The 142,491-nt window shown below is 46.7% G+C and overlaps 3 protein-coding genes across 4 annotated transcripts; 2 read left to right on the top strand and 1 right to left on the bottom strand.

Moving 5' to 3' along the window:
* Positions 1–9,223: 9,223 nt before the first annotated feature.
* On the top strand, positions 9,224–103,468 carry PROK2 (prokineticin 2). Of its 2 annotated transcripts, XM_064724014.1 has the most exons (4): positions 9,224–9,375; positions 14,728–14,831; positions 98,408–98,533; positions 101,884–102,821. In XM_064724014.1, exons 1-4 carry the CDS (start codon positions 9,345–9,347, stop codon positions 102,007–102,009), a joined length of 387 nt encoding a protein of 128 aa, XP_064580084.1. In that variant the 5' UTR covers positions 9,224–9,344; the 3' UTR covers positions 102,010–102,821. The 2 variants fall into 2 exon arrangements, with proteins under 2 accessions (XP_064580084.1, XP_064580085.1); XM_064724015.1 differs by lacking the exons at positions 9,224–9,375; positions 14,728–14,831 and adding an exon at positions 94,411–94,577 and having other exon boundaries at positions 101,884–103,468.
* A 12,206-nt stretch (positions 103,469–115,674) lies between these two features.
* On the bottom strand, positions 115,675–117,992 carry GPR27 (G protein-coupled receptor 27). Its single transcript, XM_064723901.1, has one exon. It carries the CDS (start codon positions 117,875–117,877, stop codon positions 116,735–116,737), a length of 1,143 nt encoding a protein of 380 aa, XP_064579971.1. The 5' UTR covers positions 117,878–117,992; the 3' UTR covers positions 115,675–116,734.
* Positions 117,993–134,830: 16,838 nt separating this feature from the next.
* Positions 134,831–141,749, top strand: EIF4E3 (eukaryotic translation initiation factor 4E family member 3). Its single transcript, XM_064724423.1, is given in 10 exon segments — positions 134,831–134,881; positions 134,998–135,113; positions 135,672–135,720; positions 135,723–135,752; positions 137,626–137,720; positions 138,668–138,728; positions 139,964–140,030; positions 141,056–141,085; positions 141,088–141,210; positions 141,703–141,749. Coding segments are annotated over 10 exon segments (669 nt in total).
* Positions 141,750–142,491: the final 742 nt, after the last annotated feature.

Consider the following 142,491-nt stretch of genomic DNA (forward strand, 5'->3'; position numbering starts at 1 on the left):
CATTCCAAGGGGCATTCCTGAGAACCTGCCCAGCCCAAGCCCCTCCTGGGAAATCTCTGCTGCCTTCCTAAAGTCCTTAAACTATCTGCTAAAGGCCAAATTGTGAACAACCTAATGTCCCCTCAGGCCTCACAAGTCCTCCTAATGATTAGCACCAGAAGGAAGCTAAGTTAGATTCCTTCTCCCCAGAGCTGGGGGATTATTGCCACTTCCAGCTCTCTTTCCCTAATTTTTTAACAGCAGTGTGTTTGGGTCTGTTCTGGTAACAACAATAAATTCTAGGTCTTTGCTGGATGCTCTTAATTTATTGGGTCTATGGGCACCACAGAATTATTTTGATGCCTTGTGGAACTTTGTCTTGAACTGGGGTTTTGTGATTTACCACTTTCAGCTAGGGGAATACAAAGGATGCAAAGAAAGAACATGGAGAAACTCTGAGGGTTTATTTTGTGTCCTCCTATTTCTCTTGTTCATTCCTCACAGGTAAAGAGTTCTCTTTCTTCCCAGCCTCTTTTTATCTCAGAAGCTGCAATATTCATAACTGAAAAAAAGGAAAAAAAAGTAAAAGTAAAGAGGTAAATCTCCAAAGTCTGGAGACCACAGAGCTGCTGAATAAGGCAGAGCAGTGTGAAGGTAATTGCAGGGGGATAAAGGATGTCTGTGCTGTGGGATGTCCTTGTTGTAGGATGTGGCTGTCAGATACACACTTCCTACATTTTATGACATTTCAAGATATTCAGAGTGAGTTTTGTCAATCAGCTGGAGCTGCAGGGTCTGTATAAACCAGCGGTGTGTATTTAAAGGATTCAGATATCTAGACCTGCAGATCTGTGGGGTTTTTTTTCCCCAAAATGAAAGGCAAATGGTGCATTTCCCCTTGTACCCACAGCCAGGTCTTTTGTTTGCTCTTGTGTCCCCAAAGCTGCCATGCACTTTTAAAATCAGGTTTGAATTAATATTCCAGATGGAATTCCAGAGTTTAGAATGTGACTGTGGCAAATCAGAGGGTCCTGAGGAGCAGTATGGCTCAGGTAAGGACAGTCTGTGCAAAATATCCATTCCTCATCCAGTATTTGCACAGACTTTCTCCATTCTGTCCTTCTCAGCTGCCCAGGACAGTTCCTGCTCCTTTCTTCCCTTTTTCTCACTCGTGCCTCCCCTCCTTTGCTTGGATCCACTTAGGATTTCTTCCAAAATAATATTTTTTTGGAGAGGGGTCATTTTCCCAGCAGGTCTCACATCAGCCCATTGCTTTGATCAGTACATGGCTGATCTCCCCAGCCAGCCCTGCTCCCGTTTGATCAGAAGAGCTGTCTGTGGGTGCCAGCCCCCGTGCTGCTGCTGGCAGTGCCCACAGCCCTGTCCCTGTGCCAGCCCTGGCTCTGCCCGCTCCCCTGCATCCCTCCATCCGTGCCTCCAGCTGCAGCACTGGCTGCACTCCAGGGGCTGCTGGCAAAAACATCCCTGGGCTTTGGAGAGTTCCAGTGCTCAGGGGTGAAAGGAGCAGCCCTGGCAGGGAGGATGAGCATCACTGTGGGGAAGGGACCGCCACAGCTAAACACTGATGCTGGGCACTGAGTTTGCTCTTGATCTATGGAATATTTCCCCTGGTGTCCTGGTCAGGGGCTCAGAGGCAGATTTGGAAGCTGGTTAATCATCTTTTTTTCACAAAGCTTGGCTGTCTAGGCAGTATTTTCCTTCTTCACCAGAGTTTGCTGTGGTCTGGGCTGATTCTTGGCACCAGCACAGAGGGTCAGGGCGCTGCCAGCTGTCTCCATCTCTTGTCTTTTTAGTGGCATTTCAGTATTTAATTACTTTCTTTATGGTCCTTCTTAGAGCAGCTGTTAGCTGGAGGTTGTCAGAGCTACTGGAGGTGCAGGGTGTTTCTGTAAACACCTCAATCCAAGCACCCTCATGGTTAGATTGAGTCAGCTTGCTGCTGGCTCCTGCCTCTGCCAGAAGGGCTCAGACTGGAGAATATGAACATTTCACAGATGGGATTAAGCACAAGTCACTCCTGCGCCCATTCTTACCAGTCCCTCCAGGAGATGTGTTTGTCTGGAGCTGCTGGAAATCAAGCATTCCCCAGTATGTAACTTATTCCAGTGCTGTTCCAAAGGCTGCTGGAATGCAAGAGACTTCCAGAGTATTTTAATAAATATAAAAATTTAAAACAAGTGCAGACGTGCTGGTTCCTGCCAATTCTCCTTCCTTTCCCATTCCGGGTGTGTGTTGCATTACTTTTCTCTTAAAGCACCAGCTGAGGAAAGAGCGAGGCAGGCTGTAACCGTGTGGGGAGAAAAAACATCCCTGCCCTGCTCCCCGTTTCCCTCCAGCCTCTCTGAACAGCTCATCCCGTGCCTCTCTGTCCCCTCTTCAAGCAACCAACCACGTTTTCCCACAGAGAGCATCTTTGGGATTAGAAAGATGAGATTTTTATACGGAGCATGTTTGTTCCTGTGAGCAGGCAGGACCACAATAGCCGGGTCACTCACTTGTCAGCGGGGAGGGTGGCACGGGCAGCTCCCTCCCTGTGCCCCTGCACTGATCATTCCCCTCCCGACCCCGCTGGGCATCGATCCCGGGGCCGAGTGTCCCCAGCTGGGGATGCGGGATGAAGGATGCAGGATGCGGGATGCAGGATGCGGGATGCTGGATGCTCAGCCGCGCTCCCGCTGTTGTCACCGCGGTGCCCTGGTGCCGGTGGCGGCTCCAAGGACTCGTGTGGCCCGGAGTGACCAGGAACATCCCATCCCACACCTTTTCCCGCTGCACATCTGCCGCTCCTCATTCCCTCCGCGCTCCCCGACCCGCCACGGGGCTCAGCGCTCTGCCGAGCTCGTGAAATTGCTGTGAAATGAGGGCAACGCTAATTAGCGCAATTAGTCCTTTGCTCTTCCCCTGATGGAAGATGAAGGCAGCGCGGCCCGGCGGAGGCAGGCGCAGCTTTGCCCGGGGCTGCGAGGGTGTGCTCGGCGGGGATGCGCTGCCACCTCCCCGTGCCTGCCGAGCTGACCCGGGGTTAATTGAGAGCAGCTCTCCTAACCCATTTTGCAAAGACAAATTTGCTGCTGCGGGATTGTGGCTCTCTCGCCTCGCCGGTGTCCCGCCAGCCCCGGGGCAGCCCGTGGGCTCTCTCGCCTGGAAACGGGAACATCCCCACGCCAGAAATTAATCCCGCTCCACGCGACCAGAAACTTGTGCTGTGTAGCTGCAGAGCTGAGCTTCCCCCACCATTCCAGAGCTGGTTTAGCACAGCCTCGCCTCGCCGGTATCTGCAGGCACGGAGACTCAGCCATTTTGACATTTCTGGCTGCGAATCCTGCCCTCAGCAAACACACTTGATGCTGATACAAGGTCTCTTGGCTGCCTGCGCTCGTACCCATCTGTCGCGGTGGCGCCGTGCCCGCCAGCAAGATGCTCTGCTATATTTGCTGCGGCATAGGTGCCAAGCAGACCAGATGTTTTCAGCAGGAAAGTGAAATGGGGAGGCAGGGTCCCTCTTTTAAAACTCCTGGCTCTCTTGGCAGCTCTGTGGGGTGCAAGTGTGTGATGGATGGCCCCTTGCCTGTCCCTGCCAGCCCCGACCATGCATCTCAGCTCTTTGGGGTGCTGGCTGAGCCAGCTGCTGCCTGTGAGGGACATCACAGCTTCCCGAGGTGTCTGGAGGCAGAAAGTCGCATTTCTGGTCCATGGGGACAGCCGGAGGGACAGCGTGGGCAGCGATGCCAGCACAGGTGCAGGTAATGCTGCGGGGCTCTGCCAGCGCCGAGGAGAGCTCGCAGCTCGCAGCTGGGATTTGCATCTCGGCACCTCTCCGCAGCCTGTGAGTCAGCACTTGCTCAGCCCTCAGACGAGTCCCAGGAGAGACGGTAAATAAGATGTTATTTTCCTCTCCGGCTGAGCAGTAATTTTCTGCCAGCCCACACGAGCAGGGAATTGCAGCTCCTAATCGCAGCCCCTTATCCCCTTGGCAGCGCTGCTCAGCCCCGGGAGAGCAGGGCGGGAGCAGGAGGGATGCACACACCGAGCAGGGACAGGAGGATGCTCTGGCTGCATCTGGAATCTCCTCCAGCAGATGGGCTGTACCCAGCTGTGCCTTTTGGGCCAAAACCCAACGCAGGTTTGTGCCCCATAGCCTCCAGCACTGGCAGCACCCTTCCCAAAGCTGGAGCAGAAAGGAGGGGCAGTGTCTGGCTCCTGGCTGCTCTGAGGAACTCCAAGTTTTTCAAGCGAGGTTGAAAAAAAACCAAAAAAGCATCAGTAGCGGTTGTGAGTGTTTCAGGAAACAACTCGTTGGTATCTGTTCTCACCAGTGAGAGAAAAATCAACCCGATAGGATTACAGCCTGCTTAAATCCGGGAATAAAGGATGTTTGAAGTTCGTCTCTATTAACAAAACCCCTGGAGTTTTTTTCTTGATATTGTTGTCAGGGAAATGTTGAGGTTGGAGATATCCGCCCCGTGCGTATTCTGGCTCGCCTGTCAGATGGCAGAGCTGGGAAAAATGTGTGTGGGAGCCTTTTCCCAGTGCTGAGACCACTGAAAGAGGCAAATTCCAGGTAAACTGAAGAGTGGCCACCTATAGCGATGCCGAAGAAGGGATGTGATCCTTCAGGGTTACCTACTGACAAACCAGAAAAATTGCATTTAAAACACAAAGCAAGGGAAGTGTTCGATTAATTCTTGTGAAAATCTGTTGATTCTGTGTTGATTGTTCTGATTGACTTAAAAACTGAGCTGCATCTGTGTTATTCTAATTAAGCAGCTCAGCGCTTCTGCAGTGTTGTAGTGAGCATCTTGTCATGCAGTCCAACTCTGGAAAACAGTTTGAAGGCTCCTGAGACCAAAACCTGTATTTTTATTGCTTTTGGCTGCTGATGTTTGTGGAAGTTGGAGCAATGACCTGATAATTTGCCAATCACCATGAAACATGCGCTGTTAAACTTCTCTCCCGGGTGTCCCACGTGAAATCTCAGCTGCTTTAGATGCTTTGTGCAATACAACTGAGCTTTTTTAATTTATGGGGAGTTGTGATAGACCTGGGAAGCTGATGCTGCTGGCTTTCAGACAGATGAAACTGGGTTTTTTCAGTGCAGAAAGATTGAACTCCTTGCACTTTGTATTAGCTAGTGCCTATGAGGACTAAGCCAATTTGCTGAGCCAACTCCAGAGCTTGCAGCATTTGTTTGTTTTAAAGTAGTGCTGGCCAGAAAACAAAGATCCTGTAATACTACTGTAGTGAGGCCTTGGGTTTCCTTACCTTTAATTACAAAACCTTGGAAAACTTTTTCTACTGGAATTAAAAACTGTTGAGAGACAGAAATTCATCTTCTGTGGACAACAAACGCCTACGGAAGAGCCACCGCCTGCTCCTGCTGCTGGAGGTGCTCATCAGCAATTCTGCTCATCAAAGCTGACGTGGTTCCTTCAAAATAAGCTGGTTTCAGAAGATCAGTGCACTTTCTTTCCCACCCCCTTTCAAATCCAGCATCCAGGAGGATTCAGAGAGATTTCTGACTGCCCGAAGCAGAGAAGGACAAGTCCCTGTGAAGAATTTTCCTGGTGCAGGCAGGCTGGAGCAAGGTTAGAGGCAAGAAAAATACTCCTCCTGGCAAAATTAAGCCTCAAGGTGTATTTAATGAGATTAAAGTTCCCTGGTTGCTCTCTCTTGCTTTCTTTCTGTCCTGTTTAATTTCCAGCTGAGCTCCTTTCCCAAACCACTGACCTCATGGGAGTCACGGAGGATTCTGCTGGGTTGGAGAGGTGGCAGTGCCACAGGTGACAGGGTGGAACCCCAGGGTGTCTGAGGGTCACCTGCTGTGGTAGATCCTCCTTCTCCCAGCAGGATCTGGTGCCTCAGTGACACAGAAAACCCCAGGAGTGGAGCAGGGCTTCAGGCATGGCCACAGCCCCAGGATGAGGCACTGAAGCACTTCAGCATTCAGGAGCTGCCCTCTTGCCCGTGGCTGGTTTTGTCAGGAGTCAGTAATTCGGAGCAGAGGAATAATTTGTCACTATTTCTCCTCCCCACTCCTTGGTCTCAGTGCCTGCCCTCCTCACACCTCTGCCCAGATGCTGTGATGAAGCTGCTGACCCTTTCTGGGACCTTTCCCATGATTTCCAGCAGGCTGGGAAGGATCTGTGCCAGCAGAGATGCTGCTCATGCTTCTCCCTCGTGGTGCAGATGCCCAGGGGAGGAGGGCACGGAGGCCATCAGCCCAGGGCCTGTGCTGCAGCCTTGGAGCAGAGGAGAAACCAGAATTTGGGGAGGATTTGCTTTACCTGGCACATGAAAGGAGGAGGCAATGAAGGATATATCAGCTGGATCCCATCCCTTCTCCCAAAGGGCAGACAGGCTCTGGGCTTTTCCCACCTCCCTTCTGCCAAGGGCTGCTCTTGGATGAGAGTTTCAAACCTGCTCTTCCCCACTCCAAACAGTTGTTCCCTGAAGTCTTCTGGAAAGCTGGGACCTGTGCAGCCCCCAGGGCTGTGCCTGGCTCAGGACTGAGCCCCTGGCATGGGAGAGGCTGGAGAAGCCCAAACCCAGCAGCAGGAGCTGCCTGCCAGGTGCCCTGCCCAGCCCTGTGGGATCCCTGCTGGCACTGCCATGTGCCACCACTCGCCCCAGACCTCAGGGCACCTGGGAGGGGCAGATGCTCTCCTGGGGCACCCCCCTCCCCAGGGATGCTCTCCCTGTGTCCCATTAGCCCCTGGCACTGCTGAAGGAGAACCCATCGCTGAAGGGTATTTTTAACATCACCTTGCTAAAATGTAAAGGCTCCAAGTCTGTTGGCAGACAGAGAGCTATTCTTCTCATTCTGATGAAGAAACTATTTCCTTGTACATCTGGTTCATATTTTTCTTTAGGTTTCTGCCAGAAACAATTCTGAAAACAAAACGCAGAGCCGAGCAGAGTGAATGTATACATTCCTGAAAGATTCCTTCACCACTCCTCTCCGACCCAAACCTACCAGTCCTCTTCACAAACCTCCTCTTTTTTTTTTTTTTCTTTTCATTTTTAATTTCTTTTTAATTAGTTTTCTTTTCAAAATGTGGAAACATATGGCCTGATCAGCTCTGGAACACTGCTGCCTGCATCGTATATAATGATCTACATTTAGAAAATAATTACAGCGAATAGGACAAGAAAATACTCCATCACAGAAATATTTTTAATTTTTTTTCCTCTTTCTAATTGTTTAAGCCTATTATCTCTCCAGTCAGATTTGTCTGGAAAGCCTTATTAATGACTGTGTGACACGAGCCTCACGCTGGGGCCTTGTGGCTCAGAGATGTGTTTTTCTTCAAAACCCAGGTTTCAGCCTAGAAAAGGGGAAGCAGCAGTGAGTGGAGTTTGAGGCCACGCTGGGCTGCACACATCCTTGCTTTGGTGGGCAAATGTGGGCAACCAGCCAGGGGGGCTTTGCTGTGCAAACCTGGGTGGGTTGGGCTGTGAAAAAAGATTTTAAAAAAGGGGAAAATGAAAATCCCAAAGGGAGAGTGATATCCCCTCTGCAGCAGCAGTAATTGGGAGGGAGGGGCCGGGCAGGTCACGGTCGGTGCCCCCGGGGGCTGGCGGTGCCACCTGTGAGATGGATGGCACCCACGGGGTTGTCATAGCACCACATCCCCTCGCAGCACTGCCAGGGAGCCGAGAGCTTTGCCTGGCTGGGAGCAGAGGCAATGTGCAGAGGGAGGAATGTGCAGCCCCAAATTATTTCTGTTCCTGGTGGGAGGAGTGCGGCTGCCGTGTGACAGTCAGTCTCCTCTCCCTCACCGAGGCATCCAAGGCATGGGAGACCTCGTGTTGTGCAGGTGATGCCATGGAAAGGTTTGAAAACCTTTTATTGAGGCAGGTTTGTGTTGGGAGGAAGAAATCAGCCTTGGGAGTAGGACCCCCCCTTTACCTTCTCCAGGTTTTCCTTGCTGGCTTAGTGAGGCTGCAGCTCCAGGTTAGGATAGAGGAGGTGAATGCCTGGGGCACGACCTGCAAACCACTCCGTGTGCCTTGCCTTGCTCTTCAGGCCCTGAATAAATGTTGATTTAAACGCCTGTGGAAGTGCAGGGAGCCCTGTGTGCAGAGCAATGGGCTGGCTCTGGAGATGGGGACACCTTTGCTGGTGTGCTGTGTGAGGTGCCCTGTGGGACAGGAGGTGGGGACACCTTTGCTCAGGATTGTGTGAGGTGCCCTGGGCTGGCTCTGCAGATGGGGACACCTTTTCTGGGGCTGTGTGAGGTGCCATGGGATGGATCTGGAGCTGGGAACACCTTTGCTCAGGGATGTGGGACAGGAGGAGGGCTGTGGCTGCTGGCAGGGCTGTGAACCAGAGCCTGCTCCTTCCCTGCAGAGAGCTGCCTGCTTTCACTCCAGTAATTGCACGCTTGGAAATGCTCCTGCTAAAAGACCAAAATGACTGATTACAAAAATTGGAAAGGATTAAAATCTCTGAAACAATGCAAAGGGAAGAAAATAGATGAACCAGCGAGGGAACGGGCTTATCGCTTCTTGAGCAAACAAACAAGTGAAAGCTAATTTTCTGAGCCAGCAAATGAATGATTAATGAAGCAAGCCACGATTAACCCTTCATCAGGAGCTCACCTCCTCGGGTGGCTGCTCTGCGCAGCTATCGCTCTGCTTCACACTGGAATAAAGACACAGCTTGATGGTCATAAATCTGCTGCTCAGGCTGTATTTCAAAGGGCTCTGGCGTAGCAGGTATATCTGGGCAAGGAAGAAAATATGGTTTAAAGATGTTCCAGATGTACAGTGGGATGTGATGTTGTTTCAAGAGCCACCCATTTGTGTGTCATTCCCAGCAAGGTAATAAACAAGCTCCCTTGACAAAGGCACAACATGTTTTGAAATATGAACTTGTCTTTTCACCGCATTTTGTTAAATGATTAATTTGCCTTATATTAACTTAAAATGAGCTCATTAAAAGATTTCTTTTTTTCTTTGAAAGCGCTGCTCATTATATTATCATTTTAAGTAATTAAATCAGAATAAATGGCTCTGTGAAGCTATTTTAATGTAACATCTAATTATATCTGACCTAGACACTGAACTATAATCATTAACTACATGAACTGTGTAATGTTCTGCAGACTCTTTAATAATTTATACGGGCTGGATTCAGCTGCGTGGAGTTGTAAGCTGGATGCTCTGCACCTGTAGTGGCGTGGCACAGCTGGTGGGACTTTGCTTCTCAGGCAGTTTCCTGCCTTGCCTTGGCTCTGGGCAGTTTTTCCTGTGAAGTTGTGCAGGCCACAGTCTTGGTTGGACCTGGCTGGGGTTGCTTCTCCTTTATTGTGTGTACAGAGATCAGGCATTTGTGTGGTGTGATGTTTTCCTCTGTTGGACACTCTAGTCAAGGTAACATATTTATACAATATATTTTAACTGTATTATTTTGTGATTTAGATGTTTTCACATGAGTGGCCAGCCTCAGCTACAAGAAATTTTGGGTTTGCTGTGTTAAATTGTGTTCTTGCTGTGTCTCCTACAGAGGCTTAGTCTATCCTTCCATTTCAAGCAATTTTTTCTGATCTGTTTGCATACAGCTTCCAGACTCATACTCCCTGAAAGACTCATTCAAGTTGGGCTTAATCCTAACTTGAAATAAGTTTGTTTGGGGAAGGAAAAATTGGCCTGTGGGAGTTTTAACCTTTTCTTCCTCAGGGAAAACGAGAGGGGCTGGGTGCTGCCGTGGCAATAGATGGTCCATCCATCTTCCCTGCCCTGCCATGGGCTGGGTGCCCTGTGGCAAGGGAACAGATGTACCATGTTGTAGCACATCCAAAAATTGCTGGTGCCACCTATTGGTGGAAAACTGCAGATTAAAACGTGATTAATGTGCGTTATTATGCCCTCTGCTTATCTCTCCCCAGCTGACAGGTGGGTCGGGCCAGTTCTGCTGTTAGCTTTAATGCCGGTGCCTGTTGGCAAACATCGCTGGCATTCCTGCTGTATCCTGGGTGTGATTTGCAAACAGGAGGCTGTGCTGCGGGCAGGCAGCTGCCAGGGGACGCGTGCAGCCCCAGGGATGCCTCTGAGGACAGGGCAGGTGGGCAGCTCTGCAGTGCAGGGCTCAGAAAAGCCAGGCTGGTGTCAATGCGACAATAAACCACTGGTTTATTGTCACATGCTGTCCAATGGGCTTAGATAAATTGTGGGTATTCCTACATAAATTTGGGGTATTCCATGCAGGGGCAGAGGTGGTGTGGTGTGGTGATGCAGAGCAGCCTCGGGGGCCCCACAGGCAGGGCACAGAGCTGGATAATCTCTGCAGCCACAGGAGAGAGAGCTGGGCAGGATGCAAAGGCTTTGCTGCTCTCTGGACCTTTCCAGCCTCGCAAAGGAGGTGAGGGGAAGCTGAACCCCTGCCCAGGGCCCTGCTTCCTCCTGCCTTGCTGCAGGGGACCTTCAGCCAAGCCCTGATAGCCACAAAAAGCCCTGTTGGCCTCCTGCCTGGTACGCTTAAGCAGTTTTATAGCTGTCATATAGAGCAGCCCTATATTAGCAGCAGGTTTAGTGCTCCCAGGAAACATCCAGCCACAGCTCTGACATCATGGACTAAAGGCTCCAAAGGTTCACTTGCTTAAGTGGCTATTTGTAATAGAGTCTTTTAATAAAATCTCATTAAAGGAGAGCTCCTGCTCGAGCCTGGTTCCTGAGATTGCTGGAACACAGCACCAAGAGCAGCCTTGAGCTGCTGCAGGAGGCAGGGGAGAGTGAAAGGGGCCCTGCAAAGTCTTAGTGAGCATTGGAGAGAAATGCTTAGTGCTCATCCATGCTGCCCCTGACTGGATCCAGAGGAGCAAAAGAGCCTTGCAGACTGCAGAGCAGAGGATGAGCAGTGCAGAGGGAAAGGGAGAGAGTTACTCCTGGCTTTTGCACAGGGACCACCCTGGCTAGCAAGGACTGGTGGGAGACAAGACGGGCTCAGCCTTGTCTTCAGTTTTCCCTCCCCATAATCAGCTCAGAAATGCTGATTATCTCAGCCCCTAAGCAAGGGGCAGAGGATTCAGGCTGCTCCTGATGAAGACACTGTAAAGTTGAGGCTCTGCTGCTCCCAGGACTCCCTTTATGTTTCCTGTCGCAGTTTGGCTGAACCATTTTACCGTGTGCTTGAAGAATAATCTGAATTCCAGGGAAGAGTTTTCTAAACACTTGTCTCCTCTGTAATTTTACTGTCATGTCATAGAGAGGAGCTGCTTGAAAGACTTCAGGAAAGAAATTATTCTCTACTTCAATCCTAAGGGGTTTTTTTGTTGTTTTTATTTTTTTTAAATACCTAAAAAAAATTACCCTTTGATGTGAAAATTATATGCACTTAGAGATATGCTAATAAGAAAATGATTGGAGAAATGTTGAACATGGAGAACAGCTCATTTCCGGGCTCTTTCCCTCACCACCTGCACCCCTGACAACCTCAGTCCCACCCTTCCACATGCACATCTCTCTCTAAAGCTATTCTAAAAGCTGCTCTTATTTTCTGTGGGTTCAGAAGCAGATCCCTTGTTTTAACTGGGGGGATTTTTAAAAATTATTTTTGAGTGAATTTTCACACCCTTTCTGTGTATTTTTAAAAATTCTTTTTTTAAAATTATTATTTTTTATTTGTTTTTTTTAAATTCTTTTTTTAAATTCTTTTTAAAATTCTTTTTTTAAAATCTTTTGTTAAAAATTCTTTTTTTAAAATTCTTTTTCAAGTGAATTTTCATGCCCATTCTGTAGGTTTTTAAAAATTCTATTTTATTTTTTTTTTAATTTTTAAAAGAAGGGCTTCATGCCTATTCTGTGGATCTGCCAGAAGGATGGTGGTAAAATCCCTGCTCAGGAGATGCTGAAGGACCAGCAGTGCTTCCCCAGTCTGGACTTGGGCTGTGCACTGATCCCAAAGCCATCACCAAACATGGCACAGCTTAAGCTTCTCAGCAGATCCTTGTGGTCCTTAGTGGTCCCCAGCCTCCCTTCCTTAGGCAGGGATTAAAAACCTGCTGCAGGATGAATGAGAGCTGCCTGTGCTGACCCTGGTTTGGAGGGGATACAGCATGCTCTGGTGTCTGCTTCCTTTCAGAGATGCTTTTCTTGCTGTTCCTTACATATGTGAAGTGAGATAAGCCAGGGGAAAAAGGATGGTTGGAGAGTTGCAGCCAGGATTGCATCTTCTTGTTTTCTTCCCTTGCTGGCAGCCAGGATTGCATCTTCTTGTTTTGTTCCCTTGCTGTCTTCAAAAGCAGAATTTCAGAGTCAACAAAGGCAGGGCTGGTATCATCACAGCTGAGGGTGGGTTTGTTTATAGCAGATGCCCTGCTGTGTGCCTGGTGTGCTGCTGCAGATAGGAAAAGCTCTTCTAGAGAGCCTGAGAAGCACGAGATGAGTCCTGTCTGTGATGTGGGATGGTGGCTCCCAAGGGCTGAGGTTCAATGTGCCTCTGCTGTGGTGTCCTGCTCCCTCTGTGTCCCAAATTCCTGCTGTGGTGTCCTGCTCCCTCTGTGTCCCAAATTCCTGCTGTGGTGTCCTGCTCCCTCCATGTCCCAAATTCCTGCTGTGGTGTCCTGCTCCCTCTGTGTCCTGCTCCCTCCATGTCCCAAATTCCTGCTGGCATCTCTGGCTGATGTCAGGGCAGCAGCTCCCCAGGCCATGGGTGGTGCTCAGTGCCATTAACACAGAAATTAGAACAATTGCTGCTCCTCCTTTAGAGACCCACACGGTGTTACAGTGCAAACTCCCAGCGACAGCTCTGCCTGTGCTCCAGCCTGAGAGGGGCAGGGAAGGCATCCTTTCACTGATTAGCTCTGATTCCCCTGCTGGGGAATAGCCTGACTTGCTTTATTAGCGCTTTTCCAGGTGGAATTCTTGGTGGATAACAAGCTTGTGAAATGTTAGCAGAGGCAGCCATCACTCCTGTGCTCTCCTGGTGTTTCCTGGCTCACCCCTCAGGGAGCCCCCCTGCATCCCTGTGCCTTTCCTGTTTGTGGGGAATGATCAGCATCCTCCAGCAGGTCCAAATTTCCTGGAAATCCATTGGAAATCCATGTCCTTGTGTTGTCTTTCCCCTGCTGTTGGAATCTGGGCTGAGGGGGGAATACTCTTCTTGTGTCTTCCTTTTCCTGCTTGTTTTTTTTTTTTTTTTCATATGAACATCTGTTGAACCACAGGTAGTCATGTCAGGAAAAAAAAATAAAAAAACCTCTTCAAAAGAACCCTGATGTATTGAATTTCCAGCTGTTTTACAGGCCTGCTCCAAATCAACGGGCTGCATTAATTAATTAAAAGAACTTTGATTTCAAGGGTCCCCAGAGTTTATACCTGGATTCCATGAAAGCATGCAAATCCCATGTAGTAAATGTTGCCTTTGCTCATGTATTATTTGGTTCCATAATTTTCCTAATTGAGAGAGGCATTAAAAATATCTATGAAATGTAAAATACACATTATAAGAAGTGACACCTTTGGCACCAAAGGAACTGAATATAGGAGTGCACATGCACCCAGCACATCTGCCCCAAGGAGAGCTGCTGAGCACTGGAGGCTTGGTGACCAATGCTCAGGGTTACTTTTTACACACCCATCCGAGTCCAGCAAAATCTGAAACTTGGTATTTTGGGGTGGAGACACTCTTCATGCCTGGTTTCCTTCAGTTTCCTTGCTCCATGCTCGTTTTTGTGTCTGGCAGGAGCACAGGGGGCTCTCTGTTTGCTCAGGCCCTGGTCCTGCAGGTGGTTCAGATCCAGCTCTGCATCAGTGTTAAACAAATCAGCTCATGGAAAACTTGCATCTGGATTTGAGGGCTTGGCTGTGGGCAAAAAATTTCTGCTTTCAGTCCTGAATTCAAACCCCTTGGAGACACAGGGGCAAACTTTTAACCTTGACAATGGGCAGAGGAACAAGTGGAATTTCGCTGCTAACAAGGCCGACTTTGGATGGGCTGGGCCCATAATTGGTAAATAACATCCCAATTATTCACATATACATATATATATATATACACACACACCAGGCATTGCAGAAAGAAGCCCCATTTATGAAGCCTTACATTCAATAAATGCATTGTAATAAGCTCTGACTTTCCCATAAATGTGCCAAACTATGAAGTAACTTGCACAGGGCTGCACAAGTGTCTTTGGAAGGTTGCTGTTAACCTGTCACGTGGAAGCAGTTTTGATCCTAGGATCTCAGGTTTCATCTGGGAATGGAGATATTCTGGCTCTGGAGAGGCTGTTAGAGGAAAGGCATTTTAAATGGCAAAGATGTGTGTGTTGTGAATGTGTTTAAAACTGCAGGTACTTGGAGCCTGGTACCTGTGCAGCAATGAATCACAATAAATAAATGCAAATGTCCAGGAGAACAAAAGGAACATTAAACAGATAACAAACGCTTCACTGGGAAACAGCACAGCTTCAGAGTCCATAAATAAAACCCCCTAATCTAATAAATGTTCTGGAGATAACTGGAAAAAATACGGAAATGGTCACTTGGTGGTGAGGGAGCATATTTCACTTCTGCCGAGCAAAAGCACGGGAAGCCTGTGCAGTTGAGTTGATTCATGGCCCTCTGTAATGTCCTGGTTATCCCCAGTCACAGCAGGTTTCGTGCAGCGAGCACTCCAGCCTGTCAATGTCGAGTTAATATTTTAAGGACAAGGGAGAGCAAGCAGATTGCAGTTTGCTGATGGGTTTTTTCCTTCCACCCCCACCCACCCCCCTTTCTTGTTTTTAGGAAATGGGCTGCTGATAAGGGAAGGAGCTGCACAGAAAGGACTGCCTGGTGTGCTAATCGCTGGGAAGATGCAGCTTCCTCTGAGCTCTCCAGGAAGAGAGGAGGTGAGTCACGGTGCATGGAGGGTCTGAAGTGAGCCAGGAGGGAGCAAACACCACTAGCTCCCCCGGGACTCCAGTGAAAATGCTGCGCCAAGGAATTCAGAATTCTTGGTGTTTTTTTTTTTTATTTTTTTAAATCTGAAAAGCTACAGAACAGTACTCATTCCAATCAAGCAACATTTTCTGGTGCAAAATGTATATTGAAATATGACACGCTGGTTTTCCTCTTCTTAAACTGGTTCCATTTCAGGTCAAATTATTTTTCAGTTCAAAATATAACTTATGGGAGAAACAGTGAAATATTTCTGGGGAATCAAATTGAAGCAGGTTGAAATTGTCAAAACTGAATTATATCATTGGTGTAAAAGTGCCTGCCTAAAGTTCTGATGTGTGCAGGAAAACCAGGGAGCTTTGATTTAAGCACTCCTTTTATTGTAGGAGTTCCTTCTCATCTCCCTGCTTGTAGCCAACAAAGAACAATGGACAGACTAATGCCAGACAAGTGGGCTTCACTAAAGCCTTTCTAATATGTTCAGGATATCTAGAACCATGTGAATTTTTTCCATCAGGATGCACAAGCTACATGAATACAAAATTCAAAAGAATTAAAGTTCAGGAGGGGTGGATATTCCTTCTGCCTTATAGGACACAAAGAAGTAGCCCCTTCCTTCTACTAAAATACCCTAACACATCTGGGTAGATGAAAAAGGTCCTCAAATATGTTTTTCAGAACTGGCTTCTGTTTCAAGTATGATAAAGTGGTGTGGTAGGAGACAAAGACCATTCAGCTACTTATCCATTTTGGTTACATTTGTAATTTTCTTATTAATGTAAGCTTTACAGTCTTTCTTCTTCAGGATGCCAGAGTCAGTAAAGCCAAACACTGGAGTTAAAATAAGTTACTCATTTATCTCCTCGAAAGGGGCTTTTAATGAAATACAATCTGCATCCCTGTATGTCAGAAAACCCCCAGAATCCCTGGTGTGAGCTGGGACAGGTGATAACAGCCTGTTTCCAGCACAGTGGTGCTCAGAGGGTCATGTGTGCTCTGCTGCCTTTGCTGTTCCCTCTTCCTCTCACAAATTTCTTCATCTGATGCTGGGCGGGTGCACATCTCCATCAGTGGGAAACACAGATGCTGCTCACGGGCCTCCTCATCCCAAATCTGCCAGAAACCCTGTGGGCTGCTTGCTGCTGCTGAGGAAGGAGGTGTTGGGTGTTTTGTTTGGGTTCTTTTCATGCTGAGCTGAAGAAGGCTGAATTTGGTGTGTGATCTGTGCATTTCCATGAGGAAATGCTCCCAGTGATCTGTATCTGTCCTGGCCCTGGTGTTTAGCCAGGCAAGGATGGTCCCTGGTGTGTCCTTAGGATGTGTTTAAGTTGTTTGAGCAGCAGCATGCAGGGCAGAGCACCTGGTGCTGAGTCTGCCATCCCTGAGCTGTAAGGGCTGTCCCGCCATCATGGCGTACTGTCCTGTGCATCACGACTGAAGCTCTTTTAACGGGCTGTAGCTTCCTGCTGCCATCATCTGAAAGCTGTTTATAAGCCTGTCCCTGCTGCCATCACAGAGCTGTAAGGGCTGTCCCTGCTGCCATCACTGAGCTGTAAGGCCTGTCCCTGCTGCCAGCACTGAGCTGTAAGGCCTGTCCCTCCTGCTGCCAGCTCTGCGCTCTTTTCCAGGTACAACTCACCTGAGAACGCACCTGACTGAGTTATTAGAAGGGAAAAACTAACAGAAAGGGGTATGGGGTGTGTGCCAGGAGCAGGGGCATGCTGTGAACCCACAGGTGTGTCTGTCTGTCCCTCTGGGCCAGAGGAGCCTGTGGGGACAGAGCCCTCTGGGGAGGTGGCAAACACAGACCTGCCTGGCAGCTGCTCCGTGTGCTGCTGCTGAGATCCAAAGCTGCCTGTGTGCAATGCTCACGCTGCGCTCTCAGTGAGCTGTGTCTGAACTGAAGACACTCCTCACAAGTCTATATTAAGCACATTAAAAGCTGGAGCAGGCTGCTCGGGCGGGTGCTTTGATAGATTTTCTGACTGTGCGTAGCGTAACGTTGGAGCAGGGAAAACTCCCAGCCTTGGCTGATGCTCCCCCTTTGCTCTGAGTGTGGTTTTTTGCTCTGAGTGATGGGGATGGTGAGGAAAGCTTGTGCAGACACCAGCCTGCAGTGCTCTGTGTGGATGCAAAAGCTTCCATCAACTGTAACGGTGTTCACTGGGGTTCTTGGATGAGGGAAGAGATGGAGATCTGACTTCATGTTTCAGAAGGCTTGATTTATTATTTTATGATATATATTACATTAAAACTATACTTAAAAAATAGAAGAAAAGGTTCTCATCAGAAGGCTAGCTAAGCTAAGAATAGAAAGGAATGATAACAAAGGTATGTGGCTTGGACAGAGAGCCCGAGCCAGCTGACTGTGATTGGCCATTAATTAGAAACAAACCAACATGAGCCAATCACAGATGCACCTGTTGCATTCTAAAGAATCAGATAATCAATGTTTGCATTTTGTTCCTGAGGCCTCTCAGCTTCTCAGGAGGAAAAATCCTAAGGAAAGAATTTTTTATAAAAAGACGTCTGTGACAATCAACCCTTCTGGATCACCTGCATCAGCAGAAGATCCCTGGCTCCTGCTGTCCCTGGGCAGCTTGGAGGAAGAGTATGGTTGGATAATAAGTTATATTTACAGATCCCTTTATTCATCATATTTGTAGATATTTTGCATTTATTTTGGTGAAAGCGAGGCAGAATCCATACAGCTTGCATTTCTCCAAGCAATGGTCCCAGAGCAGGACAGCGTGTACCTGTGCAGATGCAATTTAACAGCATTTTAGAATGCTAATTGTGACTTAGATGGAGTTTATTAATATATTTATATATTTTATATATTTATATTATAGAAATATAAATATTTATATATTTTTATACATTTATATTATACAAATATTCAGAGGAACAAAGTATTTTTTCCTTAAAGAACTCAAACAAAACAATGTGGTTCCAGAGCAGCAATGCTTTTCCAGGGCTGTTTGTCACAGTTCAAGCACCGGTGGGGATGGGAGGAGTTTGGGATCTGGGCACCTGGAAAAGGCATCGGCACAGAGACAGCTGAGAAAAATGAGAAATTGTGAGGTGTTGGTTTTGGCAGGGCTGCCCTGTGCTCTGGGGGGCTTTTCAGAGCCTGTATTCCCATTTTATTTTGGGACGCCTTGGCTGGGTGAACACCTTACACCCAGAAACACCGCTTTGTGTGCAGCCTGTTGTCAGGGCTACAGACACTTGCAGATGTTCATGTGTGAAAAATGCTCAGTAAACAACCAGAGATTTTAGGTGGAAGATTTTAGGAGCATCACATCCTGTTATCACACACTTATCACCTTCTGCTAGTGTGGTCGTGCGGGTTTCAACCCTGTCAGTGGCTGCTGGCTGGAGCAGGGATGCTTTATGGTTTATGGGTGACCATGCAGCTCCATCCATGGGAAATTCACAGCTCCCTGCTCATGAAATCCGTGCCCTTGTAGCCTCAGAACCCCTCCATGAGTGGGATATGGGGTACACGAGCTGCTTTATCTTCTGCCTCTTGTCCAAAGGTCCTTTCTGTCTCTTCTCTAAAGGTTCTTTCTGCCTCTTGTCCAAATGTCCTTTCTGCCTCTTCTGAAAAGGTCTTTCCCCTTCACACACCATCCCCAATCTCGTGTTTAGCTCTTGGCTTTCTCAGCCTTTCGGCGTCCAAGTGATAACATCTGGTCTAGCACCGAGAGGGGAATAGCACTTGTAGGAGATCATCGGGAAAAAGATGAAGCTCTGGGTTAGAGACGGAGCCTGCAGTTAATTCCCTGCTCTCAAATATTGTTTTCTGAGTAGGTGATAATCACTGGGCCTTTCCCGATTAATTAAAGGGCTTTACAAAGCAAATGATGTGGAGAATATGCAGCCTGGGAGAGCAGTGGGTAGGAGAGGCTGTTGGCGTGATTTTCATCGGGTCTGACAGTCTGCCGTGTTGGGAGGAAATTTCACTCCTGGGAAACAGCCTGGGCCTTTCCCCAGCTGATTTTGGGGCAGCAAGAGGGATTTGTAAGGTGGAAAGTGGGTGAGACACTTCATCACTGGTTAACTGGGAAAGATTGAGCCTCCAGTGGAGGAGCAAACCGCAGTCCTGCTGTTCCTGCCAGTGGGAGGCAAGGTTGTGTCACCATCAAATATTAATGTGTGACCTCCAGGTGATGCTTCAGAAACCTACACTGATGCTCTTCATGTTTCTTTAAAGTCCATGGGAGCTTTGCCACTGAATTCTATAAGAAAGAGACAATATTCTGAGATTGCTGATTTAAAAACTTTTCATCAGTAGCACTGCAAAATGAAAAAAGAAATTAAAAATCCAAGCTGTAACTGTTGCAAGAATCAAACTCAGGTTTGAGGAGTTTTGGTGGTTTTGGTTCTGCGTGTAAGAAAAATTAACTCAGATGAATTCCGAGCTTGTTCTCCATCGTGCCTTTTACCATTTCTGCAGTCTTTCTCCAGAGGGACTCAGCCCCTTGAATTGAGGGTCTTTCTGAGTGTGATTTTAGTTCTTTAAGCTTCCAACTTCCCTGGTAACTTTTTACTGTTGGACTTGATAGTCTTAAAGGTCTTCTCCAACCTAAATGATTCTATAATTCTGTGTAGTAAAGGTTGAAGGCCTGGACATTTCATTGAGAAAGGAGCCTACCTGCAAGGAGACTTTTGCAATAAGAAAACTTTATTTCCCAGGATGGGATCCCATTACCCACCTTCAATCTTTTATCCACGTTTGGGACCTGGGTGGATATGGCAGCCCTGGTAATGAGTGTGCAGTGGCCAAGGAGGGTTGTTTGACACTGAGGTTTTACATTTTAGACTGCAGGAAGTGCGCCTGGACTCTCAGCATGGCTGTGATCAGATCCATATGAGGACAGGGATATCGAATTCCCCAGCTCCCCGCAAAAATGTTGTGATTAATCACGCTGAGAGTTGCAATTAGAGCAAATAAAAGCAGCATGTTAGAGAAGCTAAGAAGGAGGTGATGTGAATGTTATTAACGAGCAGGAGGTTTTGGCTTTGTGGAGCTTGCTTGAAATGTGTCAAACAAATAGAACCGAGATAAATGTAAAATCAGCTGACTGCATATTACCCTGGAGGATTTGAAATGAGTGTTGGGGAGGGGAAGGAAGATGATAATTACCCAGAGGAAAAGGACTAAATCTATGGAGTGGAATAGTTATTCATGTTAATTGTGTCATCATTGCACAGATGCTGAGGGCGATGAGCTGGGAGGCTCTGCCTGCACACTGTGCCAGGGGAGGGTTAATGGGGTAGGCATTTACAGACCCCTTAAAGGACATGGGCATTTACAGACCCCTTAAGAAATGGGCATTACAGACCTTAGAGGACATGGCATTACAGACCATTAGAGGACATGGGCATTTACAGACCCCTAAAGGACATGGGCATTTACAGACCCCTTAAAGGACATGGGCATTTACAGACCCCTAAAGGACATGGGCATTTACAGACCCCTAAAGAACATGGGCATTTACAGACCCCTTAAAAGACATGGGCATTACAGACCCCTAAAGGACATGGCTCCATCAGACCCCTTCTAAATGTTCGTCCCTGATAGAGGAGAGGGGTACAGAGATGTGGGACTTGAGGAGAGGTGGAATCTCTACTATTAGCACAGCACCATATTTGCAGAAAATATCCCAAACTTGGCTTGTCCTGTTTTCAGCTGCTCTTCAGAAGCTCTTCCATCAGCAGAGTGATTATCATTGATTAAGATCTATTGTGGCTTAATTAAGCTATCATATGGCACCTTTTCTGCCACTTACTTAAACTGACAGCAATGCTTAATCTGGCTTTCTTTGCCTCTTCTTCCCTTGGTTATAAACCTTGTATTGGGTGGATTTTATGTTGGTTCTTTCCAGCATATTTTATGGCTCTACAGCTTTCCTTATCTGTTTTTGTGCTGTGTGCTTGCAGAGATTTATGGGCTGAAGTATTAGATGCATAGCAGGAAAGGGGGAAACAGAGCTAAACCCATTAAAACCCTGGAATCCAAGCATTGGAGGCACTAAGTCTCTTAAAGAAATGAGAGGAAAGCCTGAACTAGGACATGGATGTGAAATCCCTGTGCTCTGGCCTCTGGAAAGAGCAGGCTGAGGTTGTCATCTGTGTCCTGTGGGTCAGGCTGGGGAAATTAGAAAACTGGGGAGTTAAAAACTGTGCAGGAGCTGCTCGCTGTCAGGGCAGTCACTGGCTCTGTGTGTGCTTGCAGAGTTGGGTTTGACAGGGTGCATTTGGGGTGTTGCACCATTGACAGGGTGCATTTGGGGTGTTGCACCATTGACAGGGTGCATTTGGGGTGTTGCACCATTGACTGGGTGCATTTGGGGAGTTACACCATTGACAGGGTGCATTTGTGGTGTTGCACCATTGACAGGGTGCATTTAGGGGTGTTGCACCATTGACTGAGTGCATTTCCTGCTGGGGGAGAGCTGGTGATGGAAACTGAAGGGACTCTGAGCAGCCTGGTCTAGTGAAAGTTGTCCCCTCCTATGACTGGGGCATTGAAACAAGGTGATCCTTAAGGGCCCTTCCAACCCAAACCACTCTGTGAGACTTTCTGTGAGCCCAAACCCATCCCACTGTGCTGAGTTCACTGGGCTGAAATTCTGTCTTGGGCGAAAAGTTCTGTCTTGGATGAAAAGCTGAGGCTTTACCTGTGTGCACACCACTGGCTGACAGAAGAAATGGCTTCTGGCTGTTCTCTCCAGAGGAACAAACCTGCTCTGGGCTTGGAGGACGAGCCCTGCTGCTGCCCTGCCTCTGTCACTGCTCAGTGCTGGCCTCAGAAACTCCTTTCCTGCTCTGACATCCCCTTTGCCTCAGCCACTGAGTGGCTTCCTCCTCCCTCCTCAGCCTCAAGGTCAAGTCTGCTCCTAATGGGTTTTTTGTCATATTTATTAGGTGTTTGCATGTGTCTATCACTCAGCCTTTGAAGCTGTCCTCTGCCCTACCTGAGTCTGGTTTGCTCATCTGCACAGTGGTTGTATTTGGGTGTTATCTGAGGTTGAATGCTGTAGTTGTTAATTTGGGCTTTACAAATAAACTCAGACACTGCAGAACGCTGAGGGAAGCAAGGGCTGAGTACATTGGCTCATGACCCCTTCCCAGCCAGGCTGGGCTGGCAAATGTCCCTTAACTGCAGAGAACAAGTGGTGTGCACTGTAATCCTGCCATAAAAACAAAGGACTCTTCTTTCTAAGTGATAAAGCCTGGGGTTCACAGTCTCTAGCTGAAACAGACCAACAGCTTTCAGCCTTTTTATTGCACTTCTTCAAAACTCTCACAATTCTCACTACTCAGCATTTTACTGCAGTATCCTGTGCTGCTGACCTGGGCCACTGCTGCTCTTTGTGTCCCCTGACAAAGCCCATAAGGTGCTCTGGTGTTTGTCTTGCACTGACTTCATCCAGCCTGTCAGGTGTCTCCCATCTGCTTTCCAGTGCCTCTTCCCTATGGGTGCAGCCACTTACCTGCCTAAATATCTCCCCAATGCTCATTTTAAGTAAAAGAATGCTAATCCAGAGCAGATGCCTGAGTGCATCTTGCAGAGGATTGCTCATGGCTGCAGTGCTGTCATCGCTCTGCTCATTCCCCTTGCTCATGTGGTGGCCACCTGGAGCTGCTGCTAACACACCAGGGGCTTCCTTCCACCTCCAAACCCAACCTCTGGCTTTGTTCTGCAGCTCATGAGGTTTCTTCCCATCATCCAGGGCCTTGCATGTGCGTGGGGGTCACACAGACCCATCTCCCTGTGTCTCTGTGTGAGCACCGGGGCAAACCTGGCTCCTTTCTAAACTCTGAGAAGTGTGTCATGGCAAGGCTCTGCTGTTATGGGAAGGTTTTGCTGTTATGGGAAGGCTCTGCTGGCTGTGTCTGCAGCAGCACGGGCTGGCTGCTTTGCTGACTCTCATCTAAACAGAGCTGACATTGCCTGAGCCATCCCTCAACCCCTCAAGCCTGAAGAAGCTACAATTTCTTGTGTGGCCCTTAGTTTTACACCTCTTCCTCAGAGTTCAGCTTCTGGAATGGTCCTTCCTTGCCTGTGCAGCTCTGGGCATCGTTGGCACAAGTGAAATCTCAGCCAGTGCCAAGGAACAGATCTTGGGGAAGGCTGGAAGCCACACATACCCAGTGTAACAGCATGGGAACAGCTTCTCAAAAGATGCAGATGGGATTCCAGGCCCTCCAGGGCCAGGAGCAAATGACAGGTATTGAGAGCTGCTTTTTACAAAATGAGTTGGCTTTTATTTATTATTGTAGCTGCTGTAAGTCAAGGGAAAGGCCTTGAGTTTTTAATCTATATATTGGTTTGCTCTGCTGCCTGGTGCAGACCCATAAGGAGGGTGGAAACATTCTCCCTGCTCCATCCTGATGGCTCTGCTGTCTCAGCAATGATTACATTCTTCTCTGAAGAAAGCAGAGGAAGGAGGAGAAGCTTTATAGGGAGAGGAGAGGCTTTATATGGAAACATCTCTTCCCACTCTCCTGTTAATACCCATCAGATTCAGGGGGGCAAATTGGATGCAACAAAAATGTCTCAGAACTGTAAGAGACTAATTGGATGAATCTTTCATGTCAGAGCTATGGGTTTTGTCTTTCATGAACATTTGTGATACTTCTGAGTGTGATGTGTCTCTTGAAAACAGCAGAGTGCAGTGACATCTTGGGTGAGTGCTAATGTCAATGTGGGTAGATACTGTTGTATCAGATGTTTCCTTGTAGACAGAAGTCCAAGAAAAGCCAGGATTTTGCAGTGCAAGCAGAGGTCTGAGCCTGTCCCAGCTCCAGGTCCAGCAGGACATAGGGGAACCTTAAACTATGAAAGGCAGCAAAGTGACACAAGTAAGTGACACAGCTAAGTGTTGGGAGTCCAGTCCCCAGTGCCCTGCCTGAACCTCTCCTGGGAAACTTCTGCATCCCACAAAGTCAAAAGAAGGTCTAACCCTACCTGAAAGCAACATAACTTCATCATTCCAGCTTCACAGGTGATAAATTTGGCATCCTTGGCCAGATGTGGGATATATTCAGAGTCATCTTTGCCCAGAGAGACACTGGTGCTTTTGCTCTGGGCAGAACCTCATGGCACACCCTCCTTTGCAGCCTCCTGGTCCAGCAGCTGTGATTCCTTGGCCAGGGGTGCCATCTCCATCATGAATGCAGCTCCTTGATGAGTGCTGGGAGGTGTCAAATGAGACTTCAGTGCAGGGAAGAAAACCAGGCAGCTGGAAAATCACTCAGGAAGAGTTTTCACCAAGGAAAAAGCTCTTTGTGCCTGGATTTCCTCCCCAGCTCCAAGCTGCTGAGCATCCTCAGCATCCCTCTCGAACCCTCTCCCCTCTGTGCTAATTTGCAGCCCTGTTGGTTCCATCTTTGCACACACCATCTCCTGTGGCCAAAGATCCCCCAGCAGCCTTGACTTTCCTCTGACCCATCATATGGGAGAAATTTAACATAGCTTAAGTGGATTTTGTTTATTTATTCTGCACCTCAGCCATCAGAGACTGCCAGTGCCAGGGTGTGAATTACAGTAAAATAAATAAATGCACTAATTGCTGCTGCTTTCTATTGGAAGGCATTCTTGCTTATGAAAACATCTCAGAAGGTGCAGAAAGGAGGCACATCCGCTCCAGAGCAGGCAAATCAACTGTCTTAATGAACATTAACACAGGCTGCTCAAAAACCCACCCTGAACCCAGGTGAAGTTCCCACACTGGGCTGTGAGTTTGGGGTAAAGCTCATGATGTTCATCTTATTACAATGTTGGTGGAACAGTGTGAATAGAAATAGAGGAAGAGCAGAACAAGGGGGAGGTAACTCGAGTTTATGCTGTGCAGGAATTCACGCCCACTGGAGTTGTGTGCATGGCTGTAACCACGATCTGCTGCAGCCCCTGAGCCAAAAAATTCACACAAAAAGAAAAGGATGGGGCTTGGGGGGGAGGGGAAATGTTAATCACCATCTTTCCTTCCTTCCCTATAAATGTGTTAATGGTTTAGTAAGTGTTTCCAAAAATGTCTGTGTGGGATTAAAATAGAAGCTGTGGCCAAGTTTAAAATGAGCTCTTGGATCAGACAGGAGGGTAAATCCTGGTGATCCCATCCCAGGCAGGGGGAAATGTGCATGTCCAGCACAGGAGGATGGAGAGGGGGAAGTGTTTGTGCTGGGAACTTTCTGTTGGCTCTGTGGGGAGCTTGGCTATCCCAGCAAAGTGGGAACAGGGATCCACACAAGCAAAAAGTACCACGTACCAAAGCATGAGAGGGTTGCCATGGAAATCAGGAGTTGTTACTGAAAAAGCAGGAAAATCATGAATGATCTGGAAAACCATGGATTTTTGGAGCTTCCTGTCCTCTGCTCTGTAAAATCCCAGATTGCTGAATTCCTTTCTGGGAAGGTGTTTGTCCCTGCTGCTGCAGCTGCACAGGACAGCAGGCAGTACATGCATTTATGGGGGGCACTTCTCATTGCAGCTCTGGGCTCTGGCCCCTGACTGGTCCAGAGGAGGAGGCAGGAACTGTAACCAGGGCATGGAAATCACCTGGGAAGGCTCTGCCATGGGTCACAGCAGGGTGGGACAAACCCCAGGCAGAAAACACCCCAAATTACCCATGGGTATCTCATGGGTAGGCTTGTCCAGACCTGTTCCCAGGGCAGAGAGTGAACCAGGAGATGGGATCAGAAAGCTGGGCAGAGGCTCCATAACTCACCAGTGGCTGGTGGAGGATGCCCTCCATGTAAAGGCTGGGAGGGAGGTGTAACTTGCCAGAGGATCTGGGAAAACACTCCTGTTCCCAGTGCCCACAGCATTCAGAGACACACACCCACGGTGAGCAGCAAAGACTCAGGAACTGGCTCCAGGACAGATCAGATGGAAGCCATTCCTAAATGAATGTAATGATGTATGGAAGTAAAATGTTATTGTGGAACTAAAAGTTTAAATATATATAACAGTAACAAAGGCAGGAGATCTGTGTTGGGAATGCCAGCACACTCACTGCTTCCAAGGTTTTATTTTAAAGTCAGGATACTGGAAATGCTGTTCAGGATGTTCCCAATGAGCTGCTAGGCCCCCTGGAAGTGCTAAGGCTGTGTTTACTGAGAAGCTGCATGGTAGGTCCTGCTGGAGAATGTATGGGGGCCACTGACAGCCACAGGGTTCCACCTTTGGCAGTTTGGTGGCTGAACTCTGTGCCATCAAAGCCATCCAAAGGGCAGAGCAGGGTGAAGAGGTTTCTTCTTTCTGGGCAATAATGGGAGCAAAAGCCATGGAAGCCCTGAGTGCACCTGCAGCTGTCTCACTGCTCTGTCAGTGCCCCTGGGACAGGAGTGTCCCTGTCCTGGTCCATTCCAGGGGTTCTGTTGCCTCCCTTGGCCCTGCAGGGCAGTGTCCCAGCCCCTCTCAGCCCCTCACTGCCTCTGCTGCAGCAGGTCAGATGTTTTTCATGGGTAGGACACACCTCCAGGGATGGATCCATTTCTCCCACAGTGCTGCTGGGATATTGTTGTTCTTGTTGTTGTTGTGATTACCTTTCTGCTGTTGAGTTCTGCCTGTGGGCTTGTAAACTCAAGCTGTCCATTTGCTACAGGTCTCAAAGCATCATCTTACAAGGAGAGAAAGAATTTTCATTTATAATCCATGAGACCTATTCAGGGATGGGCTGTCCTCCCCCTCCCTCTGCCAACAGACCTCTAAGTGAACAAACAAATGTCTGGAAATACAGGCAATTTAGCTCGGAAGAGATATCATCAGTGGGGTTCAGAGGTTAATGGGCATGGAGGATTTATAACAACCCTGGCCTACAAAAAAAGAAAGGAGGGAAAACAAGGAAGAGGAGAAAAGAAAAAAAGGAGTGGGTAGTAATCTAGTTGACATCTATTGTTCTTTGTACAACAGCTCATCTGCATTCTATCTGGCCCAGGGTATTGCAAAGAGAATTTAAAAACACATGTGTGCAAGCACACACACACACACATCCATCTATATATATATATATATATATATGTATATGTGCACATATAAACTGAAATATAATGAGGGAAAAAGCCCCTGTAAGCTTGAACCAACAACAGCAACCCATATATCTTTATTTGCTGCCAACATTCAAGTGCTGAGCTCTCAAGGAGCCTGGATGTGTGCCATCATCTGTCCGTGTCTGATCTCTTTGGTAAATACGGCGGCTGCCAAGAGTGAGGCAAACGAAAAGCGCTCGCAGATTAGGGAGAAACACATGGCAGCCACTGACCTGCTGAAATCATAAAATACGTCATGCAGTAAGGAAAGAGGGGAAACAAATCATCCTCTCAGGGACTGCCCATCTGCTCACATAAAGCCACAATCGTTATTGCAAATAAATACGTTCAGGCCAGAGAAGTCTGGGAATAATTTGGGGGAGGTGGGTACCTTTTTGTGTGTGTGTGTGTGTGTGTGTCTTTGGAGCCCTCTGGAAGTTTTCCTACATAAACAAGGTGAGATCATAGTCCAGAAATAGATATCTATCAATTAATTATGTAGGGAGCAAATCCTTGGTTTATGGGTACAATTAGGGGAAAAAAAATTCCAAGACAGGATGGGGCCATAGCATTGGAAAGGAGTCCCCGTGGAAATTGCAGGTCCATGTTTTTCCAATGAAGGATGGATCAGTATTTATCATCTGAAAGACTCTGCAGTGTGAATAGTGGCTGTGTTTTTGCTATGAAGTGAAAGGATACACATCTTGCTCTGCTCTTTTTATTCCCTTGCTGTTCCACAGGGATTTATCCAGGTATTAGATTCAATACAAGAGTCTACTTGTGTTAGATTCTTTTTGGTGGTGTTTTTTTGGTTTTTTAGGGCTTAACAGATTAAATTTGACTGGAGCCTGCTAGAGGCCTGGTGTAGTACATGTGTCTTCCTAAGATCCAGAATTCTGGGTGAATAGGGGCTGATTCAAACATGCAGGAGGAGAAGGCTGAAAACAGGAGCTACTTTAGGTGTTGGTTATCTCTTCTTCTCCCCCTTTGTTCTTTTCCACCAAACTGTGCTAAAAACTTTTACTTTGAGAGTTATCCTGTGTTTGATGGTACTCCATTCCTGCCCAAGACAAAGTTGCAGGTACAAGGCTTTTTGTAACTCAGAAATATTTTCCTAAATATGTGCACAAGGGTGTTCAGGATGGACTGAGCCTGCAGCGGGTCTGTGACTTTGCTCACGTTCCCACCACAGGACTCAAACCACATGTTTTGGGTGAGGAAAAAAAAACATTTGAGGATGGGATTTCCTATGAGGGAAACCTGTGAGAGTGCCCTGCTTTGGCACCCAAAGGTCTCCATAGGAAATCCCACCCTCAGATGATTTTTCTTCATTCAAAACTCATGGTTTGAGTCCTGTGGTGGGAACATGAGGGGAATGTGTTCTGTGCATCCTCATTTCCCATGGTAGGTGTCTGGGGAAATCAAACAAATGGATTTTGTTGGTACTTAGACAATCTCAGGTTTTGAGAGGTTACATGTTCCTGGATGTTCAGCAGAGCTTTCAAGAGCCCATGTGAAACCTGGGGCAGGATGAGAAGGAACTGGCCCTTGAGTGCTGATGTGAAGGAGCAGTAAAATGCTTTAAGCCTTGGGGCCTAAAAAACCCCACAAATCCACAATCTTCCCAGTCTCATTTCAGGGTTTCAAGAGTTAAAAGAGCAGCAGTTATACCAAGAGAGACTTCACTACAAGATGACTTAGCAGAGTCAGGAAGAAAATGAGGAGAAATTCCCCAGCTCTGAGAAGAGGCTGGCTCTGTGACCCCTATTTTCTGGGAAAGCCAGCAGGGTAGAGGAATCTTGTCACAATGTGCTAATGTATAGGTTCCTCCCCAACATCTAAAACTGAAGATTTCATTCCTGGTGCCAAGCAGCTCTAAAAGACGGGGTTCCCATCTCTGTTGGCTGCTGCTCTTATTATGCTGTTGTGCCTTTAAAACTGCATGAAGGATCCCAGCTTTCTGCCTTCTCCGAATTTATTTTTAATATTACTCAGCTTTCCACTCTTTGCCTTTATCTCCAGATTCCTCTGGGAGTTTTTTTTCCATGGGTAAATCCCAGTGCAGGCCACAGTGTCCCCCTGTGCAGGAGATAACCTGCTGCAGTGGGTACCCAGCCATTCTTCTGCCTGATTATAAAACCAGGAGGTGTTTTAGTGTAATCTCCTGAGCATTTGTTAGCCTGTATTATTTCCCTCGGATTTATGATTATCTTTACACACTTTGCAATTATTTTCTGATCTTGTAATTCTCTTAGCTTCTCCTAACATTAAAGCTAACTTGATGAATTACATCTTTGCTTAACCCTTTGCCTGCTGTTGGCAAGGAAAGCTGGAGGTGTCCCCTTCCTCTCTTGTCCTACAGGAATTTCTGGGTTATATTTTTAGTAGATGGCTCTTTACCAGTATTTTTTTTAGTTTGTTGAATGGCTGAAATTAAATTTTTCTCTTTGACTTACTTTGTGCCAAAATTTTTATCCTTTGTGACAATAGGAATCTAGATATATAACATGAGCTGCAATATGTCATCCTCAGAAAATAATGATCCAGCCTATTTATCATATTTTTAGTTTCCTCTTTATGGATCCCAGGGGGTGCTCTGTTTTGTTTTCCTCTGGTTTTTTTGTCCTCCTTCCAAGAGCAGTGATGAAATGACATATCTTACTTATTCCCTCGAGATGCTGGGCTTGCATGCTTGCTGTGCTACAGAAGTTAGAGCTCCTCATTCCCTCAGGGAATGTTGTCTCCCAGTTGCTCAAGCCTTCGTGGGGCTTTGTGCCAGACTGTGCTGGATAGCACGTTCCAGCTCTTGCGAAGCCAGGGATGGGGGTTAGAATGTTGGGATTTTGCTCCTTGCTCCTGAGGAGCTGAAACCTCAGGTGCTGGTTCCACCTCGCCCTCCCTTGCTGCTACAAAGCCCAGCTGAGCTGGGGACATCACCTGGCTTAAAAATAATCCTGTGCTATGGTGAGGAGCAAGGATTTGATTCCAGGAAGCCCTGGAGCTGTTTTCTCTCTCCAAAATGCCCTCCCAGCGCAGAAGCAGGAGGGGTGGAGGGTGGGGTGTGTGTGTAGGGGCTGCAGGAATTGCTGTGGAGGGAGGGATTGCTCAGGGACACTGCTGCTGCCTGCCCCATCCATTCACATCCCAGCCACAGCCTGCACCTGGCTCTGCTCATCACATCACTGAAATCAGCTGAAGTTTTGAAAAAGAGGAGAAAATTTATCCCTGTTTTTGATGCATAGGAACATCCCAAATAGGCTTTGCCAGGAGAAGATGTTGTTGGGATGGCACCTCTGGGCTGCTTCTGTTAGAGGGGACCCAGCTCTCTGGGGAAGGCTGTGATGCATCCTCATTAAATTATTGAAATTATTCAAGGCTGCTAATCTGAATTGTTAGGTAGCTGTTTAACCATGGTCACTGTAAATAGAGATGAGTGCAGGCTGTCAAGCTTCATGCTGGAAATGAAGCAAATCCCATTGATATGGGGGGTCCCAGGCTGGCTGGGGAGGTGACCCTGCAGCCCACAGCACCGTGGGTTGGGTGCTGAGGTGAGGCTGCTCCAAGGCAGGAAGGGCACCACAGAATCACTATGGTTGGTGTAAGATTGATGTAAAAACCTTAGAGATCATTGAATCCAACCATTAACCCAGCAGAGCCAGGTCTGAGTTTCTCTCTGGGCCAGCTGCACTGAGGCTGCTGCAAGGATTGCTTGGAAACCAAGCAGATCCTGTGTCTGCTCCCTCCTGCACCTCTCTCAGCCCCTTTGGGTGGTTTGAGGGAATGCTGAGCCCATGCCAGATCCCATGCTGATGAACCATGTTGGGCTGTTATGAAAATCACTGCATTGTAAAGCATAACATTGGCAAAGGTTCTGTTCTTTAGAAGTGCATCCTGGGGAAATGATACGTCTCACTTCAGCTGGGAGCACAACCCTGCTTTGAGCCCCCAGCTATTTAAGCACGTTTCCTTTCCCATATGGCTGTGGTGGGAAAGGGAGGCAGGCCAGAAATGGGGATCTGTGCTGTCCTCCTGTCCTGAAGCTGCACAGGAATCAGACTCTTGAATCCTCTGTGTTAAAGGAGGTGACCTTGCTCTGCTGGAGGGTTTAGGGCTGCTGGGTTGATGTGCAGCCATACACAAAACCAGTGTTCCTTCTGTGCAAACAGAATGATTTCTGCTTGAAACAAAAATTAAATAAATTTCTGTATCAGATGACAGACCCCAGGATATACATGTAGGTTCAGGGACCTCTTTGGTCTTCCAGGCAGGTAGGAAAAGGCATGGTGTGCTCTTCAGAAACATCTGAAGCCAAAACAACAAAAGCACCACGAGGATCTGGATCAGGGAACTCTCCCCTGCTGCTGGAGTGAAGTGATGGCCATCTCTGCCAAAAGCAGGGCCAAACTCAGGGCACTGAGGGCTGGGACTTAGATTAAGGGAGACAAAAGCCCTGGGCTCCGCTGTGCCAAAGTCAGGAGGGCATGTCCTCCTGTTTATGCTAATGTGCCTTAATAACCTCATTAGCCATAGAGACACTCGATAGACAAAGCTCCTCCTTCATTCTCTAAGAGAATTTCAAGATTTGAGGGTAAATCAAGGATTAGCAGGCCTTTCAAAGGCTTAGGGAAGCGTTTTGTGTGGCTGGGATTAAATTACATTTTTATCAGGCTGTAGAAATGGGCTCTGCTTCCACCTCCAGTGTGTGACTGGCTGGGCTGGTGTGGGGCTGAGTCCCACTGGCAGCACCAGTCCAACACTGAGCTCAGGAAATCCTGCCCAGTGCTGGCTGGGGAAGAGCTGGAGAAACCCTCTGGAGCTGGGGAAGGGAGCATTTAACCATCCTCTGCCTCCATCCAGCCCAAACCCGCCCTCAGCTGCTGCACCCTGCACATGGGGCAGTGCCTGCCCTGATGGTTATCCAAAACCAAGGACTTTGGCACCAAAGAGCACCCAAAATTCAGGAAACACCTGCATGTTTACACTCTGGCAAACCCTTAGGATTCTCCTAAAGAAAAGGCCATTGGGCTGTGCCAAATAATTAATTATAAGGAGTCTGCAACCCTGCTAACCCTGTTTTATTTCCTCTGACATTGCTTTGCTGAATTTGGCAGAGGATGTCCCATTTGTTTTGGTGAGAGCAGTAAAGACAGACTGGATCACTCCAGGAACATCTCTTAGGAGAATTTAATCACTCTAAAAAGCCAAGGCCAGTGCTGTGCCTGCAGAGCAGCTGGTCACAGAGCTGTCCTGATGGGACAACACTATAATATCAGCAATAACAACACCAGGAGCCAGAGCAGCTCCCTTGGCTGTGAGTGAAATCTCCTGCCTGTGGACAGGGCACAGCTGTAATCATGCCAATTGCTCTCTTTATTTTAAGCTGTGTGGTTTAACATTGTCTTTACAATTGAGCTTTGCCATGGTAAAAAACAGGTTGGAGGTGCACCTGGGGATTGGGTGGTAAAGCTGTGCCTGCCTTGAGGGAGGGGGAGAGATGAGCTGACCTAACAGTGTCTATGTGCATGTGTGGGTGTGTATATACATTTATTTATATGTACAAATATTCAAAGAAGAAGGTTCTGGCCACTTTCCATGCCCTTTGACCAAGTGCTGTGCTATTTCAAGCAAATTGGAGCTTGAGACCAATAGAACAAACTGCAATTTGCTTTAGCAAACATTTGCAGAAGCAGAAACCAGGCTCAGTTTCTTGATGCAACAGAATATAACCCCACATACTGAGGGGAAGGGGAAGGAACCTTACAGCCCCTGTGGAAGGGAGGGGAACTTTGGGCTTTGCAGTGAAATAAAAGCCCATTTTTGAAAAATCACAGCTCGTTCACATTAGGGCTTTGGACAGGTGTTAAAATCCTTACCACAGCCCATCTTGTGCATCTGTGTAGCTGGTCTGGGTTTGCCTGCATGGGCCACCTGTCTCTTCAGATCTAACTTTACTCTTTGCTTACGTTACCCTAAATGCCTTGGGCAAACAAATGTAGTTCTCTTAATGAAAAATGCATATATTTTGGTTAAATGGATCTTGCTGTCACTGCTTTGCTGCCTTCCCCTCAGTCAGGGCTTGCTAACAGGCTGGGCTCCACACATGTGCTGAATCCATCATCTGTCACCAGTGTGCACCGAGGCATGTAAGGACCCTGCTCTAACTCTATTTCCTAGCAACCAGAGGAAACCATCACACACACCACTATTTTTCCTCTGTCAGCAGGATTGCTCCAATTTATGTAACCTACAAAATGTGTGTTATCACCACAATAAACCATATATTCCGAGGTGTTATTTACAGCCAGATAATCACCAGCCCTGCAGGCCTGGTGCCTGATATGTCCCTGCTTGGGACCTCAGTTCTTTGGAAACCCCATAGAAATGTCATCCAGGGCTTCTCTGACAATGACACTTAGCACTTAATTATTGAGGAAGATATCAAATGGTGTGTGGCATGCTGGAGTACTAAAAAATAGCTGAAACCAAGTGGTGCTGGAGGGTCTTCATTTGCAGGCTATGAAGGAGTAGCTGTGACTGTGAATGTGTCCAAAGGGGCTGTTGGTGAATCTTAGCTCTCAAAAATGAGAGAGATGAAAGTATGGAGGGGCAAATTCATTGTAGAGAATGTTTGGGAACAAGGTTTGTTGGTGACCAGCCCTGCTGCTGGATACCTGTGTTGCAATGAGGCTGAAGGGATGGGGCATCACTCCAGGGCAGGAGCATCTCTGCAAAAATGGGCTGCTCTGCAAAAACTGGGGTGTTTAATTCCTTGGGGGATTTGTTTTTCGTGGCACCCCATCCTGCTGGGTGGCCCCTCTGCCGTGGTGCAGTCAGTGTAAGCCTGGGTAGGAGCGGGAGCCACCTGCCAGAGCAGGATGCTGATCCAATTAACTTTTCTAGAAGAAAAAGGGCTTCTGGCTCTTTGGCGCATTTGCAAATCACAAGAAGCAAATGATTCAATCAACAGATGAATATCAAGCAACCTCAGTGAGCGGCTTCTGCATCATGAGCCTGTTTAACAGCAGATTGAGCTGCAGATTAGTGAGACATTAGAGCACAGTGTGATGCATCACGGCGTAAATGGGAAGGCTGAAATCAGCACGAGTTTCCTGGAGAGCTGCTTTATTTTCCTGTAATGCCAAGCCCATTATAGCCCAAAGGTTCTTAAATAACTCTTCTTGCAATAGATAATAATACAGACTATGGAAGGAAATTAGGGAATACAAAAGGAGTTAGAGCTGTGGTGAAGGAAACATCATTTGCAGAGGGTTCAGTGGAGTGGGAAAGCTGTGCAGCAGGAGGGGGATCAGAAACTCATAGGGGCTCATTATGTGAGCCTTGCCATGGTCTAATCCAGAGCCAGGGTGTCCCATGGGATCAAACACCCTCCCAACACCCTGCATTTCCTTCCCAGTGCGAGGAGACTCACTCAACACAGCTGAATCCACATCAAGCCTCCACAGCAACTGTGATAATGATCATGTAGAGGGAGTATCACACCAGTTTTAGGTCTGAGGCTCACAGAGGAGCTGGCAGTGCCAGCCTGACCCTGCAGAATGCCTGTGCTGGGTGTTTGGGTTGGGACAGTGATGCAGACACCGCTCGCACTGTGAGTGTGATGGATGCCTCACCTTCAGGATGCATAAAGGCACCCATTGCATCAGTTAAACAGGAGTGTGGCAGGCTGGGGAGCTCTTGTTTGCTCATTTGTTAGCTGTTCAACCCGAAATAGCGGAGCCTATTTACACGTGTAGCTTATTATTTGGAGGTAGGCAGCGTGATGCATAATGCGGCCTCCCAGTTAGAGCAGAGCATCGTGATAATGACAAACGTAAGGTAATGCTTGTTTTTCTTGGCTACCTCCCTACTGAGGTGGCAGCTCTGCCAGCTGAAAGGGAAGTGCAGAATAGGTGTTGACACACATCCTTGGCACGCTGTTGGCCTTGGAGAGGCCTGGCTGGCTCTGGTGTGTGATGGTGTTCACAGGGGTTCTTGGATGAGGGAAGAGACGAGGATCCGACTCCATGTTTCAGAAGGCTGATTTATTATTTTATGATATATATTATATTAAAACTATACTAAAAGAATAGAAGAAAAGGTTTCATCAGAAGGCTAGGTAATAATAGAAAAGAATGGTAACAAAGGTTTGTGTCTTGGACAGAGAGCCCGAGCCAGCTGACTGTGACTGGCCATTAATTAGAAACAACCACATGAGACCAATCCCAGATGCACCTGTTGCATTCCACAGCAGCAGATAACCATTGTTTACATTTTGTTCCTGAGGCGTCTCAGCTTCTCAGGAGGAAAAATCCTAAGGAAAGGATTTTTCATGATAAGATGTCTGTGACACTGCTGCTGCTGGTTGACACTGTGCTGGCTGTGACCACGCTGTGAGCAACGTGTGCACAAAGCCTTCTCCAAACCCAGGAGCCAGGGCTGCTTTGGCACACCATGCATTTTAAGTGCTCTGGGGCAATTCAGGGGGTTTTGGAGGCTTTCATTGTTTCTCCCTTACAAAGTCCAGGTGCCAAGGCTGGTGTGGGTGCCTGATGAAAGCCAAGGGGCTCCTCTGTGCCCAGAGCATTTTCTGCTCGGTGCTCTTTGCCACTGAGTGATTTCAGTGTGTAACAAACAGCATTACCGGGGCTCTGGCTGTGTTGAAACATTTGCAGCAAATTAAACTTTCTCTGGGGCCATGGGACCATGTGTGTGCTTGGAGCCAGTGTGGGATCTGCCGCCCTCCCGGGCTGCTCTCCAGCCCTCCGAGCTCCCATGGTTGGAATGATTCCCCAAAGGATTCATTTACCTCTGGCTACAGCTCAGCTCAGTTTCCCTCAGGCTTTGGTGGATGAAGCTGGGCTGCTTTTAGTGCCAAGGGCAGGGGACAGCAGAGGGAATCCCTCTCCCTCCTCTTTTTGCTTGTAGCTCTCATTCCAGTGCAATGTCCCTTTCTGCTGGGGCAGGTCCAGCCCTCAGTGGGTGATTTACACGCTGTGATTCTGGGGAAAATCCTGTTTTAAACTCAGCTGAGCAGGCTGGCTCTGCAGAGAGCCCAGAAATGCATGGGATAGCTCTGGAATGTGCTGCAGCCCCACCTGTGCCAGGCTGCACTCTGCTTTGGGGCAGGGCAAAGAGAATATATCTTCCTTATAGAAGGAATATATCTTCCTTATAGAATATGTCTTCCTTATAGAATATATCTTCCTTTATGCTTTAATTGCATCCCCTTTCCCTCCCACAAGCACAGCACAATCCAGATCCCCCCAAGGATTTTTACAAACCCTTCCAAGGAGGGAAGGATCAGCAAGGCAAAGTTTGCTGTGAGCTCCACACATATTTTGAAGTGTTTCCATCTTGCGCCGATACCCATCTGTGTATTTCTGTGTAAGCATCTTCAAATCGAAGCTCTGATGTGCTAAAATATGTCCTAGACAGTTTTGATGAGACAAGGCACTCCCAGATATGCATGTTAATGATAGGCTGAGTCCCAAATTCCTGCAGTATGGGTAACCTGGGTGCAGAAAAGAGTCACCCCCAAGTATTGTTGGTACAGGGCACAAAGCTGCTCTTCCCATCTGAACAGGGCTCACTGAGGTGAAAAACACTCTCTTAATTGCATTTTTTTCTCCAATATGGTATTTTCAAAGAAAGGCTGCATTTGTTGTCTTCTATTCAGAACTATTTTACTAATTCCAGGTGACCAATGTACACAAGATGGGTTCCCTTAAATTCCCTGAAGTTCCTGAGGTGACATCTGTGGGTGGCTGGGATTTGGTCATCCCCACTGCCCAAGCTGCCCCATCATCCAGCCCTTCCCAGCCTTCCATGAGAGCAGCAGGCAGGGGGTAGGAAGTAAGGACCAGATCATTACCTTTGGTATTTTCTTCCTCAGGGCAGGCTTTGTCCAATATCCAAAATGACCCAGCAATATGAGTAAAAGTGTTCAGATTCAATCCATTTCCAACTGGGTATCATGGACCAGGTCTCTGTGGGTATTTAGGGGACTGAGTGATCTGAATTTGATCTAGGTCCATGTTTCTGACCAAAGTCACTTTAATTAGGAAAAAATAGCCTACAGTCAAAACAGGTTTTAAAAGGGAAATTAATTTTTGTGCAACACCTGGCCTTTGCAATATCTGCATGCCTTGCACTGCTCCTCCATGGATTACCAATGCTGCACAGGTGCCACGCAGGCTCTCTGCATCTGAGCATCTGTCACAAGCTGTTTGTCATTGGCTGTGTGCTCCTGATGCTGCCTGTCCTGTGCTGAGCCTGAGGTGTTTCAGTGGTGATTTAAGGTGTCAGCTCTTCTGAGCTGTGTCAGGAGCATGTGCAGGACAGGGTGGGTGCTCAGGTCGAGAAGGGCAGGAGCTGATGCTGAGAGCTTGGGGAAGCTTCAGTGCATTCAGGATGCTCTTGCAGGTGCCTCTCATGGACAACCAACCTCCACCATCTTCCTAGTAATGGGCGTTTTCCTTTGTTTTGCCTGCTCCCTACTTATTTCAGAAATGGGTTGCTTATAAACAACAACTTTTGTATCCCTGTTTAACTCAGGAGGTGTGGTTTGTGCTGTACTCCCTGCTGGGCTGTGAGCATTCCCTCACATCCTTCCCCAGACAGAAGGGGACTGGTGCTGGCAGCTGGGGCAAGGGGAAGGTGTATTTAGGAGCACAAGCAGAGCTCTGTCCCGGGCAGCAGCACTTGGTAACAATTTGTTTTACCTCGATGTGCCTCAGACACTCAAGAACCGGGTTGCAGCCAGCTCTGGGTGTAACCTGGGATTTCTGTGAGCAGATCTGCTCGAGCCTTTGAACAGCAAAGCACATCTTTGTACCTGCATGTTTTGTGCAAGATATAAGCTGGAATCCTTGGGTGATTCACGGGCTCATCCTCCAGCAGGCACACAACGATTCCTGGAGGTCCTTCCCCAACCCGACTTGTTAGTCCGGCTCCAGCGTCTCCCTGGTTTTGCTGCTGCTGCTGTTGTTGTTAATAAGTAGCCTGTGAAACCCTGGGAGGCAAATAAATATTTTGGTGGAGTTGGGCCGAGGAACCTTTCTTTATTTCCATGGTAACTACTTCCCCTGTTTTGGGAAGCGCATTTTCCAGGCAGCGGATTTGTCGGCCTCGCTGTGCCGGGGGGGATGGCAGGGCAGGTGCAGATAACGCCTTGACAGGAGCGGTGTCTGTGCCCTGCGCTGCCCTCGGGCTGCCCGGGGGTCACATCCCCGCCTGTCCCTGCCGGGATCCCGTGTGGCACCGCTCGGCACGGGGATGGAGATGGAGATGGAGCCGCGCCGGGCGGTGTTTGGGGCTGGCGCTCCCTGCAAGCGCCTCCGGCTGCTCTGCAGCAGCGCCGGCACCCGGGAGTTCTGTGCCACGGAAGGCTTTTGCCCGCAGTTTAAGCAGCAATGATGTGGCAGCAGGGAATTCTGTGCCACGGAAGGCTTTTGCCCGCAGTTTAAGCAGCAATGATGTGGCAGCAGGGAATTCTGTGCCACGGAAGGTTTTTGCTGGCAATTTAAGCAGGAATGATGCGGGAATTCTGTGCCTCGGAAGGCTTTTGCCCGCAGTTCAAGCAGGAATGATGCGGGAATTCTGTGCCACGGAAGGTTTTTGCTGGCAATTTAAGCAGGAATGATGCGGGAATTCTGTGCCACGGAAGGTTTTTGCCGGCAGTTTAAGCAGGAATGATGCGGGAATTCTGTGCCTCGGAAGGCTTTTGCCCGCAGTTCAAGCAGCAGTGATGCTGTGCGGGCGGCCGTGCCCCGCAGCGCTCCATCCCCTTCCCCCGGCTCTTCCCTCCTGCGAGGTCGGGCTCCTGCCGCTGGTGGCTCTGTCCTCTCCTGCTGACCCTTCCCAGCTGGTGGATGTTCATTATGGTGGTTTATGCCCTTTGCTGGAGGCTCACCAGAGCGGATTAGTTTACATGAGCTCCATAGGCAATTTGCCGGCAAATGAGGTGCAGCCACCTCTCGTGTGGACCTGAAAGCCTCCGAGCTGGGAGGGAGAAATGATAAAGCTGGTGGGTGAGAGTGCAGGGGAAGCTGGATGTGGGAGGGAAAGGAGAGGCACAGCAAGAGCATCTTCCTGCCCTGGCAGCTCTGCTGAGCATTGCCCACTGTCAAATTTGAGGGGAAAAAAGGCAGCTTGCTTTACAACCACCGTGTTTCCCTTGGTTGTTTATCCATTTCCTTCCCCTCCCTGCCTCCGGGGTGGCTGCCCAATGACTGGGAGCACCTTAGCCCCATCCAGACCTTCTCCCACCCAGGCAACCCCACCAAGCTCAGTGCAGTGGGTTTTTGGAGGGCTACCTGGAGCCTTGCACTGCAGCCTCGTGGCCTGACCTTCCCCAGCCACAGCTGGCTCCATGCTGAGTTACAAATCAAATTTAGAATGGAAAGGCTCAGGTTTAGAGCCTTACAAGTACATTGGTGCAGTGTCTGGGCTGTAATAGGCAAAGTGCTCTGTCCTGTGGGAGCTGAGCACACAGGGAGGGTATGGACACTCATCCTGCTGGGTCCCTGGTGCTTCTGAGCTCTACAAGGGAAAGCTGAGCAAATATGGGATCCTTAAGTTTGGAGAGCCTTAATAAATGTAGGGGAAAAGAGGATTAGCTTGATAAAATCAAAGCAGGATTTTCTTCAGCTAAAATGGAGACAAAAATATTAGTCTTCTATCAAATCAAAAGTTTCATTTGACCTGGAGCAATGTTGTTCCTTCCTTTCAATCCCAACTTACCTTCCTGTTAAAACCTTTTAAAATTCAGCTTCATCATAAAATCACAATTTAATTTAGAAATAAGCAATTTAATTTTTAAAGAGACTCAGAAATTTCAGATTTGGTTGTCAGAAACTTTGTCAAAAAGTTGACTAAGAGTTGACTAAGAGTGTGGGGAGTAAGCTCATTAAGTGCTTCTGTGTATGTGTCTGTGCAAGGTCACCTTTGCAGCCACTGAGAATTTTTTGCCCACCTGCTAAAGGAGCAGTTTTCCCTCCTGGGATGTTTTGCTTGGAGTCTCCATCTCTTTCACAGGAAGCTTTAAATAAATGACTTTAAATAAGTAAGATGTATATCAGCCGGGTTGATAGGGATGTTATCTTCCCTTCTCTCCTGCAATTCACAGTCTCTGCTCACATCCAGAGGCATCAGCCTGCTGGGAATGCTGTGCCAAGCCACCACAGGCAAGGGACAGTCACCAAAAGACACAGGATGGACTTTGACACTGCATTTGATCTGCACGTGAGGCTTTCTGCTTTCAAGGGGAAAATCTGTCTATTATAATTTCCTGCCAGTGGGTAAACTGTGCTTGTCAGCTCTCGTTAGGAGCAGGGCCATTCCTGGGAGCTGGGTTTGCTGAGGCTGTGCAGCTGCCTCCCCAAAGGAGGCCTGCAGCTCTCACTGAGCGTTGTCACTTGCACTTCAATTCTTAGGTCAGACCCGACAAATTGCAGCTCGTTCATAGGAGGTGAATTTGGTGCTCCCAGGGGCAGCAGGCTGGATGGAGGACGGTGTTATTTCACTGCTCTCCTAGTGCTCTCGGTCAAGGTCAGGGCTGCAGGCAGTTTATAGCTCAGCAAAGCTGCAGAAGATAAAGGCTTTTCAGGAGGAACAGCAAGGACTTGGTGGGTTTACCTGTCTCTTCTTCCCCTGGTCCTAAAGCTGCCAGCTGGGAATCCAGAGAGGAGCTGCCCTGGTTAATGTCAGCTATGGGGAACATTGAGAAAAATAGCTAAAGGTATTAATGACTAAAGCTGACTGTTAAACAACTTATTTGTAGCTAATAAAGCTGGTAGGATCCTAGAAAACAGCTACTTGAATGGTTTGGGAAAGTTAGCAACAGAGGAGCTGGAGTTTCAAGGGTAACTCATTTGGTGCTTCCCATCCTCTCTGCCTGCTGCCAGCAGGAGCCTTCACACCTCCTTCTGCAGAAGAGTTTCCCTTTGGCCACTTCCTTGTGACAGATGGTATCTTAAACTGTCCAGAAAAGGTGATTTTAAGGTAGATCAGAGCCATCTCCTCCTGCTGTGTCTAACACTGTCAGAATTCCCACACCAGCCACAGAGACAACCCACTCTGATGGTCTCTCCTCTGAGACTACTCCAACTGGTTAGGCCTGGATAATCTCCTTTTGTCAGCCCAGTATCATCTTTCCAGGTTTGCTCCAATTGATTGTTATAATTAATGCTTATTTTATTCAAAGTGTCAAATTGCTTCTTGATGAAGCAAAGGAGAAGCACTCCACTGCAGAAAGCGCGACAGAGGATTTAATTGGTATTGAGCTGCAGCCGCCGCTAATGGATTTTAAAAATACAATAATCAAAAGGAAATTGGCATAACATGACATGGAGATAAAATGTTCTGACATAGCTGGTGACCTGCCCTGGTGCATTGTACTGCTGCAGCTTGGGTCAGGCCAGAGTACAGAAACAAACTTCATCATTCTCAAGCAAAACAAAACAAATACAATATTAACAACTACAACACTAATAACAACATTATTATTATTATTATTATTATTATTATTATTACTACTACTACTACTATTATTTTGGGAAGTAATTCAGTGGCTTTTCTGATTTCAGTTGCCATAAGTCATTTTTTTTCTTGTGTTGACACCAGCAGCTCATGTCAGCCCAGCAGAAGTTGTTCCTTGTTTCTCCTCTGGTATTTCACATTTTACCCTCTTCCTGCCACAGCTGGCATTGTGATTCCTTGATGGATTGAGTAGTCCCTGTTATCTGTAGTGGAGCCTGCCAGGGTGAGGGGAACATCCCCTCCTATGAAGGTGTGGGAAGGGGTGGCTGCTCCCAGAGCACCAAACTCTGGCACTTTAAGCACAACCTGATGAAAACCTTGCAGGAAGGCAGGGTTTTTCTGACCTGTTTTCTGCCATCCTTTAACTTATCAAACAGCAGGTGGGGTTTGTTTGTAAACCCCATTGTGCAGAAACTGTCTCTGCCTTTAACCATCCAGTGATTCCTCCTCTCTGCTCAGCCTCCTCCAGGCTCTTACTGCAATTCTCTTTGGTGGGTTAACCACCACTCAGTGGACTTTTACAAACCCTGCCAGTTCTCCTCCAAGCCACAAACCTACTGTGTGTTCCCAGGGGGCACAAACCTGGTAAACAAATCGCTTTGTCACGCTCAAGCCGCGTCCTTTCAGCAGGCACCGTCATTTTCCTGCGATAGCCTTTGCTGCAGTTCGCCTCATGCTTGAATACTTTGCTGAATATGATGGACCTAAACATGTGCTAAGTGCTTTGCTGAACTGGGTCTTTCTCCTGATTTATGCCAGGGGAGATTAAAATGGAATCAGCCCCTTAAGTGGTGTGTGTGCCGCGTGTTGTCAGCGCACTGAGACACCGCGACGGCGCTCGTGTTTTAATTAAAGGTTCCACCTATTTACACGGAGTCAATCAATCTTGGCACAAAAATGTCCTTGCACTGGATTAGCACCATAGTGCAGACAAATGACATTAAGCACAAATGGCTTTCTGGAGAAGTAATTCATCTGCATGGAAATGAAAAATACAATTATTTTAACTGATGCTGTCGTGTAATCCATCACGCTGGGCATGCCACGTGCCCCCCGTGTGTGCAGGGATGTGCTGGCTCTTCTGGCTCTGAGCTGGGATGGCAGTGCTCATACTGATGTGGTGGGAACCCAAAGGGATCCAATTGCCTCCCAAAAACACCACCTGGCTCTACCTGGGCTTCCAGATCCAGCAATGGTATTTGGAGCTGGGCTCAAATCCCTGCAATGGTGTTAATTAGGTCATGTGTAGAGCAGAAATGAGCAGAATGTGGTTTCACTGATAGGGTTTTAGTGGGCTCAAGGCTAATGGGTGTTTTAATGGGAAAACACAGCATTCCAGCCTGTTGGAACAGCAATAAGGGAATCTATGGGCCATCATTAATATACTCCTGGTGATTAAAATCATTCTTCCCTCAGACCTTCATCTCAACACTCTCAAGGCATTTATTAGTGGTCCATTATATGCCCACTTCAATCTTACTGCTTAATTTGAACACTAATTAACACCATCATGCCTTCTAAAGCACAAATGGTACTTGGTGGGATTTCATTATCTCCATGCTCTGTCTGCAAGCAGAGGGAGCTGAGCTTCACCTGAAAATCCACCTCCTTGGACTCCTGGGGCTGGGGAGGGTTCCACCTCCATGTCCCACCTCCCAGGTCTCACAGTTAGGGGGGAATTTGGTGGGAAGCAAAGCAATGACTTCATTTCCCAAGGCGCTGGGGCAGTAGCCAGCAGGACAGCTTAGATGTCTAAACACTGCTTAATTATCTGCCTGAGCAGGGGCCCAGGGCTTGGGGCTGCTGCTGCTGCTGTGAACTCTGCTCACTCTGGCTGGCTCGCCCAGAGCAGGGGAAGGCAGAGCCAACCCAAAATGGAAAGGTTTGCTGGATCCAGCTCTCCCCTGTGCATTGTGCTGCCTTCTCAGGAAGGACAGAGTTCAATCAACCTTTGAAAGTCAGTGAGGAGTGTTTTTCCCCCATCGAAATATCTTAAAATAAATCTCCTCTGCTGCAGTTCAAGCCCTACCTCCTTCCCAGCAGTAGGAAAAATGAACATCAACTTTCTGAAGGAGCTTTTATAGATTTGAAGGCTTTTATCATCTCTTCCCAAGGCTTTTCTCCTCTCTAAACTGAATTATGATCATTCCTTCTGCACATCCCTATGGGGCAAGAGCTGTGCTCTGTCTCCTTGTCCCCCTCCATTTCAGCTCCTCCTCTCAGGCACTGTAAGGTTCCTACTGCTGCCACCTCTGACAATAGCTCCTGCTGGGATATTGGCTTCCCCCTGCTCCAAAACAGGGTTTCTTTCCTTCATGTTATAATTCCTAGGTCCTCTTCTACCTCTTAGGGCTGCTGCCTAAGCACTCATTTTGTATTTTGTATTTTTACAGCTAATTATTCTTCGTTAAGTGCTGAAGGTTCTCAGGCTGCTGGGCTGCTGCCTGTTTTTTTAATACTGCTTCTTAATTTCTCCAACTGAACTCTTCTTAGTGATATTTGAGCTTCTCTAGAGTCTAATAACTTCTATTATTAGTCTTTTGAAACAGCAATAGACTCCCATTTGACAGCATCCCCAATAGTTTGAATATTGAGTACGAGAAAAAGCATTAGAGGGAAAACCTGCCTGCTGGGGGGAGGGAATGTTCTGCTCCCTGCTGCTCCCAGGCTTTGCAGGAGTGAGTTTTCCTCCTCAGAAATGCATTTGCCACCATCTCCTTGGCATTGCTCTGGCTGGGGGGTGGGAGGGGGCTGTGTGAGCAGGGTCCCTCCATGCCCCAGCACAGCAGGGACAGTGGCTTTGCAGAGAGCTGAAGTGACAGCACCTCAGGGCCAGAGCCAGTCCCCACAGCATTAACACTTAACAAGAATCTGAGTTGCCATCGCTTAGCAAGGGAGTGGATAGGCAAAGGTTGGGGCTGCTCTTTTCCCCTTTGGGATTGCTCTCCTTTGGCCTTTTGGCTCAGACTGAGTGCAGCATCAGTTTAATATCTGATCCCTCCCCTGTCAGGAGGCTGTCAGTGCTTCTGCAAGGGATTTGACACCGTATATATTTCCTGGCTTGTTACAATCCTGCCCTGTCACGATCTGGGGCTCAGCCTTCACAGCTGATGTATGGACTGGTGTGGGGAAGCAGCAGCAAAATTCAGTCCAATTTCCCAGCACAGATAAGCAGCCCCCAGAGCGGGGAAGCGATCTCCATCCCAGCACAGCAGGCACAGCGCTTCCCCTGGAACGGCAAAGACAGACAAGGTGTTGGTATGAATAAAAACTGGGTGCCAGGGAGAGGCTGTCAGTGACATTACTACCTGTCACACGTGTGTAAAGCCATCAAGCAGCGGGTGGGCGGCCGTGACAGCCCTGGGAATGACATCTCTATCAGCTGGGGCGAGGCTGCACCGCGCTCAGGGCAGGCAGGCAGATCCGCTGAAGGTGGAAAATGATATATTCAGCAACGGGAGTAATTTCATTTGGCTGAGGTTCACAGCACTTTGGAATCTGATGTGAGTTTTCCTACTATTGGATACTGCCCCAGATTCCCAGTGCTGCAGCATATTGCATCTCCCTTTTGGGCTGTGTGGAGTAAATGAGCTTCTGAGCATGGTGGTATGGATTTTGCACCCAGATGGGCAACTTTTCTCCTCTTCTGTTAGAAACTGGATTTTAACTTTGCAAGAAAATACAGCAAGCAGGATATTCCTGCACCATCTGACTTATAAAAGCAGCCAGTGATTGCATCCAGAGGCTTTTTATCTGCCCATCTGAGATTACACCTGCTTTCTGGAAATAGCCTTGGCCAGTGCTGGTTTGGTACCGGAAGGGTTTCCAGGAGCAGGGTATTTTGTCCAGAAAGTGATTGAGGTGCAACTCCTACAGCAGAGAGGTGTGGATGTGATGGAGTACACTGGCATCCTCACAGCTGGATCCTCACCAGGGACTGAGCTGAGAGCTGACAATCATCAGTTTAGGGAGGTGAAGTTCTCACTGGAGATCTCACTGCGGGAACCTGGAGCAGGAGCAGGCTGTGAGAGCTGGAAAGGAGGGAGCAGCGATGAGAAACCAGCTCGAAATGCATCCCCACGAGCTGTGTGTGCCAGCAGCTGGATGCTGTCTAGCTGCAGCCACCTTGTTAAACTGCTTTCCTTCCCCTGCTAAGCCAGGACTGATGCTTTGCTGGAGCTCAGTGGTTCGTGCTTTGTGCTGGGCTGGATGGGAGCTCTGAGGCAGTGTTGGGGCTGGTGCAGAGAGGGGCTGTCCCCTCCTCGAGCCACTGGGGAATGGCTCAGCCTTGGGGGAGCCCTGTGGGGCACTGAGGTGACACACTGTGCAGCAAACCCCAGCCCAGGCAGAGCAGGGTGAGGACACGCACCAGCTGCCGGCTCCGAGCAGCCCGCCCACGCCGCCAGCAACACCCTCGGATTTTGTGCCAACTTTTAATTGCATGAATTTAATTATAGGGATTTTCTGGCTGTGTCGGGGGCTGTGAGCATCTCCCCTGCAGCTGGGAGTGTGCAGCTCCCTGTGCAGCCAAAGCAGAGGCAGTAGCAGGGGAGCTCAGCGCAGGGAGAATGGGTGGCCAGGGCCCAGCCCTGCTGTCCCTTGGCCAGAGGTGCTCGAGCTGAGCTGGTTAGAAAATGACCCTCTTCTTTTTGGGATCTTCTGTATTTTTCTGCATTACAAAGCAGTTTCAGCAGTGAACCATCAGTCCTGCTCTTCCCTGAGCCTCCTCTATCCTGATGGTTTGGAACCTGCAGAGGGGTCTGTCAATGGACCTGCTCTCTTCATGGGTGGTGGCACTGCCACCAGTGCTCTGGTGCTGCCAAACCCATTCTCTGTATGACCTGTGCCTTCCTCAGGCTTACAAGGGGTTCTGAAATCAGGCCAGCTCTCCTGGGTCAAGGATGGCTGGAAGAAGAGATCAGCAGCTGGTGGGTGGCCATGGAAGCCCTTGGGAGAGCCCTGCCCTCTCCCTTCCCCTGCTCATCCATCCATGTAGATGCTGGAGAGCTGTTTCTGGCTGACATGGCCAGGCCAGCTGTGTCATCAGAGAGGAGCACATCAGTGGGTTTCAGGCAGTTTTAGCAATACCTTAGCCACTGAGGATCCACAAACAGTTACTATTTGCCCCTGTGGATTGAAGCTGAGCTGGCAGTTTGGGGTTAGAAGCAGTTTAGTTCCTCCCTGCTCCCTGTGGTGTTTTGCTCTGCCACCACTTGACCTCCACATCCCTGCAGTAATAAGGTCAGCATGTGGATCAGCTCTGCCTTCCTCCTGCCAGCCCTTCCCTCCCAGGGCTCCCTGGAGCTTTCCCTGCTTATTCCTGCCATTTTCCCACTTTGCACTGTTTAAAAACAAGCAAGCAAGAGCTCCCTGGAGCCAACCGCTCATTTGCTGGCAAGGGCTGCCTGTTAATCAATTAAAGCTCTGTGAATGTATTTGCAGCAGGGAGGATGATTAAGATGCTTTCTGTCTCTAATGCATGCCTGGGGGAGGCTTGCCTGCATGGTAAGGGCAGGTGTGTTGGGCTGGAGGTCCTGCAATTCTGCTTTTATAGGTCTTGGAATAAAGAAGTCATGTGTTCAGGACAGTGAGGGAAGGGGAAGAGGTTGGCAAAAATAAGTGTTTTCCTGATGGATGTTATTACCTGAGCCTGCTCTCCAGGCAGGGATTTGCTGATCCACTCAAAAGTGGCTCTGAGGGAACATCCCCCCAGGGACCATCATGTGCAGAGATGTGGCTGATGTGGGCAGTGAGGAAACGGGCTGGTGTGGAGGATATTCAGGAAAATTGACAGAAAAGGTACTGCTGAGGCCAGCACTGAAACAGCACCAGAAATGTATTTGTACCCAGGCTGAAAATCATCAGTGTCACTAAACTGAGGGTCACGCTTGTGATTTTACACTCTGCTGTCAGAGCAAAGCTCAGCTGTGGGAGCCTGCCAGCTCCTCCAAGCACTGCTTTAATTTCCACCACTCATCTTCATTTCCAGGCATGAATTTGGTTCATTTCAGAGCCTTAAGCAGGGGAATCAAAGGATAAAAACCATTCTCTCACTCGGCCAGCAAAAGGGTGCAAGGTCTATGTGTCATTTTGGGCATTGCAATGGATTGATGAGAAGCTCATTTTAATAACACTGATGTGCCATAAACTGTAGTGCAGTCCTTGTAAAATGAAAATTGCTTTAATGCTTGCATTTAGGGAAGTCATGTGCCAGCCCCTGAGCTGGCCACCAGTTCAAAATCCACAATGAGTCAAGCCAAAGGAGTCTTTGCACTGGCACAATTTACTGAGATGTGATTTAATAGAAAAACTATTAGTGTTTCAAAGGGTGACACTGGCTGGCTCGGGTTTGATATTTAGTCAGATATTATGGTATTTGGCAAGAGCAAGATCCAAACCTTGGCCCGGGGCAGGAACCCTGGCTGAGGAGGACTTTGCAGCGTGGGGCTGTGGGTATGGAGTGATTTCATGGGTGGAAATTCTGGGGTAGAAGGAAAAGGGCTGGAGAAGCAGCTGAATTTGGGAGATGGAAGCTGAGGCATCCACACAACTTCAGTGCAAAACCCAGCGTGGCTGGTGCTGCTGGCATGGGGAGATGAACCCCAGGGAGAAGGGCAGATGGGACAGAGGCAAATGGGAAATGGATGCTCTGCAAGGAGCATCCCCATCCCAGCACGACCCTAAAGAGCATCTTTGCATCATTGCATCACTGTTCTTTATAAATTGTAAAAACAAACCCTCCAATCTGCCCACACACTGGGAATACTCGAAGAGAATTAATTGCGCCAATTAGTGATTTAAAAATAAATATATATTTACTATTTTGACAACAAGGTTTCAGACAATCACTTAGGCCATAAAATAAACTCAAAGTGTGGTGGCCAGAGCAGAGCCCTGCCCTACAGCTACCACCAGAGAGCATCCTTGTATACTTTTTCTGTGGAAAAAACAGCAGCGAGCTGGGAAATAACCCATCTTTCAGCAGCCTGTCTCTCTTTAAGTGTTTCCCAGTCAGTAAAGATACAATAATTGAAAGTTGTCTATCAATCATGTTAGCAGACAAAACAACATTGTTTCTCTTCTCTTTTTCTCCAAAGTACTGGAGCTTGATTGGCTTAACAATGGGAACAAAGGCACCAAGTCAAAAATCCCACTTAAATGTTTTCAGGTATAAAAGCACATCATCTCTGGGGAGGGAAGGTGCAAAATTCATTGTTTAGAAGCAGTCTAGGGGAATGCTCAAACGGCAAAAAAAATTAAAATGTATGGAGAATAGATTATGTCAGGACAAAATATCTTTGGGGCTGAATTAAAAATCCTGCCAAGAAATTTGCATGTCTGTAGCCCCCTGATCTGAAGCAGCTGATGTGGCCAGAGAAATGGGTCAGGGGGTCAAACTTGACTTATTTTAGTGCTTTTTTGGAGTGTAAACTCATGCTAAATCTAGGTTTGCACTTTGCTGTGGGTGCAGGGCCAGGATGGGCTGTGGCTGTGGGGCACTGCCTGAATGATGCTCTGATTTTCCCTTTTGCCATCCAGGTGCTACCCAGGCTCCCCAGAGGTGCAGCCGTCACCGTGGGGCTCCTCCTCAGTTTTTAGGTGCCCTTTGCAGTTCTCATGAGCACATTTTCACATTTTCCCCCAGAAATCCCTGACAGGTGTCTGTGTAGGTGGGTGACACCCTGGAGGGGCTGTCCTATGGTCCACAAGCAATTTTGCTTTGCAGGGAACAGCTTCCAATGTTTATTTCTCTTCACCCAAGGCTTTCTGTGGAGAGCTCCTAAGTGGTTTCAGTAAAAAAAACAATGATTTGTTTGCTACAGGTCTGAAAAGTGGCAGCTCCTCCAGGCTAACAGGAACCTGTTGTCCATGCAGGAGCACATAGCAAAAGGTTTGCCAGAATTTTCTGCTTTTTTCAGGGCAGGTTCTGCATTGCTGCTTGCTGTGCTTGTTTCTGCAGCAGTGTTTGTGTTGTTATGTATACATTTATACAAACTGATTTAGCAGAGGATGCTGAAACTGATCTAAGGTTAGTCCATGGAAGAGCAGGAAACAGATCCCTCAGTGCAAATCATTTCCCCTTCTCGGTCAATCAGGGAAAAGGGAAATAAATAAGTGAGAGGCAGCATCACTTTTATAATCACTTGAGCAAGAGCAGGACCAGCTCTCTGTGAGTCACAGCAGTGCTGCTGCTTCCCCTCTGCATCCATTAACCAGTGGTTTTAGGGAGGTTTAAAATTAGTGGTCTGTTAGTTACTGTGTGTTTCACTCTCTGTGCAGCCTGCTGGGACTGCCACAGCCTTTATAGCTCATAGACACAGTCCCCAAGATGACTTTTAGCTCTGGATGATTGCAGTCTGGTAACTGAAATGCAGACAGCGGTGAAAATGTGGTTATTGCACCTTGGTACCTCACACCTGTGCTGTTCATTGCCTCCACCAAGTGTTTGACTTCATTTGGGATTTTATTGAATATTTAAGGTATAAATATTTTATTGAATATTTAGGGTGGGAGGGGGTATCTGAGCTGCCCATTTTCCTGGTGTGGTCCAAGCTAGGAAAATGCTTCGGTTGGGCTGAAACCAAGGTTTCCATCAGGTGAAGTCACAGGTCTAGCACAGAGCAAACACATTTCCAGAAGTCCTCATTCATGTGTGGTTCTGGTCAGACGGACAAAAAGATTCAGTCTGTGGTTGCAATATTTTAGTTTCCTTTCTCCTCCCTGCAGAAGTTTCCTTTTTGGATGATTTTCTGAGTTAATTCCAATTCTGTTGCAAGAGGCTCATAAAGCTGTTATTGCTCAGTCACTCTCAGTCTCCCTGTTAATATAATGCAAGGATAAGCAAAGTTCATGGAAACTGCCTACACTGGAGGAACGAAACAAGGAGGCATTTCTGAGCACTGCAGGTTTTTCAAAGCCTCTTTGTTCAGAGATAGGGAAAACAACCTGTAAAACTTCACCCTGACAAAGGGAGCTGCAGATTTAAGGCTACTGAAAGGAGTCATCTCTCCAGATGTGGGTTGGCATGTGGGTTCACAATTACAAATATGATTTATGATTCATCCCAGCACCCTGGGATGAGGGGGAGAGAGAGTCTCTATATTGGGACAAACCTTGAATGATGAGGGACAGCTCACAACCTGAACAACATGGAGAATGAGGTCATTTGGGATGAAATGCTTCAGCACTGCCAAGCACATGTTCATTTACTGAAAGAGTAGGAATTTAAAGTGATTTTTCATAAGGGGAAATATTCATTTGCCAGCAGACAGGGATCTCTGAGTTTGTTTTAGGCTCAGAGCAGCATCTTAGCAGCCCATCAGAGCACACTGCTCCCTCTGCAGTCTCAGTGCCTTCAGAGGCACCACACAACCACGGCTGGAAAATAATCATTCTGCTTGAGAGGCACCTTATGCCAAGAGCATGGTAATTTTCAAAATAAATCAGTTAAAAGGCTCTTTACAACCAGATTGTGATGTAAATGCAAACCCTTGTGATTCAAGCTGTGCAACACCCTCTAACTGAGGCATAAGAAGATTTTTCTCTGATTTTCACATTTTGGTATAGCTTTTATCTAGAAGGCCGCTGATTTGCTAGTTTTGGAGATAAGATGCAGGACATGGAGAACCATCAGCTTGACCATGTTGGCATTTCCAGGGGTGCAGCTTTGTGATCTCACAACCAGCAAAGATGGCTCTGTGCTGTCCTTTGCCTCTTGTTTGAACTTGCAGTTTGAAGGTATTTTTCCCTCTCTGGAATCTCAAGAGAGATAGAAGTCCTGAAGACATCTCTTCTTGGTGTTCCACCTTGGCTTGCCAGTGTCCTTGCAGGTGGTGGCTTGTGTCACCTGTGGGAATGTTGGAGTGGGAGGAGGAAACGCTGTGATGGCCATTTCATCTGGGAGAAGCAATGTGGGTATTTTGTTGGTGGTGATGCCAAGCATCTGCCTCAGTTTTGTCTCTGTTGTTTCCTGTGGCTGCCCTGAGCTCTGGGCAGCCCCTGGATGCAGCCAGCTCCCCCCAGTCTGTGATTCTGTCCTGCTGACATCCTCTCCTGTGTCAGAGGGATTACCAGCTGCTGTGAACACACCCATGCAAAGCAGAGAGTTAAGCCTCAAACTTCCATCTGTTCATAATAAAACATCTTCACTGGCTGAATTTGACCAATTTAGTGATTACTATTGGGAGAGCATGGTCTCTCCAAGACCTCCAGCTGTTCCACCATGGAAAGCCTCTTGCCTTAATGTAAAGGGCTGCAGTCATTTCCTCTGTGGTTTTTATCTAATTTTGTTACAATAATTCAGCAAGTCCACTTTGGCCAGCTGTTCTTCAGGCCTCCTGGCCCACATGGCTCATACACTGCTGATGTGATGATGATGCTGAATCAGTCTTTCCTACAGTTTTGCATCTGTCCCCAGCCCTTGGAGTGGTTCCAGCAGTTCTCAATACCCAGCTGATCATTTCACAGCACGCCCCTCGGTGATTCACCAGCCTGTGAAACCTCCTCTCTGTGCTCCAGTTCCTCGCTCCCCAGGCTGGTGACAGACATTGAAAACATTGTACAAGTGGCACTTCCAGTAAATCAGCAGTCATTTAAACTCCTGGTAGTAATTCTCAGATCTGGTGGGTTCTGCCTGGCATCTCCTCGCAGATCAGGAGGTGGATCTATCTAAACCCACACACAGCATTATCCTAAGGCTGTTTGCAGCAAAAGCTCAGAGATCTATTGGTGAGGGAAATTCCATAGGGTGGACAAGAGACCATGAAATGATACCTAAGATGTCTTTGGGGTTTTTATCCTGGAGAAAGGATGACTCTGGGGAGACTTTTTTGTGGCCTTTCAATACTTAAAAAGATGGGGACAGACAGGCCCTGTTGTGATAGGACAAAGGGTGATGATTTAAATGAAAAGAGGGTAGATCCAGCCTAGATCCTAGGAAAAAATTCTTTACAAAGATGATGGTGAGGCCCTGGCCCAGAGCAGCTGTGGCTGCCCCTGGATCCCTGGAAATGTCCAAGGCCAGGGTGGACACTGGGGTTATAGCAGCCTGGGATAGTGAAAGGTGTCCTTGCCATGGCAGGGGGTGGATTGAAATGATCTTTAAGACATCTTACAACAAAAAATATTCCATGAACCTATGTCCCTGGATAGATCAAGGGCTCCTGATCTATCTATCTATCTATCTATCTATCTATCTATCTATCTATCTATCTATCTATCTATCTATCATCTATCTCCACCCTTTCACTGCCTTTCTTTTGCTCCCCAGTGTCTCTTCTCCTGGTCCCAGTTGATGCAAGCAGAGATCAAAATCCCCCCAGCTGTAAATGTTGTCTTTGTTCTCTCTGCTACTCCTCAAACCCAGGGCTGGCCCCTGATTCCCTGCACTGGTTTCATTCAAGTACTTCTCCCCACACTGTGCCACGTTTCTGCTGCAGTGCCCTGCTGTGCTTGCACCCCTTTTTCTTCTCTGGGTTTGGGCTCTGCTTTGCAGAGGCACTTGGAAAATATCACAGTGAGGAAGCCCCAGCTTTGCTCCCTTTTTTCTCTCCAGAACTATGGATGAGCATGCAGCAGCTCCTGCTTTTCTGTGCCTTGACATTTTCTTCCCTTCCCATTGAGAGGAGAAGTCTGGCTGCAGCCCTCTGGATGCTGCACTGTCCCTGAAATCCTCACAGAGAGGCTGAGGCACTGGTCCACACTGTAATCACCGAAGGATTACAACCAGTGTCACTCCATATTAGTGGGATTATTAAGTAAAATTGGCTTATAGGATCCAGCCTGCTGGCAGCTCAGCCCAGCTGAGCAGCAGCTGCAGGTCCCTTCTGCCGCCGCCCCGCGCTGCGCTTCCCATCGATTTTAAATTTCACTATTCACTTCTCAAGGGCTTGGGGTTTTCCTGTGTCATTGATTTATTGCTTTCCTGGGAGCCAGGACAAGCTCCAGGATCTTCATTCATCAGGCTGTTGTCAGTGTCAGGGTTTTGCCCAGAGATTTCAGCAGTGAAATGATCCCTGTCCAGCACCGGTGGTGTTCAGTCAAAATTTGAAGCCTGTTTGTTGTTAACAACTGGTTTTGCTTGCCATAAACCATCTCAATTTCTAGCAGAGGTGGCCACTGCATTATATGTGGTTCCCTGTTGCTGGCACTGAGGTCATGTGCAGTGCAGGACAGGTGATGGGAAGATGCTGCCAGGCATCCTCCAAATTTGGGAGGAATCACAGGAACTGTTCTGGCCTTTCCATTGACACCTGCTGCCCAGTGTGCTAATCAGCCTGGAGGTGGGGAGACCCTTTTCTGAGCTTGTTACTTCCATTTTGCAGACTTTCAGAAAGGGGGAGGAAAAGCATCAGACTTTTCCAGCCCTCCAGTCACCAGATGAAAGGAATCCTTGAAAGCTTCAGAGGGTGATGCTGCCAGGGAGGGCTCAGTGAGGATTTGTGAGGTTCAGTATGGCTGTGCTGTGCTGGGCACCCAGAAAAATAGGTGAAAAATAGGTAAAAGTTCTGCTGCTCCAGTTCAAGCTTACCTTTAATGAAATTCTTGTCCTCCCTTTTTACATCACAGGGATATGTAACTGGTTATTTTCTTATTAATGATGAAGTAATTGGTTCCAGTGCAGGGTCTGTGTCCATTAGCACATCTGCTCAGACATTTGTACTTCCTGATACACGCTCTGTGTACAAGAAACACATTTGTTCCCTGCCTGGGTTCGTGCCTTATCTAATCCACCTCATCTCCCCATCTGAATTTTAAAAGGAAAATTAATGAGGAAGATTATTGCACCATGGAAATAACAATGCTAATTGATCATTGGCATAGCAATGTCTTGGGGATGTTTCTGGAAGTTGCTTTGGTGAATTCCTAAGTGCATAAAGGCTCTGTGGTTTAACAGAGTTCCTGCCTCAGGCAAAGGCCCCCTTGGCTTGGCCAAGGTTTATCATTCCATCCTCAGCATTATCACAAAAATTGTTAGAATTAAGTATAGCCCATTCTTTATTCTGACTTGCTACTGCCATATCAATAATCTTTGCTTCATTTTGAGGCTGGAACTGTGCCTGATCCAGATCCAATCCACAGTCCAGCTTCTTTCCCGTTTTGCTCAGGAAGGTCCATTGCCTCCAGCAGCCAGGCTGGGCAACTCTGGGGACAGCACAGAGAAAGTTCAGTCACTGATAAACACAAGCAAAGATGCCAGAGCAAAGCAGGTGACCTGCTGGAAACTGAGGAGAAAAAATAACCCTGTAGCCCTGAGTTATGAAAATCACAGAACAGAGCTAAAATTTATATAAGACAAAAGAGGGCTGAGATGACTCAGGTCTTGCCCAAGGAATTTAATTGAAAACTGTAACTTTGGGGAATGCTGGGTTGTTTTGCTGTGTGTTTGTGTAAGCAGCCAGCGTGAGGATTACTGGGAGCACAAGACTCTGCCTGGCTCCCTTCCAGAGGGGGAGCGTGAGGCTGGAGCTGCATAAGTCTCCTCTGGCATGCTGGGGAGCTTTGCTAAGCTGCCTGACACTGCTTGATCCTTCTGGATATAGAGAGGAGCTTTCCATCATCTGCAAGAAATTAGAGGTTATGTGAGCATGAGGCATGTCTGTCACTGATCAGGCTCTGATGTGCTGTGCAGCTCTCCCGTGGCTCGGGTGCTGCAGAGCAGCTCATGCTGCACACCTGGATCTGAGCCTGGCCACACACCCACCACAGCCCCTCAGAGCTCTGAGAGCCCCAGAAGCCTCCAGCAGATGTTTCATGGCCTCCTCTGCTGCCAGAGGGGTGGGCAGCTGCTGTGGATTGTCTTGGTTTGGAAAGCCAGGAGGCTGCTGAGGAAGGCAGGAGCCTCCCCTGAAATGGAGAATGTAAACCCTCCTCACCCCTCTGAATTGCTATAAATTTTAAATTAGGGGCTCTCAGGCAAAAATGTGGGAGCAGGAAATAACAGTTATTTAATAGGGAAAAGGAAAAAATAAAAGGATAAAATAAACAATGCAGTACACTAGAACAACACTGCCAGAGTCAGACCCCAACCTGACACCCTGTGTGTAGCAATCCAATTGGAAATGTGGCTGCAGCCCTCCTGCAGTGTCAGGGCTGGTTCTGTTGGAGCAAGGGGGTCCTGTAGAGAAGGATGTATTCTTCCTCTGAAGATCCAGTGGAAGAAGAGGCAGCTGCTGTTCCTCTGGGGAATCCTGTGGAGAAGCTGTGCTGGTGTCTCAAAACCTCTGGATTATATCTGGGTAGGAATGCTTGGCTCCTCCCTCTGGGCGGAGCATCTCCCAATGGGATGTTCTAGTTCTTATCAGCCATGCAGTGACATTCAATAGCTGTTATCAGCAATGTCCCCTCCCGAGGTGTGAATGCGGTCACTCAAAGAGAGAGATAAGGCAAACCGCCCACTTGACAAAGGTGATCTGCCATAAATGGTAATGGCAAACATCTTGCATTGCAATCTTCAACGTGGATTGAGAGTGGAACCCAAAGGGAGCCCCAGCCCTGGTTGAAGCCTGTCCTTGTGGCAGCTCCTGGCCGTGCCCTCAGCTCCAGCAGCTCCCTGCAGGGCAGCACTCACTCAGGGCCAAGGGCATCTTCTGTCCAGGCACCACGGGGTGTGGAGCATCCTGGGGTCCTCAGGCTGGACTGGAGCCTGTGATACCAGGAGGAGGCAGAGGCTGGAGAGAGGACACAAGCTCACGTCACACTCCAAACATCCTTGGCCCAGGCTGTTTAGGGACATTTTCTGAGCAAAGATGGTATCCATTAGGGTCTGGCTTTGCTGTAGACAAAAAAAACCAAACCCAGGTTTAATGTCCTTTTGGTATGAAATAGGTGAAATATGATGCATGTATCAGTGTAATCCCTTCTTGCTTAATCTTAGAATTAATCTAAGAGTTCTTAATCTAAGAAAGAATTAGATTAACAAAGAACAGTCAGTGCAGCCCAAAGGACAAAAGCATTTGCAACACATCCTTCATGCCTTAACAATTCCCACCAATCCAAATGGGAAAGTCCCAGGGAAGTCCTGAATTTCACCAGAGATAATTGTGGTGCTTTCCCTTTTCTCTTGTCTAAACCTCCCTTCCCGTTTCTGCCCAGCCCCTGAGGGAGCCCTTCCTTGATTTGCCTTGTGGCAGCTTTTGGTGTGTTTTGTGGACCTGGGGAGTGGTGCCAGTGCTTGCCTGGGTGTCCTTGAAGGCTGTGAGCCCTTCCTGGTCCTGCTGAGCACATTTTGGGTGCTCCCAAAAACCCCCAGAACACACAGAACACACAGATAGATGCACGCCTGCATCTCGCTCGCTCTCTGCATTGCAAACTCTGTGCAAAGGGTGAAATAAATAAATGAATAAATCATTGGCATTGTAGCACTGCAGACAGCTGGAAACATGATGTAAATACTAAAGGCTGGGTCTGTGCTTCCCAGCAGTGTTTGATGTGGGCCACAGGCACAGCTCCCCAAGGGACTTCTGGTCCCTGAGGACCTGATTTATGCCAGTGCTGCAGATCAAAGGCCAGGATGTGGTGCTGCACAGCCATAATAATGGATGGCCAAATTTCCTTCAGCTCCAGGTCTGGGGAGACAACGCTAAAATTCAGCCATTGGCAGAGCAGGAATGAAATGATTTGTGTTGGCTGCCTCAGGGAGGGGATTCACTGTTTTCATCACATGCCAGCACTGGTTCAGCCACATATGGAGTAAAAGAGGAGGCTTTATAAGGCTTTATGAATTGGCTGGATACCAGAACCTGAGTCCTGCTGGATGTAGAGCTTATCCTTACAAAACCCATCTTATAGCTGTGGAAATGAGTGGGTCTGGATTTCCTTCATCCAGCACAGGATTGCTGCAAGTGCTGATGAGAGCTCTGGGTTCTCCAATGTGCAAAAAATCCTTGTACAAAGCTCTGAAGTGACTGAAGTGTTGTTAACAGGTTCCATTATTTACTTTTTAATATTTGTCATGCCAGCCATTGAGCAGAGTGGCCCTTACACTGGCCCTTGCACAGAGGAGTGTTTCTCCCTGGGCAGGAGCATCTGTTCCTCACTGGGTACCCAGGCCAGGGCCACCCCTCAGCTCTAAGGAGAACAAATTGTGGATTCCTCCTTCAGCATCAGGCCAACCTGCAGATCCATGGGATGCTCCCACACTGCAGATCCCCAGCATGGTGTGGTCTCCAGGCTGTGCTGGCTGTCACAACCTGAGATATTTTGGTGATTTGCACTGCACCTCAGGTAATCCTGGTCCTTTTTGTTGTAGTCACCAAATTTCCCAATTTTTTTTTTCTTCAATTGCATTTCCTTTGATGGTATCTCCAGTCCAGAGTGTTTGTAAGCCCTTCTTTCCTGTTTCCAAGATTTCAATGGGGATCAATTTTGGCAAGCTTTGGTCCATGTCCCTGCACCTCACGGCATCCCATGCCTTTTGATGGCTTCCACACTGGTGAAGAATTTTATTTTTTTCAGTATCCATGCTATGCCTCTCATATCTTCCCCTCAATGTTCTGTCTTCCTCCTTGATTTTTCCCCTGCTTTTGCAGCATCTGTGATGTTCATTTTGGCATGTTCTGGTCCTTTGCACTGCACCTCATTTCCTCCCAGACCATTTTCAGTGTGAGATTCCTCCCACTGGAGAATCTGAATCCTTGAGTATTCAGGATTGTGCCCTCCAGGAGACAGCATCTAAACTGTACATCACTGCCGATTAGTCTGTGGCTTCTACAAATATGAATTTAAATAGTCTATTATCTCAAAGCACTGTTAATGTTTTTATTCCCACTTCCTAGATGCATGCTCCATACTGAATATCCTCCAAGTTCATTAGCTTCCATTTCATGTTGCATAAATTTGTAGTCTGCTCTTCTAAACAGAAGATGAAACCTGACTGCAAAATTTACTGAACAATTGTTCCAATGTAGCTTAATTAGTATCTTGCAAGGATTTTGCAAGCATCTGAGATCGCTTGGAACGCTTGAGTCACTTTATTATGAGATTTAGGTTTAATATTTCAGATTAATAATACATATGAACGTTTATTAAACTCTAGGCAGCACTTTAAAACAACAAAAAATGGTTTATCATATTTATAACAGCCTCAAGGAAGAGAAACTTGCGAGTGACTCAGGCTCTGCTGTCTTTTCCTTGGTGCTGAGTTGTTGCAGGGGTTCTGAGGGAGGCTGAACTCCCTGGGAGGAGGACAGGCTTCATTCCATGGACTGCTCTGTCACTCCCAGCTTTCCTTCTGAGAACAAGTAAATGGCAAACTTTAAATCAGACTTGGGATGTGGGGAAGGGGGTCTCCTGTTTGGAAGAGAGTTGCTTCAAAAATGTAATTTTCTATGAGTGTTCAAGATGGGCCCTGAACTTTCAGGCACCAGGAACCACCCTTTGCTAAAGGACATTTTAACCATCATTTGCCATGTTTTGCAGGGCTGTGGATCTGAGTGAGCTGGTTCTTGACTGCTCTGCTGTGCCCCAGCAGCCCATGATGCAGATTCAGTGCAGCTTTCTGCTCCCTCCAGCACTGCTGGGTCACTCAGCAGCTCATGTACAAACCAGAGTGGGCTTTACATCCGTGCATTCAGACTCACACGTCCCTGATTTACACACCGCTGCCAGGAACACCTTGTTAACAGGCAGCACTTCATGTGCTGCCATAAAAAGAAGAACAAGTCTCCCAGTGTGGAGATTTCAAACTTTTTTGAGCGAGTTTTCTTAACTTTAGGAAATCAAACTTTCTCCCCATTTAAATGAGAGCAGCAGCGTCAAAACTATAGCAATGCACCCCTTTGTGTCAGCAGAGATCCTCAGCCAGGCACTGAGATGCACTCCTGCCTGCTGGGGAGAGGCAAAAGGAGGCAAGCAATGCCAGTGAAATAAAGAATATAATGTCTAGCTTGGGAGTGAAGCCTTAGGAAGCAAATTTAAAACCATGCAACAGCATGACAGAGTGTAGGACCATTGGAAAGGTCCAGCAAGTGTGATTAATCCATGGGCTGTTCTCCAGTGCCTGCAGGCACCTCCTCTGAAGGTGCCAGATCAGGCTGGGAAGGGAAGGATGGGCTTTGCCATCGAGCCACCACAGGGCTTGCAGCAGTGATGAAAGCAAATTTGGAGAGCTGAGTTCAGCTCTCTGTGTGCATCACTCATTAATTTAGGGTTTGTGAGATGCATCAACCCAGTGCTGGCTCTCTCCATGGGGCTGGGTTTCCTTTGAGCTGCTTCCACGTGGTGTGCAAACTGGGAACAGGCGCGCTGTGATGCGCACAGCGGGGCCTGCACTGGAGCAGCAGCTCCAGGATGACTCAGAACAACAACCCTGTGTCACCCTGGGTGAGCCAGCCAGCAAGGGGGACAGCCAGGGGGACCAGAGGGGGCTCTGCACCCCAGAGCCAGGCTGGGAGCTGCGGCAGGGGAAGGGGCTCTCATGGACATTCCTGCTGCGCTACCCGAGACTGATTCATCCTGTGAGCGAGATGAGGAGGAGCTGTTGGGAGGAAAGGCTTTATTCTGTGCTAACTCCTTCACTGAGGCTTCTGCAGTGCATCCAAGAGCCCCTGTGTGAGTGCTCTGCTAGGTCTGGGAATGGGCAATGTTGGTGGCAGAGCAGGGCACAGCACCCAGGACATGCTTCAGCTCATTGTTTGTGCTGATCACAGCCCTTCCAGCCCAGCTCTCCCCTCCTGCTTGCTCTGCTCCCATCCAGCCCATCAGAAACTGCAAAAACATGTCAAATTAAACTTCTCAGAGTGTTGTCACTGAATGATACAGGGGGATGGGATGTGCTGAGCTGGCCACAGTTTTCTCCTGGAGCTTAGGAGAAACCAGTGCAGAAATTCAGCTGGATTTATCATTCAGGGGAACAACCAGTGGGCTGGGGAACAACCATTTTATACTTTGTCTATTTGATTATCTTGGTGTCTTGAAGGAAATGTAGGTTCTGCTAAAAGTGGTGCTGGTTCTATTTTTAGTATATCTGGGTCAAGATCTTCCTTTTTATGTCTGTGATCAAGTTCATTATTCACTTTCTGGGCATTGCATTTATCCTCTTGTTATGTTTGACTACAATATTAGTGGACCTGACTGTGTTGGTGCTTTTCAATGGTGGTGTCAAAATAGATAAGAAATTGTGATATTGCAGAAACAACCCAAATGCAGAATTGGTACTAGGGAAGTTTTCTCCACCTAATCAGGGTTGGTTTTGAGGCTCACCCATTTTGTGTTACCTGCTCATTTCTGTGTCTAGCCAAGTATTTACAATCAAGTAAAATAAATCTAGTGCCCAAAACATAAAACTCCAGATCACCCACATGCTCATAATTTGGCCCATTTCTTGTCCAGCCAGGACAAGCCCAGCAAGTTTAGTTCAAAGGTGAATCTGTGTTGCGTGAAGGACTTCCCTGTGCTCCTGCCCACTCAGCAACACCCAAGACAAATATCCTCCTGCAGCCATCCAAATCAATCTAATTGTGAGCAACAGAAAATGGTGCTTTAAATAAATCTCATTTGCATACTGAGAAAAACTTCTCAGCTTACTGAATATGGAAATTACTAGTGGAAAATTATTTATCGCCTCAGCATCAAAATACCAGAGGTTGGCTGGTGCCTTTGGGAAAATCATTTGTGATACAGCAATATTTCTCACTTCCCCATATATAATGTGATCTGCCAAATTTAATCCAGTTTTGCATTTGATGGTCCCCAGTAGGATGAAAAGGTGAAGCTAATGTCATATAAACAATACCAAGCATCATCCCCCATGAAATTTTATGTGACAGTTGAAAGGTGCTGAATTATCCCAAAATAGCCCGGGGACTTCACAGTTCATGCAACCTGGCAGTTTACAACAATGCAAATATTTTGCTGCTCACTTAGCTGCTGTTGTCTCTTTCTAATTGTGAATTCAGTCCCAGTATTTCAACCTAGAAGGTGAGAGAATGGAGGGGGTTCATGCTGTGCCATGCTCTATCCTCAGTAACAAAATGCTGCAGAGTGAGAATGTGGAGGCAGAAGCAAGCATTTGCTAAGCCCAAATGCTTCCCTCTTCTCACACTGTTGATCAAATAAAAGTCTCATCTGCTGCTATTATAGGGTAATTTTCCCTAAATGTGGTCAGAATGAGAGATTTGTCCAAGGACATATCATGAGCCAAATTGCACAGTTTTTACCATGTAAAAAAATATCCTCCTCTTCTGCATTTTCCCTGCCTTCCCAGCTCCTGAGAGCTGTCTCCATTACGTGGGCACATCACTAAGGGAACTCCTTGTTTTTCTTGTCATTATCTGCAAAAGGAACCTGATGTATATGTAGGCTGTTAAAAATGTACACATTTATTGAAAATTGCCTGAGTAAGACGAACTGCTGTTGAGAGTATTTGAGTTCAGCCTACAAAGTGCTGCTAGCTCCCAGTCCAGGCAAAAGGCTAGATGTGTTTTTCTGTTTTCTCCAGATTCCCTTGGGCAGTATTGCCAATCTTTGACATCCAAGATCTGTAAAAAAAAAAATTAAAAAAAAAAAAAAACACAAAAAAGGGGGATTTGGAAAAATCCTGTTGTGGTTTTGTCTGTGATGATGTTGCCCAGCTCATCCCAGAGGAGGATGGTGGGGTCATCAGGATGTGATGGAGAGATTTGTTTTTGCTGCACAGAGGTTGTGGCTGCTGGGCTGTTTCCATTCCTTAGCCAGATCTGCATCAGAGATCAGCATTGTCTATCAGTCTGAATTTATCAGGAGCTGCATCTTTACTTGTTTTAGTGAGCATAAGAAAATTTGGGGAGTGGGCTGGGGGCAGGAATTCTGCAGAGCAATCAACTCCTCAGCACAGCTGTAACCACCAAATTCTAAGTATTTTCTCCCATTTTATTCATGAAAATTAGACAGATAATCCTAAAGGCAAAGTTAATGTTAGCCAGCGATGAGACATCTTCAGCTAACCCAGCCAAATATCTGTTCAAATACTGATATCCTGCATTTCCAATGTGAAATGGGAATAGCTGCATTACATAAAATACAAGAAGAGAAAGGCATATTATTGTTCTAATGCAACCTTTCCAAACAAATTTGTATTCACATTGTATCTTAACACAGAGATGCAGGAAGCAGACAGAAATTTATCTACTCCAGAGAGTGATAAATCTGTGCCTGGTTCACAGGAACATTTTTCAGACATCTCAAGAGCACCATGCACAAAAATATACATACCATGAATTTCCTGAGTGGACAAGGGCTAGCTGGGATGACGACAACAGCAGGAAGAGCACAGACCAATAGCAGAAACCTGGCAGGAGAAATCAGAATTATTCCTCTGGAAATGCAGTGAAAACAGCTAGGAAAAGTTTGTCTGCTCATTAGGCAAATGATTTGTATTTCCTTCCCTGCCTGTCCTCAGTGTGCCTTTCATGTGGAGTTCAGCTTCCAGGATGCTCAGGGCTCCTGAGGAACTCACTCCCACAGAAGCATCTCTTCCCCACTAGTTTGAAGAGCTCAGCCTCAGAGAAATTGGAGCCAGTGGAAACTTTTGGAGTTAAGTATCGCTGTCAGGAAGAGGCCAGCTGAGGTCTCTTAAAGAGCATTTAGCAGGAAAACACAACTTCTGTGTGGGACTTGCACCCCTGCAGCCTAATTTCCCCTGACAAGGCAGCAGTGGCAGCAGGGTTGTGGGACCAGTGGAGCGGGGACTCTGTTTTCTTTCCCTTCCTGTAGACATTAACAACTGCTCTCTCCCTTTTAAACAAATCCACACAATAGAAGACAAGTTGTCAAGAAACATTAAATCAGTCTGTAAAGCATCCAAAGCCCAGACTCAGCTTTTGCATCTGAGAGGGTAAAATTTTCCCCAAGATGGGTTGTGCCACCACCAGGGATGGCAGGGACACAGTGCTGGGAGGAGATAGCATCCCCCTGGATAGCAGGACTCAGGTGGTCTCAGCTCATCTCAGTGGTGATCCTGTGAGGAGTTTTGGGGTGCTGTTTCCCAGTTTTTAGTGCAGGTTTCTTCTTCCAGGGGCATTATCCACACTGGGACTCCGTAGCCCCAAGGCATTTCTGACTTGCCCCTGTGCTGCCTCCAACAAGTTGTATTGAAGCAAAACCAGACAACAGTGCAGCTCCAGTGTAGGAGAGTCCTGGGCAGGCAGTTGATGCAGGAAATGGATTTATGTCAGGTCTGGAAAATCAATGCACAGGAAGGAGAATTGCTGTACAAATCTGATGACTCCTCACTTGGCCTTTGCTTGTGCAGGAGAAAAATTTTATTGAAGGGACCTAAATTTGAAAAGGCTGAGTTAACATGGTCATCTGAGTTAAATATTTAATTCTGTGCTGCAGCTTTCCTCAGTGGAGATCAAGTGTGTTACAAAGGTTTTGGTGCCACTGTTGTGTTACAGGTGACCCAATCACACCTTTCTTCTGGCACCTTTGGGACCAGGGGGTCTTTGTAGGGAAGCTGGTCCCATTGTGAGGGGGATTCTGGCACTGTCCTTGGGTCACAGCCTGAGTTTGTCACCCTTTGTGCCCCACTGATGCACAGTTCATGGGCCATCACCTTCCTTTCTTTCTGTAGATTATTTGCTGACTCTTCTGCAAACATGAAGCCACAACTTTAAGCACCAGCCTTGCAGCATCATGCACAGGATTTACTGGGGCATTTGCTCTTTATCCTTGCAGTGCAAGTCTCCTGCTTTTCCCTTTCCAGTAAGAGCTGTGATGGATAAAGCAGCATCTAAAATAAACCAGCTAGGAGTGAGTGATTGGCTGGCTTTGTCATAACAAGGCAGGAGGGACCAAGCTTGATGGCACAAAATGCAGGGCAGCAAGAGGGAGCTTCTTTGTGAGTGATTTTGATGTGAAGTGTGTGATTGTGGAGAGCACCAAGTGGGGTGAGAGAAGAGGAGGTGCAGTTCATCAAGCTGTGTCCCCCAAGGGTGAAACAGTCTGCAAAACCAGATGGGTCTCCTCAATTTCTTTTTTCTCAGGAGGGTGATGGAAAGATGAGGAAAATCTCCAGACCCACACAGGTGGTACAGAGGAACATCCCCAGCTGTCAGCAGCTGTGGTGGAGGCTGTTCCCAAAGCCACACTGTGCCTGTTCACTGCTGTGAGGAGCACTGGGGGTATGGCAAACGTGCCAGCACCTTGGCCAGCTGGGAGCTGCCTTTCTCCCTAGCAGGGAGGGCTCATCTGGCACCTGATTGCTGCCATCCCCCTTCCCATGGCTCCCATAAAGTCCCCATGACCAATGCATTGTGTCCCAAATTGGTGCCCAATTGTGCACAGAGCTCATCAGGGCTGCTGGGTCTCGAGGCTGCCAGAACAGGAAAAAATTATTCCATGGCAGAGATGAGTCTGTGGAAAGCATGGCCTGAAGCAGACAGAGCAGGAGGGAGAGGAGGATTTTCAGTCTTTTTGGATCTGTGTGGGCAGCCAGGACCTCGCATCACCTCCGACCCCAGCAGGCAGGGGCCTGCCCTGGTGTGATGGGAGATGCCTTTTTCCCAGTGCTGCTCTGTCATTTGGGCTGCATCAGCTGCATGGTGAGTGAGGGCACAGCCTGAGCTGGCTGGAGGATGCTGAGGCTCCTGCAGGCTTATCTGATGGGCAGCAGTTCAAGAGGGATCCTGTGATAACGAGGACGCTGTGATTTGCTGCTCCTGCTGCTGGATGTCAGCGGATTTTTAATGCCTCAAGGACAGCGCTTGACTAGGGAGAGAATTCCAGAAATGGCAGATTGTACTTAATTGGTGATGTAATTAGTAACGCAATTATAAATTGTCTAATGCCAGAAGTGTATTGTGGCTAATAACAGCCTGTGCCATGAGAATACATTTGGATCCCAGCTCTGGGCCTGCATCCTGTGCTGGCTGCTCCCACAGCTCATCAGCCAGTTACAAAGACCAAATCCTGGTGGATCCTTCCCTGGAAGGAGCCTGGGTGAATGAGCTCCTGCAGTGCTCCAGCAGCATGTGCTGACAACGCTCTCCTTGTTTATTCCTTGAAATCCCAGCTGTGTGGAACACAACCATCCTCCTTTCCCCTTCTTTAGATCACAGGCTGTGTGCAAACAGGGAATATTACTGGTTCTGAATCTGTGCTTGGGTTTTTAAGCCTTGAAACCCCTGAAAGTTCCCATTTCTGGGTGGTTCAGTGCTGAGATGGCAGGAACTGGCTGGTCCCCACCACCAATATCAAGACAGTAGCAAAGTGTGATGACCTTCCTGGAGGTGCTTGGAGGAGAAGAGCAAGGAGCACAGAGCCAAGTAATTTGAGAGTTGACCTAATAGTGTGACTTAGGTATTTTTCAGCACACTGATTTCAGGGCAGGAGATTTATGTTTGCATGGGTACCCATGGAAATGAATGTGTCTGGCCATATGCCTCCTGTTACAGGATTAAAATCTTGGTCAAAAATTCTGGCATGAAGAATACTGCTATTGATGTAGCTCTAAGAAAGAAAATAGTTTTGACTGTATGTGGGGAGATTATGAGAACAAAGATGGTACTTTCTTGCATAATTATTAAATTATCATTATCCCATAAGTGCAAGCTTCTGGGTAGCTCAGTTAGTGTCTTAAAGCAAACATTTGTTTTAACTTGCTCCAGAGTTTTCATCACATGGCTTTAGATTTCTCTAACTTCTTATTCTTCCACCAGTCAGCTGAATAATTAAATTGCTAGTCTGGGGATTTTATTGTGCTGAAAATCTGCAATTGAGCATTTGTTGCACTGAAAATGGACACATTTCTTTTCCAGATACATTTGGACACAGTAGGGATCTGAATCTCTAGTGATTTCATTTATAGAAGTTCCACAAGTGTTAAGTGGTATTAAATTAAGTTAAATGAAACACTCTGAGTCTAAATATTTCACATATCTGTATAAATAGCTTCTTCTATTATTGAAGCATAAAAGTTGCAGGCTTGCCCCTACATTTCATCACGGTGAGTGAGGATTTAGCCCTGGGACACCTCGTAAAGGTGATGAGTGTCAGTGTGCCCGTGCACCACTTTCCCATCTGTGCAAGGTGAAATGCAGGCAAACAGCCTTTTCATTTCCTCACCTTCACAGAATGCCCCACAGCTTGTTTTCCTCTGGCCTATCTGCAGCTCTGGGCTGTTGACACTATACATTAATTTTTCTTTCAGAAGCTGTTTGCATTACGGGGTCTGGCGCTGTATCTTCTGCAGCCCAGTGCGTAACCCTGGCAGGAGCTGATCCTGCAGAATGGGTTGGGCACTTTGGCACAGCCCCATGGCCTCTGCTCTGGGCAGGCACAGACACCAGGGCAGGGACTGGGTGATGCCCAGGACAGACAGGGATGAAGGGCTTGTGCTCAAGCTTTGGGTTTTATTTTAAAAGCTGCCTCCAGTGAAGCTTATTAAAGGCTGAAAGAAGGAAAAGGATGACTTGACTTTCAGGAGCAATAGCAGCCCAGCTGTTCCCCCCCAGCTAATCCCTGTGTCCCAGTGGAGGTTTACCCAAAATTAGTACTTGCTGACTTTCATGTCGGAGAAGCCTTTAATATTTAGTTCCTCAGTGCCTGAACCCTGGAATTAGCAGGGGTTATGGAGGCTGCAGTGAGGTAAATCTTGTTATTTCACAAAGTTGATTGAGTTTGTCTTGATTTTAGATGGCTCAGTGTGTGGTGCTCTCGTCAGGCCTGACCCATTGCCTGCTGAAGTCACTAAAAGACTTGTGTGGATGTTAGCAGGGTTTGGGTCAGGCAGGCATTGTCATAATGGTGCCTTTTTAACCCAGTGATGTCATTCAGAACCTGTTCATTACAAAAAGCCCAAACAGATTTCTGGGATATGTAACCAGCTCTTGCCATTCTGTTAGCGGCAATGTTTAGGGAGGTGCCCACCCTGTGCTGGGGTGCAACAGATGGGGATGTGTGCTGAGAACAGCACATCCACAGTGCCCTGCTTCAGCACACAGCACTGAACAGAAAAATATCTGCCTTGGTTTGCTTCAACTCTTGCCATTTACAAAAAACCTTCAATTACCACCGAGCAGCCCTTTGAGAAGGGTGTGTTTGAGTCCAGCTGGGCTGAGCTTTGCTCCTTGGTGCTTTATGAAACTCTGTAAGCATTGCTGGGATGTCTTTTGGACAAACACCAAACAAATGATGCCAACCAGAGGCCATTGGTCCTCCTCAGTGGTTGGATCCCCTGTCCCTGGTGCATTTTCCCCTCTGAATTATGATCTCCCTCCCCTGGTGTACACAGACCTCTTGATCTGCCCCATCTGTCAAGCATCATGTGCCTGATATAAAAGCAAAGCTTTTTTCTCTGCTCAGCTCTCTGAGCCCCTGGAAATCTCTTGTGTCTGCATCCTTTAAGGTTTGATGCTTTCCAAATCTCTTCTCTCACCTTGATTTCTGTGTTCTGTGCTTTGGGCACTCCCTGCCTTGGCCACCCTGCTTCAAAAGACACACAGAACAAAATTTTGCTGCTTTTTAGACAGAAAGCACTGGTGGTGTTCCTCCTTTGGTGGTTTCTTCCCTGGAACGGGAGTCACCAATACTTCATAGTCATTTGCTATCCCTGTTTTGAGAGCTACACATGAGCAAACATTGACCCTGGACACATGGTCAGTGAAGGAGCTGAAAAATGTCCTCAAGTAATTAACTGTTTGTACTGAAATATTAATTACCCATCTCAGAAGAAAATTAGGAGAGAGAAATCAGGGTGCAAGCAGGGTGGGGACAGGGCAGTTACCTGTCCCTGAAGGAGGGCTGGGGTAGCACTGCACCCCAAAACTGGGGGTGTCCTCAGTGACCTGGCCCCCACCACACTGCCTGCCTGCTGCCAGCCCATCTGCCTTTCAGACAGCACCAGAAAAAGCCTTTATTTCACTCCAGCACATGTTATTTAGTGACTGAGAAGGCTCCCAAGACAGTTAAAGTGTTTAATGTGTCTCACAGGAGCCATTGGCAGGTTTCTGCAGGCTCTCCTTGGGACTGTGGCTGCTGAGGGACTGTGGGGGACAGAGCAGGAGGTTTGGAAGCCTGGGCTGCTCCCTGTGGTGCCAGCAGCACCTCGGGAGCCAGAGGAGAGCCTGGCCTCACCCCATGCTCCTGCCATGGCTCCTGCTGCTGCCCTGTGCTTCGCTTCCAATGATGATGATTTGCATAGAGAACGCTGCCTGTGTGGATATTTTTAGGCTGATAAAATTACAGAGATAAGCTGAGACAATGAATTGAATCAAGGGAGTGGCTCTGGGCTCCTGTTTCCCCTGCAAACAGCTCCTGCTTTATTTATAGCTGCACGTATGTGCGTGCGTGGCTACGTGTTCACCTCTTTCCCAAAATCAGATCAGATCTTCCTGGCACAGATGACTCCCAGTGCATGTTCCCTTATTCATCACAGGCCCATCACATCATGTTTCATGTCTGTGTCATACCTAGAAACGCATGGAGCAGAGATTTTTTGAGCTGAATTAAGATCAAATGAGTAGGAGGTGCAGCTAGGAGCCTTTGATGTAGACAAACCAGGAAAGCTCTCTCTGTGGTGAGGGGCTGGGAGACACTCTCTCCTTCCCAGCACAACTCAGTTCCCTCTTCTTATGAATTGCTTAAATAACTAATAGCTTAAAAGGGTGCTCCCATGAGCACTCATTGGCTTTCTGAGCACTTCAGAGCTGTCCATCCGACTTGTAAGGAGATCTTTGTGCTCTGTCTCCATAATGCTGCTAACAGGACCTGAAATAGTAATTAATAACATTGCAACCACTCTTGATTTACAGCCGCTGCTAAGGCTGGCCAGGAAGAAAATTGTGTTTGGATTTTGGCCCGCTTGTTTTAATCAGGCTGCTGAAACACTGTTAACTTGTTTAAATACCTGTGAGCCTTCCTCTAAAGTGATTGTTTCTATTAGTCATGAGGATGTATTGCTCAGGGATTGAGCTTCAGTCTTCGTATGGCTGGGGAATGGGTTGGGCTGTAAATTCCCATTACATGGTGGGCATGGGCTGTGCAGGGTGCGGGGTTTGTGCTTACAGGACTGCCTGTAATGTTTGTGCATGTTTTATAAAGCAAAAGAAAAGGAAATAAACACAAAGCCCATACTGTCAGGGCTGGAGGGAGGGAGAAGCTCAGGCTTTACTTTGTTTTACAGGATTTTAGGTCAGGGCTGGTTTGCAAAGGAGGTGGGAGATGGTGCTGTAAGTTTTGTCAGTCACAAATCTCTCTGTCATTCCTAAGTAAAGCAGACATATTAAAAAAAACCCCAAGTGCTGCCCTGACTCGTGAGATCTGATGGGCAACTTACAGACTTGAGACTCAGTTTCAGAAGTTTAAGATGCTTCAACTGGTGGCAAACCAGTGGGCTTTGTGTCTTAAACTCTTCTGCTAGATATTTAGCTACTTTTCCCTCTCTCATGTTTTTCCTACTAGCAGCATTTCACAGTAACCTTAACTACATGGACAGAAAATATGAAAGACTATTCACTGGATTTAATTGATTTATTTAATAACTGATTAATCATTTCATTTCCCTAAAAATGACAAACTGTTGTTGCACCTTCCTCAGGTCAGCCATACACCAAGATGAGAAATATCATGTTCTCATATTCTCACTTTGATAAAACAGATTTTGTGCTCTTTAACAGGGAGGAGGGGCTACCAATCAAGAGAGGAAAGTGATATAAACTCACATTGTTTGTCTTTGGGCAGAGGATAAACGCAAACAACCAAGCTGAAATCTCAGTTTTATCCTATATATTTCTCACAGTTAGAGTCCAGGCTGTTGCAACACTGTTTTAAGCCAAGAGCAAAATGTGGATCCAGTCCTGACTGTAAGGTTTGGGTTCACCTTTATTCCTCTGGCTGCTTCAACCCTGACATAGAGGACAATGATTGCAGTCAAAGCTGCCTAGAAAAGTGCTCTCTGTACTTTTTTATCAGCAGAAGTTTCCTTGATCACCCTGTTCCTGCTGTTTTCCAGGCTCTGATATTAACAGCATGAGTTGCCTGTAAAGCAGCACAAGACAGGGAAACACCACAGCATCTCTTCCTCCTGAGCAGCCCTTGCAGACTCCTCTCCTTGGTTGCTAGGACAATCTGGGTGCAGCAGCACTCAAAATGACAAATTAAAAAATAAGTCACTTTTTCCAACTTTAGGTGCTACAACAATTAAACACAAATTAAATTAAAATAATTAAAGTTCCAATAGAACCTCAGTATCATTAAAGATCTGCAATCATATCTGTGCAGACCCATGGTAATTACAATGCATGCACAGTAATAGAAGCCTAATGGTTGCAAAATGTTCTTTGGATTAATTGGCTTTGGCAGCTTACACACTCACATGATTTTCTACATTTTTGCCCATCCTGACAATCATTCTGTGCTCTAGGCAAGCTTTGCCTGAGCTGTCTGTCTTTATAACCATCACATTATTCTGGCTTTTTGAACATCATAGTGCAGTAGTTTGCCTCTCAGCATCCAGTATGGTTTAATCATGTCCTTATTTGTGCACTATTGTGCAGGGGATGCTGCTCCTTCTCTTTGCAGAGCAGGCAGTTTGCACAGGGAAGTGTTCCTGGAGCCATGGAAGGCTGATCTTGCTGCACAGAGAGGGGCAGCACTCAGGGATCAGCACAGAAACAACAGGAGATGTTAGCATGGGTTAGGGAATGAATGCCAAGCCAGGGCTATTTCCATGTGAATAATGTTCATTGTAAAAAACACCCAGCAAGGGCTGGGAGCATGGCCTCCAAACCCACTCTGGTTTGATAAACTCACTGCAGAGCAGTCACAGCAGACATCCCTGCCCCTAATTCCCACAAAACCAGATTGCTGAGCAGGGCAGCTCCAGGTCAGCAGGGCTGTGACCCAGAGACATCCTGTACCCCAAAGAGGGGACACCATGCACACAGAGCCCCATCCCACTGCAGGAGAGGATTCCACAGTGCTGGAGCTCTGACTCTGCCAGAGATAAGGCCTGTGCATTGAATTACATGACACTTAAGCACGGACTTAAGTGCCTCACTGCATCAGGGAATAAATTGCTTGGAATAAGGGAAGATGGCTTGCAACAGAGAGGCCGCAGTACGGCAGATTAAGCCTGCCTTTAAAAGTTAGAGTTGTGGAATTAAATCAGCACCAGTGCTGGCACTAAAGTAAACCTGCAGTAGGGCAAGGCATGGTGGAAGCATTTTTTGTTGCTCCTTGCTGTGAGTTTCAGAAAAGCTGCAGTATGGTCCTACCAGAAAGATGCTATCACTTCAGCAGCATTGCTGGTATCTTATGGGAAATCTTGAGGGAAATAAGGAAAACATCCCCAAACCAATGTACAGCTCAGGTCCTGCAAGTGATGTGGGTTTATTTCTGCCACAATTAAGCTGTGCAGTACATGAGGCAAGGAGCAGCAGGGGCTGAGCACTGTGGGAAGCTGCAGGGAAATCCTTAACCTGCGTGGTCTGCATGCAGAGCGATGTGTGAGCCGGAACTTTGAAATCTGGGCTCGTTTGAAGCTGAAACTTGAAAGCAAACCTCCAGGGAGGAAGCAATGTGAACCTTTTTTTTTAAACCCTGGAAACTAAGAGTGCTTTTTGCTCACTTCTTCACATAAAGTCGACTAGATGGGCTCTGAAAAGTCCCTTGACTAAGCATCAGTTCAGGTTTTCAGATCTGCTCCTGCACCCAAATACAGGGGTAGGACTGGAGCCGTGCCATCTCTCTGTGGTTCTGGACTCAAACTGAAGCAAGAGTGGGTGAGAGGATCCTCAGCAGGTGCTGTTCCTGTGGTGGGTAGAGGAACATTCCTGCAGCAGGCAAGAGCCCTGGCTGGTGGTACTGAAGGTGTGACAGGGCCAGGTCAGCAGCACAGTGACCTTCGGGTACCAAACAATCTCATTTGTCATTGCTAATGTTTGTAGAAATGTCTTAAAGTTTTCCCTTCCAGAATTTGGGCTGAAATACTCCAGAATGTCCCATCCTGTAGCATTTGGGCTTCTTCCAGCTTCCCTGCAGTCTGCAGGCACTGCAGGCAGCTTTAGGAGGGCAATGCTATAGTCCCTTTCACACACAGCTGTGGTACAAGCACACTGCAGCTCTCCAGGCTCTCCCTGTGGGACAGACCCGGGCTGGAATGGGCACAGAGGGCACTGACCCTCTGTGTTTTCAATGTCAGAGCTCAGCCACAGGCTGGTGGTGTCCCAGGCAAGCTCAGCACAGCCAGGGGTGCACGAGGGGTTCCTGTGGTGCCCATTCATGCAAAACCCATCAGCAGGGCTCTGTGTATGGACCAGAGAGTGTCCAGCCTGTGCCATGGGGGGACCCAAACAGCACAGACCACCAAGGACCCCAGCCCCATCACCAGGGTCAGCAGTGGCACTGGGGGTGGGGTGTGATGTGAATTGCACAGCGGGTCCCATTTTGGGACACCAGCTGCACAAGCCACCTCGCTACCTGGAAACCTCTGCACTAAATTGCCAATCAGCTTGCCTGGCAAGGCTCAGACACCTTCTAAGAAAAGCATTCATTTTCAGAGCCCAGGGCTGGAGCCAAGGTCACGTCTGTGATGCACCCAGCCAGTGCAGAGAGTTGTGACAGTCCTTTAAGGAATGATTAAACAAATGTAATAGGCAGGCACGGCTACCGAGGGCCCATCTGTCTGAGGAAGAGTCAGAAGTTAATTTAAGTGACTCCTCCAACATGTTGCCTAATTCCAGTGGCAGCAGAGCTAATTAAGATGGAGTTGGTCCAGGAGATGGTGGCGTGTCTGTGGTGTGGAGCAAACACTGCCACAAAGGCACCAGCAAATCACAGCACCCCTAACGAGCCAGTCAGCACCAGGCATCCAGAGCAGAGGAGCTGCTCAGCAGCATCATTAACCAGATATCTTGGCCCCATTGATAACCTCATGAATATTTCATATTCATTCCCCACCAGTCTGTACTGACAACTTGTGACACGGGACTAGCTGGACTAAAATGCATTTAATATGCAGTTGCTGGAGCTGTAAATTTATCATCAGATATTATTTTCTTAAGAATACTCTTCCAAGAGCCTGACCAGCTACTCAGCGACTCAAATGAGCTCCAAAGGCCAAAGAGCAAGCAGAGCACTTCTCTAATGAGTGTTTTAATGGTTGTGATAACACAGAGCAAGTCAGCAGTGTGGGTCTGCAGCCCTTGTTAGGGAATGTGAAATTAGCAGATCCCTGAGGATGGCAGAGCTAGCTTGAAGGATCGTGCTTGGAGAGCAGATGCACCAGTGGCTTCTTTGTCTCTGATGGGAATGAGTGACTTGGTGCAAAATTAGCTTGCTTTTGTAGAATGCTGATGTGAGGGAGGTCGTGTGTTTGTGTGCCAGGTTTGGGGTTGTTTTCTTTTTTCTTACTGTCTACTTCACTTAAACTCTGCTTTTAAAACCATTCCATGTGGGGACAGTGAGGCGTGTCAGGCAGGGAATCTGGGGCTCTGCTGCCATCATTGCTCTCTCAGCAGTGAAGCTGCCAAGGAGGTTGCTGTAGTCTCTCCCAGGAAAACCAGCCATGGAAGAGTGAAGGATTGGAGGTACTCGGTCCAGGGACAGCTGTGGGCACCTTTTCCCACCAGCCCCAGCTGAACGAGCAAATGAAGTCTGTGTATTTTACTGCAAAGTCTATTTTGTACGGATGAAATGTGTAAGAAGAGCCTGGACCAGTGAGGAGCAGTGGGAGGTGGCGCTGTGCTGCTGGAGGTAAAGCAGGTGGGGGGAAAGCTGAGAACAAGCTGGGAGAACCTGCTGGCAATGCTGAGGAAAGTGCCAGGCTGGCCAAAGGCTCGCTGTGCGCTCAGTGCCTGGATGGGCTGGGAGCCAGCAGGGTTTAGGTACCTGCCAGTGATGCAGATGGCCGGGGCAGCCAGGGGATGGTGGCTGGGGGTGGCAGGGAGCCCCGGTGTCACAGCAGCCTCTGTGTGTGAGTGTGTGTGTGTGTGTCAGGGGTGACTCAGAGCCGCCTGTCGGGATGCTCCGGCTGCCCTCCCTGCGCTCACAGCGCTCACAGCCCGGCTGCCCCGGCAGTGAGTAATGGTAGAGGTTTCCTTTCACTTGTTTTCATAAGTTAAACACGAGCTTTGAAGAAAATCTGCCTCATTTGAAGAAGCTCTGCCTCATCCCCCGGCTCCCCTCCAGCACCAGGGGCTGTCTCTTAGGGCAGCCTCAGGGATCTCCTCTGGTGAAATTCCTGGGGAATCCATGCAGGGCTGTGTCTGTCCAGAGAAGCACCAGAGCCACGGGATCCCAGACCCAGGGGAGCTCAGGATGAGGAGTTTCTACCAGCAATGGGTTTTACATCATTGTCCCCATCCCATCTCCAAGCACTGCCTGTGCCTGCACCAGGCAGGTTCCAAGTCTGGCAGTGGTATGGAAAAAAACCCCATAACATTTTAGTAGAAAAGAATTGCAGCTTCAGATTGAAAGCAAGCTATACGTTTACATGAACCTTCTGTTTGGAAGCCAAGGCTGTGATTCAAGGGGAGGGCCCGGGCTAGCGGGAATGAAAGCGGATCCTTTCCTGTCCTGTCTGAGCTCCGGGGCTCATCCACGCAGTAAACACCCTGCAGGAGGCTGGCACGTCCCACACACACTGACACCTCTTGGAGCCAGCAGTGGAACAAATGGCAGTGATCCCAGCCTGGCCGAGGACAGCTCCGGAAGGGCACTGTCCCCTCTTTTTCCATCACTGGGTTTACACCTGGAGCAAAGGGACTGGGAGCAGAAAAGATGTCTGAAGTGAGGAGCTCCAAGAGCCCTTCAGGCAACCTGGCCATGAACTTGGTTGTCTCTAATGCCCCTTGTCCATAGTCTTTGCACTGCTCTCTACAGCAGCTTAGGGGCTCAGATATTGTGCTGTTTTTTCCAGCACACAGAATGGGTTACTAAGGAACACAGAGATAAAAACCACAACTGCAGTGTTCTGCATCGTTGTTTCCCTGTGTGCCTCCATCAGAATTTCTCTGCAGAGGAGCTGGTGCTCCTCAGGCTTGGCGAGGAGCTGGCAAAGGGCTGGCAGGAGCGGGTGGCAGGAGGATGTGGATGAGCAGTCAGAGAGCCCTGTGGTGGTGGAGGCAGGGCGTGTTGAACGGGCGATCCAGATCTGGAGAGGAGGCAGGAGCAATCTGTTAGAAATCAGCTGTCAGGGAGGGTCTGCCAGGCCTGATCCCGCTCTGGGGCAGGGCACTGGCTGCCTGGGCTGTGCAGGTGCCCTGCAGCTCCGTGCTGCTGCTCTGTGAGCAGTGCTGACAGTCCCATATGGCAGCGGGCACGGCCGTCACCCCGCGCTCCGTCAGCGCAGCCCTCGCAGCACCTGGCGGGTCCCTGAGCCCGAGCTCCCTGCAGCAGCATCCTGACACCCCCTGCCCTCAGCTCTGCTCTCACAGACCTTCCCTCGACCTTCCTCAGCCTTCCTGACCTCCCTCAGCACGGCTGGGAAGCAGAATGCCCACGCGTGGTGTGTTCCCAGGGAGCCGCGATGTGCTCGCGCCGGCTTCTTGCTTCCACTGTCAGGTTTGGAGTTTGGCTGAACTGTAGATTTGCATTTTCAAACAGAACTGGCCAGGGTTGTGTCCCTGCATGTTGGGAGCCTGTGGGGCTGCCTTGGTGTGTGGAGGGTGAGCAGTTCCCAGCCAGGCACAGGACCAAAGGGATGGTGTCCATTGAGGTGTGATCCTGGGACATGGCTGGCAGGACATCTTCATTTTTAAGGCAGATTTGGACTGCCTGGGCTGGCCTGTACTTTGCCTCTCTCTACAATGCAATTGATTTAAAATTTGTTGCATGTTTAAGCAGCACTTAATCAGAAGGGTCAGATGTTAATACTATATAATTTATTTCTTCTCAGTTAACTTTCAAGCAACACACCGAGTAAGATTAATTCTGCATCTCTCTGTCACCTCTGCAACTGGGGCAGCAGCAGAATTGCCATAGATATTGCAAGTAGCTTCCTACATTTTATTCAGCTGAGTTCATTTTTATATATTTAATCATAAAAATATAAAAACAGGGTGATTTCGCCACTCATAATTACGTAACAAGCCACTGGACAAGAAAGAGCACATTTAAACTTGTGGTATAAGCAAAGGATATTTGGGGGGTTTTAACGACCTTGAGTATTGAAGCTGAGAGAGTGAAACAAATGTATGGGGTTACAATGCATTTAAAATACAGGAGGGAAATAATAAATCAGTTGAATAGTTGTAAGGAAATTGAAAATTGTGGAGAGAGAGTAACAAAACTACATGGAGATTGAAGGACTTACGTCTGTTGCTAAGAATGGTAATGAGAATATGCAATTTGAATAGGTCTAAACTGCCCTTGAAATATCATTATAACTTATTTGAAAAGACATTTACCATTTGTATGGTTTTCCCAAATGCAATATATTTCTTTGCATCTTCGTTCATTGAAAGCCTTGGAAATATGTCTGAAATAAACCCATACTGGAGTTGAAAACAACAGAATGTTCCAGGAAATCAAATCAAAAGCATTTTTTGAATCAGTGGGGCTTCCACAAGAAAGTATCACAGCATAGAGACACAGCAGCAGCATCCAGGTTAATTCTCTTTTCTTTCTTTTTCCTCCTATAAATAAATGACCAAAGGGAATGAGGAGCATCTTTTGCTTCGCAGAGCGAGCCATGGCAGCAGTGCTCTGCTGAACATCAAAATGCTGAGTGTTCATTTTGTTAGTGCTGGTTATTTCTCCCTCTGTCCCTGTTAGCTGTGCCCAGTGCCTGGACACACAGACTGCTGTACCTGTGCCTCTGCCCATGGTGGGTGTCAGCAGGAAATTGGAACGCCAAAGAGGGAGTGGGGAAGTCAAACAGGCAAAGGGATTTAGAACTGAATCCAGGGGTTATCAAAGGCATTGGGAACCATCCCACAGCCTTTGCAAAGCCCCTTTCCCTGTAAGCACCTCTGAGCCACTGCAACAGGCGTTACTTCACAACTTTCTGCAGAGAAACAGAAGAAATTTTGTTTGAAATTTTCTTTAAAAGTATGGACCAATCTCTCAAATACTATTTCCAGCAAAAAGGCCACTCAACAGCTATTGTCACTGCAGACAGAAGAAAAAGAAGTGTTCCTCACCTCTCAGTTGCCGCTATGCAATGAGTGCTGGTAAATGCCTCTGAAATAGGGGTTCTGAGTTGCTCCAGTTGCATTTTGATAAACTTTGAGCTGATGTTGTAAGCAGTTCCAGACAGGCATAGCTGAGGCATTGTTGCAAGTCACCCACAAGAAAGTGGCAGAGTTTATTTTAAAAGATTACTGCAATAGTTTAGTAATGAGGACTTAGAAGGCTTCAGTGGTTTTAATGCACCCTCTCCAACCCAGTCCTTGAGGACTGGAACTGCATGGGAAGATGTTGCCTCTTCCAAAGAACCATAGAATCCATCAGGTTGGAAAAGACCTCAAGGACCATCTAGTGCAGCTGTTACCCCAGCAGTGCTTTGTTCATCAGTAAACCATGTCCCTCAGTGTCACATCTGCACACCTACATCCCTCCAGGGGTGGTGACTTCACCACTGCCCTGGGTAACCCGTTCCAAAGACTTTCAGTCAACAATTTCTCCTGAAGAACACACAAGTTTCTTCTTTTTAACAACTAATTCCTCTTCATGTGGGTAAAGTCCACAGCTTTAGCTGGCTGTGAAGAGGCAGAGGAACAGAAAAGCAAGTGGAAATAAAGTCAGAGAGAGACCTATTTGCTACCATCCAAGCAAGCAGGTTGGGTTCCTTTTTTTTTTTCTTTTCTTGAAGATTCAATACACATAAGTCAGGGAAATCAAACTTACAGTTCCCCCAGTAGCCATAACTCTGTTCCTGGCAGAGAAAGAACAAGACATAAATATAACCTCATACCCAGTAGCATGTGTGACATATGTGCAAGGAGGTGAGTTATGGGTGCTGTGGGGACCATGATTTTGAATGTTCTGACTTGAGAGTTTGAATTTTCAAGTCCAGTGTTTTGGGCAGTTTCTTTCTTTCTTTCCTTTTTCTTCCCTATAGTTATGAAGTGTATTACAGCTCTTGCTTTGCTTTGCTCTGGCATGGCAATTTGGATCCTCAACAAGTTGCTGAGAACTTTGTTTTTTTCATGGGAATCACAGAAACATAGAATGGTTTGGGTTGGAAAGGACTTTAAAGCTCCTCTAGTTCCAACCCCTTTACAATGGGCAGGAACATCTTCCACTAGATCAGGTTGCTCCAATCATCTTGTGCTGAGAAAGGCAAGGAGAGGAGGATGGAATCCAGGGCTGCTCAGTGGTTGGAAACTTTGCAAACTCATGGTACAAAAGTGGAAATCCTGACCATACACATGTGAAGGCAAACATGAACCTAAATGCCTAAATAATTTCCTTCCAGTGTTGTTCAGATTACCAGGAGAGTTTCTCCTGTGTTTTTGGAGATAAATCCTGAGCTGATACTGCATCTAAAGAGACATCTGTGTTTCTCTATGAGGTCAAAGCCTTTTTGAGTATTTTTGTGTTTCCAGGTCTGTTTCAAATATCTTCCTCCTGCAAATCCACTTGGCTAGAGTCAAGTGGAGGCTACAGAACTTCTGTGTAAATATGTGCTTTGAAAAGAAATTTCAACTGAAGCTGAGAGAACTTTAGTGGAATTCATCCCCAAGCAGGCCAGGATCTCAGATCCACATGTGTAAATTCACTGAGCAGAGATACATTCAGATAAGTTCCTAAATGCTCTGTAGATTTGTGAGCAGAGTTTGTAAACTTGAGCTTGTGCTGTATCACTGTGTTAAAATACACCCAAACAGGCAGGTCATCCTCTAAATATCCTGTCCAGCTGCAAATCTTCACTCCAGGAGTACTTAACCATTCCAGAGACTTAAGTAAGAAAGAATAATGTGGCATAAATATGCTCCATCTGACTTTTTCCTGCAATGCTTTGTGCAAATTTAACATGCACGTCAGGTGTCAGGGTAGCTGTTGGAAATCCGTAACGCTGACAGTATTTGGTAATAAAATAATAATCTCTGCGTGTATCTCTGATGGAAAGAGATTCACGTCCTTTTGAATCCCTAATTGTGTGCCACACTACATTAGAAACAGATAGCTCATTGTCTCCACCTTTCAGAGATGGGAAATTCAGAGCAACATGCAAGACGTTCCAGAAATAAGCTGGTTTAATGAAGCAGCAAATTAGACCCTTCTATCTCTTTATTTAACATGTAGTCCCTTGAATTTATCAGAGTTCATTACAGAAGTACAAAATGGAAAAGAAGCTGCAAAATTCATTTGTGATTAGAGCTAATGATTTTGAAAATGGCTTTTCATATTTTCCTAGATAACAGCTAATATTTATTATTAAATTTATGTCACGTTTTCTCTAATGAAATTACATTCCCTGCCTTCCCTTGTTTCTGTTGTTTATGGCTTGGATTTTATGAAAGGAAGAATCATAAAGGTGCTATATGTTTCTTGCCAACTGCAGTGCCTTTGACATGGATTCTGATAGCTTACTCCTGTGACTCATGTCAAAAGAATGGTTTTAAAATTTCCTTCCCAATTTATTCCTTCTATATCACTTGACAGATAATGAATCCAAGTAAATGCATGGAGGATTTTTTTTCCCCTCATAATTTCGATTTCAGACACGGAGTGAGTAATGGACTCAAGGCTGTAAAGTTCAAGGAAGGAAAAGACATTTAAACAGCAAAATAAAAACATCCAGAATTCCTATCTCTTTCCAAGCTCTGCTCCCCATCCTGCTCCTGGCAGGTGAGGTGCAAACCAAGGGAGGATCACATGCTGCACATCCCTGACAGCACCCATCCTGCTCAGGGCTGAAATGAGGGAACTGGGGAATGGCAGCATTAATTTTGCTGTTATTAATCAAATCTTATGCAGGGGTACAGAAGCCAGTGCCAGCCACCCAGCTGGAGCTGGAATGGGGACCTCTTATGAGACCCTTCCAGGGCCAAGGAGCTTTAACAGTTTTCCTGATTTTGCCAGGTTTTTCTTTAGTACTATCCCAGTTTCCTGAATGAGGCTTTGTGTCATGGAATGAGTCTGATAAAGTGCTTTCAAAATGCTTCATAATAATTAGAGTTAAGATGAGGGTTGGAACTAGATGATCTTTAAGGTCCCTTCCAACCCCAGCCTTCCTGTGATTCTAAGAAATGTAATGTCAGCCTGTTAGTTCACTTACCCATGCAACAGCAGAGAAATGCTTTGTTTAATATTTGCAAATGCTGTCAATACTTAGTGATCCTTATTCCTGAATACCAGACATGGAATCATCATTTCTGACATAGGATGTTAAGTGAGCTGCTTGTGTTACTTTTGGGAAGGATCTCCTGAATCATTGTTTATGATGACTGTTACTTTGCTCTGCTCTTTCTTTCCAGCCTCCCTCTCTTTGCAGTGTTTCTTCTCTTTCTTCTTCATGTGGTGAAATCCAAGTATGAATGGGAAAAGTTCATTCGTAATGTGGCCAGCCCTGTGGTGACAAGCTGAGAAAGTTTGTGGTTGTTATTTCCTCCTATGGGGATCTGGTGGATGACCATTGGAGCTTTGAGAGAAACAGCTTCTTTGGCAGACCACAGGCAATCTCTGGGCAAAGTAGCCCAAAATGTCCCCAAGGTAATGCTGCTGTTAGACCAGCAGTGCCCTGGGTCAGACAGCCACTCCATCCCTGAGGGATGAGGGATTACAGCATTTATTCCACAGGCTTTTTCTGTCTGGGTTTCTGGTGAATTCAGAGATCTTGTGCTTTTTTTGCTTTTCATTCTCTTTACCCATAGGGCTCATGGGGTTCCCATACCTGACATGTGACCAAGTGACCTTGCTTGTAAGTTTGTTAAATACATGACTCGGAATTAGCTGTAGCAATATCCCCACAGAGCTCAAGCACTGAAAGGAAAAACTCATTATTCAATACCTTATTTCATGCTTTGGAAACAGAAGCAACAACCTTAGCACTTCCTCCTTTTACAGCCTTGTGGTTTCCGTCATTCTTTTCAACTCATAATGAGATTTAATGCTGGAGAGAGATGGTTGTGCCAGAAAAATCAAGGTGGGATGGTTTTGATCAAAAAAGAAAGCATTGAAGTTTGCAGGAAAGCTCAATTTCAGTGTGGAAGAACAAAGCTAATGCCACCTTTGTGATGATCTTTGGCGTTGTCCCCCGACTCCTGCTACGTCAGGAATGTTTGTGGAAAGTCTGCGAGGTCTCACTGAGGGAACTTGCCAGAGATTTTCCTCATGCCAAAAGAAACGTCGTAGTCCCATGGATGCTCGGTCAGCTCATGGATTAGGTCAGGCTGGAGACGCTGGCAGCAATTCTCTGTCCCTGCGTCAGGGCTGCCAACGAGCCGACAAAGAGGAGAGGTTTCTCAGAGTGATCAGTATCACATCACCAAGAGAAAAGGGAAAAAAACCCCTCTGTGTCTGTGCACCTCCTGCAGCAGATCGAATCTGAAGGCAGGAGTGCAGTAAAAGTATGTTTGCTGCTAATAAACTGAGCAGAAGTGACAGGGAAGTCAGTGCAACACAGAACATGCATCTTGCTTTTTGCCATTTTCCTGATGATCTTGTCTTACCCAGGGCGTTTTGCAGACAAGTGCAGTTATCTCTCATCCCTGGCAAGGATGCAATGGGAAATACAAACACTTGAAGGGTCAGGATGCTATAAAGCTGTAATAACTCAAAGATTTTGCAGCTATGCAGGACTATAAGAGTTATAAATCTATGAATTTATCATACAGTAATCTTAAAATTGCCCATTTCAGACTTTTATTTTCATTTTTTTTAATATCTAGAGGACTGAAAATGTGGACTAATTTCTCTCAGCTATGACTAAATACCACATCAGGAAGGGACAGTATGGGGTCTGAGGTGCAGAGATGTGCATGTACCACACTCAGTGTGCATCATCCCAGAGCACCCAGTCCCAAAGGAGCAGCTTTTCCTGCTGCTGTCCCCCCTGCAGAAGGACCAGCACCCTCAATACCTGATCTCTGCCTCTCATCCAGCCAGACCACCCTCAGTGGAGGGGCACTGGCCATGGGGATGGAGGCCACAAATACCAGAGCGGAAGATCATGGCAGCAGCAGCAGTGGTTCAATGGTCTCCCTTTAATTTAACTGCTTTGGCCACTATTAAAACACCACAAGGGCTGAGGTGGGAGCACACAAATGCCTGGGGATTGCTCATTCCTGGTGCTGTGCCATGGAGTGCTGTGTGGGCCTGACATGGCTGCTGTCCCTTCCAAGCTGAGCTCGTGGTCAGAATTCCAGAGCCCTGGGCTACCTCCTCAGCCCTGGAGCAAGCCCTGCTCCAGGCTGTGCTGAGCACAAGCACCTCCATGTCACCCAGGGGCCAGCCTGCCCAGCCTCACGGGAGCCACCACCAAAGCTCAGCACCCTGAAATTATTAATTTCCACACCAACAAGGCCCTGATGAATGCACTCAGGGCTCTAATCTTAATGAATCACATAAAATGTTATGCCCTTTGGAAAGACAAATAGAACCCCAGTGATTATGAGCTGCTTTAGTTTCTGCCTTGATGTCCAGCTCTGCCTTTTGGGTTTGCTGGCTCTACATGCATATTTTGTGGGCAGACCTTTGCCTCTGGATCACCAGGGAGCTCTGCCACTGGGGGCACCCCCATGCCTGGAGCACCAGTGTGTATCTGGAGGTGTAGGAGCAGATGCTGGAGGTACAAAGCAGAGATGGTAATTACTCACTCATTTCCTAAATGAGCATCTGAGAGGTGGCACTGACCCAAACTCAGTGATGCCATGAGAGCAGCCCCAAAGTGGAGAAACTCCAGAGGCAGGGAATGAACCTCTCTTCCTTTGGAGCCGTGGGTGGGCAGCAGCCTGACCAGGGCAGCTTGGGGGACCCAGAGTGTGGATCATGGAGCTGTGGAGTGGAGCTTGGAGCTGTGGTGTGGAGCAAGGGGCTGTGGTGTGGATCAAGGAGCTGTGGTGTGGAGCAAGGAGCTGTGGTGTGGAGCAAGGAGCTGTGGTGTGGAGCAAGGAGCTGTGGTGTGTCCTGGCATGCAAGGAGCTGTGGTGTGTCCTGGCCTGGCATGCAAAGGGCTGTGGGGGCGGCCCTGCTCTCCCTGTGGGACCTCCATGGCATAGCTCAGCCCTTTGAAGCTGCAACAGTCAGGGCTGGTGCTGGGGAAAAGAACTGAGGATTTGGTTTGTTCTTTTTCAAAGGCTTTATTCCTCTGACAGCCGAGCTGGAGTCAAACCCGACTGTCCGCTGAATCCAGCCCTTTTATTTTTTCCCTCTTTAAGTTCCCAGTTTGCACTTTACATACAGTCATGGCAGGCTTAAGCTTGACTGTCAGAATAAAAGCCTTTTCTTTTCACAAAGCTCCCTCTCTGCAGTTCAAAACACCTCCAACCCAAGTGATGTCAGCTTCAAAGGCTGGCCCACGCTGCACCCAGGGCTGTCTCCTGCTGCTGCCTATTTAGGGGTCTCTTGATGGGCTGTGGATCTGAGGGAAATCTGTGGGGCTCCAGCTGCTTCAAGGGGAGCTGTCAGGGTGCAGTGAGAGTGGGGTGGTGGATACCAGCCAGGGTCAGGAGCTCCCAGGAGCTGCAGTGGGGATGCCAAGGCCAAGGGAGCTGCGTTTCCATGCAGGGGGGTCGCTGTGTCCTGCCACTGAGACAGCCAGGATCAATTTGTCCTTGCAAATAGAAACCTCCAGAGCTTCTCCAGATTATGTTGGATTAGAGGCAGAAGCATAAACAACCATAGCCATTCCCAGGGCAAAGGAAAGTCACAGGTCCCAGGACATGAGGAGTTAATGCCTGAGTGCTGCTGGTTGAACTTGAGTTAGGATTTGTCTGTGGCAAAGTTTGCTTTTCTGCCCACATTCTGAGCAGCTTTTCTGGTAGAGGAAGTTGTTTAAGATGCAGCTAAAAATGATAATGTACAGAGGGATTTCTTTAAGTTCCTGATTTACTGAAACCACACACTTTCCCTTATTTTTCCCTCAGTTATTGCTTAATATTAAGCAAGTAGTACTACTCACTTGAAGAAAATTATATGTATAGTTGAATATTGCTCCATTTCACCTTATTTTCAAAGGAGTATCCTGTTTATATTGCTCAGAAAAAGTAAAATCCATGTCCATGAAAGTTATACCTGCTCTTTTAAAAAATCCATGCACATTTCTGTCCATGTACCCCCAAGCTGTAACCAGGAAGTGCAGAACAAGGAGCAAACACGGGGAAGTTTCGGCTGACGGTGTTCATTCACAGAGGAGAAGGAAAGAGCAGGAAAAGGTCAGTGCAGACTAACACTTACGTGTTTTTTTTCAATGAAGGATACACTCCTCTCTCTTTTCTCCTAGGCAATTAGTGTAATTACAGAAACCAGCCATTTAGCAGACTTCTAACTGAGCACTGTCAGCACTGGCTATGAGAGGTAAGGCACTTGACTTTACGCCAGTCAGACACAAAGCACTTGCTGCTTAAAATGTCATCTCAGACAAGACGAAATGAGCTGGAACCATCCCAGCTCTGACTATTAACCTTGGCAGGATGAGGCGTGTAAGGACACCCTGATGGCAGATGTGAAAGGGATCTGAATAAGTAAAACAGAAAAGGTTTTATTGGGGGATTTAAATACCAAAGCGATCCACTGAGAATTGATTTGTTCACAGTCTTTACTGTGTTAGGTGATGCAAAACTAAAGGATGGCTGGTTACATCACTCGCTGGAATTTAGGGTAAACTGAAGGAAATATTTCATCATCTGGAGTGTAATTGCTCTGTCTTGCTGCAGGAAGTTGAGAAACTGGGTTTAGAAAGAGCTGGATTTAGAAAGAGCTGGAGCAGTACCTGCCTGTTCCGCTCTTGATGCTTCCAGCAGGTCTGAATAGAGTCAGCAGCTCATGAAACCACACTTTGTGGGACCTTGAGCAGATGGCTCAGTGCTTCTCAGAACAGGCACTCCCGACCCTCCAGCCCTGCAGGATAATCCTGGCTGGGCAATGACCGTCATAAGAAAGCCAATTTCTTATTTATTCATGGAGCTTCTGCATGGAGTGATGAAGGGAGGAGTTGCTTTAGGAAATGGTGCTGCTCCCCAGAGACCAAGTAATGGACTGAGTTTAAGCAGCCACATTTAACTCTTTTCTCACTGCTGCATGCTCCTGTCATGGCACTGAAGTGCATTGATCACCAAGGAATTCCTAAATTAGATGTGCCATGATTGGAATTAATAGCAATGTAAAAGAAACTGTGCTCTGGTAAATAGGAATTCTATTCCTCTGTGAGCAACAGCCTGTTGGTTAAACCCCCTAAGCCCATGGATGTTGGCTGCAGGTCATCTTCAGACTCAGCAGATTTTGCAGGGAGGCTCCAGCTAAAGAACATGAGTGTTTTGAACATTTGGGATTACTTTTGTATTTTAAAAAAACAGTGGAGTGCTGGGAAGGGATTTGCTAGATAGTACTTGAAAATTCAGCCTTTAGTGGGAGAGACTGGAGACTCTTCCCAGGCAAAGAGCCAGATCCTCTCTGGAGGCAAAACCCCACTTATTCTGATGATCCTACACATGTGTAGAAACTTGATTTTGCAAGTCTAGTCACTTGCCTTGTTTCCAGCAGGGTTTCATCAGCTGGTATTACCCCAGCACAGGGTTAAAATGGATCTCCTGAGCTTCAGTGTATTGTCAAGGCAACAAGAAACAATGTAATGGTCTTATTCAGCCATTTTCCACAACACTGTTGTTCTCAGGCAAAGCTGTTTTGGTGGCACCCTGGTCACAGGAGGGAGGCATCAGGAGATACCAGCTCTGGGGGAAATGGAAAATTTCACTGAGGAATGGAAAATGTCACTGTCATGTGTGCCTGAGCTGGCCATGCTGTTTGGGTGGAGTTGGTAGAATGGGAAAATTCCCTTTGGGAACCTGGGCAGCAAAAGAGGTTTGTGCAGATCCATGTCCTCAGCATGGGGCTAATGGGCTGTGGTGGGGAGAAATGAGCCCACCTGGGTGTGCATGGCCCAAAAATCCCTGCCATGCCACAAAGCCACCCTGGAATTGGAGCTGACACAATACCAGCACCCAGTAAAGTGGTTTTGAGACAGCAGAGCTGCTGCTGGGCTGTGTGGTCCAGCATGGGCAACCTCTGTCACACCTTTCACCTATCAAACCACACTCCTTTTGCTGCTTCCTTTCCCTCAGCCTTGTGCCATCCTCATCCTCCTGAGCCTCCATTCTTCCCCATCTGTTTTCTGGCAACTTCTCCCCAGACAATGAGCTGCTGGGAGGATGAGACTCATCTTCCCAGCACTGGGCTGGCAGCTGAGGCAGGCGGCCAACGCCAGCCCGCATTGCTGGGGGTTTGCTTTTGTTTGATGTCTGCCATAAAAGGAACCAATTTGAATTCCTGGAATAATTAGCTGCCCTTTGCACTAGTGGCTCCTGAAAAGCGAGCTGGCAGGAGAACAGAGTGGGAAGTGGGAGGATGAGGTGGATTTGTCCTTTGTAGCATCAGGAGATGATGCTGTGGGTCATGCTCTTCCCTCGAAAGCAAAGCTGGGGCTGGAGCACCTCTGCTCAGAGCCAGCCAAGCCAAGGCCAAGGGATCTCAGGGCTGCAGCCCCGGGCAGTGCCCTCACCTCAGGTCAGACCCAGCCAAGCCATGGTTAAATGATCTCAGGGCTGCAGCCCTGGGCAGTGCTCTCCCTTGTGCACCTATGCTCAGACCTGTTACTTTGGTTTTTTAAGATTTTCTAAGCCTTCTGATGTTGACATTCTTGTAGTGAACTTTCTCACACACTTTCAGTAAATAACTCATTGTTTTTCATGCCTTTATGGAGGAGGAGAAAGTTGATGGACTGTTGGGTTGACCAGTGTCATTAGAGAAGTGGCACTGTCACCCTCCAATCCGCTGTCACTTTTGGAAAACTATAAATGCTGGAGTCAGAAATAAACTTCCCTTTTTTTATTTACCTTGAGAGCAGCGGCGTGAGCTTGTGTTCATGTCCTACAGTGACACAGAGCCAGCCAAGCCAAGGTTAAAGGATGTCAGGGCTGCAGCCCCAGGCTGTGCCCTCACTTGCGTGTGCAGGACTCACCCCCGTCACGGTTTGTCAGCTGTACCCAGCTAAAAGATAAACCCAAGGTGCTGATTTCTTCTCTGCTGAAAACTCCATGGTATTCCCTGAGAACAGCCCAAACAGATCTAAGCTCCACATCAGCACTTTCTTTTGTGCATCCGAAGAGAAATCCACAAACTGCACCCTACTCAGCCAGGGTGAGGTTCTTTCTCTGGTGCAGCTAAAGTTCATTTTTAACAAGGGCATGTGAAGCTAAACCCTGTCCATTTGTCACCCCAGTGCTGGTTTTACCCCAGTCACAGCAGAAGGAAGTCAGGAGAATGTAATTTACTAAGTGCTTTGGGATTCTAAGGAATATAACTCACTAGAGAGACGTTGCAATTTTCTAAGTTCATCCTTAAGGGAGAAGTAAGTGAAGTTTCTGTGTTGGAGGTGGCTCTGGTGAGGGAAAGCATTTTGCAGCCATCCCCACAGGGTTGCTAATGCATGCTTTTTGCTAACATGCCATTTCACTGGAATTTTCACCCTTCTGAGCAATCTTGCATATGGATGAAAGGGAGAAAAAGGAACTCAGTGGTACTCCAGGCCCTGGAGGCCCCTCAGATGGGCTCTGCCGGGAATACCTGCCTTCCCATGGCAGTGACAGATGAAGCAGAGCAAACTACAAGGATGAAAGGAAAAAGTCAGAAATGAGAAAAATGAGAGAGAAATTAAAATTTAAAAAATCTCCTGGGGGGCCTGAAAGCCAAGGCAGACGGGTAAGTGGGCTGGATCCTCTGTGTTCGTGCCCTCCCTGTTTCTGCCTTGGATGACCAATGCTCAGAGCACCAGGGGAGGCTGGAGAGCCATGGAGCTGCCAGTCCCACATCAGCAGTGGGGAATGCCCCATCCTGTGGGGTGACATGGACAGAGATGTGCTTCCATCTGCCATACACACCCCAAATGAGCAGGAGAACAGCTACAGCTGCCACTGGCCTTGGGAAGACAATGGGACAGAACAGGGGTGCAGAAGATGGGATTTTAGTGGTGAAATTCTAGTAATTTGCAGAACAACTGACCCTTTTCTGTGGGCATTGCCTCTTTGGTTAATTCTTTCCAGCCCCAATATGCTAATAGGGGCAGGAGCACAACCTGCCCTGTATCCTCTCACTGGCCACCATCCCATTCCAACCAAGTAGTGGAAAAGCAAAGCAACAAAACCAAAACAGAAGCTAAACTGTCTGTTAAGGAGAAAAAAAAAAAAAAAACACCTTCTCCCTGCAGGCAATCTAAGGAAGCCATATGGCACCAGTTCAGTAAATAAAAACTGAACAAGTGACCTCTTCTTGGTCCCTCTGGAGACAGTGGCAAGCCAGGGATTAGCTGCATTCATAGTGCTCCCACAGGTTTCCATGATGAGGGACACAGAGGAGACTGTGAGGTGCCTGGAGAGGTGGAAAAGGCAGAACTGGAAGGGACCAGAGGGACCCATGAGGGGCCTGGCAGGGAGGAAAGTTGGGCTGGTCTGTTTATTGAATGTGAGCCTACAAAACCTGCTTGGCTTTGGTCTCACCAGATCCCATTGAGGCACAGGATAAAGTGCCTGTCCATGGTGGGAGCAGATCTACAACAATGCCCTCCTGAATAATTCCTCTCCAGTTCTTGTGTTTGGTAGATCTCTGTGGCCATGAAAACCTCCCCACCTCCTGTCCCCATGGCCCAGTAAGTCCCATTTCAATGAAAAATGTCCTCACTCTCCAGATTAGGTGTGCAGGGAGAGACCCTGGCTCCACCAGAGGTTCCTCTGCCCACAGCTCACAGCTCATGGCCCATTTTGGTGTGCAGGGGAAAGTTGTTTCCCACCAAAAGCAATCAGCAAGGAGAAAAAGTGCTGAAAGAATGTTTCCCCAAAGTCCAGTGAACTCCCCAAACCAATTCTGTATCTTCTTGGCAGGAACTCCACATTTTTTAAAAGACATATCTGAAAATTACAGAAAGGCATGGAGTCCCTGCCCATCACATAAATCCACAGTTCCTGCTGAATCACTTGGAATTGTGCTGCCCTGGACTTTGCCAACGCAGTCATGTCTGCACAAAAGTCTAAATAAAATCTGCGGGCAAATCAAAGAAGCAAATTTCATGAGTAACTAGGAATTGTTAGTTTTTGTGGTATGTTTGCAGGCTTTTTCTTATTCTAACACTGTTTCCTGAGCAGACTCTGTAATATTCCACTTCAATCCCTCTAAGCTGACAGGGGAACGTGTACTTTGCAATCAAAGTGATTCATGCAATTACATGAGCCAGTGCAGAGTAAGGCAGTGAGAATCCCTAATCTAGAACATTAGCACTTATCTGTTAAATGCTCTTTTTTAACATACTGCAGAACCATCATCTTAGTCCTTACATAAGGATCTTCAGGGACTACTATGACAACAGCAGTGCTGAAAAGCAGCGTAATGAGGCACTGGGAGCAGATCATACAACAGCAGCTCATTACAACTACTGCTTGTCTGACCCCAGAAATAAAATCACTTGTGGATGCTTTTTTATTGCTGAAGCTCTTTATCAATCTGTTTCATTTTTATTAGTATATTCACTATATTTCTGTTTATACACTGATTGTTGACTTGGTCTGCAGGATTATATAACTAAGAGTAGAACAGTGTGGCTATTCCCAGGGGATGACAATATTCCTGAAATCATGCTAGAGACTTTGCTGTTTGTTGGTCTATTGGAAAGATTATGGAGAGGAGCTACCATAATCACTTGTTGGTGACAAAAATGTAGCTGTGTAGTGAAACATGCATTGTGGGATTTGTGTTCAGGTTATTACACATGGAAGGTGAAAATTCCAGATATTAGAGGGCTTAATATCATATGCTGGTCCAGATCAGTGAAATTCAAGCAGGAATTGAGGTTTTAAGAGTTGGAGAAGTTTGAAGAGGGAAGTTGTTTTCATTGTTGTAAGCCAGTGCTTGATATCTCTTAAGTGCTAGTTTAAAACACAATTTTTCTCTCCATTTTGGATTCACTAACGAAATTTATGGATTGATTTGCTAGGAACAAACAGACAACAGTGCCTCTTCTGATCCCAACATCAGCATTTGTGTTTAGACTTTTTAGAAGTTAGTTTATTTGACGTCAGAAGAGGCCAGGCATGGGCATGAGGTGCGTGGATGCTGCTGCTCTCCTCACCTGCCTCTCCTCAGAAACTGCTGAGCTCTCAGCCAGTGCTGCAAGTTCCCACAAGCAGCACCCCATGGGTGTCCCCAAAGGCAATCCCACGTGCGAGAATTGCGTCTCACAGCCTGAACTGCCTCTCATTTTCTCCCCATGATGCAGACTGTGTGATGCAGCCCCACACAGGGGGTGCCCAGGCTTGCTCACACCTCGGGTCCCAGCTGGCTTTTACAGGCTCGGGGAGAGCTGCAGGTGTGAAGCCTCCATTTCTCTGCCAGGCTGCTGCTGGGAACGTGAGAAGGCACTGGCCAGCTCCAGCCACATCAGAGAGAGAGGCAGCAAACTTAGAAGTCATTTACCGAAATATTTGCAACTCAAAAAAACATAAATGATGCTTGCGTAAAGGCTGGGGACCCAGATTAATGTCAGCAGAAATGGTCCATTCTGCCTCGTGTACAGACCTCAAGAGAGAAGACAAATTATTGAGAAGAGTCTTGGGCTGTTTGTCTGTCAACCTCTACTTTAATTAATTAACATTAATTATTGACCTAAAGCAGAAATGTTGGATTACATCCCAACTCAGGGCACAGCTTGGAAATTTATTCTTGATTGACTTGTGTGTTCAGGTCATTTCAGGCTCTACAGGCAACTGATTTGAGGTCTTTCATACCTTGGGTGAACTTTACACCTAGACTATACATTTTTATATATCTGATATAAATAAATGCATTCTTCCTCTACAAGAGTCAGCAAGCTTTCACCATTTTGCTGAATCAAGACCATTTTTGGATATGCAGTGACAAAGATTAGACAAATTAGATACTGTCATTATTAAGAGAGTTTTTAGGGCAAAAAGATAATTCTCCTGTCTCGCATTACATGCTTCTTCTCAATTCTTTTATGAGAAAATTATCTTTTTAGATAGCTGATGTATTCACATTCTTAGTCTTCAAAATTCTGTAAATTCTGTAGTGCATTATCACTTGAATATGCCAAATAATTATTTGAATGCCTATTCATAGATAGTCTTCAGTAAAACTGAGGCTTTGAGAACCAGAGAGACCCAACAACTGCATTCATGAGATGGGCACTGTGAGGATTTACATTTAAGACATATTGTGGACTTTTACTACTTTTGCAGTAAAACAATTGTAATGACACTGAAATTTAGAAAGTTTTCTCCTCAGCTGTCACCTTTTCTTTAAGAACAGGAAGGATTTAATAGGCATTAGTTAATATCTCATTACAATTTTGTGATCACCTAAAGACCATATAGATGTGAATAATCTCTTCTGATAGCAAACCAGTTTTAGCTCAAGTTGGTAGTAAGAATACTCACATTAAGGTGGCTTCTAGTAAGTCTGTAGCATCCCCATTGTAATGTATAATGCTGCCCTTCCAGGCTTAGGATTGACAACCTTTCATAGATGATACTTTTTCTGTCAAATGTCTTTTACAAGAAATGACTGAGTCTACACAAACCTGCACAAAATTCTTCCCTTCCCCCTTATTATTTCTCCTCAATTCTATAGTGTTTTTAGAGGATCAGGAGGTTTAGAGCTGAAAGTGATTATTTGTTTTCGAAAGTTCTGGACACCTGGAGATTGTGAAAATAATCATTCCTGGCTTACATTCATTTTTAGTTTCTAGGATACAAACAGAATTTAAAACAAGCTAATCCCTTCACCTGGTTTAAACTGCCAGTGCTTCGTGCAGCAACATGAGTTTACAACAGCTAAGGATACATCCCAGTTATTTTTAATCCTTTCACGTCAAAATTGGCTCATCCCAATTTGCTTTTAACGGAGTAAACCCTATTTACGCAGCCCATGTTTTCTTGAGAGCACTTGTACAAAATAACCCCGAGCGCCCAAAAAGGGCACGTTTGTAATAAAACACCTCCAGACAGACCGAGCCCCCGAGGGGAGGCCACCAAGGAATGGCTTTGACAGCTCCTGACCGGGACTGAACCGAGCGGGAGCGCGCGAGGGGCTCGGGGCTGCTGCTCCCCTTCAGCCACGCTCAGACTCACCTCAGCCAAGGAACAGGGCTGGCTGGGGGCTCAGGGAAATGTGGGCTCTGCAAAGGCTCAGCCTTCGCTGCTGGAACAAAAATATACACTGAAAAATCTGGGGAAATGGGACCTACCGGTGAGAATGGGACACGCTGGAGGAGGGGAGTAGAATAAAGAGAGAGGGATGGAAGTAGAAACAGAGAGGCAGGAAATGGGATAAAAAAGGAGTTAAGAGGGAGAGGAAAGGCAAAAAGAAACATAAAGAGCTGAAAAAGGAGTGAGGAAGGCCAACAGGCCTTTCCTGTTGGAACAAAATTATAAATTGAAAACTCTGGGAAAAATGGGACCTACTTGTGAGAATGGGACATGCTGGAGGAGGGGAGTAGAATAAAGAGAGAGGGATGGAAGTAGGAACAGAGAGGCAGGAAGTGGGATAAAAAGGGAGTTAGGAGGGAGAAGAAAGGCAAAAAGAAGCATAAAGAGCTGGAAAAGTAAGGAAAAGAGAGAAGAAAAGGAAGAGAGAAGATGGGAAGGAAATACTGCATGTGTTTTAGTGATGTCCTCCTCCCACAGAGGATGGGGTGCCCAAAGGTACCACCAGTAGTAGTCAGGCCTTGGTTTGTGCTGAATTTCAGTGGTGTGCATGTAGAAACAGCTGCTCACTGAGGCCATGAGAGCATGGCCTGGACTTTGTGCTGGAAAGAGCCAGAGCTTCTACAATGGGGCTCTGTTCCCAGTGTTCCTTCTTCTGTCTTCCCAAGGATCTTTGGTGGGAGCCAGCCCTGCTGAAGATGGGAGCTGTTTTCCTCTTGTGCCCCTGGCTGCCATGGGAGCTGGGAGGGCTTTGGCAGAGGCAGAGATTGCCCATGGCAAGGAGGGGAGAATCACAGGAGAACAGGAATTCAGAGGGGTTCTGGGCTTCCAGCAGGGACTGGGATTGGTCCAGTTCTTACTCAGACTGTGGGGTACTTTTGATGCTGCTCTGCCCCAGACAGGATGAGCACAGCCTGCATGTCCCCGATGGCCATGCCCACAGCTCTGCCAGGTGTCAGCAGAGGCTGGGTTGGGGGCTACAGGTGGTTTCTGTTCACAGAGGGAGCAGGGGTGACATCAGGTGTGAGTCTGCTGCTGGCCAGGGAGCAGAGGGAACACGGGCACTGGCCCATGCTGGCTCCAGTGGCTGTGGGCCACCACTGCCCCACTGTGAGATGCGCTCAACCTGATGTGGAATGCCCCCATCCTGCTGCAGGATCTCCTCAGGACCTGCTGTGTCCTGCCCCCGACCTGCTGCATGATGCCCCCAAATGTTGTGGGATGTTGGATTCCCTAATCTGCTGTGGGATGTCCACAGCCATCCTTGGGATGAACTCCTAGATCTCCTGTGGGACAGCCTCATATCTTCTACAGGGTGTACACCAGCCAGCCCTGGGAGGACCCCACCAGGCCTGCTGCGGTCAATCCTTCAGCCACACGGTGGGATTTCCCCCCGAGCCCTGGGATGCTCTTTGCGATGTTCCCCACTAAGCCCAGGCCCCCGAGCGCTGATGCGGGATGTCCCCAGTGTGCTGTGGGATGTTCCCCTGGGATGTCCCCCCTGCCCCTTTTCCCTCAGCTGTGCACCTGGGCACGGTGTGTGCGCTGCGCGGTGTGTGTGCGGTGTGTGCGGTGTGTGTGCGGTGTGTGTGCGGTATGTGTGCGGTGTGTGTGCGGTGTGTGCGCGGCCCCGCGGCCGCGGCGCTGCCGGGCGGGGGTGACTCAGCCCCGGCTTTATAACGGCGGGGCGGCTCCGAGCCCGGCTCGCTGCGCCGCACCATGCGGAGCCTGCGCGGAGCCCCGCCGGCGCTGCCGCCGATGCTGCCGCTGCTGCTGGTGCTGCTGGTGCTGCTGCTGGCCGCGGGACACGGAGCCGTCATCACCGGGGTGAGCGCCGCCGCTCGGCACCGACCGCACCGCACGGAGGGACGGCGGGACAGAGGGCTCCGCCGCGGCGGCGGGACGGGAGTCGGGGTTTGTTTTTGGGAAGTGATAGCGGGACTGTGGGAACCGCCCGGGATAAGGGGTGCCCGGGGAGAGGGGAGCGCTCTGCTGTGCAGGATGCCCAGGGAGAGAGGAGCGGGATCCCCGGGAGAGGTGAGCGCTCTGCCGTGCGGGATGCCCGGAGAAGGGAGCGCTTGGCTGTACAGGATGCCCGGGGAGAGGAGAGCGGGATGCTCGGAGAGAGGAGCGGGATGCCGTGCGGGATGCCCGGGCAGAGGGGAGCGCTCTGCCATGCGGGATGCCTGGAGAGAGGGGAGCGGGATGCTCGGAGAGGGGAGCGCTCTGCCGTGCGGGATGCCCGGGCAGAGGGGAGCGCTCTGTCGCCCGGGGCTGCTCCCTGGGCATCTCTGCTCTCTGCACTGCCGAGGCTCGCGGTCTGTCCGCACTCAGCCATGCCAGGACGGAGCGGTACCGAGTGAGGTGACGGATGGCCAGAGCTGGGATAAGTGATAACGAGGGCGTGGGAGGGAGAGCAGTGCCGGGTGATGAGAGGTGGCAGGGCTTGGGGTCCGTCTGGGATAAGTGGTACCGGCCGTGGCATCTCTAGGGATGAGGGATGGTCTGGATTCAGTGGTATCAGAGCCTGGGGGTCTCTCTGAGGTGAGTGATGCCAGGATGTGTCAGTCTCTGTGGTGGGCAATGCCAGGACTCGTGGCTCTCTGAGGTAAGGGGATGCCACAACGTGGAGTCTGTTCCTTTGGGGTGAGGGATGTCTTTGGGGGGCTGTCTCCAGGTCCGGGAGCATGCAGAGATTCCTGCTGCTTTTCCAGGGCTGGAGCTGTCTCCCATCTCCCTGCATGCAGCCCCAGCTGTTCCCAAACCTGCTCTGAGAGGCTCTGGCTCAGGGCATTGCACTGCCCACTGTGCACCCCAAGCTCCTCCAGCCCCTCCATGTACATGGCAGGATTACAATCCTCAGAAAACTCTGTTTTCCTTCTTTTTTTTCTTTGCCTATGACTGTAGCTTTTCCCCCACAATAGCCACCCCTTGCAAACAAGTCTCTGTTGTTGTTGTTTTTAGGCTCAAGATTTACTCTGGCTGTGAAAATACTTTTTTTCCTAAAGACGTTATTTAACTCAAAGCGTTGCATCACTTTTTAGTTAAATAATTTTTTAAGTGTTTGCTTTGGATTAATAACTCAGCATTTGCATTCCTTTGAGAGCTCACATGTCTTTTGTAACCATCAGAAGTTGCACTCACAGCAGTGGATTTCTCTGTGGCTCTCCAGGCTCCCTGTCCGGACCCCTGAAGTCCATGAAACAGCTCGTGGGCATTTCTCTGGAAGTCAGATCAGTTCCAAGGACTGATTATTTTTATTTTAGAGCCGAGAATGTGAAGGAATTTTTTAATAATTGAGGATTTCAAGTTTCTTTTAAGTAGAAACATTCCCAGCAACAGAAGAGCAGTTTATCTGTTATTAGAGTTGTGGCTACACCTTTAAAGCATAATTGACCCATTAAATAAAGTAATTGTGAGGCACTGAATAATGGATCAAGGACAAGGCAGATTCAACAAGTAAAAATAGATTACAACTAGAAAATGTTACTTCATTAACTATTGCAGAGCATTTCTGCTTAAACCACTTTGATGCATTTTTGGCTTTTGATGAACAGGCAAATCTCAGATGAGAGGTGATGTGGGTGTTCCCCAACCCCTGAGCCTGAAAGGTGTTTTTCCTTTGCAATTGAAGGACTTTTTTCAATCTTTCCTTAATTCAGTGGTGGTTCTTGTGCTGAAACCTGTTGCCTTTGCAGCTGGCATTTCACCTGGGACATGTTCTTGGGCTGATTTTCTGGAAAACTGTTTAAATAAGGTGCTCATGTGGTGTTTGGGGAAGTTTAGGAGGAGCAGCAGGAATTACACATTGCAGATAAGATGTGGGCAGGAACACTTGGGTCGAATATTTTCAAAACTTGTCATACATTTTTGGAAAGGGAGCCTTAAAAGTTCTGCCAGATGTAAATATGTGTGTGTGAGGTCAGGAAAGAAATTGTTCAGCCTGGACATTCAAGACTCTTGTTCGGTAGAACACACCCAGGGGGTTTTTCAGCTGAGTGTTATTTCACCCCAAGACCAGTCCCACAGAGATGAATGGACTTTGAGATATATAAATAAGAAAAAAAAGGAGTCAGGAACTGGCAAGTGAGAAATAACAAAGTAATAGCAGAGCCTGTGACTCCAGCTGAGCAGTGGACATGGTGTGCTGGTGGCAGCCAAAATCACTGGACCTGCATTTTTATTTGTGACTATGGCAAAATAATATCATTAGAGTACTTCTCAAATTATTTTTTTTTTTTTTAAAGAGAGGGGTCAGAAAGTGAGTATAATCTACCTGCCACGCTAGAGTGGTAGTTTTATGACCATATAACAGCAAATGTTCTGTGTTTGGGCTTACCTGAGGCACAGAGCTCTGTGTTTAGGAGCTGTTTGGGTCACACACACTATTTAATAATGATCCTAATGCAACAGCTTCTTCCCAAACTTCTGACTGAGCTTTAAACTTGTATTTTGATCTGGCTCTTGCTGGTCAGTGCAATATTTACCCAATGAGTACAGTCTAAAGCCATTTATCATGTAAACCCCAAGGTAAGATCAGTGAGTTTTCCCCTCAAGAGCATGTTTACTCTGGGAATGTGCCTTCCCCAGAGCTGTTATCAACATTTACGTATGTTTTTATGAGTTTCCCATTTACGTAGTGCTGACCAGGGCCTTCCATCTCTCACTGCTGCTGCCAGACACCCAGAGCAGTGAGGTAATCAAGCTTACATTCAGGATGTAAGCAGAACCTTTAACTGATGGCAATTCTCACTGGAGAAAGGAGACTGGTTTTTGGATTAAATCTATATAAGCTTTTGATTAAAAAGTAACTGAAAGATGTACAGTAGCTTGTTTTCAAACCCTAATGTGTCAATTGCTCTTCATGGTTTGTGGGTTTTAAGACATACCCACTAGTTTGCATTTTTGGTTTCTGCTTATCTAAGCTGTATTGGGTAAGCGGCTAAAATATGTTTTTGCCTCCCGTGAAGGGGAATGCTACCACAGCAGCATTTTTTTTGGATGTGGACACTTATGGAAAGCTTTTCTTAAGACCTCTTTTAGCTCTGTGTAATTCTAGATAACAACCACAGAATCCACATTTAAACTTTTGTTTTAGCTACTTCCACTTGGACTTCCCTAACAAAACTCTCATGCAGTGTTGCAAGGGCATTCACAACCATGGTATTATCCTGTGAAGTTAGAAGGAATAGTTACCTAAAAGTCATTAAATAAATGGATGATTTCCTATCTCAGCTTCTCCATAAGAGTGGTTTGGTGACTCTTTTGGTGACAAGTTTAGTGTGGTTGGTCCTTGCTCCTGCCTGAGCTCACTCAGGCTCTGGTGTGGGAGCTGGGAAAGCGAGTGGCACATGCCATCAGTGCTCAGAAGTTTGGACTGTAAATCACTGACAGACCTGGGTTTGGCCCAGAGCAGCTCTGTGTGTGGTCCTGGCTTTAAACAACCTGGTCCCAACTCCAAAAAGTGCCAGGAGCCTGCACGTTCCAATCCATGGGAGACACGAGTATTGCAAACCAGCCTTAAAATCTTATTATCCAGCCTTAATGAGCCATGATAACTTAGGGGTGCCAGAGGCAGCTCCTGAGCACCTGATCCATCCTATTTCTGGACTGCATTCATTATTCATGTAATTTGCTTGATGCTGTGTTGCATGCAGGCCTGCGACCGAGACCAGCAGTGCGGGGCCGGGATGTGCTGCGCCGTCAGCCTCTGGATCCGCAGCCTCAGGATGTGCACCCCCATGGGCAACCTGGGAGACGACTGCCACCCCCTGAGCCACAGAGTGAGTACCTCACTGGGGGCTGGAGGGGTGTCCTGAGCTCTACAGCACATGGCACAAAGCCTAGATGTGGTGGAAAGGCAGGGGAGCTTCCCATTCCGTACAATATCCAGCCATTGTATCTGTACGGGAGCAGAGATGAAGGCACCTACGTAAGGAAGTGCATTAGTGTCAGAATTATGCTGAAGGGAATCAGAGGATGAAAGCACTACATGCTTCCCAGATTGTTTTCTTATTAGTTTGTTGTTGCTGCTTTGTTTTGTTGCCTGATCCAGAACAGCTGTGGCAGCTCCCAAGCCCAGCCCTGCCAATCCCTCCTGGTGTGAGCAGGAGCACAGCAAGTGCCACCAACCCCAGTGGCAGTGGACAAGATCCTGTGACAAGCATAAAACTGTCACCAGTTGGTGTTGGGACAGCATTGAGAAAGTGTTGACACACATTTGGACTTGAGAAAAGTCTCCACAGGCTCTCTTTGTTTCTGTTCTACCTATTAATTTTAAATATCTATGTATATACACATATACACACACACACTGTATTATTAATACAATGATTTTAACAAGTGCATTTATTTAAGGCTATATAATTATGAATTTCTTATGCAGTATGAAAAAAGCTGCTTATTTAAAACACAAAAGACTGAGTGAGATGTTACCAGGGAATTTGAGAAGCTGATGGTCTTCAGCGTCATCCTCAGGGAAGAGCACAGGCCAAGAGTCATCAGAAGTGGAAGATATGAGGCAATAAATTCAGATCATAAATGTGCAGCTAGTTAGCTGCCTCTCTCACTTTCATCCAAGGCCTGGCTTCTCAGTTTATTTTCTCAGTTTTAGGAAGTTAAGGCTCTATTTTATTGCAGTTAAATTTTTAAAACTTCTGCTGTGATATTGGGGACCAAATGGTCATTTTTACTATGTAATGTTGCAGGTCCTTCTTGTAAGGGCTCTTTCCATTACCAGGAATAAGAGAAATTGACTTCTGGAGGGTTTTATGAGCTTATTGTTATTGGGCAATAATTTAAACTGTCTGATATATTTCAAGCTGACTGCCTGCATAATTACAATCAGAGTAGATGCCTGTCCACCCCAGACACTAAGTCACTGATGTTTATAAGCTTTATGAGGTTAATTTTAATTTCTCCACTGATCTTCCTGAGAAACATAAACCAAATTGATTTGCTGGAGAGTGTGAAATGAGTTTATTTTAAGGATGGAGGGTTTGCTCAGTGGTTCCTGTCTGGTAAATACTTGTGTAGGGAGCAGCTGGGTGCCCTGATCACCAAAACTTTTCATTTACTGCAGGATAGGTCAAAATCAGGCACCACCATGGCCATGGCACCTTGGGGACATCCAGAGGAGCCAGGAGATAACTGGAGGAGATGGCTGGCAGCTGGGGTTCCACCTTCTGGTTTGCTTCTCAGCACCTAGATGGTGATGGACCGATGCCATTAGCAGTCCCAGCTGGAATTTCTAGGCCAGGTGTGAGGCAGGGCCAGGCAGGGTTTGCAGGCAGGTGAGGTTGGGCAGCATGGGGAATGAAAGGAACATTTCCTTGCAGCAAGTGGAATGTTCAGAATAAATCACTGAGCTGTGAGGAGGCTGAGAGCTCAGGTTTGGGGTTTGGTGCAGTGCTGGGTGTGGGCACCCACAGGGGTGACTCCCATGGGGATCCCCAGCAGGGGTGGGAGGTTGTTGCCTGTGACAGTGGTCACAGGGGTCTTAGGATGAGGGAAGAGATGTAGATCTGACTCCATGTTACAGAAGGCTTGATTTATTATTTTATGATATATATTACATTAAAACTATACTAAAGAATAGAAGAAAGAAGTTCTCATCAGAAGGCTGGGCTAAGAGTAGAAAATAATGAATCAACAGAGGTCTGTGGCTCGGACAGAGAGAAAGCCAGCTGTGCCATGATTGGCCATTAATTCCAAACATCCACATGACACCAATCACAGACCCACCTGTTGCATTCCACAGCAGCAGATAACCATTGTTTACATTTTGTTCCTGAGGCCTCTCAGCTTCTCAGAAGGAAAAAAATCCTAAGGAAGGATTTTTAATGAAAAGATGTCTGCGACAGTTGCCTCTGCTCACACTGGAGCAGAGGGGCTGTGGTGGGTGGCACAGGGAAACCCACAGCATCCCTTGTCCTGGGGCTGCTCTTCAGATGGTGCTGGCCCAGGGTATTTCAGGGGATGTGAGCCCCCTGCCCACCTCCTGCCCCATCAGGGTGTCACTGGAGTCAGGCTGGTGCTTGCCACCATGCAGGGAGGACTGTGTGGGACTGTCTTAAAGACAAAGTTTGTGCACTGACACAAGAAAATCTTGGAATATTAAAATTTTAGCCTTCAACCACAGAGACATCTGGAAGTGAGGGAATTAGGGCTGCCTGCCTGGCTGGTAGCAGAGGCTTTGCACCTCTGTGCCTCCTTTGCTGCATCCAGGGAATGCTCAGTGTGTGCTGCCAGCTGGCAGCACCACAGCTCCCAGACACTTCCCACTGGGCTGTCCCTTTTGGCTCCGGCAAGAGACAGAGCTTGTGACCAAGTTGTTGAAGATTGTCAGTGCGTGTGCATGTCATGGCACAATTAAATTTGTCTAATCTACTCCATATGTGCTCCCTGCAGCACAATGTGGCTGGAGGAGGCTGGGATGAAATGAGAAACCTCTGCCCTGTGGTGAAAAGGATCCTGCTCACATGGAGGTCAGGCAAGGTGACTCCAGAGGTCCCTTCCAGCCTGATTTCCACGGGATCCCAAGGTTCCTGCTCTGTGCCATGTGACAAGGCAGGGTTTGGGACATGCAGAAAACCCTGCACAGTGGCACCACAAAACGTGATGTTAAAGGCCAGTGTAGTTTCACAACAAACTCCTTTATGAAATGGCAGTAAATGGAGAACATGTGTCACAGATGTAGATTTACACAGCAACATGACTGCTAACATCCTGCTCTTAACGTGGCTGGGCTGGGTGTACACTGGGGCTGCCTTTGCCATCTGCTCTGTGCTGCAGCTCGTGGGGAACTCTGGCTCTGAATGGAGGGAACTGGGCAGCATTTCCCCAATATTCCTCCCATTTCATCCCCCCAGCCACCATTGCCGTGGCTCTCCCTGTCACTGATTGTGGGAAATAGTAAATTTGTTATTAGCTAAAAAGTTTTTAAGCTGTTCTGTAACAAAGAAATCTTTGGCTGCTGCTGGCTGTATTATTGCCAACTTCCTATTGTCTCACCCACGTCATGAGGCTGATGCTGCAGATAAAGCTCAAGGAATGTACCCCAGCAGTCCCATCCTGTTTGTGAAAAGGATAAAATAACCTCCCCAACCAGCTGATGTGCTTGCTCTGTCCCCAGGTGCCCTTCTCGGGGCGGAGGATGCACCACACCTGCCCCTGCCTGCCCGGCCTGGCCTGCCTCAGGACTGCTCCCAGCAGGTTCAGGTGTCTGCCAGACTTCAGGAAAGAAGATGTCTTCTTTTAGCAGGAGCTGTTCTGCACTCCAAAGAGCCGCTCAGTATTTTTGTTCTCTCGTTGTCGCGACCAAAAAAAGGGGTATTTGCCAGGGGAAACCCTGCACCCCTTCCCTGCCTCACCAACATCAGCTGGAGATGAGACACTGCTGCTGTGGCCAAGGTTTTCAGGAGGGACTTGCAGTGGAGGATGATTTCATTTTGGGGTACCCAAACAACATCTACTAGAGCAAAGCTCTTTCTGAGGGCAGGGGCTTGACCATTCCTGAATCATGGTTCTAGTTTAACCCCAGAATGAAAAAATCCAAGTTTATTGCCAGTTTTGGAAAAATTTGGCCACATCTTTACACTTTGGAAGACCCAAAGTGAACTGAGAGTTGGACAACAGCAGAGTGTGAAGCATATGACAATTGCCAAAAGAACTGTATTAACATTGCATTTCATATCTTTATTAATGTAATTTTATTTTTAAGTTAGGCGCACCTCTAGGGTAAAGGTTTAACCAATAGATGTAGTTTTTACACTTTTAAAAAGTGGCACGTGGAAACAAAACATTTCAGTATTCAGAGCATTAAAAGATTTACTTATTTTAGTGTTCTAAGATGAGAAGCTGTTGTTACTTGAATTGGTGTAAAACTACCTGATCATCTCAAACTATGTATTAAGATGTAGTTTATATTAAAGAAAAAAGGAACCCTGAAGTTTATTTTAATAGGCTGCCTGACTTCTTGTACATGTATCAAATTTGCTGTGCAAAAATTCTGTATCAGAATAATGGCAGTGTATGATTTGATTTATTTTAATATTATAACATTATTTTGTCATTGTGGTTTTTGATTTTTATTCCGTGTAATCTGTTATCCCACACTTGATTCACCACCTAAGCTAGCAGAGCTCCTTATGGATAGCTTAGCAAAAGATTATGTGCCTCTGGCTGTTTTTTGGGAAACTTGTAGTTTACAAGGCATGAATTCCTCAATCAAGCTGCAGTTTCAGAATTTGGAAGAATCTTGGTGTAAATAATATGAGAGGTTTTTCTTGGCTGGTGCCTCAAAGGATCAACTTTAGCCCAGCAAACATAAGATTTGTGGGTTTTCTATGAAATGCTGTGTGACTTCATATTTACTTGTCAGTCCCCAGAGCTGGAATTCCAACAGTTTGTGTGAGATTCACATGTTTCTTGCTCTCAGACATGCAAACATATGCTGGAACTGGAAAAGTGAAGTCATTCATCTTTCAACAATCCGTGCTTTGCTGCTGGTGGAGATGGGGGAGTTGGAGAAGTGAGCACACTGTGTCCAGGCCAGACCTGTAAAACTGAGAGGAGAAACATCCCTGGGAGTTGCCAGGTACCTTCTCCTGGGCTCCACAACCTTCCCTGGGGGACAGAAAAGAATAACTGGATTAGGTATTGCCAGATCCTCGTGGATTCTGCATATGGTAGAGAAATAAAAGTCTTGGGAGAGATTGAATCCTCCTGGCTGAAAACAGGGTACCCACTCCAGTGCCTCTGAATTTTGCCTCCCCCTTTGCAGTGGTGATAGAAAAAAAAAAGAAAAGAAAGGACTGAAGTGCCACTGAAGGGTAATTTCACATCTGGTTTTCATTAATGTGATCAGGTACAAAGTGCCTGTATTAGATCTGAAGTCTCAGAGGGGCTCAACACTAACCAAAGGGCTGGTGAAAGGCTAAGTCATTTATTGAGTTCAAAGTGACATGCCAGCACGGCAGAAATTCCTATAACCTGGATTTAAAACCAACCCCCAAGCCTGATTACACCATTGTCACTAAATAGGGGGGCTCCCCAAACACCCTGTGCACCCCCAAAGCCTGGGTTTGCAGAACACACTGGAAGTGTGGGGGCTGCTTTTCTGTCCATGTCCCATAAAATAAGCTCAATACCATGGACTTCAATTTACACAAAATCAAGAAGAAAAATAGGAGCAGTCCAAATGTGCCTGTGTCCCATCTCTTGCTCCATTTTTAAAAATCAGAGCACAAAAAATGAACCATGAGAGGAAACAGCAGCCCTGCTCCTCATCTCCTGCTGGCCTAATTCACCTACTGAAGGCAGTAGCCCTGGTTTGTATCATTGTAAAAAAGTGGACATTGTAAAAGAGTTATACCTAAGGACTGCCTCAGACCTGCCAGATCCTAGGAGAGTTTATCAGACAAGAGCAGAGCAACTTTGCAGTTGTAATTTGTCCCAATTAACTTGTGGCTTTAAGCATTAATCTGCGTAATGAGAACAGCCCCAATTACACAAGTTCAGAGTTCACACCCTCTGCAGCAGTGGAAGTTCCTGTGTCCTGCAGACGCTCCTGGACAGGGAATTTGAATGGTGCAGCTTTGAGAGATGCATTATCCCATACTCATCCTTGAGGGGTTTTTCCACATCCTCCCTGTGATGTAGAAAAGACAAAGGCAAAACCTCACTGTCCTACATCCCCACTATATTCACTTGGCAATAATTATTACGATTCCCCTTTTAGTATTTTAATTTCCATTAATTGACACTCACAATGGAGGTTAGTTGATTTGAGAGAATCATTCTGGAAGGAAGATTAAGCTTTTGCATCCCCATTATTTCCTAAACTCTGCCCTAATCAATTATCTTTTCTCCTATCCTAGGGGAGATTTCCTCTCCCCAGCACACCTGCAAAGTCCCTTTAATTTCTGTCTGCAGTGGAAGGGGCTGGGAGGGCACCCTTTACCTTTGCTTTACAGTGATAATAGACAAACCAGTGACCAAAAGTATTTCCAAATGTGAGTGGCCCTGAAGTCCCCTCTGCTTTTCCCTGGAGCCAGCTTTTGTCTTGAGGAGCACAGCAAATGGCTCAGGGTGCCCCATAGAAAAGGTGGCCAGCCTTGCCACAAAAAGTTTCAAGGAAGGAAGGAAGGAAGGAAGGAAGGAAGTGGCGGAAGGAAGAAAGTGGCGGAAGTGGCGGAAGAAGGCGGAAGTGGGGAAGTGGGAAGTGGCGAAGAAGTGGCGGAAGTGGGGAAGTGGGGAAGTGGCGGAAGGAAGGAGGAAGGAAGGAGGGGAAGGAAGGAAGGAAGGGGGGGAAGGAAGGAAGGAAGGAAGGAAGGAAGGAAGGGGACGCCTGCAGGGAGAAGAAGGAAGGAAGGAAGTGGCAGCTAGGAACCTTGGAGCGAGGAAAAGTGTTCGAATCCAAGCTGAAGAGAGGAGGCATGGTAAAATTCTGCTGATGCACTGCACTTAGAAGTGCAACGGGGAAGTTATTAATGAGTGGTCATAATAGAGAATGTGCAGTTAATTTTGAATTATATGAAAGTTTATAGACAGAAGGCTAGGAAGAATGTGATATGCACAAGGAGGCGATTTCATGTATGATGGCAGAGTAAGTGCAGAGAGGCGTTCGAAGGAAAGGAGTGGCGAATGAATGGATTGGAAGCTGAATTTGATGAAGTGGTAAGGGAAGGGGGAAGGCGAGGCTGTAGGAGTTGAGGTGCACGGAGCTGGGCCAGCAAAATGCGGAAGACTGGGGAAGACATGCGGAAGGCATGCTCCTGAAGGCACAAAAAGGACAGCTGGAAATCAAGGGTCATTAGCACCTCTGCCGAATACACTGGAAAGTTGTGATTTATGAAAAAAGTGTCGGGTGAAAAAAGGTGGAATGGAGGAGTGGCGGGGGAATCAATGGGGGCGAAGAAGAGTGCGAAGCAAACGGTTGCGAAGAATGCAATGAAAGGAGTGAATGCGAAGGTAATGGGAAGGTGGAGAAGGAAAAGGAGGAAGAAGGAAGTCAGGAGAAGATTTAAGGTAAGAAAGGATTATGTGGCGTTAAGTAGGTAAGGGTGGGGGGAAAGAGATGAAGGAAGTGCGAAGCTTGGTGTAGGAAGGATCACGAAGAACTGGTAAGAAGGAGGAATGAGGAATTTTGCACAGAAGAATGCACGAAAGAAGGAAGAAGAAGTGGACGCAGAGCAAGGTCCTTGCAGGAAGGTACCAGAACCAAGCTGAGGGTTTGAGTCTTTAGAGGAAGAAGGATATCAAAAGGAAAAGAAGGTGCGAGAATGGCTTTGATAAAAGATGGCTCAGGAGTTTGAGGAGTGACAAGTGAATGTGTTTGTGAAGGAATTGGAAAATGGCGAGAAGAAGGAGAATAGGAAGTGCAATGCAAGAGGATTGATAAAGCAAGAAGAAGGTAGAAGTATGAAGGATGTAAGAAGAAGGAAACCAGCAGGGGTGAAGGAATGAAGATGAGCAATAATGAAGACAGGAATGGAGAGGAGTTAAGGCACACAGGAAGTGCCTGAAGGTTGTCAAGGAGGAAGTGCGGCAGGAAGTGCGCCAAGGCAGTGGACAATAAGGAAGGAAGAAGGAGGCAGGAGTGAAGGAAGAGAATGTGAAAGAAGGAGGCGAGGAAGGAAGAGCGCAGATGTGGGAGGATGGTGGCAGAAGGGTCAATGCGCTGGTAAGGGCGGGAAAAGGCTGGATGGAAGAAGGAAGGAAGGAGATCAGGAGGACGAAGGGAAGGAAGGGGAGGAAGTGAAGGACAGATGAAGGAAGGGGAAGCAAAGGAAGAGAGAGAAGAGTGGCGAAGCAGGAGGAGGAAGGGGAAGGCAAATAAGCAGAGGGGGGAAATACCGGAGTGGCGATAGAAGAATGGGAAGGAAGGATAGTGGAGGAAGAAAAGGAAGGAAGAGGAATGCAAGAAGGAAGGGAAAGAAGGAAGGAAGGAAGGAAGAAGGGAAAGGAAGGAAGGAAGGAAGGAAGGAAGGAAGGAAGGAAGGAAGGAAGGAAGGAAGGAAGGAAGGAAGGAAGGAAGGAAGAAGGAAGGAAGGAAGGAAGGAAGGAAGGAAGGAAGGAAGGAAGGAAGGAGAGGAAGGAAGGAAGGAAGGAAGGAAGGAAGGAAGGAAGGAAGGAAGGAAGGAAGGAAGGAAGGAAGGAAGGAAGGAAGGAAGGAAGGAAGGAAGGAAGGAAGGAAGGAAGGAAGGAAGGAAGGAAGGAAGGAAGGAAGGAAGGAAGGAAGGAAGGAAGGAAGAAGGAAGGAAGGAAGGAAGGAAGGAAGGAAGGAGGAAGGAAGGAAGGAAGGAAGGAAGGAAGGAAGGAAGGAAGGAAGGAAGGAAGGAAGGAAGGAAGGAAGGAAGGAAGGGGACCTGCCCTTGCAGGAGAAATCAGATGAGAAAATGGAACAGAACTTGTGCAGCCCTGGAACCTCCTTGGAGCAGAGGAAAAGCCTCATTCCCCATATCCACAGCCTATGAAGAGAGAGGCTGGTTTAAACACTTCTCTTTATTCACTGCACTTAGATCTGTGCCAACGTGTGTTTTAACTTTATTAATATTGCAGTAATTTCATTATTAATAGAAACGTGTGCATTAATTTTTAATATTATATGAATATTGATATTACAGATATGCTATAGAATAATGTTGATATCCCACCACACTGGAGGCATTTCCATGTTTATTGCCAGATTTTAGGTTAGCAGAGAGGCCTTCCAGGAAAGGGCACCATCGCATATAATGAGTTGCTGCCTTAATTTGATTAGGTGCTTATTAGGAAAGGGGAAGCAAGGTGTTTGGGGTTTGAGGGTGCACAGCTGGCTGGGCCAGCACACACTTATATGCCTGGGGGACTACAGGGAAGGCCCTGCTCCTGAGCACCAGCAAGCCCAGCTGAAACTCAGCTTCATCTGCACCCTCCTGCCCACAATTCACCCCTGGAAATTTTTGCTACTTTATAAAAAGTGTTACAGAGGTGACAAAAAGGTAAATTAGTCTGGTTGTGTGGCAGGGGGTATTCAAATCTGAGTGGGTCCCTACAGAAGAGACAAGCCAAATACTGGTTTTACAGAACTAGTAATTGAAAGGAGCTGAACTGGCTGAAGGTCATCGTGGTGTTTGGGAAGACAAAAGGGAATAATGCATTCCTCTATGGAGAACAATTTAAGGTAAGAAAAGTGATTATTGTTGGTACTGTTAATTTGTAGTGGTGTGGGAAACAGTAGTCTTATTGTGATTCTAAAGCTCTCGTGTGTTTGGAGATCATTCACATTCCTTGTCAAGAGGGACTGAGCTAATTTTCTCCATCAGCACAATGCACCAAAGCAAAGGATGACACCAGCAAGTGTGACCCCAGACCAAGGTCCTTGCCAGTGTCTCCCCCAACCCCAGCAGCTCTGGGGTTTGTTCTTTCTGCACAGATGGATATTCAAAAGAAACAGAAGGTGCTGAGAATCCCTTTGATTTAAACAAGATGTCTCAGGAGTTTGATCCTGACAATGTGTAATGTGTTTTCCAGAAGGAATTAGAAAATTGCAGGAAGAGAATAGACTGTGCAAATGCAAGAAGATTTTGATAACAGCAAAATCAATGTGCCTTTCTCTGTTACATAGATATGAAATGGCAAACCAGCAGGGGTGCAGTCATTAGACTGATCAATAATTCTGAGCACAGGAATGGAGATGAGCTTAATGCACATCAGCAAATCACCTGTGGTTTCTCAAGGAGAGTCCTGAGTGCAGGCAGACCCAGCCCAGTGCAGCAGGACACATTCAAGGATCTGGCAGGGCAGGTTCCCCCATGTGTGCCTTGGAGGATGGAGGCAGCCTTTGGGTCATGCTGCCTGGTCATCAGGGCTGGGAAAGGCTGGATGTGAAAGGCTGAAGCTGAGCAGTCCTGGTGCACTGAAGGGAGGAGGGTGGATGGCAGCTTGTTCTGTGACAAGATGTACAAGGCAGGGTGACAGCAAAGTGTGCAGGAGAGGAGGAAAAAGCAATATAACTGCAGAGGAGAGGTGTAAATACCCCTGTGGCAGGGGTTTCCCAAAAATCTGAGTGTGAGCAGCTTAGTGGGGCAGAAAATGAAGGCAAGCACAATGCCAAAAGGACAGAAAGTCTCCTCTGCAAAACCTGGGAAACTCTGTGCATATTGTGTACCAGGAGTGCCCAGAGCACCCCAGACTGATGCTCCACCCCAAACACCTTTCTTCCCCTTTCTAATAAGCATGTAATCAAATTAAGGCACCAGATATCAGGCGTTACAGGCACATCCCTGTCCCCAGAAGTTCACATAAGTCTCCCAGACCACACAAAGCAAGTGCCTGCGCTGCATTTAGTACCTGCATCACTGCAGCCTGAGCCAGCCTGGGATGCAATGACTGCCCTGCATCCCAGCAGATGGGACAGGAAGGATGGGCCATGGACCCTGGAGAGCTCTGCACTGCACTGCCTGGGCAGTGTCTCCCTTCCTAGGCTGGGATCTCCACCAGGTCTCCCAAACTCTGGTGCCGTGCCTCTGCCACAGCATCGTAACACATGGAAAGGATTAAATCTGCTTTTAAAGCATAATGTGGCTTTGTAAATCCCAAGGCAGTAACACAGTGCAGAAGCAGACTAAAAATATGGCCTGGTTCCAGCCCAGCAAGCAGGGCTGGGTTGTCTTTATTTACTTTTTCTCTTGCACATGTGAGTGCACTCATGGCATTTCATGCAGAGATTTGTGGGCTCTTTCACCACAAACAGGCAGATGTGGCTCTTGCTGCAAGGAGTTTGCAAACCAGCAAAGCTGATATTAATTTCAGGGGGTGCAGGATTCACCCTTTATTTACTCCTCCAGGCTATATGGGAGCCCAGGCAGCAGAGCACACCTCGGACCTCTTTCATGGGACCAGAAGGGTCAGCTCAGGGAAAGGCATCAGTGAGGCAGCTGCCAACATTCTCACTCCTTCCAAAAATTTCACCACATCCTGTAGAATTAGTAGGTTCTTAATTTTTTCTTCTCCAATTTCCTTTCTCACATGGATGAAACCTTGACAGAAAGGTCCCCCACCCCTTCAAATCCAACAGCAAAATTTCCTGACTGTGGTGGTGTCCTAATTCCAGCTCCCTTCCCCACCCTTTCATTAAACTCTCCAAAGTCGCTAACAAACCTTTCACACATTGCAACAGAGCTTCAACTATTTGGATTTGGTTTCCATCAGCACTTAGGCTCAGACAGATATTGCACAAACAGTAAGAAAATGTCTGTCCTGCTGAGTATTTAGGATCTGTTGGGGAGGAAGATGATTGCCAAGCTCTCTGTCCCCACTGGCAGCTCTGTGGCAGGTCCTGCAGAGCCTGGTTCCTGCAGCCTCCCTCACTGTCCTGCTGGGCCACCCTTTGGTGATGCTCAGCCCAAACCTGTCCCTCTTGCTTTCACACCCCAGCTCCAGCTTTGCCTCTGCCTGTGATGCTGCTGTTGGCTCAGGTGCCCACGTTCTCCCCCTGTAGTCACTGCAGCTTGGCTGAACATTTCCCTCTCCATCCACCTTCCTCCACACCCAGGTGTCTCCTTGGGCTCTGCTGGAGACAGGGGCAGCCCCCAGGGGCACCTCAGCCCTGTGGGCACCCTGAGCTGGTCTCTGTGCCCCAGGGCCACTGCAGCCCTGAGGCACCCAGGGGCTGTCCCCTCACCTTGGGCACAGCACACGGAGGGACCTGCTGTGTACTGTGAGCGTGCAAAGCCTAATGAGGGAGGGAAAGGAAAAAGCCCACTTGATTTACTCGACTATCAAGGCACTCAACATTTCCTTTCCAGCACCCTCCTGCAAGTGCTCAGTGACAGATGGGGACAGATTGAGTGGTTCGATGCAGTGAGGTAATATTCCACTAAATCATTCCTCTTTCTCTCACTGTCAGAAGGCACCCAGACTTCAGCCCTTCCTCTGAATCTTCCTGTATTTCCCTCCTTAATGACAAAGCCATTTTAGCTCTACCTCTGCTAAAATTCCTGAGAGAAGCAAGCACTGCTGTTTATACGCTATGATAAAATGGGTGTTGTAAAACAGTTAGCAAAAGGGAGGAGTGAATCACCCTGAGACAGAGAGGGTTCTGGTGCTGTTCCCTGGTGTTTCTGGTTTCTTTTCCCTGCCTGTGTGCTGGGGCTGAGCCCCAGGCCGGGGTGCAGGGCCCTGGCTGGGCAGGCAGCAGGCTCCGGGCAGGTGTGCCGTGGGCAGGCGCGCAGGCTCACACTGCACGCCTCACAGATGGAAGATCCTTTTTTTTCTCTGGATGATTTGTTCCAATGGTTAATCATCCTCACACAAACACAGGATTATTTTTTTTAATGACATACCAGGAGATAACGTTCAGAAACTTTTAGGATGGGCTTTGTCTCCACCGGGCAATCTCTTGATTTCTGCCTACTCTATGAATGCCATGATGACTGACTAAAATTAGCTGTGACTTCACAGCTTCCCTGTGCCCTTGCAAGACTAGCTTTGAACTTGAAAGCCTCCTACACAAAGTGCTTTGTGCTATCAACCTGGTCACAGCAGATGAGAAAAACGTGGCACTGAATGCAGCGGCCTTCCAATAAATAGATCCACAGTACAGCCATGCATGACTCGAGATCAAAGACAGAGTGCAAGTGCTGAGGTCATTAAACATGAATAGAAATACAGAAATGCAACAGCTTGCATGAAAGGCTGAGCTTGACTTTAAAGTGATGAAAGCTTGTGTAGTCAGCGATTGTTCACCCGTGATAATGCTCTTGCCGTCAGTGGTTCTCTGCATTAGAAAGGTGAATAAACAATCATTCTTGGGGTAAAGCATCGAGGTGTGGGGCAGTTAATGATTTGTACCAAGTGAAAATAGGCTCAGAGATGCTCAGCATCAGCAGCTCTCGGGAAAGTCAGAGTGCCACAGGTGTCAAGCTGGAAAATCAGCTCCTGGTCACCAGTTCTACAACTGATGGATAAGGATTTACCCACACAAATCCTTCAGGAATGATGTGGCATCAGAGGTCACCAGCATGAAAGGAGGTTTGTGGTAAGATATTCACAGGCACAGCCCCAACCCAGCACGATTCAGCACCAGCTTTCAGTAGACCATTTTCACAGATGGTCTTTCTGAGATGGCTGCATTTCTTCAACATGTCATATATTTTTTAATATTCTGAAGCCTAAGAACATCATAATATGGGAAATGCTTCCTGGTTCCTATCACAATAGATTTAATTATAGCCTGTGCAGTGTTTTGAGCAACTACAACGGAAGCTGTGCAAAAAATGACGACTTTAGGAAACCTCTATTAGAAAACAGCCCCCCTGCCATGTTTCTAATAATTTTTTGATTAGCAGCATAACTGTCTAATAAGGTTTCTGGGGTATTCTGATACTGTGTGGAATGATCCAATCTGCAGCCTGAGCTAATGAAGTGACACTCAGCATTGCCTTCTGCCAATGTCTGTCTGTTACTCTGGAGCCACCTCCCTCAGGGCGGGTTGTTGGCAATTCTGAGCGAGTGCAGGTGCCTCCAAGGAGCAAGGTGACTGTGCTTAACCATGTGGGGCGAGTGGCAGAGCTCCAGCCACATCCTTTTCTGGGAAAAGAGGGAAAATGCCAGCTTTGCTCTCCTCTGAGCTCTGCACAGTGTGTCCCAGGGCAGACCCACAGCATATGGCAGAGCAGCCTTCTGAAGATGTAGCTGCACCACATCCAGGTAGAGCCTCAGGAAAGAACTGTTGCTATCAGACTGAGCCAAATTCCTGCCCTTTTCCTCGAGGCTACTGGCTTCACACCAGTCTGGGAGGCAGCTTTGCCTCCCCTGTGCAGAGCTGGTATTGGAAAAGCAAATGATGACAGCTTGTGGGCTACAGATCCCCTGCTCATCTTTCACCTCTAGCACAACCACTGAAAGAGACCTTTACCCAACAACATAATCTGGCTGAGGCCAAATGTTTCAGCTCCTTTCCAAATCTATCAGCAGAGCCACAAGCACCCCAGAGTACTGCAGGCACTGAGTGCTGTAAATCAGAGATCATCTTAGCTGCTAACTGGGGTTTCAGACCAGTGCCATTTTTCAAGCTGGCCTGACATTTAAGTCCATACTAAAAACCTCTGCTGACTTGAAGATTTTGGCTGGAAACGCTTGTAAGGAATGTGTTAAATACCTGGGGAGTGAGTGAAGATGCCAGCAGCAATCAAGATTTTTCTGGAGCAGCTCTCAGCACAACTGCAATCCCTCACCACAGATATGCAGAAGCAGCATGCTGTGACCTCTGAGCCAGACTGTGAAGAATCTCTGGGGGAGATGATATTGGTATTTCCTGTGGTACTCAGCACTTGTGGTGCCCAGAATATGGGAAACTGTCATGCAGCTGCCTGGAGGGGTGCAGAGAAGACTGAATGCACATTCTGGTGAAGTACAGGTCGATGCGAGAGCTCACCAAGCCCCCCAACTTTGTGCCTTGGTCAGTGGGGATGGGGAGAGGGGTTCAAACCATCTGAGTTTTTCTAAGAGAGCCCAGGACAAGCAACAATAGCTTCTCATGTGGGAATAATTATTAACACCCAGCTCTCGCTGAGTCTCAGCCCTTGGCACTTGTGAGTGACAATGAAAGTGCTCTGGTTTTTGCAGGATGGAGGATTTACAGCCACACCTCACAGTCCATACAGCAGCAAGCAACTCTCCCTGTGTTCATTCCATTCTCCCCAACATTATTTCTCTCTTTTTGTTTTTTTAATCCAGAGCAGGTTTTTATCCTCCCCGACACCCCTTCTCTGATCTTGGTCAAAGCATTTAATCTCTGTGACCCACTTTCCCCATATGCAGACTAAAGGCTACTATGTGAATGCTGTGCTTTGGAAGTGCTTTTTTTTTGCTTTTTTTTTTTTGCAACTTTCTTATATTTTCTCAGATTTCAGAAGGAATATTTATCCTCTGGTGCTTCTCCAGCCCTTGCTGGTTTTCCCTACTTTCTTGGTGCACTCTCAGCCAGCAAAATAGTGGTTTTTGGTGTGCTGGCACTGAATACTCCCTAATTTTCTGCCATGTCCTTGATATTTAGTTTCACATCTTTTGGAATTAAACCCTATTGTAGAACACCTATCTAAACCCTGAATTAAAGCAACTGGAGTTCCTTCTCTTTTGTACTACCACAGCCTGGATCATAATCTGACTGACATCACAAGTACCTAAAATATAAAATTAACTTCAAACATTAACTTCAAACAGCAGTAATTTTGCCCTCAGAGTATATCAGGAGTCCTGAGACAGCCCTGGAAGCTGTGTGCAAACAAAAGGCATGGTATACAGATTTTTTTTTTTTGTATGCTTGTGCTGTAGCAAGGCTGGGTCTGGCCGCCACTGATGGGTGATAGCAGAGCACACGTTATCTTCACCAGATAAGAACCAATCACCCATCTTGTGAGGACATCAATGAGCCAGGGGATGCCTCTGCACAGAGGCTGGGATTCAATACAGCAGCCCTGCTTGATAAGCCAAGCCTAAATAAAACCATCAGGTCACCCAAAGGTGAGTGTTCATCCCCCACATATACTACTGACTCTACAACTTGTGTTCATTTTTTCCTAGAAGTGAAAAATCTGGTCCGTGCAGCTTTTAAGGAGGTTTTAAAATAACTATTTTTCCATCTCTGTGGTTTAAATAGACTCATAACCATACTACTTTTAGCCTGGAAGTGAGAGAGGATGCTAAAATATCAGACATTTTTAATAGAGTAAAGAGAAAGAAAATATTGGCTTGGTTACCAGCAGGATTAGGAAAAAGATGGTGAGATCTGAGTTACAGATCACAGTTCTAGGCCCCTACTATGAAGGCAGCTTCTGGGAGAAATATGAGATATGAGAAAAGTTCCAAAAGTTAGAACCCTGCAGAAAATACCTAAAAGTAAATCAGGGGTATAAAGTATACTTGGAACACAATTCCCAGCAACAGCATCCATGCCTTGTCCCAGTCTTTGTTAAACAACTCTACTCCATTACTCTCCAAGACTCACTAAGCCATCATCTTATTTTCAGCCTGAAAATATAATTAGCACGGATAACCAGCTGCTGCTGTGATCTGAAGTATGTGACAGCTTTCCTTCTGTACTCAGGTACATTTTTAAGATGCTTTAGAAGCTTTAGAAATGATCATTAAGTCTCACTTTGTTTTAAAGATACCCCATCCACGGTCATATTTCTGAGGCCAGTTCTAGCAGCAGTGGTACTGCAATGTACCAAAAAACTTGAATTGCAATCTTCTCCTTCTGCACTGCAGGAAATGGTGCCTTTCTGGTGTCCAAATCCCAGCTGGGGGCAGAAAACAAGATTTAAAGCAAACCAGCAGCCCCACCTCATTTCGTTCCCTGCCTCAATCTGAAGCTGCCACCTTTGCCCTCCTCTGATCTGCCATGTCTCTTTTGTGCTCCCTTCATAGTCACAACTATTTCTCAGTTGATGTCTACCAGTTTTAGACTACTCTCTACAGAAATGCTCAGCAGATGCAGATTGCATCCCTGCTATTTTGTGCAAGACCTGCTCCAGCACATGTTTGCTAAGTGTTACATGATCCATCAGAGAGGGGAAGCACCTCAGGGACAGCTTCCTCTGAGGTAGCTAAGAAGTTGGGCCAGGATCCTGCCATCAGGTTACTGGCAGAAACACTTTCAGAGACATTTTTGTAGAACAGAGCAGGTTAAAATGCCATGCTTAATAAATGGAAGCTTCCCACTAAGAATATTGCTTATAAATGAGTATGGTATTGACCAAGACACAGTGTTAAAAAACTGCTTTGCCAACTAAAATTAGCCATCCACAATTACACACTCTTTTCTATCATTAACAGAAAAGCAATTAGCTACAACAGAAATTTGGTTTCAGCAGACACAAAGAATTGTGCTATTTAAACCTGTTGCCCATCATGAATTTAAGTCTTCTTAAAAATAGCTTTAGTCACTTTTATTGGTATAAACACCTAAATTGAGATCTAACAGCAAATAAGGATTGTGCTTGTCCATAATAACCTTAGCTGTGAAATCTACTCAGACACAAGACATACAACCTTCCACATACACAAGTTATTTGTCAGCAAAGCAGAATGCTGCCATTCTGAAACAATTACATACAGTAAAGGTTTTCAATATTTTATTAAAGAAAACAGTCAAAATGTACAAGTATTACCCAGGTTTGTAGATAACTTCCTATAAAGGCAGTAAAATATGAATTTCAATCTAGGTTTTAAAAACTGCTATAGTTGCTTATTTTTAAAGTTGGTATTTTAAAATCACGTTTCACAAATAGTTCTGAAATATTACCAAATTAATAGTGCAACAAGAAAATTTGAAATTAGTTCTACACTGTTTGCATGTCAAGCAAAAGTTATAACTAACAGCTTCAAATACTCAAACCATTTGAGAATGAATGAACCCAACAGCTCCCACCAAAACTGACTTCTGACCACATTAGGAACGTCCTCTTCATGTTCTTCACTTAAAATCAAATAATAATAAAACAACACCTCTTGAGGTCATCAAAAATAACTTTAGTATAAAATTGTCTTGGCCCTTATCAAATATTACATGAGTAAAATTGTTAAGCCTTTATCAAAACAGACAGGAATAGGGAAACAAAAAAAATGTCATGGCCTTAATCCGTATCTGTTGGAATCATGTTTAGAAACGTTAGAAGCAAGACCAGAAACTCGGAGCCCTGTTTTGTTTTTAAAAACCACACAACCACAAAGAAAAGAACAGCTTCTTACTGCCTAAGGTTTGGGGGTGTTCTGCTCAAGTACCTGTTCCCATAGACAGCAACCTGTTATGTTCTGAAGAGAGCATACGCAAAATATAGAAAAATAAATAAAATAGCTTCTTACAGCCTAAGGTTTGGGTGCTGGGTGGTGGTTTAGTATGTCCCCCACAGGTCACACTCTCTTGAGCTCATATGCAGAAACATGGAAATTTATATCCATCTTTCTTTTTTTTTTTTTAGAAAGAGAAAACCCCCCTACATCCCAAAGCTCTTGAGATCGCAAAGGATGGTGCCCTGGGTGCTCTGGATGCTTTGGCAGCATGGGAAGTGGGCTCGGAGGCAGACCCTGAGCTCCTTGTTGAAGATGAAGCAGAGGATCGGGTTGACCCCTGCCTGGGCAAACGTCATCCAGACGGAGGTGGTCAGGTACACCTGCGGGATGGAGCTGGCCTTAATGAAGACCCGCAGGTAGCAGGCCACAATGTAGGGGGACCAGAGCAGCAGGAAGAGCAAGGTGATCATGTAGAACATCTTGCAGAGCCTTTTCTCCATCTTAAACTCCTCCAGCACCAGCAGCCTCTTGATCTGGCTGTGGGTGGCCTGCCTGATGCCCACAAGGGTGGGCGGCGTGGGCCCCCTGCCAAAGCCAGCCGTCCAGTTCGCAGCCGCTTGGCCGGTGGCTCCCGGCCCGTGGAAGGTCCAGTTCTGGCTGATGGCCGGTACCAGCTGGGCCGGCTTCATCTTGCGGTGCCCGTGGATGAAGAAGAGCAGCTTGATGTACACCAGGTGGGTGGCGGCGATGACGGCCGCCAGCATGAGCATGAAGCCCAGCGTGTCATTGGCCTTGACGTAGCGGTGCTCGAAGATGCACTGTTCCTCCTCCCGGATGAACTTGTAGGTGCCCACGTCAAAGACGGGGGGAAAGGCCATGGCCATGGAGAGGGTCCACACCATGCACACCACAGCCAGGCAGGTCCAGCCCGTCATGCGCTTGGCGTAGAAGCGGTGGTGGGCGATGGCCATGTAGCGCGTAACCCCCACGCAGAAGAGCAGGAAGGCGGCGTGGAAGCAGAAGAGCACGGCCAGGAAGGCCAGCACCTTGCAGCTGAGGGGCCCGTGGGGCCAGGCGGCCCCGCTGCGCACCGACAGCATGACGAAGGGGAAGCAGGCGAGCGAGCGGAGCCCGTCGGCCAGGCAGAGGTCCAGCAGCAGGTAGTAGGGCGCGCGGTGCAGGTGCCGGTCCTTGAGGATGAGCCAGGCGAAGAGCACGTTCCCGGCCAGGCTGACGCACAGGATCAGCCCCAGCGTGGCGAGCTTCAGCCCGGAGGCGCTCAGCAGGCCGCCGGCGCTGGGCAGGTGCGGGCTGCTGCTGCTCCCCAGCTCGCTGCTGTTCGCCATCGGGTCCTTCCTCCTCCTCTCCTCCTCCTCCTCCTCCTCCGCGCGGGCAGGGCCGGGGGCTCAGGGCCGGGGGCTCAGCGCCGCGGCAGCGCGCCGGGGCCGAGGGCCGCGCCGCCCGGCGCCCCCATGCCCGCAGCCGCCGCCGCGCTGCCGCCGCCGCCCCGGCCGCCCCGGCGAGGCGGGGCGCTGCCGCCGCGCTCCCCGCGGGCCATGCGGCTCCCGCGCCCGCGCTAGCTCCGCGCCCGCCGCCGCCGCCGCCCCGGGGGCATCGGGGATGCGCTGGGGGGGAGGGGGGGGGCGCGGAGCGCTGCGGAGCCTCCCCTTACCGCCGGCTGCTGCTCCTCCGCGCCGGGCGAGGGGCCGGGCGAGCCTGCGCACAGCGGCGGCGGCGGCTCTGCCCAGCTCCCGCCGAGGACAATGGGGTAAATCCCCCTCCCTCTCTCCCTCCTTTTTCCCTTCCCTCCTCCTGCTGCTGCTCCTCCGTCCCTCCGCCCACGCCTCCGCCCCCCGCGCAGCCCGGCCCCTGCGGAGCGCGGGGCTGAGCCAGGCGCGCAGCGGCGCGGAGCGGCGCGGAGGTCCCGCTGCCGCAGCGGGGATGGGAGCGGGGCTGGGCTGGGCTGGGCGGAGCGGAGCCGCCCGCAGCCGGACCCCTGGCCCCCGCCCTTCGCCCGCCGGGGGCGAGTGCCGGGATGGGGCTCGGGGGAGCCGCGGGGTGCGGTGCGGTGCAGTGATGTGTCCGGCTCCAGCGGCCGTGGCGGGGATCCCCTGCATCCCCTTCTGGGGAGCGTGATGCCGTTCATAGCTGATGGAGACAGTGTATCTGGGCGTAAGAAAGGTGTGTGTATGTGTATAATCCCATATACACGTATACCGGTACCTACGGCATGTGTATTGGTTCAGTATAGCCACACATTAGTGACACACCCGTGTCACAGTCACCAGTGTGCTTCTGCTAGATCTGGCCATGCTAAATGGCCATTGAACTTCCTGCTCGCATGCAAGGCGAGTCCAGCTGCACCTGTTGCAGTGCAGCAGCTGGGTGTGCTGTCCCTTGCTTGGCAGGGGGATATGGAGGGGAAGGAGGCTTGCAGGAAGCTTACAGGGCAAATGTTTCAGTGTGAACATCAAGGAAAAGGTGCCTCTGCAAGTCAGGAGACTGACATTTGGATTCCTAGTGGAACCTGTCATTTGGGGTCTGACTAGGGCTCTTAAGAAGATCAAAAAGGATGCTCTCCATGTTTCTGTGTTGTTCAGGGGCTTACCAACTCCCAGGCTTAGTTACACAGGACCCACAGAGGGCTGGTCAGGTTTTGTGAGCTGGAAAAACCATATTTGACCTGACTGGCACAGAGCATCTGCTGATGCACCTGTGCTGTTGGTGCATGTTTATAATGGGCAGTTTAATGTAGGCCAGTGAGACGCAGATCCTTGTCCTCTCTCTCCCACTTTGCCATCCCTGTGTATGTAGGGCAAGGCCTCTCTGCGTGCCTTGTAAGGCACGCACCAACGCACGGCCCTGGGCTCACTGGAGATGCTAATGCAATTATCGTACTATTACTGAGTTTCCTTCATGGCCTCTTGTGAAGGACACGTCTGAAATCCTTTTTGAGCATTCTATTAAAAGCCATCAGTAAATTCAGCGTTATTCCAGAAACTGTAGCAATTAAATCATCTGCATCGGCCCCAAAAGCGAAGGTTGGTGGAGCATCTTTTGAGCAGATCTTTCTGGCTGGTTTCAGAAAGTCTTCCTGCATGTAGCAGGGACCAGGCTCTGACCCTGATCGTGCCACCAGACGTCCAGAGCAGCTCTGCTGAACTCCTGGCATTTTAACAGTGGTGAGCTAAAGCCAGACTTTGGCCCAAAGATGTGTCGAGGGCAATCTGTATCACACAGGACTTAATTTGCCCCAGGATCTGGTTTATGTCCATTATTTATTGCACTGTTAGGAGACCAAAGAAATCCTGAGAGGGGAAAAAAAAAACATAGGTGGTAGATAATTGAGGCTGCTTTTTGCTTCCTACCAGCGCATCTGAGCTGTTTTCAGTTGTTAGGTTTCTCATTTGCACCGAAGTTTTACTGTGACAGAGAATTGCCCACGGGTTGTTCAGTGCTTTGTGCGATTTTCCAGGCGTTTCTCACATTCATGCAGTGACTCGAGCGCCGGGTTCGCGGTGTCCCCTCGGCAGCCCTGGCGCCTCTGGCACCTCTGTCTTTGTGGAGGACTGGGGACACCGCGTGTGCCCAGGAACGGGCTCTGCCACGGCAGGCTGCCAGGACAGTGTGCTCTGCCAAACACGAGTACGAGGATCGATTGTCCTCGGGGCCATGTGGCTTTTCAGAGGAGCCGAGGATCCCTCATGGCCCGTGTTAGCTCTGTGATCTCTGCCATCAAGTGAACAAAAGGGAATAACACACCTGCTTCCCTCCTCCGCTCCTGCGGGAAGGGTTTCTCCTCTCCCTGAACGCTCGCCAGCGCAGCTGAGCTGGCTCAGGAGCTGCCGTAATTCACTGCTATCTTGCCAGGCCAGCAGCAAATTGCTAGCTCATCTTTCTTCCACCTGTAGCGAGAAGAGAGCCGGCAGGGAATGGTGTTTCATCCATTTTCCCAGGGCTGCTTCCCTGATGAGGCTGTTATATAGTGCTATAGGAGGTGTGAGCCTAGAATTTGGCTGACTGAGAGATGTGACACTAAAGGGACAGCCAGAAGGAATGAAGAAAATAAAGGGCAGGCAGGGGGTTAACAGTCTTTATATGAGAAGGCTCCTCGCCTCCCAGAGGGGCTGACCTGGCATTAGACCCACCAGGATAACTCTGCCTCTTAGTTACACCCTGCCAGGAGAAGAGCCCTCCTGCCCCACCTGGGTGACCCCATACAGGCAAGCCAACACCAATTCAGGCTGCTTCATGTCTTGTTGCATCAGACCCATCAGCTTCAAACAAGTTCCTCGTCCAGACTCAGTCTCAGCTTGGACATTAGTGCCAGACTTACAGCATTTGACTAAAAAATAGAAATAGGGTATTTTGCAACCCCTTTGCTGGGGTGCTCAAGGAGCTCTTCCCACCTGCAGGGACTGCAGTGCCTGTGGAAGTGTCAACCACTGAAAGAGTCAAAAGGAGCAGCAGGGACTGTCCCTGTATCCACAGGGCAAGGCCTTCATCTTTGGTGCTGCCAGGTGTCCAGCCCCCAGCCAAGCAGGGACCCCTCTGTGCATGGGTGTACCCTGGACACTGAAACACAGAGCTCCTTCCTCTAGTGCCCTGCTGGGGGCTGGAAACGCTGTGTGTCTATTGATTTGGGCATAGCCAGACCCATCAAAGCAGTCGTGGGGAACAGGTAATTCCCAGAGATTGTAATGAGAGTGTTAAGCTATTTTCCTTTCTCCCTTCAATCATTTTCACAGAACGAGTTTAATGAAGAGCTATTCTCTGCTTACAAAATGGTGCTGCACAAGCTAGATGGATTCCTCTGACCTTTCAGTGTGCTTTACTTGAATTGGCTGCCTCTTCATGTTCTCCTCTCGCTGCCTTGAACGGGAAAGACAGCTGAAATAGGGACTCTTGCAGCAAATACTGTGGCATATTGCCTTCTTTCTACCAGTCACTGGTGTGCTTCCTGAATCCTTGTCTATTTATTATTAGTGGTTTTATTTGTGTTCCTGTGGCTGGGAGCTCTGCATAACGTTTCTGGAAAGAGAAGTGTCCTGTAGCCCTGTAAGAGTGTAGTTGAAATCAGTCTTGTCCCTGGTGTGATGTAAAGGAAGAAGTAGGAAATGTCTGGACATGCCTGAAGGACAATCCCTGAGCTCCACCATGGCTGACACGCCACAGGGAAGCAGGACAGGTGAGAGCAGTCAGCCAAAGCAATTTTGCTGTCACAGATAATTCAGGCAAGGAAAAGTTTTCAGGCTTTGCAATCAAGGAGATGGAAAGGTCAGGCTGGAGCAAAAAGGGATAACAGAGTCTTCAGTTGGATCTGGCAGAAAAAGATTAAAGGTCCTCCTTCCGAGCTTCCTGTAATTCCCAGAAATTCTCTGGATGACACTCATTATTTGTGTTATCTTTGCACCTAGTAGAGTGAGTCAGGGACCAGGGTGCTATACAAGCTGTCCTTTTGCCAAGGAAACTTAAAATCCATCAGTGCAATGAGAGAGAGAGCTGATAAGAGCCCTAGAGAACGGGGAGAATGAGCAAAGCACAAGGTTGCAGCCTAGGGAATGGCATTGGCATAAGGGTGGCTATCAGTCATCCCTGGAAGGGGAGGAGGGAGTGTCAGGAGCTAATGAGGCAGGTTTGTGGGTGTTTACAAGGATCATGGTAATACTCTGTGGCAATGACAGAACAGAAGATGACACATTAAGGTAATGTTTGGGCACTGGGTAATGTGAAAACAGCGTGAGGAGATTAAAATCTGCAACATTTACAGTACTACCCAAAATAACTGCTCTGCACAGGAGCCATGCTTGCCCTCTGTAACCAGGGCACAGGTATGGCACTTGCCAGTGAAATGAAGACAGATTTAAACCAATGCTGGAAAACTTCCACCCTGCCTCTTGCTTACAGAGGATCCAGATGCCAGGTTGGGGATGGGGCACTGCCATCAGGCTGGGAAGGGCATGGGCCAGCAGAGCTCAGCAAAACACTAATGAAGGATTTTGGATGTGGTTTTGTTCCCATAATTATTAGCACAGTAGTGCAAAATGTACAGATGACACCAGAGTGGATGGGACTATTAATGTCACTGTTGAATCCTGATTTCCTGGATGGCAGTGGAGGATGTGCAGGCGAGCAGTCCCAGAGCTGCATCTGTGGCAGAGGGATATCTGACAGCTAGCAATCACATTTTTCAAGGGCTTATTCCTGGCTGTTTAATACTTCATCTGCTCTCCTGGGGAGGGAGGAGGGAAGAACGGAGGAGTATATTTGGCACAGCAGGGAAGTGGACTCGGGTCTTTTCCATCCCTTAGTGCTGTGCTGTTGCAGGGGGAGAGAAAGCCTCCTTCCACAGCAGTACTAATCCTCCTCCACAGCAAGATGAACGTTTTGAACTTGAACAACTCCTCTCATTTTTCCCCCATGTGATTGTGAGTCAGGCTGAGCTTCTCTATTCTTCTCCATAATTGAGTAGGAGATTATTTTGACTGGAAATAACCAGACACAGGTATCATGGCTGTGAAAGCCTCCATGCATGCCACTTGCTGAAAGTTCTGTAGCCTTCTGCAGAGTGACCTGGTCTTTAAAGGCTTTGCTCAATGGAGAGGGAAGAAAAGCGGAGGGGAAGAATAGCTCCTTCCTGTTCACTTCTATCACTGTCTCTGCTAAACTTAACCTGCTGAATTGTTGGTGACACACTGTTCTTCAGAAGCAGCTCCTTTGTGGAAGACCTCCCCTGTGACACAAGGAATAGCTGCTGTGAGACAGGAAATATCCCTGACATGATGGCTTTCTACAGGAGCTCATAGCTGCTATCCAGTCCCATGGACATGCCAAGAGAGTTATGAGAAACCATTCCTTTAAAATCTCCCCAGGCACACATTTTCCTGTCCTTCTCTTCCTGTATCTGTAGTTGTCTTCCATGAGATGCAGGCCAGCTGCTTGGGTTGCATTGCCACCCCTCTGTCCCAGAGGCAGGGAGTGATGGAGGAGCGCAGGGTGAGTGAGAAGCAGATGCAGTGTGAGGCTGTGGCAGGGCACGTGGCAGGGGATGCTGCCAGATGCCAGTTCTGGCTCTTGGTGGGTACCAGGGAGGCGGATGCAGCCTCATGGCAGGGCTGAGTTTTAGCTACACACACTCCTACCAGCAAAGCCAGACACTAAGGAGCATTTCACAAGATCAGGCTTTCTCCAGTTTATACATAAGTGGGATTGCTTCAGGCTATTGAACCAGCCTGCTGCAGACTAGCCAAGCCAGAAGTTTTATCTGTGCTGTAGCAAACTCAAGCCACTGCTGTTGTGCTTGTGCATCTAATGTCTCAGCTGCTTGCTGAAGAGCTAATGAGCTTTTGGGGATACATGGGTGCTATAAACTCCTTAGGCCAGAGATAAGCAGCTTATTGCCTTTAGGAGCACTGCCAGCCCTTGGCTCTGCTGCTGCGGTGCTTCTCGGGCCCAAGTTCTTCGTTAGCAGCAAGGGCTGTGAAGTCCTGAAATAAATGTGTTCTGTTTCCATGTGTACATGTGCACACTGCAGCCTCTCCACAGGGTGAGGTAAAACCAGGCAGTGGGACAAGCAGGCAACACCAGGCTTTGCACACTGCTGTCACATCTCCCTGTGTGTGACTTCAACCCTCACAAAGCACATTGCATTCCCTGCACTGAGGCTGTGCTGTCTCATCTGTACAGGATGAATCCACCACCCTCATCACAGTGAAATGGCCTTTGGCGCCCAACAGGAAATTCACCATGGGCAGTGTGGGCAGCTTCAGAACAAAAGGTGACTATGTTGGTTGTGAGCCAAATTATTTCCATTGCCATCTTCTCTTTGCTTTTGAATAGACCTACTGTGAGTATCTGTCCAGAAAATTCACTGGGTTAAAAAAAAATGGAGGTAATGCACAACTGAAAGCAAGTGTGAAGGTAAGTTTTTATTTTCTACATATGAATTCAGCCCTTGCTGTTCTCCACTCATTGTCTGCAGTATCTACCATCAAAAGCAATCCCATTGACAATGGTCAACAGGCTGAGGTTGCTACTCCTACAAAATGCTAGGAAAAGACTTCAAATCTGCTTGGCTAGTCAAAGCATCTCTATCCTTATTGTGTATTTTACTTTTTCCCTACCTTTTTACCTAGGTATAAAGTAGCCAAACAGGTCTCTTTCAAGGCATAACTAGGAGCAGAATTTGGCATCCAACTCTCAAATTTTTATTCAGTTGCTCTTGTTGGAGCAGTTTTGGAATTAATCTGGTCATCACAGAGAGTGATTTGAGGTGCTGGAAGTACCTTCTGATACCATCTTTTAATTTGAGTAGATAAAATCTGAAATATTATTTCTTTGCTGCTCCATTGTCCTTATTTGTTACCTTTCCTGCTGGTTTACACTGCACAGCTTAGATGAAGCCAGAACTACTTCCTTATTTTGGCACTCTATGCAAATGGATATCCTCTCCTTGCCTATGGCCCCTTCCCCCCACAGCTGGTGGAAACGAAAGGATGAGCAAAGCAAAACCTTTGGTGTGACTAAAACTGTGAGATTTAACTGTACCAGAGAGTCCATGAGCACTGTTTGAATGCTAAATTCATAGTTAAATGGGTGTTGTCTGTGGAGATAACACCCCTGCTGGGGTGTTGGAGTGGAGTGATGATCTGGCAGTGTTCCTGTGACACCGTGGGGTCAGCTCAAAGCTCTCCACCACCGCTGCTGGAGCAGCACAGACAGTTCAGTGCCATGCCTGGAATTCAAATCCAGCCATCACCAGATTCATGCTCACGAGCTGAATGCCACTAACTGACCCTTCTGTATTTAAATCACTTCTTCAACAAAGGCGTTCTCTTGTTATTTCACTTTGAACTGTAGGAATAGCACATTAAAAGGCTTTGCAGTTTTAAAGTGTTGGTGGGTCTCAACCAACTTTGTGGGCTAAGTAAAGCGTTAGAAATATTTTTCACCACACTATCCTATCAACTGAACTTTTAAGGCAGAATGATGAAAAGAAAAATATTCTTTTAATAGTGCTTTCTCTCTGGTAAAAGGTGTTGCTAACTTGTTGAAGCAGAGCTTGGAATAACAGATGAAAACTGTCAGAAAAGCTGTGATGTACTTTGGATCTGAGTGAAAATTGTGACCAAAATCTGAGTCTGCCCAAACCCTGAGTTATGTGCCAAAATGCCCAGGATTCCTTGGATCATCATGCAAGTTGATAAGGGTAAGAGCTTATTTCTTTGGGATTGGCTTTATTCTTAGGCATTCCTTTTGTGCAAAGGGCTTTTCTTTGGAAGGGCTGGGTTCTTTCATTTTTTATTTATTTGGCCTTTTGCCTTTGTTTTTTATCTAACAAAGTTCACTTCAGTGATGCAGGACTGATGAGAAAAAATCCTCCCACAGCTATGTTAAACCTGAAATCTTCATACCTGAGAGAAGCAGGGCGTGGGCCTTTGGGAAGATCCAGCAGGATTCCACATTTTTTGAGATCTTAAAAAAGGTTTTTGGGGTTAAACAAAAACAAAGCTTAGGGCGAAAAAGGGACACTGGTTACATGCATAGCACAGAAGCCTTGTAGAAAGCCTCAGGGTGCCACTGGCATGCCAATTGATTTACCTTTGCAATAAGGACATGATGACTGGGAGGATCACGGAGAGGAGGAATTCCATCCGTGCAATGTGTGAGCTCAGCCTGGAGACAAACCTCATCTGCCAAGTTCTGCAGGGCCATTTCCAGCTTCTCTCCTCGAAGGAGAGGCTCTGCTACCAATGAATAAAGTGGGAATTTTGACACTGATTTCAAAGGAAGCTAAATTGAGCTCCATGAAAAGGGAGCACTAGCACGCAATGCTGCTCTTAGTTTTTTCTTATTAATGTGACTAATTAAATGTTTGTATTTTTTAAGCACTAACAGTTTTTTTGATGGTCGTTTAGAGACTTTGAGAAAGTCAATAATTTTGATGAAATAGGACTGTAGACTCCAGAACAAAGTCCACATGGAATCCGTGATGTTGCTAGGATACAGCTATTAGTATTTTCGGTGGCTGGGTTATTTTTTGGTGTGTGTTTTTTGTTTTTTTTTTTAATAGAGTTGGCCTAACCTTTCTTACAAACAGTAGAACACGTGACTGCCTGATCCCATTTACATGATGCTCCTTCAGTTTACCTTGATGAAGCCAAACTTGACCCTTTAATTTCAGCCACTTTTACGTGTGAAGAAGAAACACAAAGAGCAATTTTGATGTGAATCTTGTTGGTTTTCTTAATGGATGTGCACGATTTTATCCCTGTGGGTGTTCCATTGCTGAAGTCAGTCTCCCTCTAGTGGTTTATTTCCAGAGGGGGCCTTTGCTTTGCTGGCTTGGACAGGTACCAAATGTGCTGGTGTGATGCAGAAAATGATCCCCGTGAGCTGAACCACAGAGCAGCGAGCTGGTATAAAAACACACTATATCCTGTAATTTTTATCTGTTAGAATGTACTTATTTTTTGCAATATCCAGAGTAGTGGGGGGTTTCCATCCCAGACTCACTCCACAGTCCAGGATAACATGGTTTGTGCAGTGTGTAGCATGTGACCCTTGCACATTGTTTCCTTCAGCTGTACACTGGGAAGCCTGTAGAAAAGAGATCAGTATTTAAGCTCATGTTCCACATCAAAGCCTGTGCCAGATGTGGTGCCAATAACATTATGACACAGAATAGCATTGAGGATGGTGCTATTTTGGGATCCTCATGTTTGGGGAAGCAATATCTAAGTGAAACACTGCAGATATTTTACTAGAAAATCAGGAAAAGCAAGATGTTTGGAATTTGTTTCCAACATGTAACTTTGAGACCTGTCAGGTTTCTTTCATTTATGCTCCTGACCTCACCTTTTCTGGGTATCTCTTTAGCAGCTCAGAGAGCCCCAGTGCTTTCCAAGTGTGGGGAACAGGGAAGGATAAAAGCAGAAGCCCGGTGTCCAAAGCTAAGTAAGAAATTCCAGTCTCCTAATACCTGTTGCATGGACTGGATGCTGGGTTAAGCCAGTTCAGCTCCCCAAAGATGAAATAAAGATCTAATCTAAAGCATGATGAAGTCAATCTATGCTCTTATTTAACTGTAAAGGGTTTTGGATGAGGTTCAGCCTTCCTTCACAAGTGGTGGTAACCAGAGAGAGCTGTGATTCTGGAATGCATCAAGGATCCTGGAAAGACTGATGTCTTTCCAACTTATACACTACCTTGGGGTAGGTACTGCCTTCTTCATGCTCATATCTGCCAGTTGCTTTTAATATACCAAAAGAGCTATTGGACCAATATTTTCCTTTATTAATTGTAATTAGAAAGCCTGGAGAAATCTAGGATCACCTGGCCCAGAAGTTGGCAAGCTCCTGTTCCATTTTCACAGGAGGTCGTGAGATGCCATCTCCTTCCCATGAAGCAGTTTACAGAATGTTTGGTTATGTAACAACTTTAAGGGTAAGGTTTTACTTTTGTTTGCCTTTTTGTTAATGCTCAGCTTCTATTGGGCAATCAGGAATCTTGGTCCCTTGGGAGATGTTAAACCACCTTCCTTTGGATGCTGCTCCAGAAACTCTGCACAGTGGTTTCCATGAGAGTGATTTTGGAGCCAATTTTCTATTTCATTTTTGTTTTCACTCTTCAGGATAAAGTTTCTACACAGTGTCCTGGCCAAAGCTGACTTAATTTTAGTACAGAAGTTGAGCAAGAACTATTCCATTTATTTTTTGGATATATATATATAAAAAAATATACATTTACTCCTTTCACAGCTGCAGTGTGCCTGGAGCTTGGGGCTTTCTGGTTTAAAACCCTAACCCTGGGCATAACCCTAACCCTAACCCTAACCCTCCTTTCTCCCCACTCCAGAAGGCAAGTTTATCAGCTTTTCTGCCACTGAATATACTCCCCCATGCTATTGGTAAAATTCTACTCTTTAGTTATTTTTCTGGTAACTTTCCAACTCATGACAGAGAAATAACAAGGTACTGTTGAAAATTCAAGTCCAGCAAATCAAATCTAATAAATAAACCCACCAATTATTTCTGATTATTCCTTTTGCAGTTGTGACGCAGTTTTGGTCAGGTTCAGGATCTAAGTTGAATTTTTGCTTCTTTGTTTTTAAAAAGCATCATTTGAACTGGTGTTTAATCAAGTTACCAACCAGGTCTGTTTGTTTACATAAGCCATGTGGAGATAAGCATGTCTATTTCTTATAATCAGTGTCAGCAGTTAAAATCCATTTTGAGTTCCTGAGTCCTCTCATTTCTTTTTCTTAAGAATTCCACCATGCTTTAGATGCTTAAAATTCAGTTATTCTACAGATTTTTTTTTATTTTTCAGATCACATGTAAATGCATTTAATTAGTACTGTTGTTTCTTAACTTTATTACTGTTGTTTCTTAACTTATAAATCCAAGAGAGTATATATAAGAAAAAAAATGGGGGACCATAAATACACAAAACTGTATTTTATTTACCAGTAACAGGGATAGAATAATGACAGGAAACAAGAATGACTGCAAATCTGACATGTTTTATGCATTCAAAAATAATTTAAGGATTAAAAAGCAGACAAGAAATGGAACCTTAAAATGATCTTAATTTACTGCTGTCTGTGGAAGTTCCCATCTCTCTGCAGAGCCCCACAGAAGTGGCTGGGACATTTACTGGTACATCCACAGAGATTTGATGGAGGCTTAGGCTTGTATCAGTTGGACTTTCTGTAGAAAATAACTGTGGGCACTTTTTAAACCGACTTCAGTAGTACCTAGTGTGGAGCAGTGCTGTTTCCTCAGGAGATGATATTGATTTTTGACTGCTGCTACATTTTACCCTGTACTTGCAGAGAAAAGCAGGAAGAAGTGACGCTTAAAGATAAATAGCTGTTGAGATGGATACATAGTTATCTCTTTCTATTAAATTACTGTGAGAGAGATCCATGACATACAATTTTAAGATCTCTAAAACATATCTTTTCATTAAGTCATGCTGTTAAAATAAATATCCATCAGCTAAGTGGTACTTTCTGTAGCAACTAGTGATGTGCTACCCTTGGGGTTCACGGCCCTGCTTTTATCATAGCAGCACTGGATCCATATCCTGCTTTAGAAGGGAATGCCTTTATTTTATCTACATCAGCACTTGTTTCTGTGAATGCCTTGGCACAGGATGAACATCTGGAGGCTGGCATCCTGTGGCCAGGTCCTGGTTCGTTGCCATCATCCCACACGTGTCACAGGGCATCTGCATTTCCCGTTGGGGCTAAGCCTTTCTTGGTATCCGTGTCTGAAATAGCAACCATCTGATAGTGCTCTCTGCTATCTTACCCCGTAAATGCCTTGGGAAAATGAGCATGATGAAAGCTTTGGGGGAATATTATTCACCAGTTTGACAAAAAAAGATCCTATCTGTGATCCTCAAATGCTTGCAGGTCAGCAGTTCCAAAGAAGATGCAGAGAAGCTGGCAGGTGTTTTACTCTTCAGATAAATGAGATTTCCTTTTTAAAATGTTCCAAGGTCAAGTGATAGAAGTTTGGAAAACACGAGTTTAGATCTGCTATTTATTTTGTCCATTCTACAGATTTCCACGTTCATACCCACATGTCTAATTGGTAGGATTGCCTGCAGTGATGTTAGGGAGCAGGAGGAATTTCAGCAAGACTGCAGGGGCTTTTGGTGCCACCTTGGGAGGCTGATTCATGCTGGTAGCTCTTTACACTCGTGCTTAAGCAAAAGCTGCACACACAGGCAAAGCAAAACAAGGAATTAATTCAGTGCTTCCCATGGGCAGGCAGGTGTTCAGCCACCTCCAGGAGAGCAGGGCTCCATCCCACGTGACTGGGGAAGACAAACACCATCACTCCAAGCATCCCTCCTTCCTCCTCCTCCCCCACTTCATATACTGAGCACAGTGTCAGATGGTGTGGAATATCCCTTGGGTCAGCTGGGGTCAGCTGTCCTGCCTGTGTCTCCTCCCAGTTTCCCATTATTTTGCAGGATCATGGCCTGCTTGCCCTGTTTCTTGCCTGACTTCAAACAATGCCCTTTAGATAATCTTAATTCTCTTGCAGGAATAGTTTAACTCTTCAGTATCTTTGTGAGGGGAAGTATGTGCATATAAACATTGTCAAATAAGCAGTGTTATTTGTCTACTCCAGGAAAGACAAAATATTCTTACATAAGGTATTGACCTTAGGTGCTGATTTTTCTCTCTGTATGTTGTAGATGAAATCTATATAAAGCTGAGTAGATACATTTTGATAACTGAACCATTTTAATAATGTGTTAATCTTCCTAACTGAACACATCAGATATTTGAAACTAAACTTAATAATTTCCCTTCTTCCCTATAGCAAAATTTATTTATCTAGGATCATCTATTTCATCTATTACAGCTTATGAGTAGGTGGCTTACAATGAAAAATGATGGTTAATATTATAAGAATGTTCAATCCGGTAAGTGCATTTTGACAGGCTTTGATGGCTTGAAATCAGTCTTTGTATTCAGAATGGATTACCAGATTTATTTAGTTGCCACAGCATGTTTTTGACTTTATGCTTTGTAAATAAATATTTTGCTTATTTATACCAAAAGCAGTTGTGGCTAAGCACTTACAGGGGTATTTTCAAAACTGCTTGGCAGCTTTTAAAGCTTCCGCTAAAGCTGTGATGAGATTCCCACTGGGAAACAAAGGCCAGTGTGAGCACATATGAAACAACTTCTATACTTAATTCTTTTCAGAAAAACAGAAAAGCTACAGTTCGGCATCAGAAATTAACATAAGTGCAACCACCTGGAGGTTTATTCATGGATAAAACAATGGAATTTATCTTTGTATCCTTTGTTCTTTATTCGTGCTGGAATAATGAAGGAGTAGCAAAGAAAGCTGGCATTAGGATTCATTTTGTGGAGATTATTTCTCTTTCCATGTTCCTGTGTGATTCACCACGAGATGCTGCACAGTAGGTCTGGCCTGATTAGGCAGCTCAATTAGTCCTGATACTGCACTAAATTTTCTCCTATAAATGTTCTGATGATGCAGTAACATCACAGGACATGAAACAGGCAGACCAGGAGAAGCCCAGAAATATTTTATGTGCAGACTCTCCATGGGAAACCCAGATGCATAATTGTAGGTGAAGTGGTGACAGAACAAGTATTTCCACCCCCAGAGGATCTGTCAGTGCCAGGTTGGTGCCAGGATCCAGCTCCTTCCTCTTCCTGTGCTCATGGGGATTGGCAGGGCCTGCTGAGTTCTTGGAAATTAGTTGTTCACCATGACAGGTCAGTAGGGCATATTGGATTATTTGTATTGTTGATAGCAGTATTATCTGAATGGGAAGAATCCAATAATGGCTTCATTTCCAGGGTCAATATTTGCAGGGTCTTGTTTTGTAGTACCATGTGTACTGAGGTTTTTAGTAAAGTTCACAATTGTCTCACTACTCCTACCTTAAAGTGCAAGTTTTTGCTGGAGAATTACAGAAATAGGAATTTCTACAGATTCTTTCACTTGAAAATCATCTGTCATTTCTGCTAACTTAATTTAAACTTAACTTAAAATGTGTACTCAACTAAAAATAAAATAAATCCCAATTTCATGGGTTTCAAGGCACAAAACTTCTGAGTGGTCATCTGTGCGGATCTGCTGAGTTTCTAGGTGAAACAGAAACACTGCAGTTCAGATTTGTCAGCAGTCTGGAATTTTGTAGGAAATTCAATGCTTTTTTCTTCTGTCTGTCTGATTAAAATACTGTCCTTGCCTTATACTTGTGCATTAAACCAAATTTGTGCAGGTGTAAATTCTGGAGCAAATGATCCTGAACTTTTAAATTGATGCATCATAATTTTCTCAATTATGTTTTTTTAGTAGGATTTTGGTTTTGCTTGATTGTTTGTTTTTCAGATAAAAACATTTGGGTGCTCATGCTCATATCCATAAGTGACTTACACTTTCCAGAGCTGAATGAAAGGCTGAAATAACACTGTAATCTGGTGGGCCTGGAGCACTTACCAGGCAGGCTACTAGGAATAAATGGTCACTCACCATAACTTTTAAAATAGGTAATTTCCTGGTTGGTTGGTGTTTTCTGCCAGCTGGTCATAGTTTCTCTGGAAAACATTATTTGCAACTATCAAAATGAACCATTTTATAACCTTGGAGTGGTATATTCTGTCTACCTTTCTTAGCTGCTCTTTTAAATGGCTTTAAATTTGTTAAATGGCTACCATGATGATCTAGGTAACCTTTGAAGGCTATGGCTGGAGAATACATTTTAATCTTCTGTTTTAGTAGACCTTACTGTTGAAGCAACTCAGTGGCAGTATCAGCACAAGGATATCAAGTGATGATAGTGTCTGTTGTACAGCATGTGTAATGCCAGATGCCTTGGTGACTGTTAAGCCACCAGTGGCAGAAATAGTCCAGAAGAGAAGTAAATTCTTGGGCAGTGGGGTGAGACAAAAAGAGGCAAAATTTATCTCAGGTTTTGCCTGTTTGTGTTCCATTCTACATGGAACAAAGCCTTAGTAGAGAGGTGCTAGTACGGTTAGCAAGAAAAGAACAAGGGGTAGTTGGTTGTGAATCCACTTCGCTCTACTGACAAATAGATCACTTGATAAGTTTTAAAGTCTGTTTGAACTTACTTCCTTTTTTGTGTGCTTACAAAAGTCATCTGACTGGCTCTGTTTCTGTAAAATACTGTGAATTTATCTTTTTGCTCTTTAATGCTGAGTGTAAAGTGTACATAAAAAATGCCAAAACACACGCATGAAAAAATCCCAGACCTCCAAACCTTGCTATGATAATTCCTTTTATCATGTTGATGACATATTTTTTTTGTTGTTGGTTTTATCAGTTTTTTCATGTGAGCTGTCACAGTTCATGAGCCACTGGACTACCAGCTGTGCCATGGCAATTTCTTGTTGATTTTTTTTGTTTGTTTCCTGCCAGTTTCACCATGGTAATGCTCTTAGTTCGGGTAATTAACAAGCAAATAGTAAAGCAGATGTGAGTTTGCCTGTTTTATACTGAAAAACTTGGGAGGTATTTTTCTGCTGGTTTTGTATGTATTTTTAAAGCAGCTTATTTTAATAGGAGCCTTGAAAAAACCTTAGAGCTATTATTAGACTTTTGAAGATGTGATGCTGTTTCAGGAGTTTTGCATATTAAATTTCTTCCTCTACATGAATATCTAGGGTTTGCCCAGAGCTTCAATTATATCTGTAACAACTGAGAGTAACTTCAGTGTTTCCCTGGACATATTTCATGCTGATCACATGTATCAGGGAGGGATGCTGAGATCTGGTTTGCTTTTATCCTTTATTCAGCCGGTACCCGAGCAACAGCTGCGTTTTCTTCTGTTTCCTTAAACCTGCTCTCTTGCTTCTGTTTCCAGATTTAGTAATTTTACACATTTTTGTTTCCTCTTCTGAGACACAATGGGAGGTTGCTTTTGTCTTTGATCTTCATTTTTCTTTAGAAATCCTACTTCAGCTTCTGAAGGGAAAGAAAAATGTTTCTAGTTCTAAGAAATTGAATGTGCCTTAGCAATTTTGACCTCATTCCCCCAAAATTGTGCCTGTGGGATTGTGTGCTGGGAATTGTAAGGTGGGTGTTAGGATGTTAGTGCAGTGACAGGAACACAGGGATTTCTGGGGGTGTGGGATGCACCATCCCATGTCTCACACACTGAAGAATCATGGAAAAGATTATAAATAGAACCATTTAGGTTGGAAAAGACCTTTCAGATGATGGGATGCAGCTGGTGCTGTGTGCCTAAAGGATCACAGAATATCCTGAGTTGGAAGGGACCCATGAGGATCATTGAGTTCAACTTCTGGCCCTGCACAAGGCCATCCCCAAGGGGCACACCCTGTGCTTGGGAACATTGTCCAAGTGCTCCTGGAGCTCTGGCATCCATGGGACCATGACCATTCCCTGGGGAGCCTGGTCAGTGCCCCACCACCCTCTGGGGGAAGAACCTTTTTCTGATATCCAGCCTAAACCTCCCCTGGCTGAGCTCCAGCCGTTCCCTTGGGTCCTGTCAGCAGTCACCATAGAGATCAGTGCCTGCCCCTCTGCTTCCCCTCACGAGGAACTTGTAGACCTCAATGATCTCCCCTCAGCCTCCTCCAGGCTGAACAGACCAAGTGACTTCAACCACTCCTCTTATGGCTTCTGCTGAAGACCCTTGAGGGAGAGAAGCAGCTCCAGGTGGGAGCCGGTGATGGTCAGTGTGAGGGTGAGCTACAGAAGCTGAACCACGCCTGGTGTACCAGGCTGTCTGGCAGTGAGACCAGCCCAAAGATGTCTCACTGGATGCTCAAGGATGTCTTGGCTTTACAGGGCGTGCTGATGGTAAATGTGGCTTGAAGGCATCAGTGCCGGTGTGGAAGAACTGCCTGGAGACATGGAAGTTCCCTGGGTGCGTTGGGTGCCATAGGCCGACCTGTGGGACTTGTGCTTCCCCTCAGCCCGCGCGCGTCCCACCCTTCAGCGGCAGCGAGGAGCTCAGGGCGGGTGTGACCGCTGGTGAGGGCGGTGCGGGGCTGAGGGAAGGTGCGGCCGTGCCCGCTGCCCCGCCGTGCCCGTGCCCGCCTGCCCCGCCGTGCCCACGCTCCATCTTGCCCGCGCCCCGCCGTGCCCGCTGCCCCGCCGGCTGTGCGCCCGCGCCACCTAGCGGCCCGCTCTGAGGGCCCGGCAGCGCAAGGCGTGCGGATGAGTTTCCCTTTCAAAGTGTGAAGCACCGGCAGCGCCTTAAAATGCTAAAAACGGGGGCTAGAGTGTATTAAATGCAATTGAAAATAATTCCGGGGCGGGATCATGCGGTCCCCTTCTGGTCGCCTGTGAATAGCAGAGCTTTGATGGTGTGTGGTAGCTCTGAGGGCAGCGCTGTGCTGCTTGGCCAAAACTCCTGATACTTGTGTTTAGTTTTATGAATTGCCTGGCAAATATTAATTTATTCGCAAGTACTAAAGAACTCTAACTCCTATCTTTAAATGGTTCGTGATAATTTGGAGTTGGACTTCCCCTTTGACATGTGAACATTTCAACTTCACACTCATGCAATTCACATTCCTTCTCCATCTCCCTTCTCCACCTCCTTGATAAAATAAATACTTTAATTAATCAGTGCTTTGTCTTCAAGGTCACTTCCTGGTACAACAGCGGCTGAATGTGCATTAAATTTGAAGAAGATATATATATATATACAGGACAAACAGTGCAGGTAAGGCACCTGGCTCTGCTGCAGGAGCTGCCACATGCTATTAATGTAACTTCACACCTCAAGTTTCGTTTTTCCTCCTAGGATGAGTCACACCTGTGGCTTTGCTTACCTGAGCTGTGAAACGTGAGTGGTCCTGGTGTTGTGTGTTTGTATTACTGAGTCAGTGTTTGCATTTCATTTGGCTTTCTGGATGGGGAAAGGAGGAGGAATGTTGGATTGGGCATGTGGATTCTTAAACCTTCCTGTGTTTCCGCTAGTACATTGAATATTTGATGTACTTTAAATATCTTTCCAGCCTTTTCTCCTTTTTCTAATACAGAAATTAATTGCACAAAGACTAAAAATTGCAGCATGTGGCTTTTTTTTTGGTGGGGTTTCTTTCCTTGAGTATGTATCTAAAAAAATATTCTAGCAAACTGAATTAATGGACCCTTAAACTGTGTAATACTTGCAGCAGTAAGAAATTCTGCGTGTCTGTGTCATCTGCCATTGCCTAGCAGTGGGTGTCTCTTGCAAATAAAATTGTATTTCTGTTTTAATACCACACTTAGCATGAAGTGTGTAGCAAAATGGCATTTGTCTCACCTTAGTGCTAAGCTGACTATTTCACTATATCTCTGAAGTTTTAGGGTAATACCAGACCTTTCTCTTTGAGAAGCACACCTGTAGCAATCTACTGAAGTTTTAAATAAGGCTTTCTCATGAAGGTCTGCACAACTTCATACATTGCATGAGATTTCCAAACACAAAACCTTCCAAACCACATCCCTAGTTCAGAACAAAAAGAGCTCTCAAATGTTTCCACAGCTATGTACCAGTGTACTCTTTGCTCCTTCTTCTGCAAGTAGCTTTAGGGTTTGGGTACACAACCGTTTAAGAGTAAGATCATAATTGAAATGGGTATTTCATACCAAGTTTTCATATTTCTAGTAGTCTTCAATTTCTTCTTGTGGCTGGGTAGAGGTAATGACTGTTAGGCAGAGTTGCCAAGGGCCACAAAATTTTATCACATAATGTTGCAATCCTTGTTTCTAAAGTTGTACTAGTGATTAAGTATTAGATATTACTTAATGTATTAGATAATACTTACATATTATGTCTAGATAATACTTAATGAGTTGCACTAATGATTAATATAGCATCACCACGTGTTGATGCAACTTAAGTCTTTAAAAATCCTTTATATTCCCAACTGTTAGATAAAGAGTAAAGAGATCGGAATCTTTTCAATCATCCCTCCCTGTTGCTCACTACTTTTAGGTGCCTTTTTATCCACCCCAAACCTCCCTGACAGCTTCTGCTTTTACCAGCAGGAACATTGGGAAGTAATCCAATGGTTCCTGGTAACTTGAATCTTTGCATTTCTCCCCCACTCCTGTATCAACATGTGCATCTCAGGTTCTTTGCATCTGGTTGAAACCTTTCACTCAGACAAACTAGTTGGTTGCTGGTTAGACATTTAGTTCACCAGCATTATTGTGTTGTTTTTGTAACTCAGGATAATCATAATGATGCTTAAGTGAAGCAAGGTGGATATTTGATATAAATATGTCTTTTTAATATGCGAAGGAAATTTTATATACTGGTTTGTTCTGATATAGTTTGATGATTTTTTCCCTCTGGATTCAAAAGGATAATCTACATTTGGACTGTTTCCCTTTTTTCCACCTTCACATATGCAGGATTGGCATCTAAAAAAAAAAAAAAGAAATGATTCTGTAAGAAGTTCCTTTCAGAGCATTTTATTCTAACATAGAAGGTGCCTGTTCTCTGGGAGAAGGATGTGTAATTGGTTCAGAGGAAATTAGCAAGGAAATAAATCTTCATGGAACACTCTCTTGTGTTAATGCAACTAATATTTTTTCTTTTCAAGGATTTCTGGAGTGTCTACAACAACATTCCTCCCGTGACAAACTTGCCTCTGAGATGTAGCTACCATTTAATGCGGGGAGAAAGGCGCCCGCTTTGGTACATGTGCTGTCATCAGACATTGCTGGGAATGGGCACTGGAATCACTTGAAGGAGGGAAAGGTTTGGGACAGGAGGGTCTTGTTTCTGTTGGCTGCAAACACCTGAACTCAAAAGACCAATGAAAGAAACCCCGAGGTTCTTGTTCAGTTTAAAAGTGACTTGTACCAAAGAGTCTTTATTAAAAACACAGACTGTAATTTCACTGTCCACCTCTGGATGTAAATGTACAATCTGTCAGGATTGATGGGAGACCATTGGTCCTGAGGAATCTATAGGAATCACACTGGGTATAGATAATCCAAAGATGAATTTTTAGGTTATTCCTTTAATTTGGACTTTACAGGAAACTAGAAGCCCTAATTTAAAGTCTTAGAAAAAGCATTGTGACAAAATAAACTTGAGAAGCTCACAGATTAGTGCAGTGTGCCTTTGTCATTACAAGGCAGTTTAATGGTTACATCTGCCCTGACCCGCAGCAGCTCCATTCTTTTTTTAATAAGGGCAATTAATTTCTAGCTGTCACAAAAGTGAAATGAAGTGTGCTCATGTTCTTTTATTAAACGGAATAAACGGAAGAGTAAAAAGCTGCTTCTGTGAAAATATGCCAGAGGTTTTCCAAAATTAAAGGTTACCATAGTAAAATGTAAAATTGTTTTGTGGCTTGTTCCCATGCAGTGTGCAGCCGCTTCAAAGATGGTCTGTAGTCAGGGAAAATACAAGTGTTTTCCAACTCACAAAACTTAGGAAAAGGATTAGGTGTTGAGAGATAGACTTCATATGAACAATGAAAGAATTATCTCTGATGTCAGAAGTCAGAGTCATGCTGCCTGGAGTTAGTAATTGCATTTCAGATGGGAGTTTTCTGGGAAAATTAAACCACAAACATAGGGTTATCTAGATGTGGATTTGAATGTGTATTTTCACTGATCTATTTCCCATAACAGGGAAGAAGAAAGCAATGCCAAGGGAGCTATATGGAAAATGAAGGTCCCTAAAGAAAGTACGGTATGTTACATTGACTCTTTACTCAGACCTTGTTTAGTAAGGGAGTTTCTTTAAACTCTGTTTGATAAAGCTGTTGTAAAGGTTTTTACTTCTTGCATCACCCAACACAACAACCAAACACTACTTTAACTTTCATAACCTTTTAAAGTCAAAGACCAGAAGTTTACTTTCCAATAATTACGTATCTCTTGCTTTAGATAACATTTTGCAATGTATTATAAATAATAATGAAAGCGACAGTGTTTCAATTTGGTAATTTATAATCACCTTTGTTCTCGAGACTGTTTGCTTATAGACATACAAAGAAAAATAGAAAGACCTTTTCCTGATAATCTATGCTAAATTATATATTTTTTCATTTAAAAGTGTGAAAGATGAAGTCTATTTGAGCATATCCTTGAGCTCTAATGAAATAACTGTGTTTCTCTTTGCCTCTCTAATCAAATGCATGTGAGTAACTTCTGTGAACTGCCACAGAAAGGAGATTTGACCTCTTCACACATGGTGTTTATGTGTGTAAGTGTGCTCTGGATCAGGCCTTTAAACAGAAAAAGTGAAGTGTCAGAAAAATGTGACAGCCTTGCAGAAGGCATTAAATGCTGAAAGATGGTAGTCAAAATTTCAGCCAAAAGTTAATTGATTTTTGCCTGTGGGCTTTTTCCTTGTGAGTTGCAGCTTTCCTCCCCCGCAGTCCCAAGTGGTCACAAAAGACTGAAATTGAAATTGTCTTTTTCCTCCTATAATCCAAGGTGTGAAGATTGTCAGAAGTGACAAGTGGTTTGGAGAGTCTGAATTACTGGGCAGTGAGTTTAGGGACCCCAGAGGCCTTGTTTTTCAGAGGCTGAATGACAGCCCCTTTTTGACATGAAGATACTTTTGATCTCTCAAACTATGCACCACGTGGCCTCAGTCACTTCTGAAAGGTTTGCTTGAAGGTGAACTTCAGCCAGCTTTCAGTGCCTTGTAAATAGCATTAATAACACCTTTATGCCTGTTTCTCTTTTTTCTTTTTTTCTTCATTCTTCATCAGACGTGGGCACAGCATCTCCTTGGCTAAGATGAAGCATCTTGTACAGACCCAACATTTAATTATATAACACAGCATGCACTTACAATAAATACTCCTTTTTGTCTAGACAACCTCAGAAAGAGAAGACACTCAAAACTGAGCTAGAAAACCTAACTTTCAATTTAAGAAATAATAATGTGAATGTAATATTTTTCTGCCTCCTTAGGCTGCAGCTTAGAAAGAGCTACTGCTAGCAACTATTGGAGAGCAGTTTACAGATTGCTGTGCAGCAAGTAATGATTGAGACATTTCTCCATCATTCTTTTCACCATATTTGCTTCTCTTCTAAGCGTGAATATCTGATAAAAGTGGCTGTTACAGTGACAGTGAATTTCCTGGTAGGTATTGTCTTTCACTGGCTACTATTCCACAAAAAAGAATGGCCTTTCTCAAGTTTACAGAGCACTTCAGAAATAACCTTTTAAATGGTCTCTCACAGCCTTTATACACTGATAAGGTTGTCTTGGGGTCGGTTTAAGCAAATATATTATATTCTGCTGTCCCCAGAGTTAGTTCTTGCCCTTGGCCTTGTGCTTCTGACACCACCTTTGTGCATTATTGGTGACCCTTTCCTTGGGATGCACAGAGCAGCTGTGCCATGGAGTTCACAGCTGGAGCAGCCACTGCTCCCAGCTGTGGCATGGCCATTGAGCTCTCCACAAAGCTGCATCCTGAGAACTTCCCACCAGAAAGGGCTTCTTCAGTGTAGCACTGAGTTACCAGCACTGGCAGCAGCAGTCTGACTGGGGCTTTATTAATTTCATTAATTTTGTTTTCTTTTTTTCCTGTTGCTGCCTTGACAAAATGTAAAGGAAAAAGAGAGCAAAGTCTGGAAAAGCTGGTGTCTGATCTCCAAAACCAGGTACTTTTCCTGGGGTTTTAGTTGTTTCACCCTCATCCTCCCATTTCTGCTTGTAGACATCATTGTGGGTAAATTGTCTCTAGTAGTTCATATTGCTGACCTTACTGGAGGGAGTCTTGTGATTCCATTCTAATCAAGTCTAAGAGTGCTAATAGCAGAGATGAATAATCCTATGGCAATTCATAAAAACCACCATGAGGTAATATTTCCAATAACTTCTTTCTGGTAACTACTTTGTCTGGTTTGAGCATTGGTATTTTCCTCACTGGAGATTGCTCTTTTTTTCACATCTTTATTTTTTTTCCAGCTTTTGGGCACTGTTTCATAATACATAAGTAGCAAATTAGACATGTCTCACTTTTAAAGTATTTCTTGATGGTTCTTCCCCTTCTGCAGATGATGAAGTAATAGGGGTTAGTGAAGATGTTGTGACCTTGAAGATGTTGTGCAAGTCTGGAACATGAATTCCTCTTCAGCAAGTGAAGCAAAAGTTTTACAAAAGATTCATAAACTTCTTCCACACACATCTTTTAAAGCCATCTTTTATAATTGTAAGTATTTTGTACTGTTCATTTCTACCTTCATTAGAAAAGCAAGATGCTGATAGGGTATTTCTATGGAGATATCCTGCCTGATTCATCATTAATCACTTAGGAATGTAGCAGCTGACATTGCATTAAAATTATGTCCCTTCAATGTAGAAGTTAGCTATCATTCAAAAGATATTTTCAATTTCATTGTACAATCTGTTTTGTGTTTAATGTACTGGATTCCCAAAATGTTAAACAAATCTCTTAATAACTCTCAAGGCTACATACTATCCAATTTAAGTATTAATTTAGAGGAACCATTTGCAATCGGGATTTTAAGGGATCTTATATTTTAGGCTCCCTATAAATGTATTATCAAACAGTTGTTAGCACATTGTGTTCTCCCTTGACTGATTTATACATTTTTATCTTCTCTTTTTTTAATCTTTTCAACTCCTTGACAGAGTTTACATGTTCTTCTATTCCTTTTTTTTTTCCTCCTCTCTTCTCTAGCCCACCGAGAGCATCATGCTTTTGAAGGCTGATGTGGAAAGCATTGAGTGCATTGTATGCCAAGATCATGTGTTGTTGTTTGGTGTTTTGAGATGGTCTGGACAAGGAGGAGGATGGTGGAAGCCCTGCAGGAGTGCTACACGGGGTTGGCCCTTTTGAGTTTCTGACATTTCACACTGACCTATTGCTAATGAAAATGAAAAAACCCTGAACGCTTGCCTTGGCCATAAATACATGATTCATTGCTTCTGTTGACTTGGTGTTTTTAGTTCTTAGTTGTTTCTCTAAAAAAATATTTTGGCCACTTGTTTGTTCACCCTGATTATATTTGTTCCCATTTCTTAAAGATTGTTGGCTTCTTCTTCTGTGCTGTACTTAGTGAAAAGCAAACATGCAGAGATGCTATGCTGCTTTTCCAAGATGTGCTGTGCATACAGAAACCCTGGCTTGGGGAAATGTGTTTTCAATTTTCACTTTGAAACATTCCTATCATGTTAAAGTTTATTCACTGGTTTGTCCCAAGAGAGAAAGAAATTGCACTGCATTTATTCTAATGTTCAGTCTAATCTGGTCCTACACTGACAACAGCACATACTGTAAATGTAAATAGAAAAAGGTACCTTAAATGAGCAATTAAAGAGAACACATTTATATTGGGACTAACCCTGTGTAGGATGATGTTAATGTCTTTTGATTGTATTGATTTCAGAAGAGCCCTTGTCCAGGTTAGAATCAGAAATTTCTCTGTAGGAAACCCTGCAAACTCAAAACCTCTTATTTAAGGGTGAT

This window comes from Zonotrichia leucophrys, chromosome 12, assembly GCF_028769735.1.
Source record: "Zonotrichia leucophrys gambelii isolate GWCS_2022_RI chromosome 12, RI_Zleu_2.0, whole genome shotgun sequence".
Taxonomy (NCBI): Eukaryota; Metazoa; Chordata; class Aves; order Passeriformes; family Passerellidae; genus Zonotrichia; species Zonotrichia leucophrys.

What these genes read in the sequence shown, in the direction of transcription:
- PROK2 (XM_064724014.1), top strand. Translation starts at nt 9,345, where the DNA reads ATGTTTTCCTCTGTTGGACACTCTAGTCAAG. An exon ending in GCTCTCCAGGAAGAGAGGAG is followed by an intron (nt 14,832 to 98,407) that starts GTGAGTCACGGT and finishes TGTTGCATGCAG; the next exon opens with GCCTGCGACCGAGACCAGCA. An exon ending in GCCACCCCCTGAGCCACAGA is followed by an intron (nt 98,534 to 101,883) that starts GTGAGTACCTCA and finishes CTCTGTCCCCAG; the next exon opens with GTGCCCTTCTCGGGGCGGAG.
- GPR27 (XM_064723901.1), bottom strand. Translation starts at nt 117,877, where the DNA reads ATGGCGAACAGCAGCGAGCTGGGGAGCAGCAGCAGCCCGCACCTGCCC.